This window comes from Rhipicephalus microplus, chromosome 9 (genome assembly GCF_043290135.1).
Source record: "Rhipicephalus microplus isolate Deutch F79 chromosome 9, USDA_Rmic, whole genome shotgun sequence".
NCBI lineage: Eukaryota > Metazoa > Arthropoda > Arachnida > Ixodida > Ixodidae > Rhipicephalus > Rhipicephalus microplus.
In genome coordinates this window covers 105,157,131-105,301,309 of record NC_134708.1, presented here as the reverse complement: position 1 = coordinate 105,301,309, position 144,179 = coordinate 105,157,131, and the positions used below count along the sequence as shown (strand labels likewise).

Sequence of the window (144,179 nt, the reverse complement as noted above, 5' to 3'; positions counted from 1 at the left end):
GAGACCAGACTCGTGAGAGGTGCGATGATGGACGCGAAGTAGCGCACGAAGCGAAGAAAGTAGGAGCAGAGACTGACGAAACTTCTTAGGGCTCTGAGTGATGTGGGCAACGGGAAGTCAGCGACAGCTCGAAGCATATCGGGATCCGGAAGAACGCCGTCTCTTGTGATGACATGTTCCAAGATGGTTAGTTTTTGTGCTGCGATGTGGCACTTCTTGGAGTTAAGTTGTTGGCCTGCAGAAGTTAGACACGTCAGAATCTCGTGGAGGCGAACAAGGTGTGTCGGGAAATCAGATGAAAAGACTACGATGTCGTCCAGGTAACACAAGCAAGTTTTTCACTTGTGGGCACGCAAGATGGTGTCGATCATGCGCTCAAATGTGGCAGGCGCGTTGCAGAGCCCGAGTGGCATGACTTTGAACTCATATAGGCCATCCGGCGTTCAAAGGCTGTTTTAGGGCGATCACATTCAGGCATTGGCACCTGCCGATACCCAGAACGCAGATCCAAGGATGTAAAGTACTCGGCGCCTTGTAAACAGTCAAGAGCATCGTCTATTCGCGGTAGCGGGTAGACATCTTTCTTCGTAATCTTGTTTAAGCGTCAATAGTCCACGCAAAATTGTACGGTGCCATCTTTTTTTTACCAGAACCACAAGTGATGACCAAGCGCTTTTAGAAGGCTGTATGACTCCACGTTTAAGCATGTCATCTATTTGCTCCGTATTGACGCGGCGCTCTTCGGCGGAAACGCAGTAAGGACGCTGTCGCAGAGGCGAATGTGAGCCGGTGTCAATAGTATGAGTGATAGTCGTGGTGCGGCCCAAAGCAGGTTCTTGAAAATCGAAAGAAGAACGAAACTTGTTCAGGAGAGGAACAAGTTGGCGGCGATGCGAAAGGGGAAGGTCTGCGTCAATAGCGTTGTCGAAGGCTGACGAACTTGATGGCTCAGACGCGTGAGTGATTGCGGCAATGTGACATGGCGTTTCGTCGTGAAGAATAACATCATCGATATCGTCGACAAGTTGCACATATCCTAACGTTTCACCACGAAGCAAGCCAATGGGGTAGTTGTAGTGGTTGGTAACCAGCATTACGGTTAAACCAGACGCAATTGTAAGAACCGCAAATAGTAGAACGATATCCTTACGTTCAGTAAAAACCGGAGATGGCGTAAACACCACCGTTTCGTCAGGTTGCGCCACACATGAAAGGTTAATAGGGACCGAAGCTTCCGGAGGCAAGGTGATGTCGTCGTCAGCGATGAGTTTGCAGAGGAGAGGAGAGCGGTAAGGTGGGGCAAATTCACATGCTGGCACAAGGGACACTTCGGCACGGGAACAATCTATGATAGCTTCATGACGTGATAAGATATCCCAACCCAGGATAAGGTCATGAGAGCAAGATGGTAGAACAAAAAACTGCTCGACGTGCAAAACGTCTTGAATGACGACGTGCGCCGTACACACAGCCGAGGGATGAATGCGTTACGCGCTAGCCGTGGACAGCACCATGCCACAGAGAGATGTGGTCATTTTCTTCAGTTTCATACAAAATTTTGCGTTCATCACAGAAACGGCGGCCCCGGTATCAATTAACGCTAATGTGGCGACTCCCACAACATCAACATCAAGAACATTTTGCGGCGAAAATGGAGGCCTTGGGAATTGCGCACAAGTTGCAGTTCCTGTCTCCGGATCTGCACTGATTTGTTTCCCTCCTCAGGAGGTGGTCGACGACGCATAGGCGATGGCGATCGGCGACGAGGTGATGGGAAACGAGCAGTCGATGGGCGGCGATCCCATTCGGAGTGCCTCTGTTCATATGCAGACGTTGTGGTCTGCTGCGGTGCGTAGGTAGGAGTTCCGAAGTATGCGTGCGCTGGTGTGGGACGGCGGCGGCAGAAGCGCGCAATGTGGCCAGCGATGCCACACGCGAAGCAGATTGGACGATTGTCTCGGGTGCGCCACTCATTAGATGGACGGAATAACCGAGTTGGGGGCCTGTAAACTGGAGGCGAGGCCGGAGGAGGTGGAGCCGGTAAGGCGACTGGATTCAGAGGGGGCCGCGCGACCACAGCTGCATAGCTGAGAGGTGAAGGCGGCGCAGTTGGTGCGGAGCCGGCAGTTGAGACATCAGATGGCACCGAAGTGCATGGGTAAGAAGCCGGAACTGTAGGGAGGGCATCGCAAATTTCAGTGCGTATGGCCTGCTGCAGTGTCGAAGGGAGGCTTGTGGTGGGCACGTCGCTATGCGGCAGCAGGGAGAGATGTCGGGCGACTTCCTCCCTGATGAAGTCTTTAATCTGTTTCGACAGAGTTCCTTGGCGAACGTTGCCATTTGCGAGTGCGACGGCCGAGATCAAATCTGGTGATGGGACACTCTGTCAGGCGATGGAACGCTGACAACGCAATTCATCGAAGCTCTGGCACAGGCTTACGAGGACTGCCACCGTGGTCGGGCTTTTCGCCAGCAGCATCTGGAATGCGCCATCCTCGATGCGCTTGAGAATCTGTCGAATTTTCTCTACTTCGGGCATGGATCAGTTAACACGCCTGCAGAGGTCGAGCACATCCTCAATATAATTAGTAAACGTCTCGCCTGGCTGCTGGGCTCGGTGGGGCAGACGCTGCTCAGCGTGGAGCTTGCGTACCTCTGGTCGGCCGAACGCTTCGGTCACGAGGGTCTTAAAGGTGGACCAGTTGGCGATAGCGGTTTCGCGGTTCGTAAACCATAGCTTAGCGACGTCAGCCAAGTAAAGGATAACATAGGCAAGCTTAGAGTCGTTGTCCCATTTGTTGCTGGCACTTACGCGTTCGTACAAGGAGAGCCAGTCTTCAACGTCTTGCTCACCACTGCCGCTGAAGATTGGTGGGTCCCACTGACGGGTAGCGCCGGGGCAGGTCGACCTGGCAGCCTATGGTGCTGGCTGTGCTGGGATGGGCTGGTTGGCGACTGCGTCAGTCATGTTGTACGGTGGTCTTTCGGCCAACTTGCGAGAGTGGAGCTCCAGGTCTGTTTAGGGATCTCAGCAGCCTCCACCAAATGCGATGATGTTTATTCGAACAGAGGGGTCGCAACGAGGTCGCGACAGAAAATGGGCGTACGGCAAGTCTGGCAAAGGCGGCACAGGTTCTCGCGCAATCAGAGCACGGGGTTTTTCGTTCTCTTTGGAAGGCGCATACGCGTTAGTACGTATGCTCCACTACACAGTGATTGATTGATACGTGGGGTTTAACGTTCCAAAACCACCATATGATTATGAGAGACGCTGTAGTGGAGGACGCCGGAAACTTCGACCAGCTGGCGTTATTTAACGTGCACCCACATCTGAGCACACGGGCCTATAACAGTTCAGCCTCCATCGGAAATGGAGCCTCCACAGCCCCGATTCAATCCCGCGACCTGTGGGTCAACAGCCGAGTACCTTAACCACTAGACCACCGCGGCGGGGCTCTTAATGCAGTCCTGTGACTAAAGAAACTTTTGACGTATTGGAATATACCATTCTCGCAATTACATTTCTCTGGATCTTCAAGCATTCTTTTTCACTGATGTTGTGAAAGCCTCCCTTAATGTTAACAGCCGCAATGGAGTTTTCCTCAAGCTCTGATAAATCTCTTAGTAATTGTTTTTATAAGTGTAGCAGGATATCTTGTTATATATGTGCGGACGAAAGCCAAACAGAGCGTTGGGCATAACTTTTTATTTCTCGAAATGATTTAAGAGACTAGTACTCACCAGTTTTCGAAATGATTTCCCACGAAGGACGTCAGCTAGATATGTCTCGTGTTCTCTATGACAAGATATTCGTATTGTTTTGTGGTCATGTGCCACGACCACAATCACGTGTTTTCATTACCGTGGAAGAGTTCCGCAAAGCCAACATTTATTTATGATTACCAAGAGGTAGTTATTGCAGAGAAAGTATATGGAAGATTATCATAAGAAATTGCAATGTAAATGTGTAAAATGTGGACAAGAATACATATTTCCCACGGCAGGATCCAAACCTGTGATCTTAAAACAACGCGCTCAATGCTCTACCCCAGATTTGCGGTGGCAGTCGTTCTCCCGTCGACTTTATAGAGTATATATATGCACTTAAAGATGGGAGCGTCAGTCAGCACCTCATCGACCCAAACCTCGACAAGCTTATAATTACACCCATGTCACATTTACAAAGCAAGAGTGGTGACAGTGACAGCTACATGATTGGATTGGAATACCTCACGTAAATGAAAACGCAGTCGACAGTGTCAAATGAGTGAATTTAAACTGATGTTGTGATGTGTGCACGTGCGGAACTCACGGGTGGTTATGTTTTCTAAAAAAATTAAGCAAGCCGACTCCCACAAGAAATAAAACTTTAGCATAGGACTTGACAATTTTCACGCTACTTTAAATTAAAATATTTCATAACACCTCATTGCGCTTGCATGCAACACATCATGCGTTTTCTCCACATGACGTCATCTGAATAAAGCAAAATTTTTAATTGCTCTTTTTCTAATCATACGCCACTATAGCAAATCACAAATTATTGTGTCCAAAATTCTACTATTTTCAAAACTACATAAATTTCTTTATTCATAGGGTATACCAATCCTGGAAATTAAACATACATATGCACAACTTTTTGAAAATTTTCCGTCATGTTTCAACAACCATACTCTATTGCACACGGATAATAATTAGTCGCAAGTTCGTAAGAAGGACCTTTAACTTTGCTCACACCTGACCATTGTGAGAACGTAATAATGGGGAATGCTATGGTGAAGTTGAAACCGAAACACCCGGCAGACAAGGGCGGACTACTTAGCGCAGTAACGCATCTGCATAAGGTCGCCCACGAAGCTTTTACCTAGCTGCCACAAAAAGTTGACGCTGAGTGCAGTCTACTCGAGGACGAAGGAATCTCCCAGTGATCTTCACTTTTACGTAACCCGTGTGAGCTGATTTCACTTTGTTCCCGGTTAACTTCCTTACTTCCTCTCTTCATCCAACTTTCTGCCTTACGCGACTGCATTTTCCAAACCTTAGTAACCATTCTGTTGCTCTTACTGTCCACCAGTTGTGTGGGGCTTGCTCTCTGGATTTCGTGCCGACCGATTGTGCCCACGCGATCTCCGACGACAACGCAGCTCTCGCTGACTGGCTCGCTCTACGCCATATCCTGACACCGAAAAGAGCTCTCGCCAAGTGGTGCCCCGTCCTCGAACTTCTGCGACCGTGTCCATCTTTCCTATCTTCTCCTTAATTCCGTAGGTGGCTGTCTCTGCGCCTCGCTCTCCGCTCTCTCCATCTTTATACCTCTTAATTATATCCCTTTGATCCCTCGTTACCCCCTTCCCTCGTGAGATACTGTTGAGGTGTGTGTCAACCCCCCCCCCCTCCCTGAGAGACAGTCACGGGGCTCACTTTTATCTTCTTTTCATTTAAGAATCACTTACCACAGTTTTGTGTTCCATTGTATTACGTAACCTGGTCAGGTTCATTTTATTTAGCTTGATGGTAGCCAGGATATCTGCAACTCCTGTCTGTTCCCAAGCCCCCGCTGCCATCTTCCAACCTCTCAGTGTTATTCCTATATTTTACGTTTTTTCGATAGCTGCGTGATCCTCAGCTTTTGCTGTAGTCATCTTCCTAATCGCCATTTTTCAGCTCCACACGTCAGAACTCGCAGTATACAGTGGTTGTATAATTTTCACTTGAACGTAAATGGCAGATTTGTTGTGAATTATTCTTTTATGATAAAATTTTCCCGTAAGTAGTTGTCCTAAGCACGTCATCTCGTATGCACTCTGATGTATGGTTTTCGATCGTAAGTTTTTTTTTGTCGAGAAATTTCCTACTATCATTGTTTTTCGCCATAGTCATTTTGAGGTCTACCCTAATATTTTCTTGGTTTAATTCCTCAATAATGCTTCGGAATTTATTGCCATTGTTATTGAACATCACGCTGTCGTTTGCAAATCTTATATTGTTAAGCTAGTGCGCGCCAACCATGATTTCCATTTCTTTTTATTCTATTCTATTCGGCACTTCCTCGAAGCACGCGGTGAAGGATATTTAGTATATAGTATTTCAATGCCTTAAATTTTTTCTGATCGGAATTTCATCAGCTATCTTGCGAAGAATTCAGGTAACAGTGTGGTCTATGTGGATGTGAGCTAAGATGAAAACTTAGGATTTAGGTACTCCTTGTCAATTTTTATATTTTTAAAACAGCAAATATCTCTACTTTGTCAAATACATTATGGCAGTCTATGAACGATAATCAAAGATGAATGTTTAATCTGCAGCTTTTTCGAGAACAGAATTGATGTTATCATAATAATGAGACCCATAGAAAACTAGCCTTTCTTAAAACCAGCTTTTTCTTTGGGTTGATTGAAATCGAGTGTGTCTCTGATTCTTTTGAGCTTATTTTTGTATATACTTTGCATATCACAAAGATAAGTTTGATGAGTCAAGAGGTATTCAACTCTTAATGTCTTTTTTCTTATATATTAGTAAAATGTTGTCATTTTGTAGCTCATTGGTGCAATCATCATTTTGAAACACTGAGTATAATAAAGCTTAGGGAGTTTGTTCCATTTAACTATTCCCATATTTTTATAAACGTCTGCTTTCATTCCATCATCGACAGGTGTCTCTGCGCGTGATATATCTCACATGGCCTTTGGCATATCATCGGTAGTCCCGTTTAAGTTTTTCTTGTCTTTCTCGCTGCTATTTCCAGTTGAGGTTGAATGGCTTATCATTTCTTTAAGTACGTAGTTAAGCGTACAACTCTCCTGTCATTAAAACGATGTCATTGAAGGTTTAAAGCTTTGTAGCACGAAATTGACGAGGACTGGAAGGAACATTGAAAAACGAGACAGTGCGATAAAAACCAATTTTCCAAGAACACTTTTTCCTTACCGCACAGCACAACAGAGGCGTCACTATTTTAATGTGATAAATATATAGTAGTTTTCTCACCAGCGTATTTCCACTTCTTCCCAGAATTCGTATGTTAAACAGCACTGGTTCACAAGCACAGTTTTTGAAATGCATAGGCAGATGAAACGTTAAAAAAATTTCAACAGATCACTCCTGTTTCCGTGCTTGATCGTTGACACAGTTACCAGAACGTCCAATATAAACCTTTCCGAAAGTGAGTGGGATTTCGCATACAACGCACATGGCGCATGGGACGTAGGGTCGCACATTCTTTAATTTGCATGACGATTTTTAAGTGGTCTCATTATGTAAATGCATAGCCCAGCTAGTTTATGTGGCACGGAAAAAAATACAGGTACATTGTACCGATTCGCCACATTGTTTTATATTGTGTACACTTTATGCACATACGGCACCACGTCGGGCTTTTTTTTTTTACATGGGCAGAGACAGGTCTCTTCTTGCCCTTGCATTTCAGAAGCAGGGTATCGCACACCGCAATAAAGTTCGAGTAGAGGAACACAGCTACTTTAAAGCATCCAATCTGGCGAATAAAACTTCCTTGAGCCAAGTGAACGCAGGAGTTTGACAGCACCGGTCTAAGGCAATGTGCGGCAAAAGCTCGTTTTACAACCTAGCTGTGGACGTAATCAAAAGGTAAAAACTCTTTTGCAGCGAAAGCTGTTATGAGATCACAACTCGGGTCACGCGCATTTGTCCGCCGCCGCCACCAGTGTCCGTAACTACATTACGCAAAAAAAAAAAAACTAGCACAAAAGGTACAGTGGGGCTTGAAACCGGGATCTGCTGTGTGCCAGCCCAGTATTCTACTACTGAGCTACGCCTGTGCTTGTGACTTGTTGCAAACCTAGCTAGCACCAAAGACACAGGGAGGCTCGAACCCGGTTGAGCTTGGTGCCAGCCCAGTATTCTATTAGAGAGCTATGCTTGTTTTTTTCCCTTTTTGCATGAAGTCATCTCCAGTGAACCAATGAACTACGCACAACATACTTCATCAGAAGTCAGGGAAACACAAACAAGCGTCAAGGAGGGGAAGCCACTCCGGAACGGGCTTGATAGTCTCAACAACACTGCGCACTTAAGCAGCTGCTTCTCGGAAGATGGATCTCATCGACTGTGGTGGCTCAGCGTGTCTATCAATCATGCGACTTTTTTATAGTGAGTACAATTCCAACAACCTAAACAGGTCATATGGAGTATTATCAGTCAGGCTCTTTTTGAAAAGGAGGAACCTTGTACCATAACCTGGGATCGAAAGTAATTTTCTGATTGTTTTTAGAATGTCTCAAAAATAAAATGCGACACGACAATGAATCAAACAAGGCTCTATCGTCTCAGGTTAGTTGCAGAGTCTATAATTCACTATCCAGGGTACATATATTGATTTTTTATTCAGCCACGTTTTCAGTGACAGCGTAGCAGTGTGCAGTTTAAACAAAAAATTTTTCGCTGAAGGAGATATCCACATTCTACGTACATGAATAATACGTCGTGACCACACAAAAGTGAATATAGCTTTTGATAAATGGGTTCTGGGAAAAGGTTATTCATAAGTGCAGCGTTTAAATTTGTTCTGTCAATAGTATTCATATACTCTAAGCTAAACATGGCTTTCAAAAAATTGGCAGTATCAACAATTTTTTAGGAATACCCCCAACGGCAATTCTTTTGCAGCGCCTGCTGTGACATCAATAAAAGGAAGGCGGTAACATAGACGGTTTCGAAGAACCGCTAAAAAATTGCAACACCAACTGTCACACGAAGAAATGCAGAAAGGCTGGGGCCACCTTTTCAAGCTGAAGAAAAGGATTGTCTCTTCTCATGAGTTCCCAGGAAGAGCTCCAAATAAAGCAGGCAAATATCACAAGAAAAGCTTGAAAGTGCACACGAGAGCAGTGCAACACCTACAGAACATTAATATGCTTCGATGCAAGGAATATATTGCACGCTTCCGCTTTCACAAAAATGAAAAGCTCTCGTCCGTGCCTTGTTGCCACCTTTCGGCGGATCGTAGTTATCGAAGCGGTCCAGTGTGTCCCGTTGTTACGATAGTTATCAAGAGGCACACTAAGTTACTTCAATGGAGTCGCATTCAAATGGATATTTGCGAAGACAGAAGGATGTTGGGCCACATGCCTAGCAAGAATTCACTACTTTTATCCAAATTTCTTCTGGCGCCAGCGACTTCACAGAGACGTAGTGTTGACTGCTTCTTGAAATCTTGCTTTATCAACGCAAAAAAAGGCAATGCCATCTGCATAAGCTAGAACTTTAACTTCCTCAGCATCATATCGGTAGCCTCTTATGCTATACTTTAGAAGCACACTTAAACATAATGGTTCCAGATAAATTGCAAAAGCAAAGGTGACAGCGGGCATCCCTGACTTACAGATGAATTTAACTGTATTATATTGGAAAGTGTGCGATTTACAATTAGCCTAGTTGTGCACTTCTTATAACAGAGGTGATGTAATACACCATTGTATAGTACGTCACCCAACTGCAGGTGTCTTAGGAGCCGAAACAAAAAAGCATGCTGTACCTTATCAAATGCTTTTGCAAGGTCTATTTGAAGGAGGGCTACTTGGTCCATGCTACCATCAATACACTCAAGAACTGAACGTGCAATATCAATGTTTGTCTGTATAGAGCGACCACCAATTCCGCATGCTTGGTGGTCACCTACACATTTAGTAATCACTGTCTGTAGCCGATTTGTCAAAAATTTTGCAATTATTTTGTAGTCAGCGTTACACAGCAATATAGGCCTATATCAGTTAGCTATTTGTAATGCTTCAGGATCAGTAATTTTTGGGAATATTGTTGTATGACCATGATAGAAAAAAGAGAGAATCCACCATGTTCATAAGCCTCTTTAAAAAGTTGCTCAAGGAAAGGTATCAGAACTTCCTGAAATGCTATCAAAAATTCGCCACTAAGGCCGTCTGGGCCACGAATTTTCTTCTTCTGCAACGTTGTTATTGCAAATATAATTTTCCTCTGGTTATAGGGCCATGAACAGGGAGTTTATCATCATCTTGTAACTGAGGCACAAGGGCAGTGAAGTGGTCAGCTTCGTCCTCCAAATTCTTCTGAAGCTTAGCCACGGTGAACAAACTTTTGTAATCATCTTCAAACGTGGCTTTTCTTTCACATGTCTCTCTGCGAAGAAAACCCCATAACTAAATTTTCAGTATCTATTTAGAAAGTGCATATCTCTTTTCATCCCCGAGGGATTTCTTAGTGAGTTCCTTTTCAGTGAAATGTGTAACACGGGAACAAATCCTAGCTCCTCTGTGTAAATCTGTATTGTGTTTTTGTATCTGTGCTCAAATCACAATTATCTCATCCCCATAGAATCCCGGCTGTTGACTTTCAACGCCTGTGCTTGTGACTTGCCTCTCAACGCCAGTGCTTGGGACGTATGGAGCTTAAGAAGTAAATATAACGATGGCATTTTCCAGCTTTTTTTTCTTTTTGAGCTATTTCACACGAAATACTAATCGCCTGATACTTAACTCTTTTTTTGAAGATTTTCCAGTGAGTGAAAAGTGGCAGCTGTCGACACCAAGCGACATCTTGTGCCAATTCTCCTACTATTTTAACAAAACACTCCTTGCGCACAATTGTACGTTAAGGTTCAATATATCTCAAGTTAGAGGTGTTTCACGAAAATTTTCAGGACCCCAAAAAACGGTGACCAAGCAATAGTCTGTAAAAAATATTGGCTTTACAGCATAATTTTGATTGTGAAACCAAAGGCTTAGAGATACATACACGCGGTCGAGCCGAGAATAAAAGATGCCCTGAAAGTGCGTGAACCTCACCGAGGAAGGTGCGTGTGCTCTCACATCTATTTATTTGTGGTCATTCAATAATTTCTGCAGTAAAATTGCACTTATCATAACAATTTGTTATAAATTAGTGATGTCTCACGTCACAAACACAATTAAAGTCTCCCTAAAATTTCGAAGTATCGTCAGTGTTTAGCAGGGATGTTAATGAGAGAAAAAAAAAGCACTCCTGTCATTTACTTTGGAGGGAGCATAGACACGGATAAACCTCCAGTTAAGGGAACGAAAAGAAAAGTCACAACAAATGAGGTGTCCTTCCCCATCAACAAGTAGCGACGTCAAAGTATGATTTAAGCGCTTTCTAACTAATAAAAAGTATCCAGCGGAAGCACCACGTGCTTAGCTGATGTATAAATCGCAGTCTCGGAAAACTTCCAGTGCAAGATCTGTGTCACGAGCAGCCAAAATATAAGTCTCTTGCACTGCAGCTAAATCAATGTTGTACTGCTCAAGCACGTGGCACAACTGCCACTGACACCTTATATTCCTCAAGCCACGTACGTTGAGTGTCACGACACACATGGGAAATGTTAGCATGGTAGCCATTTGGTTATCCTAAAACTCGCCCTGTTGAGGAAAATGGGGTGTTTAGCGATGTTATTTTGCGTGCCGAGGGTCTCCATGGACATGTGCTCAACATTCTTTAGGCCGCCTTCTGCTCCTGCCCCTGCTTTTCCTGTGTCAACAACTACCTCAGTGGCATCCATAAGATGATCCAGATGCGGCCCATCAGCGCCTTGGCCAGAACGGAGTTTGTTGGCATAAGTCGACATGCAGGCATCTGGCGAATCACTAAAACGATGGCACGCCAAGGACCTCGGTGTTTTGCACTGTCGATGGACGTGCCCCACTCGCTTGCAACAAAGACACAGTAGAGGCCTACCGGGAATAAGTACGAGGCATTGGTGACCGTAGATAGACATGATGCGCGGTATTGAGTTCACAGTAGAGGTGTCCTTGAGCTTCAAGGGAACGTCCCTATTCGCGGTCAGCCATTGTTCTATTCCTGCACACCCTCATGCCTCTCTCTCAATGAAATTCACAACACCGTAAGCTTGGAACACCTCTTCAACGCCGCGATTCAAGATGAGGTGGAAACCAAAGAAGTTTCAGCCTAATATTCTTGATCTCCGGATCTAGCACCATCCACTTTAGTCCTTTTACACAGAGCTCACCACAAGTGACGAGTTTATGTTTCGCCCTGCTGCTTGCACACGTAACCATTCATACAATGCTCATTTGATACTGGCCAACTCCTATGATATCCGCTGTGCTCACCACTTCAAGCAACGTGTCATGGAAGTCTGGGGTGATGGCAGGACGAGTTTATAGCCTGAATCTTCATCATGAAACCGAGTCCATGATCCTCGGCTACTGGTAGGCTTCAAGTCGGGAAAGTAATCGCGTTAATAAGCCTGATAAATTGTTTCAAAAGAACGAAAGAAAAACCAGTCATCGCACAGTGCAAATAGCGTAACGAGTGGGCCGTCCAATGCTCCAACCTATTACAGAAGCTTGTTTTTGTTTCCCTATTAACTGTTTTGTTCTGTGGGGTTTAACAAAACCATCATATGATTATGAGAGACGCTGTAGTGGAGGACTCCAAGAATTTTGACCACCTGGGGTTCTTTAACGTGCACCGGAATCTGACCACACGGGCCTACATTTCCACCTCATCGGAAATGCAGCCGCCGTAGCCGGGATTCGATCCCGCGACATGTGCGCCAGTATCCGAGTACCTTAGACACTACACCGCCGTGGCGGGGCCCCCTATTAACTGTGACGCATACCCACTTCAGCCATAATTTCTCATCGTCGTCAGCCACTGCACGAACAATTGGCACAAAAGTCCTTGCAAGTGTTTAGCGGATACCACGCTTCTCAGAATAATGAAGAAAAATAGCATAGCAAATGCCGGCCTACTACCCTATAATTTTTATTAATAACGCCGTAGTGAGAATCAAGAACGTGTGCTTGCACCAGTTAGCCAATGAGTGTTTAGAAAAAGCTCTGAAAGGCCGCTCTTCCAACTCTCGCTGTGACTGTGCTGTGCCTTCCGCGCAGGCCGGGCGTTTTCTTGCGCTTGCAAGAATTACTTCCAGGAAATATGCTGCCGCCTTAGAAGCAATACATCTCAAAATTGCGAAATGTCATTTTTAGAAAGCTCATGGATAAAGTTTAAGCCCTTTCCATGTCCTCTAAACAGGTCTCAAATATCTTCATAGCTTTATAGCATTCGTCTGAAAGAGGCTACTACTTAAGATCACAAAAAAGTCATCGAGATATCTCAAAACCCGTAGCACTTCCTCGTTGTCCAAAAGGTTACTTCAGACATGGTCACTTGCCACTGAAAATTACTGGAAACAACTGGGGCAACAAATGAACCTATATACGATGCCTCTTACTAGTACCGCTGTGAGAAGCAACGTAAGCTCATAATTGGTCATCATCATCCTGTTCCATGCAGTAAGACTATGAAGTTATCTGCCGAAATACCGGAAGAATTCTATAAAGCGCATCTCCGTTTTTGTTCGATGCGAAAACGGACTGCAACCCACGATGCCGATTTCCCTGCAATGAGTTGTTGGATTGGAAAGAACGGAGATGTCACTTTCCAGAATTCTTCCCGTATCTCGGTAGCTGACTCGGAGATCAAGACGACGTCTGTTTAATTGTCACAGTGTTAAACGCATTCATGGTTCCTCTAACGCATTGAACAAGTCATTTCTACCAACTGTAATATCAGATTGGAATGTACTTCCGCACGATATTGTTAGTGAAAGAAATTACATTAAATTGAAAGATTTACTGTTACGAAACTACAGTCAGCAGGTTGAATAGCAGCCCTGTTCTTTTCACGTATATCTGCCTTCTAGTTTTCATGGTTTCTGTCCTTTCTTTCTTTCTTCTTTCTTTTTCTGGTGTTTTTTGCCTTGTTTTCCCAAGCAGTATTATTATGACGTCCCCTTGTGACCTGAAGTAACAGAATGTTACGCCCGCCCCCTTAAGTAATGCCCATGAGGGTACCTTAAAAGTAAATAACTGATTTGATGATTACCTTCTATTTTTACGCGTTTGGGAAAAGTTTTTGCAATGGAAAGCCTTTACCGCTCTGTGAATTCCGCCAACATATCTCTTCTGCTATTCATAGAATCAACACCATCGTTACTGACTGCCCCTTCCCCATTATGTTTTGTTCCAACCTTTTCATTGAAGTCCTGTGAGCCTGTTCAGGTGCACCTTCGTCTGCTGACTCGAAACGCACAGCAAGCGTTTTTTTCGCTACAAGCGCACCAACCAGGTTTTACGTTTCACGATGCCTCAAATATGCACAGACATATAATCCCTTCAGACTTTGCACCTGCCGTAATCTCCGAAATGCCTCCATGGATATTGACTAAACCACTGGTTTGCCTTCACATACGGGAAATTTCGAATAAGTCACACGTTCACTATGTTGCCCTCAAGCAACTCACCTTGGCCCATTTGGCTGACCGATAAGGCGACTCTGTGCACATCTACAACTTCCTCCGCCTCTGGTGCAGCCTTCTGATACCTCAACTCGGTATTTCCCGGATGTACAAATAAAATCACAGGTAATCTTCGACAAAGTCGAGGTTGTTGCTATGCAGGCAACTATACAATTCGTGAACGGCAGAGCACAGCGGTAATGCACGATTTTGTCCAATGTAACAAAAGTGCTTCAAGCCATCAATTCTTGCTTAGGAATCGGCCAATTTCACGCCTTGCCTTCGTGTTAGGAATTATCAAGCATTCGCCTTAACACACATAGGTGGTCACTTGATTACACTCCAATGGGTTTCTGGACACTGCGGTCTGGCTGGCAACGAACTATCCGATAGCGAAGCTAGAGCGGCAGTATACAGCGCTCCCATGTGCGTAAAAGTACTGTATTCGCGAAGTGACGCCACCACATTGTTAAAATCACTCATGCGCAAATGCGCAGAAACTAATTTGTCACTATCAGATCATCGGAACAAGCCTCTGCAGGAAACAGACCCTGATGTGACTTTTATTCTTCCGTCTAAAATCAGCCAAAGACACGCTACTGTGCTGCAACGGAACCGTTTGGGCGTTGCCTTCACTCGTCACTACAATTACCTAAGCGGCCACGCGAACATATCGAATTTTGAGCGCTACCAATTGTGCTAAACGTTACCTCATATATTTTGTGACTGCCCAGTGTACTTGACGCAAAGTAAAATGCTAACTTCAACGTTGCCTATCGGACGAACGCTACTCAGTGAAAGCTACATTTTGTCAGCAGTGTGCGACAAAACAGTGTCAAAACTGCTACAATCACTGTTTCGGACTTTATCAAAAGCACTTCACTAGGTACGAAGTTGAGGTGCTATGCTAAGTGGCTACTGTACGTACCAAGGAGGTTTAAAGAAAAAATAAATAAATGTATAAATGTACTTGGTGCATACGCAACACATCTTTCTCTCCTTCATCTCTATTTCTTCCCCTCTTTTTATATCCCGTATGTAGAGTAGTAGGCTAGAGCAAAATAGCTCAGGCCCATCTCACTTCCTTCTAATAAATTCTCACTCTCTCTTTCTCTTTTCATATAAGTCTTCGGTGGTTGTGGTGTGCTGGTTGCGCCATTGAATCAATGCCAGTTTGATATTTTCGTATAGCTGTTCTACTTCTTCGCACTTATGAATATACGTAAGGCTAAACAGCTGCACTAATTTCAGTTTATATCGCTTTGTAGTTCGGTAGCAAGGATCTGTATACTTTCGTTGATAGTAGAAAACTATTAAAAGTTTCCTGAGAATTCTTTGTGGTTGATAAACCTGAGACCACATTCTCCCCGTCCGATAGTCCTCTGATTATATTTATTGATTTGTGGGGTTTAAGGTCCCAAAACCACGATATGTTTATAAGAAACCCGTATTAGAGGTTCCCGGAAGTTTCGACTACCTGGGATTCTTTAACTTGCACCCAAATCTGCGCATACGGGCCTACAACATTTCCGCCTCCATCGAAAATGCAGCCGCCGCAGCCGGAATTGATACCGTGACCTGTGGGTCAGCAGCCGAGTACCTTAGCCACTAGACCACCACGGCGGTGCGTCCGACAGTCCTCTATAGCACACGATGTGTCCGTTATGGTGCACTGTGTATGCCTCCCCGATTCCTGTAACTTTACTAAGACCTTAGCGAAAGCCCGCCTGATATTTTGCATATTTTTTGACAAAGAGAAGACTGGCGAGCTCGAATATGTCGACAGTCCTCTCGAAACACCACCGTAAGCGCTGTCACCGTCATCGCTTGACTTGACTGTTGTGAGCTCGAAAGTCGCTTGAATGGCACGTCTATTTTTAATCCAAGACAACCTTTCCACATCATTAGGAGCACGGAACAAGTTTTCTGGTTTAGTCATAAAACTTAAAGTGACCGTTGAAATATTTGCGACGTATCAATATAATTTTATTATTGCTAAGCTTTATTATTAATAATAATATTATTATTGTTATTATTATTACTGTTATCATTAGTTGTTGTACACACAGAAGTGGGCAGAATTAGAATCGGACCGAGTATTTACTGGTGGCAAATGGTGACAAATAAAGGTAGGTTTATTGAATAAAAATAACCACACTCAAATAGCGCGCTGATCACCGCGAGCGAATAGCTCAGCGGCGGCGACGCAGCGACATGTATTGGTGCAGCCTCTAATTGCACCTGAAATCAGCTCGCAGGACCAACTAGTGCAACACGCTGCGAAAAGCGGTGAGAGTTTACTATTTATTCTGCGCGAAAAGAACAATGAGTGGGATCGTTAGTGTGGGATCCCATAAAACAGGCGCACACAGCTGGCGGAACCTAGCGTTGGATTGCGGAAAGTGCGTTCCCTTACCTCGCGCTTTTGCCAAGCCGCGGCACTGCTTTGCAATAAACGACCCGTACGCCTGCCGAGTTGTTGGTTCTGTGTATAATCAATACGTCGGGTAATATTGCATGCATCGGTCATATCAGAGCCGCATCTAATACATGTAAAAACATGTATTACACTTCGAAGGAACTCATGTAACTAACTAGTGCGACAAGCTGTGAAGTGCGGCGGAACAGAAGTTCAACGCGAGCGGCATCTTTCTTCGATTGCGGAGAATGCGTTGACTCATCCCTTTCATTTTAGCTACGCCATGGCACTGCACTACTGTATAAATCAGAGTGTTGGTTTTCTTAGTTAATGCCGTTTTTCCAGTATATTAATAGTATTTGTCACAACATACATCCGCAGGTTATGTAACGCGAGCAGATCAGAGCACCTTTGGTGATTTTCAAAAATATGCACCTCTAAGCAGTATACGTGTGCGCAACTAGTGCGACAAGCTGTGAAGGTTGGTGAAACCCCTCTGGTACGTCGCTTCCGAAAGCCTCGCTCCGTCTGTATAATATTTGCATTCTATTTTCTCGTGGAAATTATACAGAATAAGGTCAGGACTATTACAATATTTGTGTACCGAACACTAGGCGCATACAAAAAGTAAATAACTTCAAATTCATCCGGCAGTTCAGAGGTTCAGCAGATGACGTGCGCAGACCGCTTTATTACTGTTAAATGTGCTTTTAGTTTGCCCAACGGGCCTAAAATATGTATAAAAAGACTTACGTGATTGCGAAGCGCTGTACAGAAAATACTACACCACCAGCATTACCATTAAACGCATAACAACCTGAGCTGTAAGCTTTCGCTAACGTATGATTGCAGGCGTGTCCGTGCAGCAGTGGTGATGGAGTACATTTACGTCCGAGAAAACGTAGTTGGTTGTGAAGTTTCAACTACCGGTAATCTGTTTAAAACAGATACTTCAGTGGACCATAGCCGTCAATGGAACGCTTTCATAATAGACAGACTGTCGTATTCTGGTCTTGAAAACTTTCGTTGCTTTTGGTTCGTATCAGTCGACTAGCGCGATAGTATACTTAGAAATTTGGCGCAACCTCGACTCACGCAAACACTCACACAAGCACACACACTTATACCAGAGCAACACACACGACATGAGCGCTGCGTGTCGTGTGTGTTGCTCTGGTATAAGTGTGTGTGCTTGTGTGAGTGTTTGCGTGAGTCGAGGTTGCGCCAAATTTCTAAGTATATGATGTATAACCAACTAGCCCAACAACAAGTTTTATTAGCGCGATAGAGTTGTCTAACACGACTTTTGTGGTCAACAACTTCGATGAAAAGCGAATAAATTTATAAGCCCTGCTGATTCTGCATTGCGATTCTTAACCTCTATCGCGAACAGTATGGCTACGAAGATTATCGAACAATAGCGTTCAGTGCATTACCTTATTGGAGACCCACTGCACTTAATAGAATTGTAAACGTGGTCTTTAAAAAAACAGAAGCCATGAAAAGCGACTGAATATGACCATTAGTTTGCACCTTTCCTCAGAACTGTATTGCTTGCAGTTAAGAAGACGTCTATTGTTTGTATTTTTATGGCTCTACAATTTGAGAATTACAGGTTTCCACCCACTGCGGGAGATTCCATCGTATACTTGAACAGGAAAGGTCTTAGCAGCATGCAGGTAATGGATGGCAGTGAACGCTTTCTTCATTATTGATACGTGTGATTCACTGTCGAAACAGCTTTCATTTCCCCTTCAATGATTTTAACTCGAATGCGAAGCAAGTAAGCGTACACTGTAGCATTCAAACCTATCATTTTGGGATTTTCCCCTTGCATCGAGCTTGCTTGGCGGTAGCACTTGGCGTACAAACAGCGTGTCATGTTGGCCAATGCTATCATAACGATGACAAACGCATTAACTTTCCTCCAGACATGATGAGATTGGCAAGTTAACTAAGCATTTATTGGCATTCTGTTCATCTGATGCGTATAGTTTAGCTGAGTTAGAACCCATATTGACACAGAAATCTTTAATCTCATTTTTTTACAAGCAGTAGGTAATGACGCGTTAATTACGGCTGGAAACCCCTTGCACTTGATGGCTGCCGAGATCCCGTTTTCTAAAGCGTAAACTACGCTAGAACGTCGGCGAACACACGAGAAACCGCTTTAAACCTGAGACGTGACTTGTCTTTCGGTAACGATAAATTTATTGCGAGGTTGCTCGCACGGATGATGTGCGATCAATGAAAGCGCACCAACGCACATGCTTCGAATTGATGTTAAAGTCGTTCGTTTCCGGCTGAGTTGTGGCTCACATCCAGTTTTTGAACATCCCATGAACACTTGGCATGCAGAAGAAAAAAAACAAACCTTTTCAGTAGTGTCCTTTATAAGGACTTCGGTGCACAACACCCGAAGACAATGCCACGCAGGCGTGCCGCTTGAATTGAACAATACCTGAACTATGGCTTTAGCTAAAAAAGTAATGAGAGTTGCAAAATACACGTCCATACTTTCAGCTCACGCTGGCCCCATCCACAATCTCTGCCGAATACAAGAGAAATCATGGCAGGCATAGCCTATAAACGAATATGGCACCGCCTGCTCGGTAACTTTACGTTTCATATCGAGCTCCCTCATCGCGCGACGGCGAAGCTTCGTGACCAGTAACAGTCCTTTGTCTCCTTCTTGTCTCTGTGTCGTCGTTTTGTTCTCGCGCTATAAATATCTTAGTACTTAAAGACTATGGTACAGCCGTGGCGGTTGGTGCCATGTGCCAGGGTCGGATGTCCGTAGAAGTTATTCTCAGCCTAAGGCATTGGGGATCTCATTGCTTCTAACTACGCAGTGGCGGGGTATCCATATCAGCTGCTTCCATTCCCTCTCTGAGCGTAGAGATGATATTTCTGTAATAATTTGGTCTGCAATAGGGTTGCCGTTATGGAAATTTCGGTAAGTGATTAGTAAGTTGAGGATACCGGGTTTTAAAGGGTGAGCGCTATTCTTCTATGCTAGTTGTGTGTATGTGTGTGTGCGTCCTAGGGTGATATACAATTGATTCGTTTTGCCGTTATGAATGATGCTTGCCGTGTATTCGCCATTCACTAGTCCCCCCGCATCGACCAAGAAGCGGCCCTCGGCGTCTGAGTGTTTGTCGTGGGCTTTCCCCTGTGTCGAACGCCGGTGTATGTGGAACTGTATATGCATGTTGCTGGATAGTCGATTGATGATGAAGTCCTTCCTGCAATCATTCGCGATACGTTGTTTTGTCCCTTCTCTAAATGGGGGTTTCGCTTCCACGAGCTGATGGTGTTTTTTGTCCCATTAACCATGACAAGGCACATCAACTGATTCGTGTGGTCTTCTTTAAAAAAATCGGATTCAATTTTGTAGAGCCCTATTTGAAGCACACGCTCCGTGATTGTCCACGGGGCATTGTTAAGAACGTTTTTGACAATCACACGTATAAGCATCTATATTGTGCACGTCTGCTTTCAAGAAAAAAAAAACTGTGGGTCATGCTACTGATAACAATTGCCTGAATGAGTCGCATTATTGCGTGTTCTTTTATTCCTTGTCGTCGGTCAACCACCCGACTAATTATGCTAAAAAGTGGCCGACATCACATTTTCAGTTTGTGTATAGCAGATGAGTTGTTCCGCGAACATTGAAGGGAGCACAAGAATAATTGGGATTGTTCAAAACTCTTTATTGGGATTTCATTGAGTTGCACATTAAGGGATATATTGTCGGATGCCTTATTTTTACATACGAATATTTTTTATTTGGTTGGGGGCAGAAGAGGCGCTCTCAAAGCACCTCTTCCACCCGATTCTTTGAGAGAATTCGTCTAGCTGGTCTAGTTCGACAGAACGTATCCAGATAGGCGGAAGAAAAGGGTGCATGGCTGTGCGGGCCAGTTATAATATATATATATATATATATATATATATATATATATATATATATATATATATATATATATATATATATATATATATATATATATATATATATATATATATATATATATATATATATATATATATATATATATATATATATATATGCTGGCTCTGATAGTGTAGAAAGAAGCGTAATTCACACAACGAACGTTTCAGCACAGTTAAGTCCGACGTTTTGGCCGTGGGACCGGCCTTCGTCTTGGAATGCAGAGCATAGAAATCACGTAATTTTATATGTCAATGATTGAGGCCCCCCAAAAACACGTCCCTTAGTACAACGAACAAGGCTATTCTGTATCAGCACACAAATGGTTTTCAGTAATAAAAACTACATCTATATAGCACTATGCGATGTCAACCTGTGTCAGTCACTAGGAAGTGATACGGCTTTACGGGATACACGTGTAAATCGCGACATTACAAATGGCATAGTTCTCTTACAAACATAGTTGGTATGTAAAATATACGCGTTGCAGATGACAAGTAATGACAATGTATATAAACAGATCTGTGTTTTTTTCAGTTGTATACATCCTCACTAGAGCGCACTCTCAAAGGAAACGTTCTGCTGTCAAAATAATCGGCTGTGATAAAGAAGCAGTTTAGCGTACGCTTGTTGTACTGTTGACAGAGATAACTTACGTAGAAGGAAGACACGTCAATGCGCCTGCATCGTTATTGATACCATCTGCTAAAGTAATAAACTTGAATGCCAGGTATGATTCTTGGAGTTCGCGATCATGACTTGAGCGGAAACCAGATTCAAGAACGGGTGCTTTCATTTGGTCGAAAGGGTGGCCTGGCATGCGAACGTGTCGTGATAGCGGTAGATGAGGGAAAATATTTACATGAGATTTGTGGTTATTAAAGCGTATTTTGAAGGGAGTGCCTGTGTAACCAATATATTGTTTCGAACAGGCACTACATTGCAACATGTACACGGCATTAAAAGTGTCGCAGTGAAACCTACCACGAACATTTAACCTAAAGTTCGAAGACGTGCTCGCGACGTTTTGCGTGGTTTGCATGTGCACACATACTTTGCACCGCAGTTTTGTTGCAAGGTGCGCGCATATATATATATATATATATATATATATATATATATATATATATATATATATATATATATATATGTGACGCTACGATGACTGGGTGACGTGGCCTGGCTCATACCCCATGTTTATTTCATGCTGCACTTCTTCCTTCTCTACTTCCCCTAACCATCCCTGCCTTCTTACGTCACAGGATTCCCCCTCCCCCCGAAAGATGGCACCGGTTACAAGCTACAACAAATTGCAGAGAATAAACAAAATAATGGCCAAATTCACTGTTTGAGGTCCCGACAGAGTTTCACAATCTCACTAAATCTTTAAGGCCGAGGCAGCAGTCCGGTGATTTTTATGACGACTCTGGGGGACGAGCTTGAGTGTTGCGTTCCGGAAAGAGCGGGCTACACATGGATACTGAGAATACTGCTTGAACTGTTCTGGGGACTAAGCAAGGTTGGAACGCATTGTTGCATCGGCGGCTCGTACGTCGTCGGGGTTGTATTTTTCGTCGTGAATGGTGCAATTCCGGTGCTTCTTGCTTTCGTGCTTTTTGACCGACTGTGACGAAGTGCCTGAGTGCTTGCGGTGTGCAAGCAGTGCTTTTGCGTTTTTCTCGGCGTTTTTTGTGGTGGTGCAGTCGGTGTAACAGCAGGTGCAAGGAGTGTTTCTGGTGACTTTTCTTTGTGCGAACTTGCCTGACGTCTTGAATCGGCCTTTGGTTTAGAGATCTTATTTTCCGATGTTCTTTTATTGGTGAGTGCGCTTCCGTTGAATTTCGCGTTCGTAGATGCCCTCGTTGCAGTTTCTCTCGTTGTAGCATGGGTTTATGAACTTGGCTTTGCTTGCTTTCCTGAGGCTGCTCAAGAGATGGCTGTAGTGGCACCCGTTCAGGAATGGGGCATTCATTTCGTTCGGTGTTTGACGCGTCCTGTAGACAGCTGATGAATGGTGAACTGGTGTCTTGCTTGTCGGGCATAGTTGGCAATGCGCCATCATTGCTAGCATGCTCTTCAGAGGCTTCGGTGACGGGGTTCATTAAGAGTGCTTCCGAAAGACAAGTGTGTACAAGGCTTGATGTATCATGCACTTCTGAATTTGTTCGATTCTTGGATTGGTGACCACTGCATGAGGGTACCACATGTGACATGGCATTACTAGGTTTGAACTGCAAATTTTGGCAATTCTGCGGTGCCGTAGAAATGACAGGGAGCGCTTCAGGGGCTTCTTTTTCGCTGTTCACTGCGAGTGGTCCTTGCGCCTGGTAGCGTGCGACGTTCGATGCATCTGAGCGTTCTGTTTTGTTTGGACTGTTGAGGGTGTGTGCACCGGACGGTGATGCATGAGCCCGTGCGAAAGGAGCATGGCTCGACTGGGTATTTTCTCGGTGTGTGAACTCGTCTATCGTGAACATGGTTTCCCTATGAGGCAAACGGTGAGCGTCAGGAGCGCTTGAAGAGCCGCGTGATGGAAAACCGCGTGGTGGACCGCGTATGCGAGACGAAGAATTACGAGCATCAGGTCGGTGGGCAATGTCTCGCGTCATAGGCTGGAGTGAGGACTTTCGATATGCCGGCTTTCGTGCAGAAGGGAGGCGTGCTTGATGGTTAGGTTTTTCCCAAAACACGCATGGTCTTCTGAAAGTAAACTCATGTGCCACTTCGTCTTGAGGCACTTGTCGATTCGCGCTGGACTTTCGAATGCTTGAGGACTGCTTAGGAAATTGACGATAGTGTGCAGTTGTCTCTAGATGGTTGGCAATGAGTAAGTCTTGGTCATAGTCATTAAAACGGGTAATCATCTCCTCTTTGATTTTTTGCCATGACTCGTCGTTCTCGAATATGTGAATAAGGTAAAATTTAAATGCCTCACCGGTGACGTAGTCGCTGAAGTTCGTAACCATCTCCCGTTCCGACCAAGATGCAGCGGTAGCGTGGAGTTCGAACAGGTTGAACCAGTCCTGTACGGTCCGTCGTCCGCTGATCCGGTGTACTTGGGGATGTCGAGGTCAGCCGATGGTTCTGTCATGATGCTGGTCGTTGTCCTCCTAGGCGATGATTCGGTAGTCAATGTATGGTCAGGGCGTCTTCTGGGGAACTGCGTCGATGATGAGTGACTGATGAAGGGGCAGGCAGGTCTCCATCCTGTCGACTCGTGTGACGCTACGATGACTGGGTGACGTGGCCTGGCTCATACCCCATGTTTATTTCATGCTGCACTTCTTCCTTCTCTACTTCTCCTAACCATCCCTGCCTTCTTACGTCACAGGCCATCCCTGCCTTCTTACGTCACATATATATATATATATATGTATATATATATATATATATATATATATATATATATATATATATATATATATATAAGGGAGAGAAGTGTATACCTAAGGGCTCGTATTTCCGTGTTTTAACACAATAATAATGAGATATAACAGACAGTAAAGTATATAGTATATATATATATATATATATATATATATATATATATATATATATATATATATATATATATATAGTAATGCAATGCTGAAGGCAACCTTTATTAGGCCCAGAAGACAAGACTCGATGAAGCGGCTACACACCCGAGAGGCACAGAACCTAGGCAAGCTTGCCAACTTCCCACACCAGATGACGACGACGACCGCTCATGATGATGAAAATGTGTGAAAAAAGTATATGTGCTTAAGAAATCCCCACACTTACTCCCCCCCCCCACATGAAAGCGGTCATCCTGACCACAGTTGTTGTCCGAAGTTTAAAGCGAAGAGGAATGCCGTGTGAAAGGCTTTATGCGGGATACGTGGACTATTTCTGCTGCCCGGCCGCGGTGGTCCGTTGGAAGAAGAACGGGTGCCACGCGACAATTGACAGAAGACGTTTGCTTCAAGACAGTGTATACGGGCCAATGAAGCGTAATTGAAACTTGTCGCCTAGGCCAGGAGTGGGAATGGGTGTAAGAAGGAGGACTTCGTCGCCAGGACTGGAGGACACGACACGATGAGAGGCATCATATTCAAAATTGCGATCCTGTTGCTTGGCTTCAGTGTTGACATGGGCCAGCTGGCGGCAATGAAGTAGACGAGACACGTATTCTTTACTTGAGGATGAACATGGTTTATCTGGCACAGAGAAAAACGAAGCATTGAAGAAAGAATAGGGGAAGTGACCGTGGATGAGGTAGAATGGCGATTAACCGGTTCTGCGCTATACCGAAGTAATATAGGCAAAAGTGACAAATGGCAGAATGGTGTCCCAGTTTCTGTGGTCCGGTTCTATATACATGGCTCTAATAACTGATAATGTGCGATGAAAACGCTCTGTCAGCGGGCTCTTCTCAAGATGCTAATTGGAGCTTGTTTTGTGTGTAGTGCCGGGATGCTTTGAGTACTTCTTCGACGAGTTTTAAAAAAATACTCTTGCATAGTCACTCAGAATTACACGAGGACCACCGTCACGAAGAATTATTGCTCAAAATAAAATCGGCAACTTCCGAAGCGGATGCAGAAGGAACGGGAGCTTTTTCGACGTAGCGGGACAGATGGTCGACAGGTGGCTGCATCGGTTTCCCGTGACAGTCATAGAAAGCGCTCCATACAGGTCAACGCCAACTACCTCAAATGGTTGCAGGGGACACGGGCGCGGTCGTAATTGCCCGCTCTGAGTTGATGTAGGGAGCTTGCAACGCTGACAAAGAACGCATGATCCAATGTACTTCGCGACGCTGGTGGACAATCCCAGCCAGTAGTAGTGACATCTTACGCGGTCGTACGTTTTCTGGAAGCCCATGTGTTCAGCAGACATGTCATCGGGATATGCCTTGAAAACTTGAGCCCGAAGAGAGCGAGGTAGAACGGGCGCTCAGCGTTATCCATCAGGGTGGTTGATATGACTGTACAAGACGCAGTTGTCGAGCTTGAATTGCGTCAGCTGTCGGCAAAGCTGGGCGTTAGGGGGCCGACAAGTCCTGTGAAGACGGTCCATGATGCGGCGACAGTAAGGGTCAGCACGTTGGTGGTATAACAACAAACCGAATTCGTTCAGAGAAGTTGGGTCCAGAGTAGCAAAGGACGAAACATGTGGAAAAGGGACGGCCGCAGTCTCCTCGAGTGCGGCAATGATTGCCTTCTTAAGTGGCTCCAAAGGGAGCGGCAACGCCAAAGCGCGTCGGCATCATGTTTTTTTTCCGACTTGTATGTACTATTAAAGTCATATCCTTGTAAGCGAAAAATCCAGTGACCAAGGCGGCCGGACAAGTTTCTGAGTGTCGAGAGCCAGCGCGACGTGATGGTCCGTAACCGTGGCAGTAATGTGGCGGTCGGGAAGGTAAGGTCAGAACTTTTGTATAGACCATACGACCGCTAGAAACTCCGATTAGGTGATGGCATAATTCCTTTTGGGAGAGGTCAGTGCACGGCTTGCGTATGCGACGACCTTCTCACGTGAAGATTTCTCTCGCTGTAGGACATTACCTCCAATGCCATAAACACTAGCGTCTGTATGCAGGAGCGTAGGTGTGATTTCGTCGAAGTGACAGAGGACTGGTTCGGATGTGAGTGCACACTTGAGGGGTGTAAACGCCGATTTACATTTAGGAGACCGCACAAAAGCGACGCCTCATCCAAGCAACTTGTGCAATGGCGAAGCTATTGAGGCGGAGTCTCGAAGAAATTGGCAAAATCAGAAGCAAGGCTGGGGAAACTGCGCAAATCCATGGCTTTGGGGGCATGGGAAGTGTTGTACAGCGGAAGTCTTGTCTAGATTGAGACGAATACCGTCCTTGCTTGCGATGTGGCCTAACACTTTGTCTTGCTCGCAAAACGGCACTACTTGATGTTCAGCTGAAGGCCTGCGTTCGCAAGGAATGTGAGAACTTCGTCCAGTAATTGCAAGTTCTGAGGGAAGATTGACGAGAAAATAACGATATCGTCTAAATAGCAGAAGCAAGTCTTCCATTTTAAGCCTCTTAAAACTGTGTCGATCAACCGATCGAATGTTCATAGAGCATTGCAAAGGCCGAATAGCATGACGTTCAATGCGTACAGCCCATCTGGGGTTAAAACGCTGTCTTTTCTTTGTCGTCCTCGCGCATGGGTATTTGCCGATAACCCGAACGCAGGTCTAAGCTTGAGAAGTACTCGGCACTTTGCAGTGAATCCAAAGCATCATCTATGCGTGGCATAGGGTTAACCTCCTTGCGAGTAATCCTATTAGGGGCCCTGTAGTCCATGCAAATTCATACGTAGTCATCTTTTTTTCTTTCTTGCTAGAACAACGGGAGATGACCCAGGACTCACGTATGATGTTCTGTTGTAGCATATCGGCGACATTTTTTTCAATGACCTCGCGCGCGAATGAAGAGACGCGATATGGTCAACGGCGTACGATGGAAGTGCCATCGGTCTCGAAACGATGCGTAATAATGAACATCTGTCCCAGAAAGGAGGAATGGGCATCAAACAATCTCTTATGATTTTGTAACAAGGCAAGAAACTCGTGTGTGTGTGAAGAGGTCCACTCAGGTCTAATAGTCACAGCAAGAGCAGAAACGCATGATGAATGTCTAATAGAAGCAAGGTCAGAACACGCTGGCACAAGCAGGACAACAGAGACAGGCTGGGATTCGGTAACACAAGCCATTGTGGTGCCTTTACGATTGATAATTTTCTCGGGTGTCTTGTTTGTAGCGTCGAGAAGTCCGGGGCTATTGAGGAATCACACTGGACCTGAAGCAAGGGCTATACTACTTGCGAGACAGCGTGCAGATGGTTAGACAAACACGTCACCAGAATCGATCACGTTTGAGGCGATAACTATTCGCTGATGACCAGGCGGTAGCTCGGTATCTTCCGCAGCGAGCAAGTGAACGGGCTTGTCATCCGCATAAAGGACATAGTCAGTTTCCATCACATGAGCAACACTTTCTCTACAGGAGATGGAAGCATTCGCCGTAGACAGAAAATCCCAGCCTAATATAAGGTCGTGGGCACACGAACTCAGCACGGCGAATTGTACAAATTGGAGAAGACCAGCAATAAAACACGTTCGGTGCACATAGCGGCAGGTCTACTGGTGTCCCCTTGAGCAGCGAGCAGTGTAGGTCCATCATAAGGTGTGTTGAGTTTTCGCAGACGTGAGCACAAGGAAACAAGGAACGATCAATCACAGACAAATAAGCACCAGTGGCTATTAAAGCGTCCACGTACACACCTTCTATTAAAAGAGATATCGTATTATATGAACGCAGTGGAGGAATTTCTGTCTTTTCATTCGATGCAGCTTTTCCTCCAAAAGCTGTAGAGGTAAGTTTTTCCGGGCGTTGGTTGGTGAATTGCGTGACAGGTCGCAATGGAGACGTGGAGTGGTGGAGGGGTATTGGCGCGTGGAGTGTAGTAGAGCGGTAAGGATGGGTTGTCTCGGATGTCGCAGTTGGCGACGGGAGCGACGTAGCGGCGGATCATAAGGACGGCTTGGAAAGTGGCCCCCCTTGTCCCATCACCCCGTCCGTAGAGGTCGAATTCACGACGCTCGTCCTGCTGACGCTTCTGACAGAAGCGTGCAATGTGGCCCCGATAGCCGCAGTAATAACAGATCGGACGAGGTGGCCGCCATGGTTGGTGAAATGGCTGGCTAGGTGCGCTTGGAGTCATCGAAGCCAGGGGCACAGGCGTCGAGTGTGCAGAAAATGGTTTTACGACGGGCAGTGAACCACTGAGGACTTGTGTGTACGTCGGCTGGAGTCGAGGTACTGGAGAGCCTACATACGCTGACCCGGTCATGGACGCCAACTCCTTTTTGATAACGTTGCTCAAAAGAGTGTTGGAGGTGGGAGGTGGAGTCGGGGTCACTGAGAAGCCGAAAGATTGCAGCTCTTCCCGTATTATCACCCGGATCATAGCACACAATGAGGAATCGGTCGGGGTGGTGTCTTCAGGTCTGTCCCGCGGTAACTATTGCAACTCAAGTTCCTCTAGGCGTTGGCACGTGGCAACAAGGTCAGCGACTGTGGTCGGGTTTCGTATGACCAAGTCATCGAATGCGACCGTGCCAATCCCTTTCAATAGGTCGCGAACCCTTTCTGATTCGAACATGGACATGCTGAGACGGTTACAGAGAGCAAGCACATCTTCTATGTACGAGGTGTAAGACTCACCGCATTGTTGCTTGCGAACGTCCAGTGTCTTTTTCGTGAGGACTGAACGAACCGCCGGGGTGCCGAAGATTTGGCAAAGCTGTTGTTTGAAATGTGTCCAGTCCATTATGTCCGTTTCATTGTTGAAAAACCACGTTTTCGCTACGACTGTCGAATAGAAAGAAACACGGCGAAGCTTGGCAAGATCATGCCAGTTGTTAGTCAAACTTACTCGATTGAGCTTGTACAACCAATCCTCCACATCTTGATGTCGAAGTCCGGCGAACGTGGGCGGATCACGCAGGTGCACAGTGATATTCCACGATGAATAGGCTGTGGTAGCCAGGGCCGTGGATGTAGATGCAGGAGCGCCTGTTGGCTCACCCTGAGGCATGTTACCGGATACCTGGCACAGACGACGACCTGAGCGGCGTTCCAGGAGGTAGAGCGGGCTGGGAGAAGACAGAAGATCGCTGAGAACACTCCACCAGTCGTGATGCAACGGTGAAGGCAACTTTAATAGGCCCAGAAGACACGATTAAGTGACCACACCCGAGGCACACAACCCAGGCAAGCCAAGTTCCCCTAGCAGATGAAGACGACGACCACTCATAATGATGAACATGTGTGAAGAGAGTAGGTGTACTAATGAATGCCCACAACATATATAAGAAAGACTTCAATGTCCTTTCTTTCTGGTAATGCCTGCGTCTGAATGCACCACTCTGACATTATAAACCCATGGCAGAAAAATAAACGCAAGTTACGCCTTTTTAGTAGAGGTGCCAACGAGGGCCGATGTTGCTAAAGGACCACGATGAGGACCAGTACGCTAACCACAGCACCGCCGTTGCAAGAGGTGAAGTCATAAACGGCTGTATACATAAATGGGCTTTTGTTTGAAGGTTGTTCGCGATGCAACACAAAAAAGAAAGAACGATGACACTACGTGAACGATGACACTACGTGAACGATGACGCAAAGTGTACAAGATCGATCCCGTATCGCATGGTCCGGTATATTCACTTATTCACGAAACATACGAAGCGGTTTGTGTTCGTTTCTTGCTAACGCGTCGACGCTGAGGCTAGCACAGTCGAACACTGGGAGAGAAAAAGAGAAAGAGAGAGAGAGCTGACAATTAATTAGAAGGCAGAGAGGTTGGCCTGAGCTAGTTCACTCTAGCCTGCTACTCTACACAGAGGATAAGGGAAGGCGGAAGTAAAGAGGGATGAAGGGTGATTATGGGGACAAGAAGAGGTCCATCTGCCTACTGATAATCCCCGAGAAACGCTTCTCAGTTCTGAAAGGTGGCGCGACAGTCTATGAAGATTCCGAAATGGCACAGGATAAGATTTTACCGTGCGGTATTATCGAAGAAACGGTTTAATTTTAAAAAGTATTTATATCAAACTGTTTATTAAATGTTCCACATAACGACTATATTGTCAGATCTTAACGGGTTAAATACATTATTGCAGTCTTTCCATCTTACGTACATTTTTTCCTTTCATTTTTTATTATCCAATACTGAAAAGGCCACACAATCTCATAAAACTTTTGACGAATTTCTCTAAGTGGGTATGACCTTTGTGAGACGCATCATCATTATCATTGTCGCCATGTATAGCGAGAGCCTCCTTGTTGGTTAGTCGACCATATCTGACTACACTACCTCGTTTCGGACCAAGGGAGCAGCTTGCTTTGCCCAGCATATCATTAACACTTGTCAACCTGGAAGATTCACAGGCGGATGCCTAAACCATGGTGATGTGATTTTTGAACCTATTTTCTAAGTGTACAAGCACTAGCGTATTCAAACATTTCATGGGAGTTGGGGAGTGGGTGCATTACCTTTACATGTTGGATGTTCTTGCGTGTTTGAACGAGTGCATGTATGCTTAATAGAAAACTTTTGACCGAGGGAAGATGAATCCTCAACGCCTCCCCCCCCCCCCCCCCGCTTTTTTTTTGGCTACGCCTATTTCCACGCGTAACAAATTCACTACGGGAGAAGCTGTTATACGACCAATTATTGTTAAAATGGTCAATATAGCGCATGAAAGAGTAACAGCAATTCATCATACATATTCATAGTGAAAAAACCGCGAGACCGACAAGTAAGAAACCAGAAGAAACAGGATGGAGCGCTGAATGTGTACCATTAATAAGCTATGAATGTGTGCCAACACCCTCAAATTGACAACACTTCACATTATACTTAGTCGCACATTGAGTATATTCATTGTAGACTCGGATTGAAAACCAGGAGGCTATCATGAAATATTTAGCAGAATTTCGTTATTAACGCCAGGCCACTAAGCTTTCGCTGTGTTATTTCTAATGTTTTAAACCGGCACTGTTCGAAAATTACCAGTATTTTATGCTGGCATTCTACTATCGATTGTGTTATTACTTGATGATCAACGAATGGTGTTTTCATGTAGACGTGAAAGTAACGCTCGAAGAAAATACAAGCATGAATCACTAAAAGCTATATACGTGGAAACAGTCATTGATATACTTCACAAGGGTCGCAGGTGGAATACCAATGCGGCGTATTTTCAGTATAAAACCAACCTTTCTAGCAGCTCAAACCAACATGCTGGCACAATCCGAACAAAGGTAATGTCCTGAGATCAGACGTGTTTTTGGTAATTGTACAAGTAAGCAAGTCACTGCCTTCACTGGTTTACAGGCACTTTTGGATCAGGAAATAATAACAATTGATGAGGTATGATGTCTCAAAACCACGGCATAATTATGAGAGACACTGTATTGGAGGGCTTCCAAAATTTTGACCCCCTGGAGTTCTCCTGTGCACTTGAGTGTATGCACCCGGGCCTCCAGCATATTCGTTCCTATCGAAAATGTGGCCACGACGCCCGAGATTCGAGTACTCTTCCTTCGAGTCGATATTCGAGTAACCTATCTGGACCACCGTGGCGGGTATTAGGTTTTGTCTAGTTGGCGCATACTTGCCGCCAAACATTTCCAGTGAATGCAAAAGACCAGACGAACGAACAGGGCGTTCACCCTTTCCGACAACACGGCAAGCAGAAAACAGTGCTCGAAGCAACCACCATGACCTAGTACAACGAAGCACACTCAAATTATCTCGTTTTCTTGCCTCCTAACTAACCTTTGCTATTTCATATCTTCGCTCAAGATCTCCTATAAAAAAACCCAAAGTGTACATGATGATTAAAATTCGTTCCTGTTTCGGAGGCAAACATTAAAAAAATTGACGATGTATATTCAATGGCTTATACACCAGCGTCTTTTTTATTATCATATAGATAATTTTCCTCCTAAAACACGCACCTCCACACGTGAGTCTGCCATTCTAGCAGAGAAGTTTTGGGGTGACTAAGAAATTATTTCGCCGCTGCATATATCATTCTTAAAATTATTGTTTCAGCCTCTCCGCGGTAGTCTAGTGGCTAAGGTACTGAGCTGCTGACCCGCAGGTCGCGGGATGGAATCCCGGCTGCGGCGGCTGCATTTCTAATGGAGGCGGAAATGATGTAGGCCCGCGTGCTCAGATTTGGGAGCACGTTAAAGAACCCCAGGTAGTCGAAATTTCCGGAGCCCTCCACTACGGCATCTCACATAATCATAGCGTCGTTTTGGGACGTTAAACCCTGTGAATAAATCAATCAAACAAACAAAATTGTTGTTCAAAGTGTTTCTTACTTTGATACTTATAATAGTGGCAAATTTCGTCAGTTTGTTCCGGCGCAACAAGAACGCGTGATCATACTCGCTCGGCAGTGCGAAAGGAAGAGCGACGGAAGACTGTCACCAATGAGACGTACGTAAGCCTCAGCTATTCGGTATCATTCATAAACCGACCCGTACTCTCGGTTTGTAGTGATGCTTTTTTTTAATCTAAAAAAAAAGATATGCATTGTCTTTCACTCTTCTATTAGCTTCACGATAGATAATGTTGGTTATCAGTTGACTGTTGCCTACATCAATTTAATGTTAGCCATCTCCCTCTTTACCAATTTAACAAGTGCTTATAGTGTTCGACTACGACTCTGACACTTACAGTTCAGCATCACCTGACCGCGCAGCTAAGCACAACTGAAAACAGCTTGTGGCACGAATGTCAGAGCAGCGCACACGGCGTACTGCTATGGCGAAATGTACGCTATAGCATGCGTTTCTTCTCGTGAAACTGACACCTGAGCTTAGCGCGTTTGCCGGCGAAATGTCGGTTTGAACGTTATTCTTAAGTCATCACACTTTTGGCGACGCACACTGCTAACCCTTGTCAGGCACTTGAACACTCAGTTCACGCAAAAGCATTATTCCACCTCGTAGGGCTTGGCTTTATTTGTAGCGACTTTCAAACATAGTGCGGATTTGAGCAACCTGGAGCGTTCTGGACTTCATCGCAGAAGAGGAAATGGGGCAGCATCCAGAATATGAGTTAACGCGCACGAAGTCAGGCTGCAGTTCGCTTTGAGCATCGGCAATACACAGATGTCTCTCTTAAGTGAATCTTGTATAACTGTTCTGAAGCGCACGAAATAAATTTTTATTTTTAGTTTCGACGTTTAAAGCGACAGAAGTTTCTAGATCATAACTTGGTCTTCGAACCTCAGCATGTTTGCTGGCATTATCGTCCTAGATCTGTAAAACCTACACTCAATTATAGGTCGAGCCACTCTCAGTTAGTGAAGAGAAGTATCGTTACAACGAGTTTGGGTTTCGCTCTGAAAAATTCCTACCAACACAGAATGAAAATGGGGTTTGACAGTCAAGTAAGAAAACTAGTACAATCAGGGTATCCTAATGATGTGATCACTTCTGTGTGTAACACTATGATTAAGAAACTAAAATTCCATGGGAACCACTCGGGGCGTAGTGATAAGAGTAAAAAAGGTAGGAGGATAACAGTAATTCCTTACCTTCATAACACATCGCAATAAGTTAAGCAACTTGGTAATAGATATAGAGTCGCTGCGATTTTCTCGGCCAAAAGCAAACTGCAGTCCATTTGCTCGCGCATGCGCAGAGAATTTCCGCAATGTCGCATGAAACATAGCAAACAGTTCGTGGACTGCGCAATGGGGGTTGTTTACATGACTCCGTTTAGCTGTGGTAAAGTGTACATAGGTCAGACGGGAAGGTGCATCTATGTTTGTCTTAGAGAGCATGATTCTTTGAAATTTTTGGGGCATCGCATCTCGCGGTTCATCGCAGAGAGTGCGGTTGTTATCCCCTTTTTCAGGATACTGAAGTGGTTTGTCGATCTAACAATTGAGTAACTCGTGAGATGAAGGAACCTTTTCGCATAAAAAAAAGAGGAGAAAAATGCGTCAGCCAGCTTCTGGTTTTGCTGCACCATTAAGAGTTTGCATTTTTAGATTATGTTCTGGATAATCTTACTGTTTTTACTCTGTGTACTTGACTTGCCACGGGTTTACTGTTTGCCTGCACACGCATGCGTTGTTTTTGAGTGCGTGCTTATATATTCGTCCCTTTCTAATAAATTGTTTATTTGCGAGAGAGCGCTTGTCCTCTCTTCCTTTTTGTTTATTCATGCGATTGAACGACAGTTATACCATAGATATCCAACTAGCCCGACTTTCGATTCTGCGACAGTCATTTCGCCACATTTGGTTTCATGAAACTCGGTAAAGTGAAACCAGATTGGTGAGTGACCCTATAGACAATGTCAGGAGTATTCTCAAACAAAACTTGGTTGAACAGTGGTTACGGTGCAGGGCCGCGGAATCGATGGTCACGGGTTTGATCCCCACCACAGTGGTGGCATTTAAAAGAAGGCGGAACGGTTGAGGTTCGTGTACTCTGCAATGTTAGTGCTCGCTAAAGATACGAGATGGCCAACACTTCCGGGGCCCTCCACTATGGCATCTATTATAATGCTAGCGCAGTTTCGGGACGTAAAACCCTAGACATTAGTTAATCATATCAAACAAGTTCTTATATTAGATTTTCGGTGTACCCTTGTTTATTTGGGACGTTTTTGCCCATTTAAGACTTTTTAGTTGTTTGCATATGTCAAAAGATAAAGCGTTTTAACAATTTTCAAGAGACATACAAGTTAGAGCTCCACACTTAGGTCATTTCGTTAGATCCCAGGAAAATGGTTTGGTGGGTTGGGCGTGTATGCATTCCAGTTTTGCACAGTGGGTCCATTACATTCCGATTTCATTCTGAGAAATAACGCGCCGCAGTTCTATTGCCTTGGCTTCCTCGGATGGAAAAAATGTACCTAACCCAACTACTATAAAGGCCGGTCATTTCCATTCTATCCCGCTAATGCAGTTCCTCAACGTAGGAAAGGCGCGGTAGCAGTTTTATCGAGTTAAGAATGAGTGCCCATAAAGCTGATTTTGTCATATAAATCACTAACAGCAAAAGTTACCAAGGTGGAGAAATAGCAACTTCGGGGCGCATCTCGTGCAACGCAACTAACCAAATAATTCTCATAAGGGCACTTATTCCGCTACCTATACTATTTGCATGCTCAGCATGTTTGAAAGACAATGTTTTATACTCATTTACCCTTCAACGTGTTAGCGCTAAAAAGCAACGTGGCGTTTTTATACTGACCAGTATGTTCATGAAGATAAAGCAGTTTACAACACTTGTTGAGCGGTCGTGAGCATGGAAAAAACTAACATTTGTTTAATGGGGAAGAAGGCCCCTCAAATATACTGGTATCAGTTGGAACCTCCTGCTCTTTCATCGAATACAACACACTGGGCGACACTGCTCGACAACATTGATGCTTATCATGTGCGGCTCACAAAGATGAAGGGGAATAGAAAAACTTCGTGTTTGGCTGCGCACAGGTATGCAATGTCTTTCTTTTCGAAAAGGTTACTTACGTGTGTAAGATACTGAAGCGGCGTAGAACCTTGGTTACACAAACAATAAAAAGAAATTCAGCAACAGCAATCAATATAAGGACCGAACTATACCAGGCGCAATACTTATGACCATACCATGCTTGTTATCGGCCAAGCCATTTCAAAAATACTGCTTTAAGTAGAAAGTCAAAGATATGACTTTATAATTTTGGAAGTTTGTAAATAACTCATAAATGAGGACATGGAAAATTTTAAGAAAATGGCATAATTCTATTCTAATTTCGTTCTCCCAAGCGTTGTCTACATTTCATTCTAAATAATTATCCTAGTCCCAAAAATGTGGGGTGTTTCTGCAGTGAATTCAATTCCGGAATGCCCCGCCGAGGCAGTCTAGTGGCTAATGTACTCGGCTGCTGACCCGCAGGTCGCGGGATTGTATCCCGGCTTCGGCAGCTGCATTTTTGATGGAGGCGAAATTGCTGTAGGCCCGTATGCTCTGATTTGGGTGCACGTTAAAGAACACCAAGTGGTCAAAATTTCCATAGCCCTCCACAACACCATCTCTCATAATCATATGATGATTCTGGGACGTCAAACTTTACATATCAATCTATCAATCGAATTCTGGAGAAGCAACGTTGCAACACTGATAATTTCGAACCCACTTATAACGCTACTCAAGTGCCACAAACTGTCTGTTGTTATAAGCCATAATAATATAAGCAGATTGCACCAAACAAGTATCCACTCTTTATTCAAAATACGTTACCAAAAATGCACTAACAAAGCAACCATCACTCCAGAGCAAACGCGTGGTTTGAAAGTTGGCTTTGTCACTATAACATTCACTGTGCGGCGAAGCATACTAAAACTTGAAGGGATATTGGGGACACTGGGGCTAGAGGCGGATATTCCGTAACTTCCATTTTTTTTTTTTCAAAAAATTTCGCGATTCATTGCATTATGACATGGACAGCGAAGAGCGATCATTCTTTTTCATTATCAGTAAAGTGGCAAGTGTTCTTTGCCCTAAGCAGGTTTATTATGTACTTGTAGGCTAGACGGCTGGTCATATCTACGATAAAATGGCACCGCAGACCTGGATAAGATCCAAACACGAAACATAAAGGAGGTGTGTGTGTGTGTGTGTGTGTGTGCGTGTGTGTGTGTGTGTGTGTGAGAGAGAAAGAGAGAGAGAGAGAGAGAGAGGGAGAGAGAGAACTAGAGGCCGCGAAACCCGATTGGTGAAGGTTCCCCACATCGTCTAGGCGGCGGCACAAATGAGCCGCTGAACCTCTAGAAAAGACCTCTACCACCTTTGCATAAGTTTCTTTCTGGCTGCGCGATGAATGCTCAGGATTGAGCAGAACCAAACGAAACAATAGAGACGAAGCCATTGCGAGGCGTCGCTGCCGGTCGGTACCACGATGACTAAACTGTGATCGTTGGCATTAATTTATGAACTCTGCAGTGTAGTAGAGTAGTATGCGCTGTGCTAGTGCATCGTCACTCGGCGCCTTAGCAGCCCATAGATCGCTTAACAGTTCTGTCCATGTTTTACGGTGTGGAACACCTCGTTGCGAATATGTACGTTCTTCGCTTTCAAAAGAAGCTATAGTAAGTTACAACCTAAGAATAAATACTTGCTCTGCCCCCAGTACCGCAGCATGCTTGTCGTTTATTTGTGCAACAGAGCATTGCTGATCGTTGTTCTAACCATAAGCCCAGTTTCGCTTGTAATGCAAACACTACGTGTATTATAAATGATTAATTCGTCATACATTGTTAAAATAAAACGTTTGGCAGAACTGCGATGTCAGAATGTTGGATAAAATTGGTAAAGAAGTGAGATTTTCCGAACAAAAACTAGCGAAGTGAACATGAGCTCATACGGTCAAGTGATAAACCTAAAATGCATGAAATCTGCCTGAACATGTAAAAACTCAACCGCTGTTCAGTAAGAACTTCGCGTCGCACAACAGAAGACGTTGATGGTAGCCACGGCACGGCTTTAAGCTCTCCCATAGTAAAGTAATTAGTATTCTAAATGATTACCCACTTTTTCTAAACACAGACCTTAATCCGAATTCTGCCTGGTTGAGAAGGTGATCGCTGTGGGGGGAGATAACATTTATTATTAGGCTGTGCCCCACTATAACTTCCAAATATTCGATGCAATTCACACTCACAAAAGTTAAATCCACATCTGCAACTTCAAGTATTTTTTCAGTGCTCATTTCTAGGGACCGGAACTTCAGGCACGAAAAACGAATGTTTTGGGCTCCTATATTAGGCCCTAAAAATTGCCATTTAGGCATAAATAGGCGTTAAAAACTATCATTAGGGCATATATAGGCACAATTATACTTACTTCAGTAGCATGCTCAGGACAAATATTACATTTTTAACAAACACAGCAGACAAAGTCTGTGCTTTGAAAAAGCTAAATTTATTTTTTTTCATGAAAATAATTACCGAGAAGCATAACCATTTGAACATATTTAGGTGAAAGCTGAGGTAATTTGAAATTATGGGAAAGGCTATGAAAACAGTGACAAACTAGCATAATATCAAGGTTTTTGGGTTTGAATTGTGCTTGCTTTCAGTCTGTATTTGCTCTTATGCGAAAAAGAACGCTCGACGTCCACTGAAGTTAGTGCAGCGTACTCGTGACCTAGCACTTTTAATGCTTTATTGCATTCATAATATTAAAATCAGCGCCACTTGAAACTCCAGACACTTCTTTGAGCAAATACAATCCGGGATTCTTTTCAAGACAGCTTTTTTTGAGGCTGCTCTGTCAGCGACCGGTCTCTTGGGGACGGAGCGAAGCTTTGCTGCACGTCCGAAAAAACTGCGTATCATTAAGCTTTCCTTTTAAGCGTAGCGATCCTGTCTTTGATGCGTACTTCAACCACTTAGTGGATACTTCTTATTGCGTGATGTTACTCGAGAAGTCTAAATTGTAGATTACTACACAGTATAAGCAATAAAGTTTAAAGTGGCTTGTGTAAGTGAAGCTTTCACATATGGCTGCATTCTGTGTAATAGGTGCATGCGAGTTTTTCGCATGCAAGTTCACAGATATCGATATAAGAATAGCAAAATGAATCTGTGTACCCAAGGAATGACCACAATATACATGTCATTTGCACTGATTCGGGGGTATTTAAACAAATTGGCTGTTGCATAACCAATTTTGGGAGCTTTATGCTTATGCGTACTTCAGAGAGGACATCACCTTCATATACACTGTTGACCTTTCCCATTTCTTTTCCCCTGCTTTCCTCATGGACTGTTTCTCGATCGACGGAGTAGCGCTGTGATTCATTCACTGGTCCATTGTCTGAGAAGTATATTTTACGGCTTTTTTTCATTCCATATTGCTCGGCAGACTGCCAACAGCTGCCGTTATGAAGAACATGATTGCCAACAAAACTTACGTGTAGGCTGTAGTCGGCAGCGCTAGCTTATCATAGTTGCGGCTGATTAGCGTAAGTTCCAGCTACACTTTGAAGCCTCCTGAACGCGACCGCCGAGCTGCACTACTCTCGAACCTAGCAATGGGGATCTTCTCGGGGCAGTGGTTACACTAGCGTTAGCCTCTCCTCGCTTCGCTACAGTACACTCTAGCCACGCTCACGCAACCGCCACGCTGCCCTACTCTGGAATCAAGGGACGTAAATATATTAGGGGGACCCACTAGCACAACAGCTGCTAGCCTCGCTTTGCCTCGCCGGGGTACAAGACCCGCTCATGGAAGGCGCGTTTATAGTGCGACGTTATCGGAGCATTGGCAAACGTCACATACGTCGGTGCACATTGACTGAGTCTACATATACGTTGGCTATGGCAGTGCGCCGAATTATGATCTGTTTTCGCCGATGTAACAGTGTATGCACGCGTCGACCCTATGTCAAACCATGATTGAACCTTACCAAGAGCTAAAAACATGAACGAAAAAAAAAACTAGCGCGCTGTGCACGTGTTGTTAATATGACCATACTAAGTGCTTCTTGTTTTCCTCCATATAAACAGCTCATTTAGGCAAAAAGTTTGCTCTACGTATTCGAAAAGTCGTTTTTAGACGCTCAAAAGTTGATATAGGCAAAAACGTCAAAATAGGCACTTACAGGCACATTAAATGTGTGATCAAACTATTTCACATCTCTTAGTTTATGTTTATGTGGTAAATGGGCTCAAAACAGATTCAAGAAAAAATAGGCATTTTGCCTAAAGTTCCCGTCTTTATTCGTTTCCTTTTGTAGTCTCTGCCTTCACGCTTGCGAGTACGAGAAACAGGTTCAACAACGTGCTCATTTTCAGTCGCTAGGTTCGCTGACTCTATTCGCAGCAAAAGCTTCTGAGAACTTTTCTATAATGATGCTGAGGAATGTATATTTGCTATACTGGTTTAGCACAGAACATACTAGGGAAACAGGGGACGAAAACAGAAACTGGTCTTCCTATGTTTTGTATTACTATTCCTGGTTCACACTGCACTACCTTATTAACAAAAAAATGAAAACCAGCCATCCCACACAACCAATGTTCTCAGTTTCTTCAACGGTAATGTCTTTTTTGTATTTTATAATGCAGGAGACAAGCGAACAGCCGTTTTACATGGGCGTGCCTCCTGACGATGAAAACCAAAAAAGAGAGAGAAGTCGCGTGATCACACTGTTCTTCTCCTGGTTACTCGCTTTGGGGCTTGCCGTATTGTGCAGCGTATATGTGCTGTACCTTGTTCTCTTCAATAGGTCACCATACAGTGACGCCACAACGGTGAGGGCGTTGATCTCACACTATCTCACATAGAATGTGTCAATATTGTGTTTTCGTTAATCATAGCAGTATGAATCTGCAGCTTTGAAACGTTCCCATGTACTGGGGCTCATAATTTGCCCAGAAGAAAAATTCACCTACATGCGCAAACCTATGTATGTACCATATTGACCCAGATAATAAATGTGTCTGTGCACAATAGCTTCAGAGTTTTTCTCCACTAAAGGAGCTCAACTAAACTAGAAGCTCAACTAAAGGGCCCCTAAATACCTATCGTAGTTCGCCTGTCTCTATAGCTAATTAGGATTGCAGAGTGGCAATTCATCAGAGGTAAAACTTAAGGAATTCAAGAAAATTTTCCACAAGTACATTGCACTGTTCCCAAGTGCAGCAGAAGGAAAAACAAATTATTTTAAGTAGGACGGCGTAAGCTAACTTAAAATGTCCGAAAAGAAAGTGTCAGAAAAAGAAGTAAATTAAGTGCTCGTATTGCAATATCTGAGAAGTTAGAGTAGATGTGCACCTTGTCTGTTTATCCGTCTATAGCGTTTGCCGGAAATAAGCTGAATTTCGCCGGATTTTCTCGTATAGCGTGGAACATAGGAGGCGTTATAAGGTATTCTTAACCGTGAATGGCAGGCTTTGTGGGCAGTTGCTCTTGGTAACCATTATTTTAACTCAGTGCACATAAGTAAGCAGATTCTTGGTCGATTAAAATTGTTTAGTATATAATTAAGCACCAGTGTCGCGAAGACAGGAAAGAATGGAGCCGGTGGGTTCGCCTCCTTCTTTCTCGTTGTCACCCTCACTCTGTTTTCGGACCTCCGATGATATGATACTAGAGAAGGCTGTGCTATGCTGTACACAGTGTGTCTACTCTCTTTTGAGAACGGCAACTCTCATAAAAACCAATTGAGTTACCAAGCGGTCATTATTTGTTGCTTTTAGTGGCAAGTGTGCTGTGAATTGCGTCATGTGAATTTTGTGAGTTACAGTCATTTGAGAAAACACATTGTGTTGTTTGTTTGCCTTGCATAGCTAAGTAGAGCAGAGAGTAGCCATCAAGTTTGGTGTAAAACTTGGGAAAACCACCACGGTAACCATGGACATGATTGAAACACGTTGAAACATTGACACTCTTTTTTGAGAGAACACTTTTACATGACATCGACGGTATGGTGTGCGTAGGGAGTTGATAACGGACGACCCTATATACGTAGTCTTCCGGTAACCGTCAGAACTATTAAAAAATAAAAATTACAGAAAAAGCAATCTCAAAACTACTATGAGTGTTCCGGGATCATAGCGTAAAACTTAAACATCCGTAACAGCCGCACGATGCTATAACAAGGCCTAGGAAGGAAAATTTATTCCAAATTTGTTCCCCTCAGTCTGAAAACAGAGCAAACAGAGGACTGAGTACGTTTTTTTCAGGCGTGAGCTCAACAGACAGAAAGAAAAGCAGAATGGTTAAAAAGGTATATCTGTTGATAAATGAGATTTCCGATGCGTAAACCTGCAGCAGAGAGACAACCAGGGGCATGCGTGCACGTAAGAAATTCAAACGACATAAAAAATCTTCACACGCACAAGAGGCTTGTAAAGTAACGCTCGCGTTGTTTTCGGACTCAAAAGATGTGCGTATAAACTTTTTTCCAGAAGGTCAATCTCTGAATGCTAAAATGTACCTAAAAATTTCATCACGCTCACGGCAGATAATGCGATGGTTTCGACTCGCGCTGATTCATTCGCGCGATTGGTTTTGATGCACGACAATACAACGTGCCACAGAGCTCTTGAAGTACAGGAACTTTTGGCGATTGAACAAGTGAATTTTTCAAAGAATCCACCCTATTCACCTGACCTTGCCCCAGCGGACTATTGTTTTTTTTCCAAAAAGTTAACACGACATTGACCAGATCTATATGACCGAGAAGGTAAAAACTGCCGGCCTGGAGTATTTCTGGATAGCAAGAATAAAAAAAAACTATAGAGCGATGTTCTTGCTTCTATACCAAGAAGAGTGTCATAAATTGAAAATTCTAAAACCGTCCTGGAAAATCTTTTTAGCGTTACTTTTTGAAGATGCCAGTCTCTAAATGTAGTAGACTTGCGAAATTCGCGCTTGTATCTATGCGTGATTGTTAGGCGCAGTTTTGCCAACACGAAAGTCTGACACCTTGAGCTTAGACAGTAGCGATGTTGGAAATCAAGAGATGGCTTACAAATGTACCTTTTAAAGACGATAGTCTTTCTTGGGGACCTTCGACGCAAAAATTGTGGTCTGTCTGTCTGTCTGTCTGTCCGTCCGTCCGTCCGTTCGTCCGTATGTCTGCCTGTCTGCCCGTCCGTATGTCCGTCCGTCCGTCTGGCTGACTGTTCGTTCGTCTGTCCGTCCGTCTGTCTGTCTGTCTGTTGGTTCGCCCTTAACAGTACCCTTAACGGCACCAAAGTAGCCAAACGATACTCCAAACGGCCGACCCCATTCGCAGCACCCACCAATATTGCTGAAGATTCATCGTTCATACTTGTTTGATTGTAAATTAAAAAGCAAATGTTGCGCATATCTGAGGCACCATTACAACACGCCAATATTCTGTATGTGTGTCTCTTACTAGAAAAATCATACATAAGTAATTATAGGGACCGTAGCGTTTATCACATTACCCTGACCAGGCAACGATTGCACAATAAGGCCAAGTGTTTCCTGCGCTTTGCTAAGATGACACGGTGGTGGAACCTACCTGTCGCCTTGCGTTATACACCCTATTAGCTCCGAGACGGGTGCGCAGGGCGTGCTCGCTTCGTTTTCCAAGTGCCAGGTAGCGCTCATGTCTCACGTGTGACGTGTCATGAGGCGCTCTTTCACCTACGATGCACGCTCGAGGCACTCTTAACTCAGCGCCTCTACAGTACCATTCATCGATTTTTTTTGCGCAGAACATCAAACAAACGTTTTGTTCATTTTTCTAGACGCAATACTATCGTCTTTCGACGACATTTGCAGTGTAATATGCAGATACGGGGTCATTTCTTTTTGTTCTCATCAGGCGGACACACTGCCGTCACTTCATGGGCCAAAAACTTTGACCCCCCGGATAAAGCGGCCATCGGAAGAGTCACCAATTCACACAACGAGTACCTCACAAATCTCAACAGCCGAACAGGGACATGTTGTTCCGTCCTCGCATTCAGACAAGAATGAATGTATAGATCCTGCTTGTCGTGCATTGGCACAGCGGATTCGATCTAAAATCGACTACAACGTTGACCCGTGCCGAGACTTCTACAACTACGTCTGCAATACCTACAAATGCACGGACCCATTCGAATACGTACGTCGGCTTCTATTCCCAGTTCAATGTGGTTTTTACGTTAGTTTCGTTCAATACTTTACGAGATTCAAAACGCGCAAAGGCGTCAAGTGTGCAATTTCAATTCATGGTTTTATTTGTACAGCCACTACGTGCGCTTACATATTACCTTCGAGGTGACCAATTGAAAAATTTGTGACAACCTTACTGGCTACAGGCCTTGCCACTGATAAATGCGCTATAAATGCCACGGTTTTTTTGCGCTTGGCAGCTGCCAAATATGGCGTAAAACTGACCAAGTATTAGTTTAGCGGATACCCTGCAATACTGTGTGGATTGGCAAGGCAATTATCGAACGCCTGCACAACATAGTTGTAGCTCTTCTGTTTGAGTGTCAAAGCTAAGAAGATTTGTCACCCAAAATATAGAACTATGCGAGACATGTTCAATGGAGAACTTCGAGGCGACAATGCAAAAATATTCAAAATGCCACTTCCACTACGGCCACTAACTTAGATTCGCGCATCACAAAGTGTTTGTGGAAGGTGAGAAAGTTACACCGGACAACTTTGGCGTACAGTCTGAGAGTGTTCCCGTACTTCGCTTGTTTCTGTTGCATTATTTACACTTGACCCGGCACAATATATAAAACTGTATAGCCGCTTCCCGAAGATATTCCCAAGCTACCTTTGATTTCAGGCACCCCACATAACTTTATAATGAATACTGCAAAACAGTAGCGGTATAAAATACATAGGCATGCTGCTGATTAGTTATTCTAGAGCAAAATTACTGGGTATTGTTTAAGAAGTGAAAACAAAAGTGCTTAAGAAGTCAAGTTATTGTATTGCATGTACTCAATGATATTAGGTTCAATTTGCACTTTGATTTCATTCTTTACATGACTTCCAGCTTGAAAACTTTGCACTTTGACACCACTAGTTAAGATTCATGAATGATCACAGACACGACTTGTAATTTTATGAAGTTTGTGGGGCAGGAATATCACATGTGATTTTTTCTAGTTGTTTCTCCGTGAAGTGTGCAGTCGTCTTCAGCAAGCTTTACAGGGGACCGTACCTCACGTACAAGGCTGTTACTGACCTCATGACTCCTTGCTACAAGTGAAGTGCTAGAGTTCTCGCTCTGGGCTACAGCTCGCGAATGCGTAGACAAGCGCACAAGCAGGTAGTACAGTTGCGTAGATTGGGACACGTTTTCGTGTTATGAGGGGAGCATTGGGCAGTTAGTCCGAGTGGGCATTGCGCCCACTCGCTTTCACGCGTGCCTTCGTTCAGTTTGATGGTGATGTCCGCTTCTTGAATGTCAAGTTAAAGGGTACCAGCAAGCAAGTAGGTGCGCAGGACGATCGAACTTTCTCCTTATCATTTGAAAATATTGCATGAGTGGCGCCACTGTACAACACTGCAGTGAACGCAGCCACGCCCCCGCGAGGTGCAGTTCAAACTGAGTGCGATAGTCGTCGGGATCATAGCTCACAAAGTAAGTCAGAAGTCGACTCACTCCAACTCAATCACGCTCAGATTGAGGGATTATTCTCAGTGAGTTTGGCTGAGTTATACTTTGGCGAGTCAGTCAGAGTCGGTCGAGCAGAGTAAAACTTTGATGAATCGGAGTTCAAATGAGTTCACTCGAGAAAAATCTTGACGAATATGAGTCTGAGTGCGTCTGAGTAATAAAAATATTCTTGAGTCTACATCTCAGTCAGCCCGGCTGACTTATATCATTGTGTGTAAGTCTTGAGTGATCCCGCTTTTGAAGTATTTTGGCGAGTTTGAGTCCGAGTGCGTGCGGTCGGCTAAAACCAACGCCTTCTTCATTTCTGTCAACGCCAGTGCCAACGCATGCTCCTCAACAAGAACCGTCCGTCCACCTTAGTTCACGGAGTAGTGGCGATGCGACGCTTCATGATGGGCAGGGCTATCACTAGTGCGGTCAAGCACGTTCCTGCAGAGATTCGATTGACGAGTTTCACACTCTAGTATCATACGTATATCAGATTTATTCCTTCGTGCTCCTTTATTGTGGCTCGAACAATGCAGCCGCTGCCTCAGAGCGCTCTTAAACACAACGCATGTGACAGTGCCGCAGGAAGCGTTCTACATTGCTTGGCTGGATGTCGCCACGAACAGTGTCACGCTAGCTCAAAACACCGAGCCTTTTACAGAGCGATGGCAGAGTAACCGTCATCATTGTGAACACGAGGAGCGTAAGACGCCGCCCAACGGATCTCTATACAATGAAAAAAAAATTACTTCATATGACTTCCGTGGTGAGGCACTACATGAGTTCCCTCCCTCATCACAGAAAAGCACACGCTAAAGCTAGGTGATGTCGGATAGCAGGAAAGGGCGTGAGGAGAGAGTAGGAAACAGTTGAATCGGGGGCGTCTGGCTGGCGTATAAAAAATAGAGGAGGTGTCGGCCAAAATAATAATGAGCACCATTTCGGTTTGTCGAGGCCCTGGTGAGTCCTACGCGATAACATCGAAAGGAAACGTCACTCACATCGAAAAGAAATCGCATTCAGGCATTGGACTTTCTTTCCAGATGTTATTATGATTTATCTGCCCACTTTTAGTTAACAATATATCATGCTGTGTTGCAATCGCGCATATTATATTGTCATTTATTTTTGGGTATGACATCCAAAAGCAACCTTAACAGACTACTTGTACTACAAGAGAAAGCTGTGAGGGATATTGCCAGGATCAGTTACGGAGCGCACACTGGAGACTTGTTTCTTAAACATAATGTTATTCGGGTTAACACTAATTCTGAACCATGACTATTGCACTGTTTCAGATTTTCTTCACCAGTCTTATTAGAGTCCTTGATATCTTCAGCAACGTTAACCTTGAAGACAAAGCTGTCTGTACTACAAGTGCCGAGAAGGTGACGGTTCCCCACACGAGATCTGGCTACAGAAATCAAACCCCTCAATTTTTCCTGCCAGCATTTTCAAACAAATATGAAAAGGACGACTGTCGCCTACTTACACTAACACAAAAAAAACTAAGAATACTTGGTCAGGTGCAGTGTATAGGTCTTTTCTTTGTGCGTACGTTTACAAGTAGAGTGCTTATTTTTTGTGGCCGTTTGTGTAGTTGCATACATTTATTTATTCATTTAATAATTATTTATTTATTTATTTATTTATATATATTTATTTATTTATTGTAGGTGACGCTACATCTGTATGCACAACGTTTTCCAATTTTCACTCGTTGACTGCGTTTCACTTTCTTCTGCCTTGTATGTTACATGAACCCATTTTTGTTAGGCCTTAGGTGCACCAAGCTACAGTTTTATAGATTTTGCTCTTGGGCCCTACCCCCCTTTTGTACGGAAAAGATAAAGACAATTGTAATAATGAGGGAGTCAGCGCAGACTACGGTTATTTTGCCGGCCTAGGCATAGGGCACTACTGAATGTACGTTTTCAAACAGTTAGCTAACGCGATAATGTATTATGCACTGTTTACGGCCCTTTATTTGTTTAATTTCCAGCTGGAAACTTATGTACACGTCTTGACCCTAATACGCCTCATCGTTCCTCTTATACCACCTTCCAATCAACTTCCCTGGCAGAAGGCTGCTGGGATGTACACAGCCTGTATGTCTTTCGCCGAGTCCTATAGTCCGGAGGTGAGCATGAATATTTTAATGACAGTTAACGAACCAATTCGCTTTAAAGTTCAACATACTCATACGTTTAATATACAAATGAACTCTAACCGGGATACTTTTGTAGGTAAAGCCAGCACTGCGCAGCTAACGACAAAAAAAAAACTGGACATTATACAGAGAAGGCGCATCTAACAACTGAATTTATTGAAAAAAAAAACAAGCAGGGTTGGGTGACCTACAAAGGAGAGGGCAATAAAGACAAGCCACATAGTTGTACCGGGATGCTATGCTGTAAAACCTGTTACGATTGTGCATAGTTTGCCTTCAGTTCCCTCTCATTTGTATGCCACCCCACCCTCTTGATTTTTTCGTTTCGAAAAATTCAGTTGTTAGATGCACTTTGTTTGTGTTAACTTCAGTTTTTTTTGTCCTCAACATTGCAGCTCTTCCTGTGGAACATACTCACAGTATGTTCCAACTAGCCTCCACACAGCTACTATTGTAGGCGTCGTATAACAACAGCGAGACTCGATGAAACGCAAGTCATTTTATTGCGGTGCCTAACTAAACGTGGCTGCTGCAAATTGGCGTATATTTATGAAAGTGAGGAACTGGTATAAAAAAATGAAATGTATTAGTAGACGTTCTCTTGAAGAGAAAAAAGGCGCATCACATCCTTGACAGTGCGGTGTGGCGTCTAACAATGCAGTTTGTACATATGCACGAGCACCTAACATAAAAATAGAAAGCATGACGCCTAGAGAGCGCAAGTCTAACAGCGCAAGAAGTAAGCGTAAATGCATTGTTGAATAGACGTTGAAATACTTGTTGGGAAAATGGGGCGAATAACAAAAGATACAAAAAATTGATCATGATTATGGTAGGGCCTAATGCGAATTCCAAGTGAAGCTCGTCAGGTGTTTTGAATTTTCGATAAGTTAAGACACATGTTAGTGCTTCAGGCACACGCAGCTCTCAATTTCGGAATAAGTGGCATTGACTCTTGGCTCGGGCAGCTCATTTCGCATTAGCGGAGACGTCGTTGTCCCACAAGGTCCATTCTTTGTTCAGCAATAATTTATTGAGACTTTAGTACACCGGCACACGTTTATTAGGAACACAACAGTGTGTGTAGCGTGACTCACCCGGACAATGGCGCGCAGCCGGCTCCACGTCAATTGCGGCAAACGGAGCGTAGCGCCACTGCCTCGCTAACCGGGACCGCTCCAGGCTGCCCTTGGGCGGATTCCACAACAGTAGACACAAGACGGTATGCATCACTGTGGCACCGCGGAACGTATCGTCTTGCCACTGTATCGTTACCTGTATACCCTGAGCGCTACGCTTCATCCTGCTTCGCTCTATCGATTACGCCGACGCTGCTCAACACAGGAACGGGTGCCTCAGATCTGGATGGGTGGATGTGTTTAGAACAAATGTTTGACGATTTAGGCTACGACGTTACTCTACTATGTGAGAGCAATATTCTGTCCCTAATTTAGAAATGCGAACTAATATTGCTTCCTGTTCTCGTGTTTAGAAAACTCGACTGTGAGAAAGCAGAGAGCTGTCCAAGTCTATGATTAAAGCAAGCTCCACACTGACGCTGTGTGTTTAGAAAAATGTGTTTAACAGTTGTGTTTAGAAAAAGGGGTTACCGATTTAGAGCATCGGGTACTCCACTTAGGCAGAGCTGAAAGCCATCCTGTGGGCCTCACACAGCATGAAGCCACGTAAGTTAAAACTACGGCTCCTATCAATGCAGAAGCAAACCAACTGTGGAAGCTGAGCACGATTATGTGTTTAGAAAAAGTGGTCAACAATTTAGAGCATTCGGCACTTTACTATAGGAGAGCATGAAGCCTTCTCGTGAGCCTCACACTTGATGTGGTCACGTCGACAAAAATTACGCCGTGAATGAGGACGTAAACAACGATAATTCGACGCGACAAAGGCGAAAGCCCTTCACGTCTCATACTCGCAAGATCCGTCCACCGTCCGTCTATGCTCAGTCATCATTGAGACCAACAAATGCTTCGCTGATGTCGGTTAGGTAACTTGGACGCCTTGTCTTCGGCATTCGGACACCAATGTGGAGCCAAACATGATAACGTTAACAGTAACGACGAAGCTTTCATGAAGAATATGCGTAGTGCTTATATTCGCCGACAAGCAGTACTTGCGGTTTGAGTGGAAACAGCTAAAGCGAATGACTTCCACAGGAGAAGGGCAGGCGCAGCGGCAAACAGTTCCACAGCAAGCGGTTCGCAGAAACACCCAAGATTGTGGTTTTTACCAATGCTGCACGCTATATCGAACGCTATATAAGCAAAAACAAAAACAAGAAAAGAAACATGGTATAGTAATTCAAACGGCAGCAGGTTGTCACCGAACATACTAGCAAATTTAGGAAGCGTCTTTCAACTTTTTTTAAAGCCAGCCGCTGTGCTCTATAAATGAAGGAAGCGTACAGCATACATTAGTACTTTTTTCTTCGCACCTGTTGAAAATTTACTCACTTGAAGATTTTTAAAAACTCAGGGGAAGAGAAAAAAGATGTGCTTGTGCAATTCACACCGAAAATTCTTTTTTAAGGAATGACAGAGAGATATAGATTCACTTGAAAAGAAAATGAAGGGCTAATTCACTCAATGACTAGCAAATGTCATACCAGGACGGGTGCTTCCTTCGTGTGACAGCACCCGTCTTTGGGTGATGTTCTTTTCTTCCGCCTTTCACTATGCCATCCTTGCAGCCATGGTCAGTCTTGGCCTTGGAAGAAGACTGTGTAAATGAATCGGGAGCTATTTAAATGAACGGAAGATATATATGTGCACTCCAAACGGTGCCACACAGTTCTACGCAACAGAGAAGGATGTACTCCAGAGTGAAGTGCTCAGTCCACTCCTTTTCAACATCACCCTGATACTTATAACAAGGATATTGCCGCGAGGAGTGCACAACAAAATTTACCCCACCGATATCTGTATCTGGAGTGCTTCAAGTACCACCAGATTTCATTCGATATAGCGTATTTACGCCATTTGGCTATTACCGCAGGTCACGCAATCACCTTTCAATAGATACCAGCTCATTGCAGTATACTGGCCAATGAAAAAGCAGATGAAGCGGCCCACAAAGGACTTGAAAAGCAAAGTTACAGGCAAACCTATTTCATTTAATCAGATGCTTCCCAGCTAACTAAAAGGCTTGGTTCCGAAGAAAAGAAGAGGCTCTGGAACCTCTTGACGTATCATTATGCTTTCCTCCACTCTATAAACCTACATCTAAAAATTAGGCTCCCATCTAGAATCCCTCGACACCTGGAAACTCTCTATCATGGTCTCCGGCTGAACAGTGCTTAACAGAACAACTTACGATACTGCTTCTGTCAAGTAGAAAGTCAATACTGTAATAACAGTGGTTCCATAGAAACTGTACAAGATATCTTGTTTGAGGGACGAGCATATGCCGATGAGAGTGCACTGTATAAACACTGCATGCACCTGTTAACCGCAAGAACTTTATCAGTTGATTGTGTCTTGGGCCCTTTCCCCGGCTTCACGCAACAGACGCATGCGATGAAACTTATATTCACGTTTTTAGACAATATCAGCCCGCTAGACAATCTGTAGGAGCACGTTCAATACTCGTACAAATCATCCTATCAGCACACGTCCCCGTTCAAGAGACAAAAAAACTGTATATTTACTTTTTCTTTCCCCTTTACCTTATTATTTTTTTCTTTCTCTATTTTTCTCTTTCAGTCACCAATTCTTTCCCCCACGCAGAGTAGCAAGTCAGCGATATACACATGCCGGGTATATTCTCAGCTTTTCAATAAAAAGCTCTCTTACTCTCTTTCTCTCTCTTCGTGTTTTAGTTAGTATCGTTTTTGTTCAGATCGATGCACACCAACCAACTCGCATCTTTTCACTTCTAATTCATATTAATTGAGTGGCGTTATCGCGTATGAACGCGTGCATTAGGTATTGTTGTTGTCCGACTTCATATTGCAAGAAGAATGCACCTACAGGCATGTGTTTTTGCATGATTAATATTCACCATGACAAATCTCAAGACGACCGCCTGTCCAAATCACAAATCTCTTTTGACAAACGCTCTCTTCTGGGCTCATCTACGAATTGTGGTATTTACTGATCAATTACTTTAAATCATTATTCACTTAAGTGAATATCTACATGGCTTCACTGTTAGATTGATCATGCTATTCGGGTGTACTATCACTTGTTCATCAAGAGCGCGACTGTTTTGATCATTATTGCCAGACCCGCTAGAAGGAGGTAACATTTATTTACTTCTTCTCACTCATTTCTCATTCCACCTTGCTGTACGTTTGTTTTGGTTCAGCTTTCAGCTTACAATAATCTAGTACTTTAAGTTAAGGTTTCAAGCTAAACTTCCAGCTTACAATACTCTAGTTCATTCTAAACTTGACTATGCTTCCCAAATATGAAGACCCCCCCCCCCCCCCCTGGCTTACCTGATAAATAAAATATAGTCTCTTCAAAACAAAAGTGGCCATTTCAAAACAAATAATTGCTTTTAAACTTACAGCATAAATGAAAAAAAAGTTTCCCGTATTACCGTTTTTTCTAGTAATGTAGACTGTTCTCACTTTTGTCCCTCTCTCACAATCTCTCGGATAACGGTTCGTGACTGTCTGCACTTTCAAACCTGCCCACCAAATAATCGCTGGTATGAACAATTAATTTAATCAAAACAGTTGTTTGCCCAATTAAACCTGTTTTTGTATCATTGTAATGAACAGCCTAATGGTATTGTTTTCACAAAAAGCCACGAAGAATTCACTCACAAATTAAAGCATCATCTCACTATTTGAGTGACTTCATAATGTTGCCTCAGATATGCATCTGGAAAAAAGGTGCGTTATCTAGCCCACTGCATAACTGTTCAGGAGAGAAAGCTCCAGCCTCGGTTGTTGTTCTGTTAGGCCTTCTCTTTAGTGCACCTTGTTTTTATAATTACTTTTCTCCAATTTTTCTATATCGATACCATGTTACTTTTTTTCGAACCTCTTTTATTTTGTTTTTACTGTTATTTTTGTGTCTGTATGCTACTACTCGCTCTCTGTAGTGCCTTTGGGCCTTTAGTGTACATGAAAAAATAGGTAAACATAATTTTGTATTTCTTATTGTGTTGAAATCATTTTTGAATTCCACCAGCTCGCATTTTGGCTGTGTGCTCCCTTTCGTTTTTCCGTTCAGTCTCTCCTCTTTTCTGTGACAAAACACACACACAGATTAGCGCCCTGTTTTCTCAGTGGCATTGCTGGAGTCCACAATAAAGCTAACTTCTACACAAAGTCGGCACCGATGATGGGTCCTCCAACGTTGGCGATGGCATGGCGACGGTTAATGTCCACTTAAACGGGGTCAAGACTGAGGTCAAGCGTGACTGGTTTGTGGTCACACATTTGTTATACTGTGACCTTCAACAGCCGTTACGAAAAATGTGTCATGGCGGCGTCATCCACGGTATTAAGAAATAGTGGGATGGACAAAAATTGCCGCAACTGTATCAATAAGACTGCTTAACCTTGCGGCTCAATACATCAGGCGGAATAGATGGCTTGATGACAGGCTCACTGCCCTCGCCGTTATCAGTGTCTGGCCGTAGAAACTGCAAGGGGAAAGGCACTCGCGTGAAATAAGTATTTCGAATACAATCGCTGAATAAAGAGGTTGGTGTTTTGGTGATACCGCTTAAGCGCAATTATAGCTATGAACCTATAGCAGCCTTCGCTCAGTGTTTACCTCTAGCAAGAAAATATTCGAAGAATGGCTGTCTTTACATGAATGAAACTTTTATGCACGCACCTAGGCCTGTGAGGAGGGGGAATTCGTGTGTGTATCTTTTTCTTTTGCACGTCCCGCTTTTTGAGGCAGTTTGCACATAAAAAAGACCACTCTGGTGCAGAACGGCAGAAAATTGCAGTGGTCTTGTGTACGCGTTCTGTCCTCCATGTTTTATGGAGCGCCTAATTGTCTAATTCCTGCCCGCATGGGCCATTGCGCAAAAATTGTTGCACCTTCAAGTACCATTGCATAACATTCGGACATTATTCTATCGCAGACGGCAGATCTTGTAGAGTGGATGCAAGCGCTAAACATGGACTTCCTGAACCAGACAAAAATGTTGGCAGTGAACCCAGTTGAAATGATGGTGCGCGGCTCACTTGACCTCGGAATCGAGGCTGTTTTGGTCATTTATTTTCAGCAAAGAAAGTTCATCTCTGGGAAGAGAATAATAGAGGTACGGACACGACTAACTTTCTCACTTAGAGTTCCAATGAACACTCCACGTCTGAGCTATATGCAATGAAAAATGTGGATATATTTATTTAGTGGCGATCTTACGTTAGCCTTTATATTCGATGCTCCAACACTGTAGAACAATGTACAGGTGCCTACCCTAATCATGCCGACATTATTTTGCCTTCAGCATTGCAATAGAAGGCCTTCGCTGTCTCAATTAAGCTAAAATAAATGGAATAACGAATAAAAACGCGACTGCGCTCGCTGAGCGAGAAAGTGCACAAACACAAAAACATTACATTGCATGCTGATTTAAGCAACTACGCTTTACTACTCACGGTGACGGAATATAAGTAATATTCGCATTTGTAATAGAGAGGCCCAGCAGCAGCCTCAGTTAGTTTCGTTATGTATCTAATTAGGGAGTTAATGATGCGCAATGTTCAGGGGCATAAGTGCCAGTTTTGGCCCAAGAGTGCCGTCATTTCGTGTGTAGGGATTTTCCAGTCTAGTTTATGAAAGGGTTGACTTAACTGCAATTGGTGGATGTGACATGCCTCTATATATTAAAGCCGCAATTAGGTAGCTATAAACTGCGAAATCATTCGAGAAATAAAATAATTACAATTACAAATGTTATCTATGCGCAAAAAGATTTATTAGAAAGAGTTGGCAGCCTAGAACTAAAAAAGTACTTGTTTTCGATAAAATATTTGAAATCTAGAATATGGAATTATATCATTTTCTTTTTCGCTGCAGTTTCAGCGCGCAAAGTAAGGCTGTGCTACTTGGTCTAAAGAATGTATGTCATTTTTTCAAATTAAAAGAAAGAAGCTAAAGGACGTTAACGTAGCGAATCGAGGCGACTGTTTTATTTTTTACAGCGAAGTTGCCTTTTCCTATGCAGTGCCGGTTTCGCCGGCGTTCCCCAAGCAGCCCGTGTGACTAAGAGGAAAGAATAATGTTTGTGAGAGGGTTAATTAACTTGTCATACCGTAATTACCCGCTGTAACCAGTACCAAGCATCTTCAGAGTAGCAAATATACATATTCGATGTTAGTGGCAATAGCATGTGCTGTGTTTACCTTGTGTTTGCTATTTGTATGTTTTCCTGTCAGGGCTGTTTACTGTGCTGGTGAGTATGTATCTGCCAAATCCTCCACTACTTCTAAGTACGTAGAACTTTAGGGCTTGGCTCGTTATTCATCACGTATCACATGTCGCATGGTGACGGAGGATTCTATAGAGGGGCACTGTCGCTGCATTAGGCGCAAGGCTTAGATTGAGGCCAAGTCCTCAGCGGAGGTAATACTGCAAAATCTAGAGCTACAGAGATACCTAGGCAAATGTACATGAGCGGTACTGTGACAATGTGATTGCAATCATCATTGTAAGCGTAGGATATCTACGTATAGGATGCCTTTTAAAGTTACGCTGCTTGATGCGAACGAAAACGCGGATACATTTTACGGGGAACTAAGGAAAGCACAAGAAGTTTTTTGGCCTATTTTTTGGTACATTTAGAGGAAGGCATGTTCTCTCACAGAATGTATGAAGAAGCCTTGTATAGGACGCAGCTAGTTACAGCGCGTTATTCCTGCTGAAGTGAAAAACAAATTGCATTGTTGACTACTCGTGTCTGGCGTTCTTAAATGTACGTGAGTAGAAGCGCACAAAAATACGACTTCCTGAGGCACGCGCATTCTCTTATTGCAGATGTCACATCTAAAAGAGAAAAGCTAACACAGCCCTTTATTTGTTGCTCTGACCTTATGGTGCGAGTAAGCTGCAGGAGTGCCTTTAGAATGCGTTGTAGGCTGGCTTGGCGTTCCTACTGCCGGCGTACAGTTGCAAAGTATATAGCCAGTACCTGTGTTTTTGTACTGTGTGCCCTACGTATACCTTCGCAATGTGCTGACTCTGTAGTCCATGAACTTCTAGCTATGCGCTTAGTATTGCGTGGGCAGTATTTCCCCCCTTCCCCCGTGATAGGCCATAAAGAAAGTAGGACACTTGATTTATATGTGAGGTTTAACGTCCCAAAACCACCATATGATTATGAGAGATGCAAGGTAGGGCACCTGCTGCAATTCTACGCTTGCATTATACAATATTACACCTGTCAAGTGACTCGTCAGCCACCGGCATAAGTTTACGAAAAAAATTTCAAGTTCTCGCGTGAATCTCTAATACAATTTATTCAGTGACACGCAGAGTGCCTCGATTCGACTCTGGCAGAACCTTGCTAGTTATTTGTTGCTGTGCGCAAGGTCACATTGATTTTTTGCCCGCACACCGAAGCCAAGACCTGATCAAGCACTCGAACCTTTCACGTGAAAAAAAAAAAAAAAAGGCTACGACAACAATACTTCTAACCCTGCCCATTCGCCTCTGATCTGATGATGCTCGATAGTATGATGCCTGCAAAATAAAGATATCGTTTTTGCCGTGAATCTCCACTTGAAATGTTTCACAAACGTTTTCTTTTTATTTCAAATCGCAGATCGACTACAGCACAGAGCATCATAAGTGGCGACAGAAGGAGCACTCGCAAAAAGACTACAAATCGTTTCTCGCCATGTACGGCGTGAAGCCACCCGATGACTATGAACTCGCTGAAAGGATAAGAAGATACGAAGCCCAACGTGAGACGCTTCCGTTCCTGCCCCCTTTTTTTTTGCTCCTCACAATTTATTGCGCAGTTGAAACTCGACTTCATAAACTGATGAAGGTGCTCTAAATATTTATATATTTTTGGTAACTTGTGGAGTTTGTAAAATTGAACAAATTTCTTTGTGCATAGAAATCTAAAATTATAACGTACGTACATAATCCTCCCAAAACTAACGTGGTGCTTTCTTTGCCACTGGTACAGTCCTTGCACTCAGTGCATTCAGTGTGCGTGTGAAAAGTGTTTGAAAGCAGCCCAGCCATGAATTCATTCTATGTTCAGGTGATACAGGTGAGGTGGACAGTCGCGGGAAGCTCTGACGGCGGCTGACAGAGAGAACTAAAAATTCAGGCAGCTTCACTATATTTGTGTCAAGCATAAAGGAAGAGTGGGGCTCGGCAGCGTTCCTTGGTGATGGAGGCGCGAATGCTTGAGGCCTGTTTGATTAAATATATACGCACGTTGCAGAACCCCACGTGGTCGAAATTCCCCGAGCCTTCCACTACAGCATGTCTCATAACTATGAGGTGGATTTGGGACGTTTTACCCTAGTAAATGATATTATTAGCCTCCCTTGTTTCTCCTATACTCTCTTTTTTGTTTTTCGCAGAATTTTTCTTTCCGTTTTCTCTTGGTTGCATTTTTTGCTTTTTTTCCCTATTTTGTTTTTTTTTATTTTTTTCAGTGCGTGTTTTATCTCTTAGTTTTTATACGTGATTCGCATTGGCTCGTTTCTTTTGTCGTATGAGTAATGACCGCACTTAATATCACCACCAAGGCGCTCTAGCAGAAATATAAAAAAGAACTACGTTTAAATCACCATCAAGTGCTCGGAGAACGAAGAAACAAGACTTTTCCTTGGCTCGAACGTGCGCTCCAATCCAATCCAATCTAGCAATGTGCCAATACCACTGCTTTGGCGGTCTTACCTGCACTACGCAAAGTGACGACAACAGCGTACGAGAGTCTGGCACCTAAAGTGCACTGCATCTAATGCAGTTTATGTTCTAGCAGTCAACCCAAGAAGCTTCCAATGATTTCTAGGGGTGTAACGTACCTCTATAGACCACAAGGTAACGAAAGTAACCACCAAGTCGCCCAATAGAAATTTTTGTGGGAGCAACGAACCAATATCACACTGCGCCATTTGGCATCTATAGGCGCTACCAATCGTGGAGTGCAGCTTAGTCTATGTGGGAAAAAAGAATACGCCAAAGCTTGCTTCAAGTAACGCTAGGCTTAACAGCGAAACTTCACGTTTCTGAACTATAATCTGGTTGTTTCGACGTTGCTGCTAAGCTAGAGGATGCTAAGTTGCTTCTTGGTTGGTTGTCGGTGAAGAGAAGTTCGAGTTAAACCTGAGACAGTCACAGACACGACAAGCATGTCTAAACTCCGTAGACATCTTGAAAATTTATCGTATATAGCATCAAGTTCAACTTGAGTGGAGCCGGGAGTTCGATACCTCCACATCATGTATGTTAGAAATACCAACCAAGATATCTGAAACCACGGCTGCATGCAAATTCAGCCCACTTTAAAATTTTCACAAGCGGCATAGCGGAAATATAAAGGGCCGACCGCTTGTTAAAAACACACACTCTCATACCTACCTACCTACCTACCTACCTACCTACCTACCTACCTACCTACCTACCTACCTACCTACCTACCTACCTACCTACCTACCTACATACCTACCTACCTACCTACCTACCTACCTATCTACCTACCTACCTACCTACCTACCTACCTACCTACCTACCTACCTACCTACCTACCTACCTACCTACCTACCTGCCCAGCCGCGGTGGTCTAGTGGCTAAGGTACTCGGCTGCTGACCCGCAGGTTGCGCGTTCGTATCCCGGCTGCGGCGGCTGCATTTCCGATGGAGGCGGAAATGTTGTAGGCCCATGTGCTCAGATTTGGGTGCACGTTAAAGAACCCCAGGTGGTCGAAATTTCCGGAGCCCTCCACTACGGCGTCTCTCATAATCATACGGTGGTTTTGGGACGTTAAACCCCACATATCAATCAATTACCTACCTACCTACCTACCTACCTACCTACCTACCTACCTACCTACCTACCTACCTACCTACCTACCTACCTACCTACACACACACATACATACATAATACGTGCATACATACATACATACAAACATACATACATACATAGATACATACATACATACATACATACATACATACATGCATACATACATACATACATACATACATACATACATACATACATACATACATACATACATACATACATACATACATACATACATACATACATACATACATACATACATACATACATACATACATACATACATACATACATACATACATGTATGCATGCATGCATGCATACAAAATTCTGTGAGAAACGCAGCATGTAACAAGCTCAAGAAATGGGCAAGAAAATATCAAACTGAAGCATATGATGAGCGCGAAAGTCGCATCAGCCAATTATTTTTCATGCCAAAGCTGCACAGTTTTTCTCCTAGGCTGAAAAATGTTGCAAGCAAATACCAAGTTTATTTGATTGTTTTAAGCCTTTAACAATAGTAAAAGTATTCACCCTCTTCCCCTACAGGAAATGAGGTCCATGCATAAAATCTACTTGCAAAACAAGTGATGTTCAAAGTGCGTAACTTGGAATCTAGGCTGTGCATATGTTACTCCTGCGTTGTAGTCCGCCTTGGTGGATTAGTGGCTATAGGGTGCATGGCTGGTGACCCGAAAGTCGAGAGTTTGATCCCGGCCTCGTGGGTCACATTCACATGAATTGATCGAGTGATATGTGGGGTTTAACGTCCCAAAACCACCACATGATTATGAGAGACGCCGTAGTGAAGGGCTCCGGAAATTTCGACCACCCGGGGTTCGTCAACGTGCACACAAATTTGAGCACACGGGCCTACAACATTTCCGCCTCCATCGGAAATTCAGATTCAATCCCGCGACCTGCGGGTCAGTAGTCGAGTACCTTAACCACTGAGCCACCGCGGCGGGGTGCATTTCCTACGAAGGTAAATGGTACGAATTTGTGTAATGTGTTATGTCAGTGCAACTTAGCAAAGACCAGATGGTCGAAATTGCCGGAGCCCAACAATACGATGTCTTTCATAATATTATCGTGGTGTCTGGACGTAAAATATTGCTTGTTATCGTTATTGTTGTTATTATTAATAATATTATTCCTTTATTGCGAGTTAAAATATGTTTACTCCGAGTGGCGGGTGCATCAAAGCAAGGTGAAAGAAACGCGGAGGCTCACCCTACTTCTCAAATGCCATCTTCTATCGTCCTTCTTGCGTCTTTTCTTTTCTTCATTCTCTCTCTCCTTCATGGCCTTTCGTGTGGATGTAAACGACATTTTGTTTATACCACAATACACTCACTACATCATTAGAAGTAAACAAAATAATCAATTGAAGCCCTTACGTCGCCAGATTAAAAGATAAATGCGTTAGCCAGCCTTCCATAACCCTCTCAGCAAAAGATTTTGACTACCTAATTCACGTGTGTATTGCATAGCATTTCGTGTCTGTTTTCTTTTTATTTCCCCTTTTTGTTTTTTCTGCTTTTGTTTTTTTCTCTCTGGCTTGCTTCCTCTTCTTCTCATTTCTATACGTCACTTTATTTGAAGCACTGCGAACTTAATTTCGTCGTCAACGAACTCGAAGAACAGAAGCATGAAGGTTTTCTCTCTTGACGCGAGCGATGATGATGATTGATGTATGAGGATGAGGTTTAACGTCCCAAAACCAATATATGATTATGAGAGACGCCGTAGTGGAGGGCTCCGGAAATTTCAACCACCTGGGGTTCTTCAACGTGCACCCAAATCTGAGCACACGGGCCTACATTTCCGCCTCCACTGGAAATGCCGCCGCCGCTTGACGCGAGCGCCCGCTCCGTATGCTATGGCGGGCCACGCTATATATGAGTGTTTTTTTTTCGCATTCCACCAAGTGCCGACCACAGCATACAACAGCCTATCCCCAACACGTGCTTCGCCGTTAAGAACGAACTTTCATCGAGGTGATCCTGAGTCAGCGCGTTGTCCGAATTGGGGGTGAGCCACTGCCTAAACTGGTCATCTAACACCTTTCCGTCTTGGTAAGGAAAACGATGCGGTTTCTGCGTACAATACTATGAGAATCTCAGCTGAGCTTCGCAGTCATGCGGGTCAAGACGGTAGTTCAAGCAGAGCACCGAGTTTCATTTTCTGGGGCACCCTTATTCCAGTGATGTTTCGAAGTACGGCGAAAAATTCCCATTTGAGACATGATTATTCCCTATTTTTTATTCATTTATTTGGGCGTTTGGGCTTTTTCGCAGCACATTTTTCAGCCCATCGGTAGCCACGTGCGCGTGCCTCTCCAAACACATCTGCCATAAATGCATGCGTTGGCAATGTTTGCGGCTGTTGTAGTTATATCTTTCTAAATTCATGATGTAGCTTATTGCAGGCTTTAAGGCAGTACCAGGAGTAAACTGCAAACTGTTCTATATGAATATCGAAAACGAATCTCAAGGGCTATGATCCCTTGCCGTATGCGCCAGAACCAATAGGTGACCGGTAAATTGGGCAATGGCAAAGAATTGTGGGATACGATGGCTTCCGGTTCAACGCACCAGACGGGTAAGCAGCGGCACGCGCGCATTTTTGTACTGCTCCGATGAAAAAGGCACCTCGCCGTGCAATGTCAGTGCTTTTTTTGGAAACCGTGACTGTGACGATGACATAGCTACGAAAGACATGAACGGTCCGGAAACTTTTTTGTCGCACTAAAATGATCTGCAATGATATTATGCTGCTCGGGGGTGCTGTCAGTTTTGCTACCAGATCAGTCGATACACAAAACAGCTTTTCTTTTATGATACGGTACTGCAGATAAGAAGTCACCATTTTAAAGATCTCACGGGATGGGGATGACTGTAGCAGTGTGCTAAGAGCTAATTTCGGGATCGCTGCTACGGCTGAACTCGTCAGTCAATCGGCATGAAGCGCAACATTTATTGAGCGCGTTGAGATATTTTTTTTTCTAGCCTTCAGCGCGCTACAAGACGCATTTCTTAGTCAAAGCCAGATGCTTAGTAGAACACTGATCTCGGTCAAGCTGCACAGCACGGCGGCACATAAACAATACAGTCAGACATAGACAACGCCGAATAATCAAAACCCTGCGGTTGTTTAACGCAATTCTTCCTTTGGGTGCCATCCTGGCGCACACTTTGACCAAGATAAACGCAAATGGACTCGTCCAGCGCTTCGTGTTAACTTACTATTGAGTGAAGCTTTCGCGTTTTTGTCATGTATATTGATGCAATGGCCGGCACTCATCTCGTATGGCAGGTACAGTGGTGAGCACTGTTAGGGTGAACACGCAAGCGCGTGGCCAACGGCTCAATCAGCGCCACGTAACAGCCATCGTTGAAAACATTGCACATGCGCAGCATGTGCTTTGCGAAACACTCTTTCCACAGCACGCATCATGTCATCAATACGCTTGTTCGTCGTCTGCTAGCCGCATTTTTCGTTCGCTGAGATGATACCTTCTGCATTTCAAGGTCCATCTGGATTTAAGATTGGCGCGTGAAGGAAAAAGGTGAGTGTAAGAGGGATAATTATTAAACTTTTTATTCAAGAAAATTGCACTTTTGCAATTTAAGATAAACAAGACCATGAGAACAAATATAAAAACATGGGCAAATCTAATAGCCAGTCATGTGACCACTTACAGCAACGACTGCAGCTATTCTGGACGGTAATGAGTCGTAAAATGACCGAACATATTCCCGATCGGCTTTCAGCCTTTTCCACTCGTTGCTGACTTGCGCCAACAACTGGTCCGGAGTGGCAGAATAAAGGGGCTTCCTTGCCAAAGAAGCTTTCAGACGGTCCCACACGTTTTCTATCACATTCAGGTCTGCTCCTTTCCGTAGCCATTCCAGTAGCTGCATGTGCTGCTCCGCCTAAAACTCCTTGACAGCCCGCGCCGTGTGTAACGGTCACCGGTCCTGTTGGAACAGGTGATCACCTTCTGGGAATAAACAGCTCGCATATGGCAACAGCACATTGTTCAAATCGTTGCAGTATTGTTCCGACGATAAGTGTCCACGTATACGTTGCAGGGGCCCTAAACCATATCTTGAAACAGCACGCTCACACTCGATCTTCCACTGGCAGAAACACCTTGCACGTTGTCTGGGTCGTTCCTGCGTGGCATTTTGACGTTAACTAAAATAATTGCTTTTCAAAGCAAGAAGTTTGCCTCACCGTGTGCCTGGTAGTCTCCAAACACGCAATCTTTGGTCTTGTCGCGTCGAAAACATCGACTCATCCGAAAAGATGACGCGACCCCACTCTTCTGATGTCCAAGCTTCGTGCAACTCAGCGAACTGCCGTCGTGCGTCCTTGTGTGCCACCGTTAGTAGTGGCTTCTGCGCTGTGACGCGACCGCGAAGGCCCGCAGTACGCCGGCGACGTCGAACAGTGGTGTCCGAAACGTCCAAATCCAAGTCCTCGCGTATTGCTGGGGCTGGCGAGCAAGGGTCACAAACAGCAGCTGCAAGTATGAGGGCGTCATCATCGTCTGTGGTAGCTTTAGGGCGGGGCACGCGGGGTGCATCCTGAATGCGACCTTCATACTTGTAGGCTTGAATTATCCTGTTCACAGTCTTCAGGGGCATACTAACTAAGGCGCCAATATACCGCTGTGAATAACCTTTCAGGGAAAGATCGACAATTGAGCACCGTTCATCATCAGGAACCCTAGCCATAATATGATCTGGCGACAGAAGGAACGGCTGCAAAAGATGTTTGGTTGTTTTATATACGGCGTTGCATGCACAACAATTTTGAAGGGAACGAATATACACGCCCCCATTGATATACAAGTTTTTTTTTTGTCTTGTTCTGTTCAAGCACAGATGTTTAAAGAAATCTTAAAATGCAAGATGCATGGACTTAGAAAACAATAATGCGGCTAGCAGACGACGAACAAGTGCATTCATGACGTCATGCACGCGGTGGAACAATCATTTTGCGGAGGTCGTGATGCGCATGCGCAACGTTTCCAGTGATGACCGTGACGGGGCGCTGACAGTGCCGTCGGCCACGCACTCGCGTCTTCACCCTAACAGTGCTCACCGCTGTACATTTCGCCCACGCGTACCATTAATATTTTCGCTAGGCGCACCTGAGCGACAATTTATTTCTGAATTTAATATTCGTACCAAATTCATGCGTAAGCTTTTTTCAGCGTGGAATACACACGTACCTGTGATAAAATTGTTTTCGCACACTCTAGCTTCAACGTTCCGTACTAAAAGGCTACCTGTCGCTGTGTCTCTCTTCCCAGCCATGGCCCACCTCAATTTTTTTTCTTCCATCCACCGGAATGATACCTGCGTTTGCCTTTCACTCTGGAGTAGGAGCAGCCAGCGCCACAACAACCGACCATGGTTTATCAGGACAAAGATAAACGGGTGGCCGCGCGCGTGAATCCCGAATAATCTGAGGCTTGCGGCGAAGCGGTTCGCGATCGTGTAATTTTCTCGAACCGTAAGCCGATAGGAGACGGTGGATCCCACAATCCCTCGCTCTTTTACTGGTCACCTATTGCAGAGACTGATGGCGCACTTTGACCGCTGTGTATCGGTCGGCACAGAACAATTTAACCATTCCTGAAGTTCCCTGCAATATTCGAAAGGATCCTTTTTTTTTTTCGTTTCGTTCAGAGTTGAAGCTGATAATAGTCTAAAAAAAGGAAGCGTTCTCTGCACGAACACACTTCCTCGTTCATGATGGAGGCCCGTTCTGGCTCGTTTCGGCGCTCCTAGCGCCGTCTGTCTGACGGCCGACAGAAGTCAGTTGTGGGTTGTTGGGATCATATGCGCTTCTTTTCACAGGGTGACACCGTGGGCCGTCAATGAGCTTCGTGCACAAATACTCGATACACAAAAAATTATCTCAAGACGTATTGGTAGTTCAGTGCGCCGTGCTAAGTGTGTGTCCTCCCATTATTTTGTTGAAAAAAGGCACTCTGTGCCATGTCGTCCCTTGTGATTGCCTTTATTCGTGAAATAAAGACTCATTGCGTCTTTCTCGTTTGTGTCGAAAGTTGTGAAAGCCGAGTGCCGTAAAAATGACATTGTGGAAGACGAACCGGAAACAGGAGATTCGCTTTTAGCCGAGTTACAGCCAAATAGAGCTGAAGCGAATGATCCACTAGATGTAACCATCGAGAATGGGGCCCCTGCTTAGCACAATATTCGAGAAAAGAGAAGAGAGAGAAAAAGCTGCCCGTGTCTTTCCACGAAGGAAAGTCGAGAAAATGCGTCGCAGACTGTTCGGGGCATAGCGTGAATGTTGCGTAATTGGGTATGTTTTGGGAAAGCGTAACTGTTATTTCACCTTTATTATCATTTATTGAATGAAGGTCAAGTGTTGCCTTCAACGAGTGATGTCGGGTGTTGCAGAGAATCGCCATTCGACACAGAGGCATGAAGGAAGCGTGGACATATTGCGTCTTTTACAAGCCTTTATGATCACTCGCGTCACCTGTGGATTTCCGTACCTACCTTTCCGTGCCTTTCCATACCTGCACATCATGAAGAAAGATGAGCTCAAATTAGACCAACTACTACGACTTTCATATCGAAAAGCCCTCAATCTACCCCCATCGGCCATAAATGACAGATTTCTTGTGATGAGCATATATAATACAGCGTCAGAGCTTTTCAAAGGTCATCGCACAAACCAAATGATTTGGCTCACACATGCCAAGGCAGGTCGCGCCACGCTAGACGATCTCGGCATAAATCCGCCAATCCAGGTTGCCGGTCAACTATCACGACCACAAGAATAAAAAGAAGGTGTGCATTTTCAGCCTTGGCCACGCAATATGCATTCCGTTTATCACAAAAAACAGAGGAGAGGCCAGAGCCACAATATGTGACGAATGGTCGAATTGTGAAGACGCTGTCTTTGTGGATGCCGCCGAACCCCTGCACAACCATGCCACGACAGCCATGGTTAACAGAGGACGGGTCGTGGACAGCATCTCAGCTACCAAGATAGATATCACATCCATGAAAGAGGCCGGTATAGCCTTAGCCATGCGTAACCCAAAAGCCACGTACGTCCACACGGATTCTTAGGCGGCGTATCGCAATTTCGACAGAGGTCAAGTCGGCCGGTTAGCACATTCAATTCTGCAACAGGCTGTGGCCCGTCGTCAAGAAGGTCAGTCGTTACAACTGCTATGGGTACCAGGGCACACAAGAGTTGGAGGCAATTAACTGGCACATACCTCAATGCGGTCTCTCACACCGGGCCTCCGCTGCTTCATCCACAACACAACGTCTTCCTCATCGGGACGAACCCCAGCCCCTCATTTTCTGTACTGACATCCTGCAACACATCAGCCTGAGTAGACGAACTCTACCTCCACCTGACCCTAAATTATATAAGGCATTGCACGTCATGCGGAAACGGTTACAGTTATCATTTCCCAAATTACTAGGTATTGTCGAACATAGACTTTTTTATGTACAATCCGCAGTGTAAAATCTGTTCTAGGACGGTCACTTTATTTCGTATAGTCCGGGAGTGCCAAAACATTCCCAGTATGTCGGCCACTTATGAATCCTACAATAGTCAAGTGGGAGACGACCCTGTCCAGCTCTGACCACTACCACCATAGTGATTTATTTATAACCAAAAATGTTTTATTCTCTCTACTGTTGCTTCAATCACATCTACTCGACTCAAGCAGAGTATCAAGTGAAACGAAAGCTCAGTAAAGGCACCCTTGACTGAATTTAAACGCGCAATCTAGTGCCTATGTTACGGAGAAAGAAATATTTCTAAACAGAGTTTCATACGATAATACTTAGAGCGGAATCTGGCGATTCGATCTTGTACCCCATAGAGTGCCTCGATGCCCGCTCCTCCGGCGGCGCACGGATCGAGGTGTCCTAGTACCCCCAAGAAAATTATAGAATGTACACGCTTCAGATTGGATCGCGCTAGCTATTGAACTAACTACGCCTCCTTTTCCACAGTTTCAGTTTCGTTCTTCTGCAGCGTGGGTTGTGGGGTGCGGTACAAAGCACTGAAACAGTGCTTTTGGTGTTCAAAGAGACTGACTGTCTGACCGCTAGCTCGTGTAACATTTTCCTGCAACATTTACAATTTGTGTTGTGTCGTACTAAAACTCGATTGGATGCTTTGAAATAAAAAAACCAACTAACCCAAAGATCCTGCCGTCTGGTGCTCGGGTGATCCCCCTCTGTGGGCGAGTGCCGTCAATGCAAGAGGATCATCATCATCGTCACCATCATCATCATCAACAACAACATCATCATCGTGATAATCATCATCATCATCATCATCATCATCTTACAAGAGGCTGACGACCACTAGGTCTGAGATTTACTGCAGATTCAAAGCTTTACGAGTCATATTTGACAGTTTAAGCGAAATGTCGTCCACTTACCGCTGCGCATAAATGTAGCGTCACACGCCAGTGGAGAATATTACATCTAGTTGACTTTTTTTTGTAAGTGCGTCTTGGCGAAACTTGTTTAAATCAACTGCATAACGACAGCAAAGGAAAGTAAAAGCACCGCCACGCTCCTCTAACTCGACTCCACAACAAAACGAGAGGTGCTTGGTGGCAGACCACTGGCAGCAGACGGAACGTCAAGTGTTTCTCACTTACAGACAGACAGACAAAAATTTTATTTTTGTCCCGAGAGGCCAGGAAATGGGCCAATTAAATAGGTTTCCACCCAGCCGTCGCCGAGTCCCATGTCGGAACAAAGAAGCCATGCGTCTCAGTGCATTCACGCCCGGATTCGGCGGCTGCATTTTCGATGAAGGCGAAAATGCCGTAGGCCCGTCTGCGCAGATTTGGGTGCAGGTTAAAGAACCCCGGGTGTTGAAAATTCCCGGAGCCCTCCACTCATAATAATATGCTGGTTTTGGGACGTTAAACCGCACATATCAATCAGCGCGTTCACAGGCCCTCTGGACAGCCCGAAGCTGGACATCTTGTCTGGGGTTTGCGATTGCCGTCGTCCAGTCCACTTTTCGGTTAAGGTCCTGTAACGCAGGGCAGTGGCGGAACATGTGACTTAGAGAACAATTATCAGCACAATCTGGACAAAGTGGATTAACTTCCGGTCGAAGCATGCTCAGAAAGCCCCTGGAGGGTAAGACCCCGCCTGGAGCATGCGGAGCGTGCTTGCTTGTGATCTATGGGGCTTATAAGAAGGAAAGGGAAATGTACATGACTCTTCTCTGTAATGAGATGTTATCTCGTGACAGGCAACGAGAGGATTACTGTGGACGAGCTCTCCTGAACTCTTAAAACCGTTATTTCCATTAATATATAATGCGTGCTTTCGAGGGCAGAACAAGAATGTTTGTTTTCCGATGTTGTAAAAAAATCATATCTTTACGCTAAATCTGGAACGCCCTGATGGTGCAATATATACCCTGGTAGTTGTATATGTGCAGCCCCGCCGCGGTGGTCTAGTGGCTAAGGTAATCGGCTGCTGACCTGCAGGTCACGGGATTAAATCCCGGCTGCGGCGGCTGCATTTCCGATGGAGGCACAAATGTTGTAGTCCCGTGTGCTCAGATTAGGGTGCACGTTTAAGAACGCCAGGTGGTCGAAATTTCCGAATCCCTCTACTACGGCTCTCTCATAATCATATGGTGGGTTTGGGACGTTAAACCCAACATATCAATCAATGAAATCAGTTATATATGTGCAGGTTTCACTTCTACCGCACAACCACAAAAATGATTTGCAATAACACTTACGTACAAAAGAATGAAGCAAGCTTCATATAAATATAACTTCATATTGCTTCGTTTTGCACTCGGCAAACAAGCATCGCAAGTCTCAAAAACGTGATTCATCCGAAGCAGATCCCGAGCCTGTATTTACTGTAGTTCTCATTGAGGGTACAAGCTTCACTGAAGGAGGCCGCGTAGACGCTAGCGCCAGATTCTTTTCTATAGGGTATATTTTACTTCTTCCTCCGTGGCCTGCATATACAGGGCGGTCAGGGAACAGTTGTGCAGTGCGAGGAGCCAGTTTTTACTGGAAGACGCTGCCTGCGTCGGCCTTAAGAGGCGAGAGAGAGGGGAGGAGGGGTACAGTTGGCACGAGACGCGAGCTGGCGGCACAAGACGTGATACGTGTATCAAATGTTTTGCATTAAAAACGTTTGAAGAGTAGGGCACACCTCTTTAACTCGGCTCTTGACGCACCGTAAAAAAATTTGCAGCGATTGATTCGTGAGGCGATACACTATGGTGACTACTTGAAAAGGTTTTTAGGGAGACCTTTTAGGATTGCGCGGTCGGGTACAGAAATGCAAATAAGGGTTCCCAGAGAATTGTTGAGGCGAGCTAGATTGGAAATGATGATGCTAACTAGAAGAGTGCCCTGTTAATTGTTTTAAGCGTGATGGCAATATGCCTGTAAAGAAAATGGAGCTGTGTGCAATATATATTTATATTTATATATGTATCTTCATTCATTCTATCCTTTATGTAGTTGAACAGATTGCAGATCCCATACTCTCCAAAGCTGAACGCGCGGTGGACATTCACATTTCCGATCTCGGTCAACACACAGCTCCATATGTCACGTCAGGTAGGTAAGTGAGGTAAGAATTTCTCGTTATATCAACAAGTGAAACTGTGTTGTAAAATTTTGCCTCGACTGATTCCATGAATGTGTCACCTAATAAAACATATTGGGAATTACTTTTTCTCCTGAGCGAAAAAATTCTGGACCCGTTCTACGAATCGTGAGAGACGATGTAATGGGAAGAAACGGCTGCGTATCAGCACATTCTAGATGCTTTCTTTTCTTTCTTTCTCTTTACTTTCGTGCTTGTCTTTCTGCGCTTGACGTCCTTGTTCAGATTGCGCATATGCGCGTATGTCGCAATTTTTTCAGTCATGTCGACTTTTCATCATCATCATCATCATCATCAGTATCATCATCATCATCATCATTATTAGGCTGACTACGTCCACTGCAGGACAAAGGCCTATCCGATGTTCCACCAGTCAACTTGGTCCTGTGTTTGCTGCTGCCACTTTACACCCAGAAACTTCTTAATCTCATCTGCCCACCTAACCTTCTCTCTCCCCCTAACCCGCTTGACTTCTCTGGGAATCCAGTTAGTTGCCCTTAATGACCAGCGGTTATCCTGTCTACGCGCTTCATGCCCGGCCCATCTCCATTTCCTCTTCTTGATTTCAACTATGATATCCTTAACCCCGGTTTGTTCCCTGATCCACTCTGCTGTCTTCTTGTCTATTAAGCTTACACCTACCAATTTCCTTTCCATTGCTCGCTGCGACATCCTCAATTTAGGCTGAACCCTCTTTGTAAGTCTCCACGTCTCTGCTCCGTGTCTTTGCCGGTATTTAGCTCCGTAGCTCCGTAGCTAAGTACCGGCAAGGGGCAGCTGTTATATACGTTTCTCTCGAAGGATACTGGCAATCTACCTGTCCTGATTTGAGAGTTCCTGTCAAATGTGCTCCACGCCATTCTTATTCTTCTAGTTACTTCGATCTCGTGGTTCGGCTCCGTGGTTATTACCTGTCCTAAGTAGACATAGTCTTTTACAACTTCAAGTGCACTATCTACCTATTCCGAAGCGCTGCTCTCTTCCGAGGTTGTTGTACATTACTTTCGTTTTCTGCAGATTAATTTTAAGACCCACCTTTCTAGTCTCCTCGTCTAACTCCGTAATCATGAGTTGCAGTTCGCCCCCTGTGTTACTCAGCAATGCACTGTCATCGGTGAAGCGCAGGTTACTAAGGTACTCTCCATTAACTCTTATACCTAGCTGTTCCCATTCTAGACCTCTGAATACTTCCTGCAAGCATGCGGTAAATAGAATTGGGAAGATTGTATCCCCCTTACATCCTCTTTGATTAGTATTCTGTCGCTTTCTTTATGAAGCACGGTGGTAGCCGTTGATAGATTTCTTCTAGGATGTTCATATATGCTTCGTCGTTCGTATGGATGTTCACATACACTACGCTTTGGCGACGACACATCGTCAAAGCGTAGCTATTGGTACGATGTATCGTCGACACCCTCCTTAGAGAACATGCGTTGGTTTCGGGGAAACAAAGGGCAAGCTATGGTGCACTGGCGCGAATAGCATTGGTAGCCTTTGTCGGCTTATTTTCCTGGGATCGAAGAACGGATTATCATTAGTTGCTAAGCTATAGCAGTATACATTTGTCTTGTGTATCAATGAAATAAGATATGATGATGCAATAATACAATTAGCTTGATGTGTATGGTGTTACCCTTACGCAAACTCATTGTTATGCTGCGTACCTTTTTTGTCTTCTTGTATTTATAGATTTGTTGATTTCTATCCACAGCCTTTTTTCCTAAGAACTTTGTTGTATGGTAATTTGCGATTGTTCTTTTCTCTGCGGACATTTCCAATGCAAGCATAAATGCAGTTTATTATGTATTGCATTATGATGTAGGCGTCCTTACCCTTTTTTTGTTATGGGGTTCGTAAGTAATGCTAAGTAAATAAATATAGCGGTAGATATGTGCGGCTGAGTACATATATAAGAGCGCTACAGAAAGCACAGATATAACATTAGCACTATAATAAACATTTTCGCTAATATGGTGCTTGTGCATGCATGTTTTTGAATGCGCAACGCTACTTTACGCGCTGGTGGTACATATATATATATATATTCATCAGAATGTCATCGCCATCGTCATCTAACCCTTTCCTACAGACCATGCGGCACATACCCTCTTTCCACGGGTCTCGATTTGCGGATATGTGCCCCAGGTGATTAGCGTATATCTATTCTGGAACAGTGAGAACAGACATTGGTCTTTAGGGTTGCTAAGAAAAACAAATGCGAGAGCGCCAAGAAATACTGACATCGGCAGTGTTGGCCTACCTAATGCAAAGCTTAAATGTCCGGGTCACTACAGGAATCGTTGCCTAGCATTCTGTGAGGCAGTCGGGTATTGTACAACACAGTCAAGCCAGGTCTCGAAACTTCTTTGGAAAAAGACGCTATGCACGCGCAATGTTTGTGAAACGCCACTGGTGGTTGGTACGCTGGTGGTCTGATTTCCTTAGCATTGCATATGTTCCAGTGTAAACTTTAATTGGTGTGACTTCGGGGTGAAATGCCTGCTTGTAATGCAAAATGGCCTGTGCAATAATCGCTTAAAGAGAAGATTTCTATTGTTCTATTAAATTGTATCAAGTTTTCTCGCTCAAAACGAAGCCAACACCAGATATTTGTGAAACAAGTTGTTTATCGCAATCGCGTTAATTATTATCGAGGTATTGTAGTTATTGGCTTCACTGCCATTTGAGATGCGGTGAAGCATTTTTTTCTCGACTTGAAGTTAGTATGCGATAAATCCAGAATCCTTATTGCGTAACATTTTTATGAAAATATACCTAATTTCAAATGAACGCTCTGTATTCAGCCTTAATCCCATTTTTACCCACTGCTGCGTTTCCACCCGTACTAGATCAATGGGCCACCTATATCTCGAAGTACACCAACGGCACGTACACCGGTCACGATTATATTCTGCACTGGCCACAAGCTACCAAAATCCTCGTGAATCTCTTCCAGAGTGAGTTCGTCGGCGAAGAAGGGCTTCAATACCTGGTCGCCTGGAGCATCTACAGGCAGCTGGTGCTACTCACCGAGCCTTATATGTTTCTTCAGGGCCGGCCGGCTATAGAAGTTTGCTACAAACACATCATGAGAGTCATGAATCTGGCGATCATGAGCCCCTTCTTCAAATCAGGTACGACCGTTGTGTTGTGCGCTTTACGTTACCTTAAGATAGGTGTGAAGGTTCAAATGTAGCCTTCCAGAAGGTATAAAAAAAGCGGCTTTAGCTTGGACTAGTGGCTCATGGTTGCAGACACAGTGGCGCTGATCGGCGCGTACGTAGTGCTAGTGTTCGAAAGTTATGCCAAAATTTTTATTTTGTATCTGTCTGCAAGCGGCTGTTCCACGTCTCAAGCATGCATATCAACCTGGTTCTCTGCAGCAGTTCATAGTGGATAGCGTCCATGGCGTGGCTTTACAGTGGCCTCACGTTCAACAAGGCCAGCATAAACTTGTCTAGCCTTTATTTTAAAGCCGGATCCCCATTCCTTTGTGCGAGCACAACTTTGGCAACCCTCCATATTTGCGGTACGCTTTTCAAAGAGTGAAAAATTGGTATAAATAGTAACAAGGAACATTCCAGCATACTCCGCCTATCGCTTCAAAATCATCTTAGAGAGGTTGTCAAAGGGAGATAGAGATTCAGTTCTTAGTTTTTATATCATAAATGTCATGCTTGGGCAAGAAAAAAATAATGATGATAGGGATGAAACGTGTTACTGACTTAGGAAACACGTTTTGAAAGTACCCATTGGGTTTACATGCAAGTTTACTCGAATGAGTAGTAATACAGCAATAGACCGTTTTCATAAATACGCCACCTGACGGTGAGCCTTTCGTCAGTTTCGAATTTTCAAAAGGTTCTGGGATAGAAGCCGGCATGTATAGGGCAGGCGGTGTGTACGCGCGCTTCGTACGTGCATCCTCCTACCCGTGAAATTAGTTCCACTGTAGCCCCCGTATTTTCAACGCGAAATATAAGAACTCCTCTGTTACCTTTTTCATAGAACTATTACAGACAGAACGCAGCTCAACCAGTATGATATTCGTAATTTCTTTTTAATTTACGCGTTGTGGCTTCACGTTTCTGAGCGCGCGAGAAAGTCCCGCCTTCTTACGTGTACCCCAAACGCTGAGCTGCTTCTGCGTCTGCACGAAACGCTACTGGTGTCGTCTGCTCCGGCACGCAATACATAGCGGCAAGGAGCAGTTCGCGTAATGGGCGCTTGTGCGCCCTTTTACGAAAAGGGTATATTATTATACCTTTCAGATCTTGGCTTTCTGTTTTCTTCAATTGAATGCAAAATGTTTTGGAACCTTGTACAATGAAGCTTGGTAACAGTGTGTTAAAAAAAACGTCTATTTTTAAAGTGTACTGCACGTGCAAGGTTTCCTTCTAGTTCCCTCAGAATACAGAGAGTAATTTTCTGTGTTTTTATTATGCTTATTTTCGGTATATGTTGATGACTTCATGCGTAATTTATAGTGTTAACGTGCAAACAAATTGTTTGCTCAGTATTCAGTGTTCACTCAAATAATGCCATAGTTCAGGGCTTGATTGATTGCTTGATTGACTGAATGATTGTTTTATTTGTGGATTTTAACGTCCCCCAACCACCACATTATGAGAGACGCCGTAGTGGAGGGCTCCGGAAATTTCGGCCACCCGGGGTTCTTTAACGTGCACCCACATCTGAGCACACGGGCCTACAACATTTCCGCCTCCATCAGAAATGCAGCCGCTGCAGCTGGGATGTGAACCCGTGACATGCCGTTCAGCAGCCGATTACCTTAGCAACTAGACCACCGCGGCGGGGCTAGTGTAGCGCTTCTAAGTATTGTTGCCAAATCTGAAATAGGCAATATGGCTAATGTAGTTTTGCGTGGGATATAGCACAATAGTTCAAGAAGGCGCCAAAACAATCCCCCTCCTATTCTGCCTAATAAAACTGTATATTGTTCTGCATAAGTATTCCTACCTACATTAGGCGTCTGTCGTTTGTTGTAGGCGAACAGCTTGAAGGCCAACTCCGGTGATTTTTCGACCATATCAAGGTAATAGTGTTTATATGTTTCTGAGACACTCTTGTCCCTAGCCCAACTGCTGGAATGTTCCAGAATTTCGAAAATAATTTTTAATAACTAAAAAGGCACAATGCCGAAATAAAAACCCAACCAAGCGCACTGTCTACGTATGAAGTACTGTGTGCTTAGAACTTGAGTTCGTAAACTGGTCCTGGTGGCGCGTAGTATGAAAACTGTGAAAGCCAGACCCGTGAAGCGCAGGCAGAACACCACAGAGGAAGAAAGGAAGCTTTTCCGGCCCAAACACCACCACCGTCGCCTTGTGGCCAGCAGAATAAGCGCTGTATATAGCGGCCGAAATAGTTATGCCGTCGGTTCCACCACTTTCGCTGACATGGCAGACATCACGGCATGCAGAGAGTGTTGACAAAAATTCTTGCAAGCTGGGTGGGCGTTTGAGGCACTCTTGAAAACTCATTTGCAAACAATCAGCGCATCTTTAGAACCTGTAACTTGGCTCAAATGACGGAGATTGGCAAAAGAAACGTACGCTGCGAATTTCATGAGGACTAATTGATCTCGAAAAACCGCCAGAGTTGGCGTTTAAGTATAAATACGCCGTTATCCTGTCAATTTTACTTTATATCTGAATCCTGACGAAGTTTTTCCAAGTGGCGTCAAGGATCATCCTTACAATCCCTGGACAGCATGCTAATTTTTTCTAAGTGGCTTTGGTATGTTGCTGTTGGAAAAATGAAGTTGGAGAGACAGCGAGTCCAAAAATTTATCGAGACTATTTAAGGAGAGAGGTAACACAGGGGTGATATGTTTTCTACGTTAGTGCGCAGTGGAAGATCACGACAGATAGACTGCGTGGCTGGCGATTTGCAAATTTAACAGGAAACCAAACAGAGATGAAGCGCGCACGCTAAACGCAATACCGCTTCGGGAAAAGTTACAGCATCTCGGCGTAACTCTCGCGTTGACTGGTTGAACACACAAACCGTATGCGCTCAATGTCAGACGAACCATTAATTATGCTTGGAAAAACATGGGTCATTTGGGCAAGCATTTTGTCAAAAATTTAGTTCAGTTCCTAGATACTACTATAACAAATAAATAAACTGAGTTCATTCAGTTTTTAGATAGTCCTTTTGTAAGTTTGACATGTCACAAGCAAGTTTTTTCTTGTATTTCTAGTGTTACCTGCAACTATTACATTAAATAACTGCATGTTGTGATCTGAAGGCACCGTGTCCCATAGAAGTGCCCTTAGCAGCTGTTGTTCTGTAGTACCTCGCAATGACATTTTTGAAATAGAATAGATTCTTACTCTGAAGAAGTGAATGTCTTAGCCATTGGTGAACCAGCTATCGGCTGGCACGACAGCCATGTTACATTGTCTGAACACAACATTGCATAAGAGCGCTAGGGTTCGATTACGCTAGAAATGAGCTGTCTTATTGCTTGAAGGCTGCATTTTGCTATCAACATTTTTATTATTAGGCCTCATGCAGTTTTATTTACAAGTACCTCAATATTATTCTTTTTCAAGAGGTTCCTCTGGCGGCAGTAGACCAAGCGAAAATCATGGTGTCCCAAATCGTCAATGCCTTCAAGAATGCCATCAGGTCTGGAAGCTGGATTAGCTCCAGTACTCGAAGTGATGCCATCAACACATTGAACTACTTAAAGCCCTATGTAGGAAGTCCTGGGCGTCGATTGGAACCCGGCTTCGTTGAACAAGTTTACAGTCAGTATTCTTGAATTTTCACGTACCTTACACTGACATCAGTGCTAAAAGCTTTGTCCGAATTCTTTTGTAACGCAAGTATATTCTACAAAATGAATTATTTTTGTGGCACACGTTACCCTTCACATAGTTTAAGTGATGTGGCATAGATCGGCCTTCCGAGGGAACCCTGCCGAGGCCGTTCCCAGCCTCGTGTCTACTCAGCCTGGATGAAGTGAAACAAAGTGGCAATTACCGGCTTTGCGAAAAAGAAAAAAGCTCAGGGTCTACTGAGAGAAGTTAGGCGATACAGTAGCCGTTTACATAGTACCATCTGACAAAGTTCATTACAGGGCAACTGCCTCCGTGATGTGTCCCCTATAAACGTGGTCCTGTGCTTGCTGTCGTCGAAGATCCAACAAAAGGCTGTTAGCGGAGCTTAGCATCAATAGGGTTGAATAAGCTGACCTATCAGCTGAAGCAACTCCCGCGTCTCAGCGCCATAACGCGTTTTAGTAATGAAAGAACAAGTGGAATAAATTCTCCGAAAGGACGTCATTCAACCCTCCAAGAGCCCATGATCTTCATTTGTGGTGCTGGTGAAAAAATTGCAGTAATCCTTAATTCAAATTCAAACTGCATCAATGTAAGTGTTTTGATTATGCGATAAGTTGAGGCACGACTGCGTTGCAAACCGGGAAGCCGGGGAAGGCAGCGCGTGCGCGCTTTCCACAACAGCCGCCATAAGGACTGAAAGCTCCAGTTGGCGGATTGATAAAAACGCTGCGCTGCGGCCCTGGCGGCAACCTTCTACAAATTGGGGATATGCGCTGCAGAGGGTGCAGGTGATTCAGTGTGTTTCACCGCAGCGGGAACGCGTGCGGCACGCGTTGTAGAGTCGGTGCGGGGAACGTGTAACTAGAGGCTCGCTGTTTTACGTTACTTTGCCGTGATGGTAGAACGACAACATGGAAGTGTCAGCGAGGTCCAAAGTATTGTTCTTTATCACGAGAGCGCATACAATAACACGCGACCCACCTGTAAAACTATCGGTTGCCGGACAAGTAGTATGGGAAAGAAAAAAAGGAAGCGTGGATGGAAACAGTACAAAAAATAACGTAGGTTCTGACTCTGTCTCGCCTTCTGTTCTGATTGGCCCAATTTGCTTGAAATGATTTGTTTCGACTGGCCGAATCAGTATGTAACACGGCGTGTTCATGAAAAGACTGCAGTAATGATAGATCGCTTTGTGAAAGTCCTGTTAAATTTGTATTTGGAACAACTTTGTGTCTTCATTCCTTGTGTTTGTGAGACGTAGGTGTCGTTGTTAGATGTTGACAATCACATAAGTCATGCCCTGGTTAGCGTTGTGTTGTTGGTTGCTTTCAAATGAACTGCGCACATTTTAAAAGGTTTGCCGCCTGCAAGTCACGCGTAGGGAAGGCTGCGTCATCGCGCCGGAACGAACGTCTGTGCATTTTCGGCCAACTTTCAGATTGCCTTGCTGGTTTGATTATTTCTCTCGCATCATTAGGGTGGTTTCTATTCGAGCCGTTGAAGCGAATCGCCCCCTAATACGTTGTCACAGAACGAGCGCTTAAAACGGGCGCGCCGCCAAATGCTTGCGATAACGCGCCCAGAGAGACGCGGCGAGGTCAACGAAAAAAAAAGAAAAGAGAAAACAAGCATCCAAGACTCCCCGGGCGCGCGACGCCTCTCCTCTCGGAAGCGTGGCATCGCCAATGAACCTCCTCACCCCACAGCGGCGGCCGGGCAAGCACTGGAACGTTCCAGAAGGAAATGGGCGTGTATGCCGGGTTGACTCATCTGTCGGGGACGGCCCCCGTACAGTCTCGCGCCTCTCCCCAGCCTTCGCTGCGTATCGCGCCGACGAAATGACAAGAACTTTCTAGAATGTGGCGCGGAAGGTATTTAATCGAGCGGCCGAGATGAGAGAGCAGGAGAAGACGGAAGTTGCGCCAGAGTGCGAAGGGATCCCGCCGTGTAGTCGGCGAAGGTTTGTCCGTTGGGACGAAGCAGGAGATGAAGAGGATTTCCACCATAGGGGTGAAGGCTCGAGCTACAGGCAAGAGCGTGAGTCTACCGCTATCGAGCGAGGACGCGTGGCAACAGCTGCGTGTGTGAAGCCGACGTGTTCGGGCGAAGAAGTTTGAAGCTTGGAGAGTGGCCTATTGAAGACGGGAGGTTTCCTGGAAGAGAAACTTCGGCGAGGGTTCCTGGAAGAGAAACTTCGAGGGCGCGGAACGACAACAACGCTGGACTTTGAGTGAGTGATTCTCGGAAGAGTATCATTCAGACTTTTGTTCCAAGGACTTTGGACTGAATAGGTTTTCTATCTCTTTAGTCTTTAAGTGTCTTGGTGGTTCAATGCATGCGACTGCATTGTAGTGCGTATCGTTGTCTGTATCCGTTGTTTTGAGTGTGGCTGATTGTACTGTGTAGTACGTTGTTTGATTGGTGACGTATTGTATGTAACTATTGTGGAGTGTGCATTCTTGTGTGTTGTTTTCGATCTGCCATTTTGAGAATATAATATTTGTTTTGTTTATCAACTCTCGGCTCGGACTTGTTCTTTGGGCCACGGCCGGCGTCTGCTGGCGCGCCAAAAAGGACCACTTCTAAATTGTCCACGCTTTCGTGGTGCGGTTCGGGGGGCCAATACTTCAGCCTTCAGAATTAGCCCGGCGATCGCCTCCCTAATTAACGGGACTGGTGTGACAATTAATCTGGCGTCCGCGACACAGGACCTTTTGGTGCACAGTGTGTCCAAAGTAGTGAGAAAGAGCCTCGAGTTGTTGATAGTGCTATCGGAACGATTTTGTGTGTTGTTCAGTGTTCTCGTTAACGAGTGCAGGGGAGTGTTCCGATAGACTGATTTAGGCAGATACTTTTTGCACGCGGCAAGGTTTTATTTGCGAGTTGCGAGACAAAATGGATCTCGAAAAGTTAGTCACTCTTGGCGAGAAGATGGGTCTTTCTGGCGCCGAACTACGGAAGTGGGTCACCCAGAAGGAAAAAGAAGAAAAAGAGAGGGCCAAAGAAGAAAAGGCAGCTGAGCTGGAAAAAGAAAGGCTGGCGGTCGAAAGAGCCAAAGTGGAAAAAGAAGCTGAGTTGGAACGAGAGAGGTTGGCAGCTGAGAGAGCCAAGGAAGAAAAAACAGCTGAGTTGGAACGAGAGAGGTTGGCAGCTGAGAGGGCGAAGGAAGAAAGAGAGCAACAATTGAAGTTGGAGCTGGAGAGAGAGAAGTTGGCAGCCGAACGGGCGAGAGAAGAAAGAGAAGCGAGGGAGCGACAGCTGAAGGAAGAAAGAGAAGCGGAGATGGCTGAAAGGGAACGGCAGCGGCAGCACGAGATGGAAGTCGAGCGGCTCCGTTTGCAACAGCGAAGTGAAACTCCCGTCCAACCTAGAGTTGAAAGCAGCGAACGGGAAGATCATGGCTTCCGCTTGAACCCAAGCAAGCTGCTCGTAGCGTTTGATGAGAGGAAGGACGACCTTGACGCGTACCTTCACAGATTTGAGACGATTGCAAAGAGCCAGAATTGGCCGGAACATCAATGGGCAACTGCTTTGAGTACTTGCTTAAGTGGTGAAGCGCTCAGTGTGTACGGTAGGCTGACGCCGACCGATGCAGCCAACTATGCAAAGGTGAAAGCTGCTTTGCTGAAGCGATTTAGATTTACTGTAGAAGGATTCCGGGACAGATTTCGGACAGGAAAGCCAGCTGATGGTGAGACGGCTACGCAGTATGCCGCCCGACTTTGCCATTATTTCGACAGATGGATTGAACTTTCAGGGACAGCGCAGGAGTACGATGAACTTAAAGAGCTCCTAATTAGAGAACAATTTCTTACTAGTTGCCACTCAAGCCTGTCGCTTTATTTGAAAGAGAGGAAGGCTGAGTCACTTGAAGGAATGCTTGAATTGGCTGATCAATTCTTGGAAGCGCAAGGTGGAACTAATTTGGCCAAGGTCAAGAAGGATTGTCCCGATGATTCGAAGAAATTGGCTCCCGAAGAAAAGAAGCGTGCACCAGAGAGCATTTCGCGATGTTTTCTGTGCAACCGAGTAGGTCATCGCGCGAAAAACTGTCAAACGATCTTTACGAGCCCTACGGCAGTAAAATGTTTCAAGTGTGGTCAGACTGGGCACAAAGCAGACGCTTGTCGGAACGGAGTGAGTCAAACTCACCAGGTATCCTGTGTGCAAGTGGCACCGAAATCTGATAATAATGCCGTCACCGATGGATTCGTAGAGTTGAAGAATGGGGAGAAAATTCCTGTTGTGGGAGCTGTAATGTCAAAACGGCCAACCGGTGTTACGAAGGGAATGCCAACGCTGCCTGGAAAGGTTGCGGGGAAGAAGATTACAGTTCTAAGAGATACCGGTAGCTCCACGGTTATCGTGCGGAGAAATTCGGTACGGGAAAATGAGTTGACCGGAAAAACGAAACCGGTTTGCTTAATTGACCGTACAGTTCGGATGCTTCCCGAAGCAGAGATTGAGGTTGAAACCCCGTACTTCAGCGGGAAGGTTACTGCTTTATGCATGACGACCCCCCTGTATGACCTTGTCATCGGAAACATCGACGGGGCGCGAGGGCCGAATGATCCAGAACGTTTGGGGGAAGACCCGAAGATAGAGCCCTCGCCAACCCAGCGGCCGCGAGATACAGTGGAGGAGCATCCCGTGACGGATATCACTCGAGCCCAAGGTGAAGCCGCGGTGCAAGGGACTATGAATGATGAGATGATCGTGTTGAACGAGTTCACGGGCCGGGCAACTGGACTTACGTCAGCACGACCTCAACCGACCGACAGTGCAAAGAAGACGGAGTTGGCCAGCCAGGCCAAATGTCGGGACGTGAACAAGCGGGTGAAAGGATCGGTTGAGCGTTATCACCCGTTAACAGTGTCAGAAGTGACAACGATGGCTGAGACGCCGCCTCAGACCCCGTCGTTTGGGAAGGCTCGCCGAAAAAGAACAAGGAAAAACAAGAAGAAATCGAGTGAGCACCACAAGAAAGGACGCATGCGCAGCTCGAAATACACAGGATAGGTGCTGAGGTCGAATCAGAATATGTTTGGCAGGGCTGAGTGCCATATGTTGTGTTAATGTTGTGTTATCCTGTGTCACAAGTGTCGAAGTGTCTGTGCTGTGATGTGATGTATAGTGTTGTATAATTGTGGTAATGAGAGAACTTTATGCATTTGTATTGCTTGAAATGTGTGATGAAGTGTTGTAGTCATGTGCCTGTGGTTATATTTCATGTGTTGTGTAATTGAACTACAATGTAAGATTGTATGGAGCGATCTATTGCGAATGTGAAGTGTCATGAGCGACGGTTTGTGTTACAGTCTTTCAGAGTGTGTGGTGACTGTTCGCGCTCGTTTGTGTGGTTTTGAATATTATGAGATAATATTCTTAAAGTGGGGGGCAGTGTCACAGAACGAGCGCTAAAAACGGGCGCGCCGCCAAATGCTTGCGATAACGCGCCCAGAGAGACGCGGCGAGGTCAACGAAAAAAAAAAGAAAAGAGAAAACAAGCATCCAAGACTCCCCGGGCGCGCGACGCCTCTCCTCTCGGAAGCGTGGCTTCGCCGATGAACCTCCTCACCCCACAGCGGCGGCCGGGCAAGCACTGGAACGTTCCAGAAGGAAATGGGCGTGTATGCCGGGTTGACTCATCTGTCGGGGATGGCCCCCGTACAGTCTCGCGCCTCTCCCCAGCCTTCGCTGCGTATCGCGCCGACGAAATGACAAGAACTTTCTAGAATGTGGCGCGGAAGGTATTTAATCGAGCGGCCGAGACGAGAGAGCAGGAGAAGACGGAAGTTGCGCCAGAGTGCGAAAGGATCCCGCCGTGTAGTCGGCGAAGGTTTGTCCGTTGGGACGAAGCAGGAGATGAAGAGGATTTCCACCTGAGGGGTGAAGGCTCGAGCTACAGGCAAGAGCGTGAGTCTACCGCTATCGAGCGAGGACGCGTGGCAACAGCTGCGTGTGTGAAGCCGACGTGTTCGGGCGAAGAAGTTTGAAGCTTGGAGAGTGGCCTATTGAAGACGGGAGGTTTCCTGGAAGAGAAACTTCGGCGAGGGTTCCTGGAAGAGAAACTTCGAGGGCGCGGAAGGACAACAACGCTGGACTTTGAGTGAGTGATTCTCGGAAGAGTATCATTCAGACTTTTGTTCCAAGGACTTTGGACTGAATAGGTTTTCTATCTCTTTAGTCTTTAAGTGTCTTGGTGGTTCAATGCATGCGACTGCATTGTAGTGCGTATCGTTGTCTGTATCCGTTGTTTTGAGTGTGGCTGATTGTACTGTGTAGTACGTTGTTTGATTGGTGACGTATTGTATGTAACTATTGTGGAGTGTGCATTCTTGTGTGTTGTTTTCGATCTGCCATTTTGAGAATATAATATTTGTTTTGTTTATCAACTCTCGGCTCGGACTTGTTCTTTGGGCCACGGCCGGCGTCTGCTGGCGCGCCAAAAAGGACCACTTCTAAATTGTCCACGCTTTCGTGGTGCGGTTCGGGGGGCCAATACTTCAGCCTTCGGAATTAGCCCGGCGATCGCCTCCCTAATTAACGGGACTGGTGTGACATACGTGTGCGTTTTTTTTTCACGCGCTTCGCGTGTATGCATCTTACGCTTTACAGAGTGCTTCCAGTGTGCGTTTACGTTTGCGCTAATTGCTTGTGCTCGTCGAACACCCGATATCATACCGTGCTGAAATTCGTCACTTCTCACGTTGAGTCACCTTCACGCCACAGGCCTTATGGACCTGTACACTCAATATTATCATAAAACGGGAGTGCAAGTACGACGTGAGAATCGAAAAAAGAAAGGAAAAGAACGAGGGACGCAGTTCAACTTGATTCGAACGCTTAAAGCTCAGCTAGCTGCCACGCCACTAAGTTAGCGGGTGATGCTCCAGCGGCGCCGAGGTCATGACTGTAATCTTGTCAGGCTCTTTAGCATTTTTCTGTTACTCTGTGTCTTTTCTGCTATGTTCGTGTCATGTTTGTTTCCTTTTCGCACACCTCAAAAGTTCATTCAGAACAGTACGCGTCTGCTACTGACCGGCTTGAACATTGAAATAACAATAATGCTTTTCATTGTCGACAACACACAACATCAATCACGTGCGTGGCTTCATTTCGCACTGTATGTAGGCTGTTGGGTATATCTAACGTATGACGCAAGGAAGCTTACCTGGACCAATCGTACACGGTAATTTCGTGGATTTCGGAAATGCATTTCACCTTAAGCCGGGCGTCGTTGTCGTGTGCTCCACAACGTAAACGGGATTAAAACGTTTTTCATTCGGTTATGTTTGCTTTTGGACTTGCCTGTCCAGCTAGGAGACCTTTTCAAGCGACGCGCGGCGCTCCAATTGAAGCGCGATAGCCCAGCACGTGCATGGAAGTGAGCGGTATTGCGCGGCAGAAAGAAGGCAAAACGCGTGACGTACATCCCCAATTTCCATTTTTCTCCGAGATGTGGCGGTGCCTATCGAAAATTGCAGCGCCACCGAAAATGGCTTAGGATTCCTATAGGCAGACCTCCGTCCCATGCAGCGTTTTTATTCCACATATGGCCTCCTCACTTACCTTTGCGATGACGTCATCGGATACCGCGCGATGGCACACTACGGCACGAACTAGTGCGGCAACACAGGTGGCCGCCGTGGAACGTGTCATCTCGCCACTGCCACTATTACCTTCTCGTACTCTCTCACTATCATCGTTTTCCAGCCTCCACTACACTCCGCAGGAACTGCCACCTCACAGCTGCGTTGTAAAATAAAACAGTACTTTACGCTTCTCTACCGATTATCGGCGCTTCGCTCTTTCAATAATGCACCTATAGATTTTCGGTAATCTATAAACCTAGTGCACCGAGCGAGCATCTAAAATAGACCCACTCCCCTTGTAAACTTCTGTCATTTAGCATACTTTCTGTAAGCAGTAATGCTTGACTTCTAGCCTATTTTTCCGATCAGTGGCGATTTTCAGCAGCAACTGGAAGATAACAGTTCACTTTGTTTATCCGTGAAGAAGCGGTAGCAAGACTAATAGCGGGATTTCTGTTTCTCAGGTGATTGTGCTGCGTCCGCAAGCTATTTATCTGTTTCATCTTACAAAAATAACTAAGGGACGTCTAGCACCTCCTAGGGCAATTTATTGTGCACCTAAATTTAAGCACATGGGCCCCTTGCCTTCCGCCTTATTGAAATTCAGCCGCCACGGCTGACGTACAGATTCAACAATTAAGTTATCGATAGATCACGTATACGCTGAGTTCTATAGTGATTATTATTAATGATGCCCGCCCGGATGGTGTCTTATCAGTATGTTGATTTTAAAAGCTGAATATGTTATAAAATCAAACCCTTAAATTTTGGTGTCGCAGTTGTGCGCCATCACCACCACTGCTGATGTGCATTATCGCTGACGTGCTAAAGCAGGAAATGGCAGACGCACCATGGCAATCGATAATATGTGAAGTATGTGGAGAGAAGGTGGCACATTTCTTTATTGACCGAAAGGTTACCAAATGACGCGCGAGATATGTACAAATGCTCTACGCTGACACATAAGTTGTAAAGTTGCACAGCTGTATTTTACTTAATGAGTTCCTTACAGTTGCGTAACGATGCCAACGGTAACATGGGTATTACAAACATCAGAAGTGCTAAGCTAGTACGTAGTGATTGTGCTTGCGAAGATTGTAGCCCTCAGTAGCACTACGTAGACTAGCCTCAGTGGGGGGGGGGGGTGTTTAGGTATACAATTGACGTTAAGCTTACGTGACACCAGTATCATAGATGTATATATGTAATGTTCATAAAATTAGATAGCCACCACTGCAAGCACAATTGACGTTTTGCGAATATTACGCCTAGATATGTTCTTTTTTTTAAAAAGAGTTTTGAGACCTGGCATGCCTGTGTAGCAGACTACTAGATCGCCCCGCAGAATAGTTGGCTTCCACTTCTGCTGTCACCCTGATAATTATTTTCGCATTGGTCTGGTGAACACCGCAATCGTAAATTTGCCTTTACACTTTGGCATTTTAATTAGTAATGTCCGTTCTTACCGTTCTCAGGTAGGTATAAACAGACCTGTGGCGCATGCCCAGCTACCGCGGACCGGGGTACACATGTATGGGCCACATTTGCCTAGAGAAAATGGTTTGATCACAGACGCGACAGACATTTATGACGTGGGTGGGCAGATAGATAGATAGATAGATAGATAGATAGATAGATAGATAGATAGATAGATAGATAGATAGATAGATAGACAGATAGATAGATCCATAGATAGATAGATAGATAGATAGATAGATAGATAGATAGATAGATAGATAGATAGATAGATAGATAGATAGATAGATAGATAGAACCGCAGTGCGTCGTCATCCCATATGTACTGGGCATCAATGAATAAGGTTACTCGGGAAAGCGGGGGCTATGGTAATTTACAAAACTTGCTTCGACGCTGGTTCATTTGCTACGGAAGCCAAGAGACCAACCCGCTAAGAAGCAACAACAAGGTGTAGTCTACAAGGCGTCATTTTCGAGGTGTCCCGCCAGCTACATAGGCGAGAGCAAGTGTTTCCCGGAAAGAATAAACGAACACTAGAACGACATCAGGAGGATGAAAGTGCAACGCCAAACTCTTGCAGAGAGCTGTAAGAAGCATGGCCGTATGATCAATATTGGCAGTGGTTCTGCTCAAAAAACAACGTAATCTGCTAGAAAGGCTCCTGCTTGATTTTCGGCACATTCAGCGCACACTCGTGAACGTGAAACCCCAGTATACGTTCATATTGTTACATGCATGTATATTGATATTCTAGGGGGCGATGCGCGTGTGTGCCTGACGAGGAAGACGAAGAGTTGCGTCCGCTCGATCGCTGGTGCACCGGGCACGCCATTACCACTGGTTTTGAATATAACTAATCCCCAGCCTCGTCGTTACGGCGTCTCTTCTTTTCCGCAACATATTTGGTGGAGGTGGAACATTCCCCGTCTTCACCACGAAGCTTCGCAGTGGCCGCACCGTTCAGTCTCCGGCCATGGCTACCAATGGCAACAGCCTGTCAGCGTCCCCATCTGTAGCTCCAGCCACTACATAACTGACGATGCCCACCCCCCGTGATCCCGGTACATTCTCCGCACAACCTGGGCTCGACGTCGACTACTGGCTGCGTATGTACGAGCGTGTTAGCCACACACACCGATGGGACCCTACCATGATGCTCGCGAACGTAATATTTTACTTGGACGGCACCCCACGGGTCTGGTTCGACGCCCATGAGACCGAGCTTACTAGCTGGGATACCTTCAAGGAGCGACTACGCGACATTTTTGGGGACCCGTCCGGTCTCCAAATGGAAGCGCGAAAAGAACTCGCCCCTCGTGTGCAGTCAACAGAGTCGTATGTCTCGTACATACAGGATGTGCTCGCATTGTGCCGAAAAGTCGACGAGCAAATGACAGAGATTGACAAGGTGGGCCACATACTTGAGGGCATCGCGGACGACGCCTTCAATTTGCTCGTCTACAATAACGTCACGACCGTAGATATTACTATCAAGGAATGCCGTCGCTTCAAAATGGCCAAAAGCCGCCGTGTTCTGCCTCAATTTACGCGACTACCAAACACGGCTGTTACATCCACTAGCACCGATCTCGGTGCCACACCACCCATGCAGGACAGCGTGACACGAATAGTTCGACGGGAGCTTGAGGCGTCAAGTCCGGCACCATTTCCTCCACATCCGCTCGACCGTGGCGCTGCACAAACGCCTCCGCCGGTCTCCGTTATTCAAGCCGTCGTGAGGCAGGAAATTGCAAAGCTTGCTTTTCCTGTGGCCTGCTCTGTCTCCCGACCCATCTCCAGACCAATGACAACAAATGCACCACGCCATGATTTACACTTTATTCCGCGATCCCGCAATCCGGCGGAATGGAGCACTGCAGACGACAAGACGATCTGCTTCCGCTGCCACCGAGTTGGCCATATCTCCCGCTACTGCCGCAGCACTTGGACGCCCTCAAACTGGACCCAATTTTCTTCTAATAGACCATACGAGGACTCCCGTCGGTATTCGCCCAGTCGTGTGTACCCTTCTTCGGACATCACCAACAGCCACTCCACTGCTCGTTCGCCGTCACCTCAACGCCGCCGTTCCTTATCGCCCCAACATTTGAGACCCACCTTCAGCGTTTGTCAGCTATTCTCGACATATTGCGCACTGCAGGCCTCCAATTGAACTCGTCGAAGTGCCGCTTCGGACGCCGGCAGATAACAGTGTGGGGCCAGCTTGTCGACGCCTCTGGTGTGCAGCCGGACCCCGAGAAAATTCGTGCAGTCACCAGTTTTCTTGTACCCCAGTCAGCCAAAGACGTCCGGAGTTTTGTAGGAATTTCCTCCTATTTTAGAAGGTTTGTGAAAGATTTCGCAACCATCGCTCGACCCCTCATAGAGCTTCTAAAGAAAGACGTCACATATACGTGGGGTACCGACCAGGCTGCTGCTTTTTCTCACCTAATCACGCTATTGACGACTCCACCCCTATTGGCTCACTTTGACCCATTCGCTCAGACGGAAGTTCGAACCGGCGCTAGTGGTCGCGGAATCGGAGCCGGGTTAGCCCAGCGCCAACGGGGACACGACCGAGTTGTCGCCTACGCGAGCCGCCTCCTCACAGCTGCTGAGCGCAACTATTCTATTACGGAGTGTGAATGTCTTGCTCTTGTTTGGGCAGTCTCAAAGTTCCGCCCATATTTATATGGCACTAATTTCTCTGTGATAACTGACCATCATGCGCTATGTTGGCTTACGTCACTGAAGGATCCTACTGGCCGGCTCGGGCGCTGGGCTCTGCGACTCCAAGAGTATACCTTTACGGTGACGTACAAGTCTGGACGCCTACATCAGGACGCAGACTGCCTGTCGCGCTACCCAGTCGCTGAGTCAAGCACTATGCATGACACCGACACCGAGCCTTGCGTCTTTTCCCTTTCGCAAATGACATGCATCGGTGACGAGCAGCGCCATGATGCGTCCTTGCGTGCTATCATTGAGCGCCTTGAATCACCATCTTCCAGTCAGTCCGATCGCTCATTCGTGCTCCACGATGATGTATTATACCGCCAAAGTTTTGAGCCGGATGGACCGGCTTTGCTGCTTGTCATTCCGAAACACCTTCGCTCGGAAGTTCTACATGAACTTCATGACTTTCCGACTGCTGGTCACCTTGGTGTGTCACGCACTTACGACCGAATACGCCGACGCTTCTACTGGCCAGGGCTTGCACGCTCAGTCAGAAGATACGTTGCTTCTTGTGAGAAATGTCAGCGCCGCAAAACGCTATCGACACTTCCCGCCGGACGCCTTCAAGCACTTGATATTCCGTCAGAACCGTTTTTCCGCGTTGTTTTGCACCTACTTGGTCTTTTCCCCTTGTCTTCCTCGAGTAACAAGGAGATAGCCGTGGCCACCGGCTACGCCACGCGTTATGCCATCGCACGAGCTCTCCCAACAAGCTGCGCCACAGATGTCGCCGACTTCCTCCTCAAGGACGTGATTTTGCAACACGGAGCCCCACGGCAGCTGCTTGCAGACCGTGGCCGCACCTTTTTGTCGAAGGTCATAGCCGACATCTTGCAGTCCTGTAAAACGAGACACAAGCTGACTACGTCATACCACGCGCAAACCAATGGACTCAGAGAGCGTCTAAATTGAACTCTTACAGACATGCTCGCTAAGTATGTTTCTACCAACCACACCGACTGGGATCTCGCGTTGCCGTACGTCACATTTGCCTACAATTCCTCACGCCAATACACTGATGGTTACTCTCCATTTTTTCTGCTGTTTGGCCGAGATCCAACATTGCCTCTAGACACCGTCATACAGTCCCCTGGAGTACCGACCAGTGAATATGCCATGGACGCTATCACTCGGGCCGCTCACGCACGCGAAATCACCCGTACTCGCCTTCTGACCTCTCAAGAGAAGCAACGGCGTTTGTATGACCAACGACACCACGACGTACACTTTCCGGCCGGTTCTTTGGTACTGCTCTGGTCTCCGACCCGTCAAGTTGGCTTGTCAGAAAAACTGCTTACTCGCTACACAGGCCCATACCGAGTCCTTCGTGTGGTTACTCCTGTAACATATGAAATTGGTCCTGCCACCCCGTTGCCTTCATGTGCCCCACAGGCTACCAATATTGTACATGTTGCGCGCTTGAAGCCCTACAACTCTCCTTGTGACGTTGACATCTAAATGCGCCGAGACGGCGCTTGCGCCGCCGGGGGTTATGCTACATGGATGTATATTGATAATCCAGGGGGCGACGCGCGTGTGTGCCTGACGAGAAAGGCGAAGAGTTGTCTCCGCTCGATCGCTGGTGAACCGGGCACGCCATTAGCGCTGGTTTTGAATATATCTAATCTCCAGCCTCGTCGTTACGGCGTCTCTTCTTTTCCGTAACAATATATAGCATCCGAAATGTGACGGGAAAGGAAAGACGGATCCATGCCTAGACCCGCTGAGGCCGAGACGCAGCGATGTGTCTAAGACCAACACTCGCTCGGTGGATTTCTAGTTGAACGGTTACGACGTCCGCTGTCAGAGCAGCTCTCGCCGATCGGCCCGCCATCCGCGATCTCCTAGGTGGTGATGGTGTAAACATTCCGCGTATATGCATGTTTCACTGCAAATGTCGTCGAAAGACGATAGTTTTGCGTCTGGAGAGAATGAACAAGCACTTTATTTGATGTTCTGCGCGAGAAAATTGCTGAATTGTATTCTCGAGGTGCTGCGTTACAGTGCCTCGAGCGTGCACCGAAGGCGAACGAGCACATCGTGGCACGTGAGACTTGAGCGCTATCTGGCAGTTATCTTTGAAAACGAAGGAAGGCGTGCGCCCCTGTCTCGGACGCAAAGCGACTAGCAGGTGCCACTACCGTATCATCTTAGAATTGCGTTTAAAGCAATTGATATTTTGTGCATAGCGTTGCATTGTCAGCGCAGCGTCATATACACTACGGTCGTTAAATGGCTTATGTATGCCTTTTGTAGTGAAAAGAAACACAAACAGTATATTTTTGTGTTATTGTGTCTCAGATATGCTCAATATTTGCTTTTTGATTGATAATTGCACAAGTATGAACACTGAAACTTCAGCAATATTGGTGGGCGTTGCGCATGAGGTTGGACTGTGGTTGTTTCGGATATCATTTCGATGGACAAAGAGACAAACAAGTAGACAGACAGATCAAAATTTTTATGTCGAAGTACCCGAAGAAAGACCACCGTCTTTAACACGTTAGTTACCGCCTTGTAGCTCTTGCTGATCGGTGTCCTGCCTACGGACTCCTTCAACCATGCACCTCATCGTTCCTATATCTGCTCTCTTTTCTCAATCGCTCCTGTGCGGCGAGTGCTCCCTCTTCTGTATACTTTTACGAATATTTTTCTACTCATATTTTTTTTATCCCCTTCACTCCTACCCTACACGTAGCTTAGTCTTGTCGGTAGACATGGTAGACAGAAATTAGCTTCTTTTTTTTCCCTTCAAGAACCAGTCGTTCATAGTCACTCCGTGAGGCAGAGACTTAATCGGTTCAGAAAAGTTGGGCTCTCATTGAAACTGTGTCTGGAGCCATTCAAGATTCCCCTGAGCAACGGTAATTACGTAGCCTTGATTCTTTTGGTATTAAAACTTTCATCCCTCAATATTTTGGTTTAATCTTTTATGCGCTCGAAAATCAATAGCAGGATTCGGTGCGTAACGTGTATAGGCAATTCCTGAAGTTTTTTCGCAAAGATATCTTGTATATCCCCTGCCGCAGAACAATATCCGGACGCGCCACTGGATCGACTCTTTCCCACGTGGATAAAAGCTCTGTCTCTCTCGTCTCATGATATTTGGATCGACCCGACTTATCCACTGTATAACGATTCTGAAATCAACGCCTATTATTCAAGAACAGAAAACTCTATTACAATACCTACAGCTATTATGCAAAGCCCACTCATGTATTCATACGGGCCACTCGCACTGAACTATGGTAGCCTCGGAATGGTAAGTGCTAGTTATGTCTTCCTTATTCATTCCTAAAGTTCGTAATATTTATTCGCCCTGCAAGCGCAGTTCTATGCGATGACAATGTGGAAATATGTAATACTTACAGATTAGAAGCAAAGTAGAATGCATGCGAGAAACATCCTAAAATGATTTGCGCTAGTAGAAACACGCATCATTGTTTTACATAAAATACTATAAATGGCTCCATTTAAACTTTTCCCAAACCTACATCAAATACATCTTGTTTCTCAAGTGTGAAAATGTTTCCCAATCGTAGAATAAAACCTAGTCATACCAACTTAAAAAAAACAAGTATTGTAGAGGTCGCTATCAAATGCCAAAAATTAAGTAGGAAAGTAGTCCACATATTTTTTTATATACGTGTTCTTCATATACCGTTCTTACTGTGTAGTAACCGAACCTTGATTAAATATCAAACATTTTGTAACTACGCAAGTTCATTGAAAGTCAGCTCACTACTGTTAATCTAATATGGCGGAAATGGCGCATAATTCACTAGATTTCCTTTTTTGCTATGTAGAGAAATGTTTCGAAGCAGAGCGTTTGATATAAAATAAAAGAAACTTTTTTGTGTGCATAAAAAATTCAGCAACATTTCACGCTGCTTCTGAGGATGATGTAGGCAGTCAACACATGAAAATTGCAGCTGCAATAACAATGTCATGAATCTGATAGCAACAAGTTGAATTTTGCACGAAGTAAGGCAAGTGGCTTACTTGCTTAAGATCTGACCAATAGCGTAATTCTAGAAAATAACATCATCAGTGTGCGTATAGAGCCGCTCCAGCGAGCGAGGCAATTTTAGTGGGGCTTCAATGCGTAGTGAACAGTGAAGGCAGATTACGAACGAGGGACGACTAGGAATTTTCTCTCGATATATATGTCGAGCATGACCAGTGGCAAGAACCTTCTCTAGGTCAGTGCACGTATAGGCAGGTAGCTGCCACCTTCCCCAAATCGGCTATTGGTGGCGTGTTGGAGGGTTGTGTTTATGTTGGTGCAGTATGTTTCCTCCTCTTGATAAAATGTGGTCGACGGCAGTTCTCCGACAGGAAACGACGTCATCTCAAACGTCATTCGCTCTGCAGAGATGACTGGCTCGTTTCACGCAGGCTTCTGCAGCGTTCATCGGTAGTGCTCGCACACATTCAATAGCATGCGGAGAATTGGTGGCGCGGCGCAGTTTTTTTGATTTGGATCTAATATGAAACATGGCAGGGACGACCGCTGAGTGTGTCTATGTAATTGTTATCTAAGGATAACAACATTTCGTAATCATCTTTGCCTATAGCCAAAATTTCTAACTTTCCCTAAAGGTTCAAAGGACTATTTCTGCAAGCCCATACATGGACATCGCCGCTGTTCATGCCTATCCTCATACGCGCTCACCTCTTCCTTCCATAACGCATCTTCGCAGTAGCATTCGCAAGAAACCGCAATACTACAGTTCGGATGTGCAAGAAAGCAGAAAAGACTTTTTATCTGGTGGTTAACGCCTTCTAGTAAAGCTTTTTACGGGACTTGTGGCTATGCGACTCGATGAACCGTATAATAAAGGTTGCCTAAAGAAGCACAAAGAACAAAGTATATAGATTGTTCCTGCCGAAAATGTTGTTCATCAGATTCCTCTCGCTGCGTAATTTTTTACGTAGGTCAGATGGATTATTGTGCTATCGACAAGGTAGGAGAGCATGGAAACAATGTAAAGCGCGCACTAGATGGTTCGTTAGTCTTCTGCTGTAGTTCCTGCGCAGGTTCACTTGTTCTTTAGAAATCTAGAGTGGCGAGGAAACAGCGTGATCACCCTGTACCAGAATATATTATAAACGTATCAGATTTCAAAGTTGAGTGACAGTGTCTGATCACACCTTAGGCGCTTCTCGAAATCTGCCTAAGGTCTACGGTAAGCGGTCTATGTGCGTTAAGTCCTGTGACGCGATACTGTTGAAGGGGTTATAATGTAAATTTAAAGGCGGTGCAATGTTTTCACATGAAAAAAAAAATGCGGTGCATTGTACGTGTAGTTGAATACAACTAAACATGCAGTGCACAACGCAGCATGGCAATAGTTGCTGCAGCACTTGACTGCAGCATTTACCGAACAAAGAAAGAAAAATTGTTGATTACCTTGTCTTTGCCTCATTGGCACAAATTTTCTCATGCGAACTTCACATCATTTTTTTTCACAAAAAAAAACAGTCACAAGTAGTTCCCATAGTAAAAACAAGGCAATGATCTTAGGTGCTATGTGAACTGTTAAGGAGGCGTGTTCACTCAAAAATTAGACCCTATTGATCTAGCTAGCAAACATTTTTTTTCTAGATTCACCAATTCTCTTTTAGTGAACTCTTCAGATCTTTAGGCAATTGGCAAACGCCTCATATAACGATTGTAAGCATAACATCCCTTTTCACAAAATCTCACTGATACAGTGAACTCGAACACATGTACCGGCAAAAAGAATACCTAATAAACGCGAGCGGCAACTCATTTTATTGCGCGAAGAAACGATTTTCTCGCCAACATGCGGTGCAGCATTCTAAATAGTATTTTTTTTTGTGTGTGTGAAGCAATCCACAAAAATAATACGCGAAGTCAAGAGCCCCAAAAATGCTCTAAGCGCCAAACAGCGCAATGCGAGCAATGTTAGCTTAAGGTTTCAATAAAAAATGATATCTGTTTCGTCTGCCTCTCAGCCAAGCTGAGAGGCAGACGAAACAAGCGAAGGCCACGAAGCACGCTTGGCACGTTATTGCACATCTTTTATCGCGTCTTTCTGCTGTTGTCCTGGTCATGAACATGGAGCTTAGCAACGTTTCCGTTGCGTCGACACCATATGCGCTTTTCTCGCATACGATTCATGCCAGACCCTGCCCGTCCAAGTGCACGCGAGGCTATAAAGACGAATAAGAAAGCCGATTGATTGATTATTTGATTGATTGATTGATTTGTGGGATTTAACGTCCCAAAACCACCATATGATTATGATAGACGCTGTAGTGGAGGGCTCCTGAAATTTCGACCACCTGGGGTTCTTTAACGTGCACCCAAATCTGAGCACACGGGCCTACAACATTTCCGCCTCCATCGGGAATGCAGCCGCCGCAGCCGGGATTTGAACCCGCGACCTGCGGGTCAGTAGCTGAGTACCTTAGCCACTAGACCACCGCGGCGGGGCATGAATAAGAAAGCCACAATCGCAGCTTTAAAGACACGTATGCATATAATGCACTAGGAAAGGTACTGACAAATCGTACGTGCGTTTCCTTCAAAGCAGCAAGTGATGTGTTGCCATCTTACGGCCGGCGTGAAGCAGTGTAGAACCACCTCTTCTGGCCAGAGTGACCACTCAATATGTTACTCAACGTACAGTCAACCACAAAAATTTACGGACCACGTGAGCACATGACCCAAAGCCTCTTCGCGGCACTTCCGCTACGTCAGCGGCGATCGGTAGCACCGCGGCGCCCTGAAAGCATCCCTATCCTAATCGACGGCCTGTCTCTTTTCTGACAGGGTACAAATAATTTACACCTTTCGCTTTTTTCAACGCGAAGCGCTTTTGGCATGTGCTTGTACGAGTTCTGCCTGGACAGCAGTCTATGAGCATAACTGTTATCAGTCGAAATTTTATCAGAAATTGACACCTTGCCAACAGAACACCGTTTTAGACACGCCGTGATAGTTTTGATCCTCCCATGAAAACACCAAAGTGATGGTCATACTGCATATAAGCGATACCCGTGAAAACAGCGAACTAATAATGCGCTAAGCAGTGGCAGTAGAAAACTGAAAGGCCAGTAAATAAGAAAAAGACCCGTTTCCGGCCCAGAACTCTGGTCGATGGTAGATGACGCACCGCTAGGTGGCGTGGACAGGCAGTTTGGCAAAAGCTCGCATGGTGCGCAAAGTTTTTGGGCCAACTGTACCTCCTTCATTAATTGGCGTTTCACAATTAAAACACAAGCACGAGGACACCTTAACGCTGAAACCGAAACTGCAGGAACCATGTACAGGATACAACAACCCCCTTCACAATTTTTAGCCCCACAAGGTACGCAGGATTTGTGCAAATAGCACACGTCAATTTCCATCAGGCATGAGACTGTTGGTAATGCGTATCGCTCACCGCTGCAACAACACATTTTAGGTCGCCTTCCTGCAGTTAGTGAAGGCCTAGAATACTACAACATTGAGAACTTGTTTGTCAGCTATGCGGGTCTGATCCAAGCCACCACTTCTCCCAAAAGAAGCTCTTGTTCATTTCACTTACAATAACGTACCGCCTGAAACAACACTCAGGAGAGTTTTATGACTTCAAGTGCCTTGAGCCAACACAAATAATTCACAGAAAATGCACGCAGGTGTTTTTAAATTCTGAGCATTGTTTTCCGAAAAAAGTGTAGTTTTTATCTCCCTGTATGTCAGACTGTAGAGCCGCCTATGTTTTCGTGCTATATTATTATGGTCGCCTTCCTAACTAACTGTGCACCAAGATTAGAGAAAGATTACACGAGCGTCCATCAAACAAGATAGACTAGCCCAGAAAGCAATAAATAACACGACATGCCTGTCGCTTAGGCTATGCAGACCCTTCCCTTCATCACGAGTGCCGCATACCCACTTAAACATGGGGAGCAGGCACTCTCCACAAGTACCTCACTGTTTATGTAAAAGCAGGAAGGCAGAAATAGAGAATATTCTTTATCAGACAATTTCTGCTGGCTAATAAGAAGATATGTCATTTCTATACCAGGTGACTTCAATGTAGCTTACTAGCAATTTAAAAATGTGCTGCATTCACTTACATTTAGCAACGACGTGGTGCGGAGCAGCGGAAGCCGTAGAGAACCAATAACTACGATGGTGTTGTATTACCAGTCGCCCAACAATTGTGGTGGTGGTAATCGCGTAAGGTCCATCTTGAATGCAGTGTTCCTCCTTGCAGGAATACGCCCGTAACCACTGCTTACACTTGCTTCAAAAAAGTAACGTATGTGCTGCACATTCAAGGCCGAGGTTGCGCCAGACCATAGAAAACTGTACACGTGTCAATTTATAGTATGTACCTATTAGGCTAGCCAGCCACTCAACTTACACTATCTTGCTCCGCCGTGGTGGGCTAGTGGCTAAGGTACTCGGCTGCTGACCTGCACGTCGCGGGATCAAATCCTGGCTGCAGCGGCTGCATTTACGATAAAGGACCAAATGTTGTAGGCCCGTGTGCTCAGATTTGGGTGCACGTTAAAGAACCCCATGTGGTCGAAATTTCTGGAGCCCTCCACTACGGCGTCTTTCATAATAGTGGTTTTGAGACGTTGAACCTCACATATATAAAAAAAAAAACTTACATTATAGCGACAATCCGGCTGTAACATTTTGCTCAATGGCGAAAAACGATGCATAGCAGAGGCTTTCTAGGTGATTCGCCTGAGATTGATTTCTACGTGTGTCGCACATGCTGAAACTTTCGTTCGTGAAATGTTTTTTCCTTACATTGCAGATAATAGCTCATGAGCTCATGCATGCTTTTGACGTGGAAGGAATAAAGCGGCAATACTGGCCCACGAAAGACCGACAAGAATACACTAGAAGGGCTCTGTGCTTGAGGCGATCACACAAATCTGTCGTAAGTGCACTTTTCGCCACGTCATCACACACACATACACACACACACACACACACACACACATGCATGTGTGTATGTGTGACCGGTCAGTGAGGGCATTGTGTCGATATGTCTTATATCAACCTTGCAAACGAGTGTGCGGATTAATTAAGAGCAGCTCTAGAGGGGCTAGCTGGAGTCGCATCCTGCATAAATGTGCTCTTAACCGTACAGGAATGCACTTGACACACCATAAAAACCGAGCGCCCTTTTTTTGTGGTGTGTCCAGTCCATCCCTGTACTGCTAAAAACGCGTTTATCCAGGATGCCCACCAACTACCAAGTGCTCAGCCATATTTCATCATCAGCAGCTTCCGCGTAGTACGCTAATGCCCTACAGGTGCATGGCAAGCGCATCGTTTCTGTGCAGAATGACGTATACTGGTGTTGTTGGTGCTTCCCTACTTCCCCATGTTTATGTTTCAGGGCATGTTAGATATATCTCTGCAAAGGTAATTACATTAGCTGTCCCAGAAATGTAAAAAAACGGGCACTTGATAGGCTCCAGGGTTGCATACCCGCCGCTGTTGCTCTTCGATAGAAGCCCAACGTTAGAGCCCCTGCACTGCTAGAGCCCCTTTACTGTGACACTGCAAGGTAAGGAATACTGCACGGCCGAGATTTCTAGAGTCCTTCCCTACGATATGCCTCATCATCACACTGTGGCATTGGCACGTTAAATGCCAGATGATATTAGTAACGTGTTCCAGAAAGGCCACGCTTTCAGCTTCCAGTTTTCACTCTGCCTCGTATTCTATGCAGGTCAGATGTTTTAATGGCGATGATACGTAGCAACTAGCCTTAATTTTCTTCCGTTAGGATTATGGTATTGAACCATTGCTGTAGTGGAAACACATGTGAGACACAAAAACGTTTTACAATAATATAGTGGCGGTACATTAAAAAGCACCTACACGAACAAATCATTTATGCTAGGTGGTGACTTCAATGTGGACATGCACCTTAGGACATAGCATTGTCATCGTCTCTCACTGTCCCCTTTCACGGTGTAAAGAAAACTGCAGTTGTAGTCACAACATATGTGTTCATGTGAATAAAAAGGGTTGCAGCAGACAAGCATCAACTATAATCTTCATGGAGCAATATAAATTCGTTACACGCACAAAGCTTTTACCTTAACGGGGGCTTTTATGTGGACATTATAAACAACGACTGCCTTTTGCCCTGTATGACGGCTCAGTATAACTTACCATGCGTTTGATATGACTGCGAACAACCAACCACCACCAGAGCAACGTCCATAGAGCTTGTCGTTGCCAACTTTTGTGAAGATCCACTCGAAGAATTGTTGGATCTCCAGTTCACAAACTACTAAGCAGCAATAACGAATAGAAAACAGAATTTGGGACTCGCCAATATTAAAATAGGATAGAGTAGCATTAAGCAGGCAAATAAATAATCGAATCTACATTTCCATCCACAATTCCTGTCGCTCAATTTTCATATTATGGGGCAACGCCCGGGTAACTTACGGTTACTGACATAGGCAATACCCAGAGCTTCACGTAGTCGTGATTTTTAATTTCGCTTGAGATGCATCAATTCCTCCGAAAAAGGCAGACAGGAAGATTTCAGGACAAAACGAATGCTTTATTCAGGGTTAGAACAAAGCCGCCGTACTTCTAACAAAAACGCAGTGCGTGCCTGTCGCGTAGGGCCAAAGAAGGTTGACTGACTTCATTTTCAAAAATTATGTTGAGCCAGCTAGTAACACTTGTCTCAAAAGGAAAATAAACGTGTCATGAGCAGCTACTCCCTGGTTTTTTGGCATGAAAGTGATTCCTGCAATGTGCAAGACCTTCGCATTTTTAGTATCTGCCTTTTTACTGATAATATATTTCATCTCGAGCTTGCCAGTGATTGCTTACTCATTTCGTTTGCTTCAGTAAAATTTCACTTGTGAGCAGGCACTCACCTGTCTTTTCTCGTCTCCGAATTAGGGATTTTGCGCCTTAATTCTCAATAATGCAGAAAGAGGCGTGGTTATGAAGCGAGATTCAAGGAAGAAGAAAGGTGTACATGCTGTGTAGAACCTAGAGAATTGACAGAGTGATAGATGGATCAAAGAACTTCCTGAAATAATGTCAAGTAGGTCGCGCTAGTGTCCTAACCCGAAGTGGGCCGCTGCCGATGCGACCGAAAGACCTAGTTTTCAGCCTTTTTGCAGGCCCGTTAGACTGCCCGTAATTTTTCCTCTAATGCAGGACTGGGTAAATATGCGTCCCATTGCTCTTCAGTATTTTTCTTGTCACTGCGTAACCCGGAGCAACGCCAAAGCATATGAGCAAGATCATTCGTGTCATAGCATTTATTGCATGTTGTATGAACAGCGAACTCTGTATAAATATTCTTCATTGACATCGCGTTTTGATACCTTCTTGTCTGTGAGAGCCTCAGCTTAAAGGCCTGAGCTCTGTTTATTTTAGTGTGTGGAGGGGGATGGCTTTGTGTCCTAGATAGAAATGTTTCGTTGTCTTGTTGTACGTGAGAAGGCTATCCTTGCTTTCCGAATCTTATACATCCTCTCACCTTGTGGCTGCATGATTGACAATTCCTTGGGCAGCATTGTGGGCAGATTTGGTTATGTTCGCGGGAGTACCATTCATTTCTCCTATGTAAGCCGGAAACCAAATAATCGTGTGCGGCTTGATTACTTTCCTCTTTAGCATTTCTAGAATCTGTCTGGAGATCACTTCGTTGGCAAAGCTTGCATGGCTACCCTAAAATTGCTGCGGATCTTTTGATCTACTTGGGGCCAAAGCTTCATTGCAACTTGTTAGGCAATTTTCAATTCTGTGTTGTAGATGGAAGCAGAGTTGACTAGTTCGCTTTAACCATTCACAAGTAGTGTTGTGAAAGCTCATTTATTAAATGCAAGAGCCACGTCAACAAAGAAGCATTTCTGAGCCTGATTTTTTCGCTTTTTCTAGCAGCGCTTTGGCCGTGGCTTGCTTTTCGCTTACGCTGTCTGAAATTTAGTCAATCAGAACATGAACGACACCATCGAATTTCATAATTATTTATTGCACAACGTTTACAAACGCCAATAACGTGTGTTTGTACAGCTTTTTATACATATTTATTTTGAGCAACAGCTGCAAATTCAAACTCGAAAGCTGCGTGAGCTGTCGCTCACATTGTTCATTATCGAGATAAGGATACGACAATTAACGCCGTGGGTGTGCGCAATAACATAGCCACGAGCGAAACGTAGCGAGAACTCGATGCCAAGTGAGTGCACTCGACGTGCCGGTCAGGCAGACTAGACAGACGAACTTACCATTGAAACCCACGCCCGCTCCACCTATCGTTAACTGCAGCAAGCATATATTCGCTGGTTAAACAAGACAGTAAGCTTGGCAGTGCTTCTCGACCATGCACAAGCCAAAAGAGCGTGAAACCTGTACTTTTTTGGAGTGCATTGTTATGAGCAAATGTAACGTAAGGTAACATATCGTCCCTGTTCTTGTATTGAAGGGCTACATACATTGACAATATGTCCGCAACGGTCCTTTTTAGTCGATCAGCGAGACCAGTTGTTAGGTGATATGTCGTTGTTGGGGGGTGTTCCGGGCCGATTAGGCTGAAAACTTTGTGTTGGATCTCTGTGGTGAAAGCTGCGCCACGTTCTTTGATGACAACAGCTGGAGGACAAAGACAGAGGACAATGCTATTAACAAAAAAAGTGGGTGACGTCGACTGCGGCAGCTTTTGGTAGTGCCTTCGTTTCGCAGTATCGGGTTAAGCAATCTGTAGAGACAACCCATTGGTTTCCAGACGAAAACATGGGCAATGATCCCAGAAACTCCATGCCGACCGGATGAAATGGTGCCTTCGGTGTCGCTGTTGGGCGTGGAGTTCTGCTGGTTATAGAGGAGGAGTCTTACGCCGTTGCAAGTTGCGACATGATCGAATGTAGTGCTTCACTCTTTCCGCGAAACTTGGCCAATAGTAGGAATGGTGAATTTGTTCCAACGTGCGAGTGTAACCCAGGTGTCTGGTTATTTTATCGTGAAGCGTGGATTGTACAACTAGTAGGTATGTAGCTAAAGTATAGTGAAAGTTGTTCTTGTGAAGGACTTTATGCCGAAAACAAAATGGACGCAAGTGAGCAGGCGAAACTACGATGAAAGTTAAATTCGCGCCCTTCTAGGTATTCAATGAGTGAACTGAGCTTAATGCCGCCAAGCTGTTTCAGAGGCAGAAAAAAAAATGGCAGAAAAAACGACAGACACGGCAGAAAAAAAAACGTCGCTTTCTTCATGGTTAATGTTTTAATTTTGACTGGCGCACGTGAAAGGCAGTCGGTGACGGTGTGTTTCGGACCAAGCTTGTATACGTTGGTGAGATAAAATTCTTGAAGTCGAAGGTTCCATGGCACTAGACGTCCTGAGGGGTCTTTGAGACTTGCGAGCCAGCACCATAAATGATGGTCGCTGACTACCCTGAATAGGCGGCCGTACAAGTGAAGTCAAAACTTTGTTAGGGCCCAGAAAAGAGCTAAGGATTCTTTTTATGTTGCACAATAGTTTCTCAGGTTTTGGTGGTTTCGGGACGTTGAAACCCACATATCAATCAATCAGTTTCTTTCAGCATGTGACTACGTTATGCTTGCATATGCAATCACTCAGTCTACGCTATTTTAGGCCAAAGAACCAGTACAGCATTTAGACCGACGTTGCTGTCGACAGTGTGCATCTCCTTGTCTGCAGTCTCGTCAAAATGACTCAATATGGTTGGCATCTGCAGAAGGTTTCAGAGGGCGTCGAAGGCATGGCGCTGATCTGTACTCCAAACAAACGGAATACCTTCTTTCGTTAGTTCAATCAGAGGTTCATGGATCATTAAAAATTTTTAACGAAGTGCCTGTATTACGCACACAGCCCCAAAAATTGCCGTAGGTCACGCTTATTTTTTTGACACGCGAAATGCGGCAACGGCACTGTTTCTCAGAATCGGGGCGCATGCCGACATTACTAACGACATGGCCAAGGAATTACATAATTGGATAAGCTTCAGTGCAAATCAGACGAAGACAAAAAAGGCACACAGAACACAAACGAGCATTTGTTTATCCAATTATGTTCCAACTCACCCAAGTCAAAGTGCTATTGGAACAAGAAATTGCAGTTCTTCGTACCCAAAATGGGCCTTTTCAGGTTTTAGAGAAAGCCCAGATCTTCGAATTGCATGAAGAACCGTCTGAAGACGCTGGATGTGCTGCTCAAACGTGTCTTCGAAAAGCACCACGTCCTCAGGTTAAACAAGACAATATTTCTACTTGAGCCCCGAGTGAACTGTGTCCAACATCCTTGGGGTTGTTGCTGGCGCTGAGCATGGACTCAAAGGCAGGAGCTTAAGCTCGTAGAGGCCATCAGGAGTGATAAAAGATGGCTTTTCGCGGTTTGCTAGTAGCCACTACGCAAATACTTGGAGCCATTGAGGTCAGCCATATAGGTACTACGTGAATCCCCGCAGGAAAACTACCAACAAATGCGTACACGGTCCAAGGAGTTGTTGATTCGGGGCAAGGGATACACGTCTTTCTTAGTGACTTTGTTCAATTTGCGATAATCGACGCAAAAGCACAACGTACCATCTTTTTTTTTACCAACACAACTCGAGAAGCCCAGGCACTCGTCGATCGCTATATGAGGCCATCTTTAAGCATCTGGTGAACATGGTTCCATATAGCGTCTTTTTCTTCTTTAGATAAAGGATAGTCATGCTGTCGAGTGGCTCTTTCGATGGGTTCGACGACAATTTGATGCAGGACATGCAGCATCTGGTAACGTTCGACGTTGTAGTGAAGCAGTCTCGAAAAGAGCCGAATAAACGCAAAATGCTTTCTCATTGTGCTGAAGGCAGACCCTGGTTTATGTCAGAGTGTTCATGAACGCCTCGGCAGAGTGGTGACATGACGAAATTGCTGTTAATACTGAAAAACGCCAGGCAAAGGCAATTTATTCAATGTATGCAAGGGCGTTGTGCTGTGCAAGATGACAATATTGCACGCCAAAGTTTGTGACAAGTGTGCCAGCCTATCTGCTGCAAGGCTGAATGATGCCTCTGGCCATGAAGATTTGTCATAAAATAGGTAAGACAAATTCGCCTCCCCGATTACAACGTTCGATACATCCTGTCCCAATTTCGCAGTTAAGAAAAGGCTGCGTCGAGGGGGCAGAGTCACAGAACCGTCGCCAATGCGGAACGCTGTCTTCGGGAACGAATTGTTCTCAGTTCCAGCACAGAAATAGTCGTGAAATGACACAAGCAACTCATGGAGGTCACTGAATGCGCCGTATTTTAGAAGTAAGTCCATTGCCAGGATTAGTGACCGGGAGCACACAGGCAACACGAGAAAAGACCCCATGAAATTCTATGCACGGATATCGACACGTGCAGTGCACATTGCTGTCGGCATCACCAGATGGCCATCTGCCATGCGCAACTGGGGCCCTTGCCACGGTGTCGTAACTTTCCTCAACTGAGATGCCAGTCTGGCGCCCGTAACAGAGTAGTCGGCACCAGTGTCGGCGATTGTGGTGACGATGTGATAATCAACTAGGACAGCGATATTGGCAGGAACAATCTTATTACTGTCAAAAAATAACAATAGACCGTAACGCTCATCGTCGGGTCGTTGCGTCGAGAGGGGGCAGGTTTTTTGAAGGTTCGTAAGACTGCGGTTCCACCCTCAGAAGCCGTGGCTCCTAGCATTCCCATCGGTAACACGGAGGACGGTTACTGAAAGAAGCGGAAGGTGGTGAGGGCATGCTGGGTGAGGTACGCCGGCGAGACGGTGGAGTCCGCGGCTGGTTGTGCTAAACAGACGAAGGCATTCGTTGGCCAGTAAGATAGGCCTCCATTTTGCGAGGGCGCTCGCCGTAGCATGGGCATCTAGCATCAGGGTGGAAACTGCGCAGACCAAGTAGGCGGTACTGGCTGTGACGACACACGTGACCCGCTTCGCCTAGTGGTAACACAGTGGACGGTTAAGGCCACACGCTTGCCTTGATAGCACTTGGTCGTGAGCTGGGCGGCATATATGTTGGTGCGCTCGGAAACCTTGAACTAGGTGGTGGACCGGAAGAGATGTCTGCAAATGACGAGAATCACATTCAATCGTACGGATAGAGAGACCTGTGGCTTGTTGCACTGGATATCGCAGCGCCGCCGCATATGTTAGGATGGGAGCCTCATGCATTGGTGGTGCGAGTGGGGTGACCACCTGTCTGATCTCGTTTCTAATCACGTCTTCAAGGTCCGTAAGGTGGTTGGTGTATTAGTGACTGGCGCTGACGTAGGCCACCCGGCACAATATTTCGTATCAAGGCTGCGAGTGCCTGTCTCTCACTATCAGACCCGGTCGAGTCACTGTCACGACCACTGCTGGAGAGTGAGCTCCATCGTGGTTGCCTCGCTGATGAACTGGGCCGCAGGTGTCCATCAATTACAAACTAGTCCGAGAAAAAGCTGCTCTTTCACTTCACGCATCAAATACCAAGCTTATTTTTGCTCGGAAATGTCAGGGTCGGCGCGCCAGAACAGCCGAAGCATCTTCTCGACAAACATCGATATTCTCTCGTTCGGCCTCTGGTTCCTACATGCGATGGCATGCTCATCTCTTTCCTTTCTTTCAGTTTTGTGATATCGGTCGCGCAACTGTTGGCTGAACTCCTGCCACTTCGCTAAGAACCCCTCTTGGTTCTCATACCACCTTTTCGAGGAATCTTCCAATGCAAAGTAAACTCTTCCGAGCTTTGCTACCATCACGTCATTCATTGATGTTCGCAACTCGATCAAAGTGGTCGAGCCAGTCGTTCACATCCTCAAAAATATCTTCATGGAACGACCTCGGTGTCTGGAGCGCATGTAAAACATGCCGGATAAGAACAATATGCGCATCGGTTATCTGACTCGCTTGGCTTGTCGTTGGAGTCGTGATTCTTTCGAGTCTCGATGACAAGAGACCTGATTCAGTGGGTAGTCTTCGCAGGCGGCGGCTGCTTTTTTCTGTTGCTAGGAGTGACGGTTAACACCTGGGAGCCAAGGTGCATGCACCCAGAAACTCCAGCAGAAACATCGAGGCTGTAACAACACAGTAAGCCAGGAGTTAACGTCTTCTCCGGAGCCAGAACAGCAAAAACGTTCTTATTCTTCTTCTTTTCCACAAACGTGTCTATGACAAAGTCGGTAATTCATAAATGATATGTGTCACTATGATTTTCAATGCTTAGCGGCGTGGACCTCCGTCCAAGTGAGCCGCGGCTACGCGTCGGAGCGTTCGAGTTAAACGTGCTGACAGCTGTATACTTTATTTTTATCAATTAGAAGCTATGTTTCACCCGGCACACGTCACAAAACCTGTTACATCATGATGTTCATAGCGGAAATCTCCAGAAGGCGTCGCTCTCTACCCAAAATTTCTTTTTCTCGTTTTCCTGCTTAGAAAGCGTCGTCTCGTGGTAAGAGTGGCGTTTTGAGGATTGTGAAACTGCACTTCGCCAATACGCGAAAACTCATTTTGCTTTTTAGTGTCCCTTTAAGAAGGCACGTAACAGTTTTAAAAATAGCCATGGAATGAATTAGCTGAAGCAGCTTATCGTATCATTAATTCAACACCAAAAAAAATGTTTTTTTTTTAATCTACTCGGTATGAAGTTACAAAGATTTTTCTCTCGTTACCGTTGCATTCCATGTCTTCTCGTTTCAACAAAAGCACTCGAAGCTAAGCGGCGAGGGATGACACGGTGGAAGGAAATTCTTTACGTGCGCCTGATTATATTGAGCATTTTTTCGAATGCGGGGCCCTTCAGTGAGATCAGGCGTGCTCCCTGTGACAAGTCACGGCCTCCCACAATGGCCCTAGTAGCGACCGAGTGCGCCATGCCCAAATCAGCAAATGGCTGATATTTGGCCTGTGACGAAATGATTTTAAGCCTTGAGCGTCGTTTGTCAAGAGAACAGAAAGTAATTTGATATTATTTTGATAACTCATTGTGAGTTGCAGGCCGCATGCTGCGCTATAATATTTGGTCAGCGTGTTCTCGGAAGCCTCAGGTGCCGACAAGGAGCGTTTCCTGAACATGTTCAAAAAGTATAGCAGGATTTTTTTAAATTTACAAGACCAAATTTTTTTAAGTACTTGGTGGCCAGAAATAGCGTGCTTGTTTTGAAAGGAGGCACTCGTAACATCTATTTATTCACACAAGACTCGACCACTCGAGTAAAATGTTTACGATTACGAGAGGTGCCTCTATTTAATTAGATAAATTGTAAGACTAACTCGGCCCTGTTGCAGCAATGAAGCATATATTCCTTAAAAAAGCTCTTACTGATGCCTTTTTTTGTTTGTTTTCGTTCATTCGAAGTGTCGGAGGGGTAAGTGTCTCATTATTTTGTCAAGTAAACTTAAGCTGATTGTAATATTGTTGTTTGTCGCCCTAACGTATAGTTCATATTTTTTGGAATGTGAAATGACGCATACAACGACTGTCATTTGCAGCTGTCCTTGAGCCGCCAGCATGACACGTTGAACGACATATTGGACTCAGAGAACATAGCCGACCTGGTGGGCACAGTGATTGCATACGCGGCCTTCGCTGCCTTGTCGCCACAAGAAAAGAATGAAACGCTGGCTGGACTCGACATGTCACCCGACCAACTGTTCTTCGTCAGCCATTGTGTGAAATGGTGCAGTACATACAGAACATCAGGGCGACGCTACGCACCATACCGGTCACGTTGCCTAGTGCCTCTCATGAACATGCCGGAGTTCTCGAGGGCTTTTGGGTGCTCATCAGGAACCCCCATGAATCCACCAGTGAAGTGCACGTTTTGGTAGAGCATACTGTATTGATCTATGCATTCTGAACGCTATTTCAGTCATGTTTTCGTATCTCGCATTTAGGCTCAATAAATGAACAATTATATGTAATAAGGCACTTATTCGGGCTAGTTTCTTATGTTCTTTTGAAAGGCTTATGAACTGTGCTATTACACGTGGAGAAAAATGAGTGAAAGACGTGCTGCACGCGGGCTTACAATTAATTGTTTAGTTGTTGAAAACTTGTATCTGCAGAGTGTATTTGTGATGAATTGAGCTCACTTGAAAACAAGACGCCTATGTAACAGTGGTATTTATTACAAGTGTATGCATAATCAAATGTTCGGTAATTGATTTTATTTATATACAAAGTTGAACGTCCCGAAACCACTATAAGATTATGAAAGACACCGTAGTGGAGGACTCCGGTACTTTTGACCACCTGGGGTTTTTTAACGTGCACCCAAATCTGAGCACAGAGGCCTATAGCATTTTCGCCTACATGGAAAATGTAGCAGCCGTAACCTGGTTTCAATCCAGCGACTTCAGCGAATGATCGTTATGTCTTGATTGCTTTCTCGTATTTTTATGTGAGTTTATGACGTAGGTGAATTATTTTTAAATTAACTTGATTCACCACTTGTTCAATGTGTATAAACTATCTTTCAACTGTTACCGTTAAGTTGTAAGACTGCCCATGTCCTGTCTTTCAGTCATACTCGTGCAGGTTTAATAGCACAGCAACTATGCCTTCGAAATTGTATGAAAAAAGCTATGATACCTCTTATCAGGTGACGTTTAAAAAAAAAGGTGCTCTTGTAACCGGTGTACCCATGATGTCAATTTCAATATGCACGGACCATCAATAAATGCAACGTCGAAGCAGAGTCGGCTAATATTAATTATTATAACAAAACTATTGTTCATATAAATAATAATAATAATCATGTCATAAAATATCATATAAACTTTATATTAGTAACAATCCAAACTGTTGAAAATAGACAAACGTGACGTTCAAACAACAAATATCACGTGCTCATAAAGTCTAACGCAGAAGCTTAAGTATAGAAAACATGAGCCCAAGCGGCACCACACCACGCTGAGTTCTTGCATGTATGCAGAATACCAAGCCAACAAGAGTCCGAGTGCAGTCTTCAGTGGACAGGTGAGATCACAAAAATTAGAAAGTATAATGCTCATAGGAGACGAAAGGGAAATATAAAATACGGATCAACTGGTATCTGTGGCTCAGGGGAGCATCAACGAGTTTAAAAATAAAAACCTTACTTTTTTGTCTGTGTGTTCTCTAACGTAGAAAAGTGAGTAAGTAGATAAATATTGCATTTAGAACTACCAGTTCTATGAATGATTTATTATTGTAAATATTAGAAACTTTCGGGGAACACTCGGCCAATCGGCCGCCATGCACAAAGACGACACGAACATAATTCGACTAAGTGAGTAGCAAGAACGATCCGCTTTCAAGCTTTAAATTGAGTAATGAGACGCACTTGGTAATAGTGCATCAGAATTACATCCATATTCCTGTTAACTAAAGATTAAAGATTGACCCCGTAAACGGTGGCAGTTTGTAATGGTGCGCATGTGTCGTCGCTTAAAAGTGTGAATTCCACGCGCATGTTTGCGCAACCAGGTCATCTGCGTTCACTGATGTGTCTGAAGTAACATTAATAAATAATGTGGTGTAACCTAGTGAGACCGTGATACGATATTAAGGTACGGCGTAGGATATTTGGAACTCACAGGGTTTTCCAATATCCACATAAATCTAAACACGCGGGCTTCAAGCATTTTCGCCTCCATCAACGTTAATGTGGTGGTCTCTTAAAAACGTATGATTTTTGGTTGTGCTGCGTAGGAGTCTTCTTTTGCCCTGTACAAGAGTGCCGAAAAAACTAGACAGTATTCACACGTACCTGCATTTCCTTCACAGCTTTTAACAACCGGGAAAAATATTTGGCACGAGAAACTTACCGGGAATAGCTAGTTTACAATACCAAGTGCGTGCGGCACAACGCGATCTGTGGGGTTGGCTTCCGACGTCGTTTCGCGAGGACTGTATAAAAACAGCTCCATTACACTCGGGGCGGCTCTAATGGAGAAGAGAGTGAGAGCACACCTCTAGACATGCTGGGCTGAGAGAATTCCTACAAGCCCTCGCACCACCACAGCGACAAGGGCTTAGAAATTCCTGCTTAAAAGAGTTTCCTTATACACCTTTCGACAGGAGCACTCTCGAACTTGACAGTGAGCTGCACGGGTCGAGAGTTTGTTCTCAGTGTTGCCATCGTGCTTGGGCTGCACATGCCGTATCAGAACACATGACGCCCTTGGATGTAGTGCATGAAAAAGGCGCCTCTCTTCGACAAAAAGTAACTGCTGTGGGAGGAAAGTGTGTGTAATCGAAGACCAGATCATCTGGCCATCACTATGTCGTGTACGTGTACGCCAACGATCAGTGCAAAACAAACAATTTGGATGACATCGTGTCTTCTGCATAGTACGCCACGCGAGGAGCGTCGGTGTAGTTCGTTCGCGCTGCATCGCGTTCCGTCGTCGCCTGAATTGCGGTAACAGTGGGTGGCGTCAGGAAATCGAGAGCACCTTCGCGTGTTCCCATCATCACTCCTCTGTTCACGATACTTCGTTGGCGGCGAGAAAACCGACGAGAACAACGTTGATGAGCTGCATTATGGATACCGAAAGATGGAGCCACACTTGTAGAGACCACCCAACCGGCCGCTTTAGCTGCCGTATTCAGCAAAAATGTGCAAATAACGATGATATAATGATACCTAACAAAGTCATATCGCATGAACTTATTCGCTATATTTCAGGCATGAGCAGAAGCTTGTAGCTAATGTGAAGTGGCAGCTGAGGACAACAACGTCCCCAGCCAAGCACACTGCTGCTCTAAGTAAGTGTGATTTTGTCTGTGCGCAAATCGCTGAAGCTCCAACGCTTGCAGCTAATAGTACCGACGACGAAGCACCACCATTCGCAGCAGCGGAGTTCATTCTTGTGTAGCTAGTGCGAACAGTTCAGACATCTATGGATCGGTCAGTTGGTGCGACGATATCACATAAAACAATCTATGCAAGCGAAAAATTTGCGAACAGACGTTTTAGCACGGATCCCACCCCTACAGATAACGCGCCGGTTCAAGTACGCGCAGCCCTAGATGGTGATTTCACCAAACTTGACCATTCGTTGAACGGCGGCATTTCAATATGGTGGCCCCCTGTCATGAAAACTTGAAAACGTGTACACTTCCGACAGCGCAAATACAACCTAAAACTGGGCCATATAGCAGCTGTAAGTGCAGACATGGTGTATGTTACCGCGAACGGTGACGTGATGACAAAACGCCGTACGAACGCGGAAAGCCGGTTCCCATTGATATCCATTCATTCTCCCAAGAACATAAACAGAGCAAACGCTGGGCCGGCTCACTTAATCTCTGCTTTCACAGCATTCCTCGGCAGCGTTGGCGTGCTTTTAAAGGGGCCCTCCGAGACTGTTGAGCATGGTCAGAAAACGCTGGCGATTGGTATAAGAGGCTCCCGACAACACGCCAGCGAAATATTATAACGCAGCACACAGCCTGAAACTCACAATAAATTATCATATTCAGCTAAAAATTGCTTTCTCTTCTGTCGACAAATCACGGAATAAGCCTAAAATCACTCGTAGGAAGCCCATCTATGAGTCATTGGCCTCTTTGAATATGGCGCGCTCGCTCGTTACCTTCTCTTGACAAATCACAGAATGAGCCCCAAAATCACTCGCACTAAGCCCATCAGCCATTGGCTTATTTGAACATGGCGCACTCACTCGTTACAGAAATTGCCGCGAAATGCCGCTACTTGTCTACGCGTGCGCGCGTAAGTGCACTGAGAAGCCGTGTGCCTTCGAAGAAAAAACGAAAGAGTGCTCAAGGCCACGAGGCACCTGCCACGTTTTCCTGTGGTCCTGCCATTCCTCCCTGCTTAGCTGTCGGCGCTTTCGTCGGGACGACAAAAGAGAGAATGAAATTGCAGCATGCGACAAACCTTTGCGACTCCACTCGCACTGTACGGATTTTTAAAATTTTTGCGGCGTAGAATTTGTGAGGAAATAAGCTCTTCTGGTGAATGCACTTCATGGCTATCCGAAAAAGTGTTTCAGGGCCCCTTTTTCGAACTGACCACGCGTACCCGTTGCAGCGCGTCGCCGCGTGGCTTTCGGGGAGAGCGGGCGCAGGGCTACACTGTAGCAGGGCTAAGCGAAGTTGCGCCCCCCTTTCTTAATAGGTAGAGTGCTCGGTATCAGAAAGCCACGCGCTCACGCACTGGTTACGTGTGGTAGGGTGCTCGCGAGTGAAACATACGATGCGTGGGGTCATGTTTACTTCATATGAGGAATCGGGGAGACGGCAAAAACTAGTTGCTACTAGTGCTACTAAAATCGTTGCTACTGCGGTCAAAGAACTTTATTGCGATGATATTGAAATAGAGGTACGAAAGCGATAGCGTTAAAAAGCTCATTTCGCGAAAATTCCTGTAGTGTCGTCGTCAGCGCCATTGGTTATGACCGAATAATCATCATATCCGTGTCGGCGAAATTGATAAAGATGCAAATAAAAGAAATCATTAAAAAATTCGGCAGATCCCACGTACCTGGGAATCCACGTTATGCGAAGCATGCGGAACTAAGGTGACCTTGTTGCAATTTTTTATTGAGTGACACGTCATGAAATCACCCCAAATTAATGTACAAATATTGCACACACAGACATATGTTGAAGACTTGCAGATGTTTTTATAGCCAGTTGCTTGCACACTCGCAAAGATGCCAACTGGAACATGCGTATAAGCGAACACTAGAAGCTGATTTAAAGCACTGGTGCTCGCGAAAATGCTTGCCCTGCACACTGCTACATAAATCAACTTCAGCGCATGGCAACTAACCACATCTGACGTTGACCCGACGTGACAGCTGTATCAAAATAGTACATATGTAGTGTTTATAGGATTGGGTAGGCAGCACTGAAACCACCATTAACGTATCACGAAGATTAGCGTCTATTTGAGAAGTAGTTCCGAGACCTGGCGTAGCTTTGTGGTAAAATGCTTCATTTGCACCCAGAATGCATGGGTTTGATTCCAGCTGGGACTCATTGTGTCGACGCTACTGACGTCGGGTATTTCTTAACACTCGCGCGTTAAAATTGCCCATGCGTGTTCTCCTCGTTACTGAGCAGATACCCCCGCCGCGGTGGTCTAGTGGCTAAGGTACTCGGCTGCTGACCCGCAGGTCGCGGGTTCGATTCCCGGCTGTGGCGGCTGCATTTCCGATGGAGGTGGAAATGTTGTAGGCCCGTGTGCTCAGATTTGGGCGCACGTTAAAGAACCCCAGGTGGTCTAAATTTCCGGAGCCCTCCACTACGGCGTCTCTCATAATCATATGGTGGTTTTGGGACGTTAAACCCCACAAATCAATCAACTGAGCAGATACCAAGCTTCGATCACCTGTGGCACATACCCGCATAACAGCGGCACATACCCGCCCGTGGGTACGTGCCACTGTCTGGCGGGAAGTGTTTGACAACGTACGCGACGGGATTGTGACATTATTCATGTCTTGACAAGCATGTCGTATGCGTCAAACTATCTTATCCTCTCGTGCTATTTTTGGTGCATGCCAAGTAAATGGGGTGACTACGAGAGCACCCAAACGTGAGCGGCCAGATAGATAGATAGAAACATTGATATTAAGATATAGATAGATAGATACACTCAAACTTGCCTAAGTTCGCCAAGAAATGCTTCGCATTTAAAATGACGGGTTCGAATGATCATCGAAATACGGGAGATTGTATTGCAAGCAGGTGTTCCATGACATAGCTGCGCTTCTGCGCTGATATACCGGGGAAATAACTTGATCACCTTGGTAATGCAGCGAAAAGATCTTTCATGCTTTACAAACGCATGCATCCTGTATGCAGGCTTCCACTGCGATTTAATAACGCAGTAATATCAGAATACCTTGTAGAATATCGCAGTGCGTATTCTCGTAAGACCACGCAGTGGGTGAATAGCAAGTTCGAAAACGTTTCACGCGCGTGGCTTAAAGGATACCACCCTTCGCACGGAATGCAGCCATATGTGAAACCTTCACTAGTCACAAGGCAATTTGAATGGAGGATAAATGCAATGCACTTGATAGAATTCAAACTTTTCGTGTAGCATGACAAAATAAAAGGCCTGCATTGACCGGTTGAAATACGTACTATGGACAGGATATTGTTACCGCTTATGGCTCCCCAAAGCTGTTAAGCTTAAGGCTCCCGAAAGTTTGCTTAACACCTTTATGGATGAAACGGGAAGGACGTGACTGCTCCGCATTGTAGCCCACTCTAAATGTTGAGCTTGTACTTGACGCCAACATGGAAGTATCTGCGCCTTCAACGTCATTGCGATTGTCCTTTTCGCCACACTAGGGCCCTGATGTCGCTGCTCTGGCAATGCAGTTACATCCTTCACCATGCATCAATGAGCGTGGTTTTCAGTTTGGTCAAAGCTAGAAAACGTGGTTTGCAGGCAACCCTGGTAGTAACTTTGGTTGGGATGGAAGCCACGCTAAAATAGGCTGAAAAGGCGCGAAACAAAAATCTTCGACATTATTATTTAGATTTTGTTTGTCCGTGTTTAAATGTAGACAAGAAGTTGTAGATGCAAGCTGAAGCTTTTTAATTCTGCGTAATTGGGTGGGGCGGGCCAGAAGGGTTGCACAGTAAGCCAACTAACGGAAAATTGACCTTCCGTGTGCGGGCGATCACACCTTAAAAGTCCTACCTACAATTAAGAAGTATACCACATGCAAAAAATTAACAAAACCTGAGACGTAAGAGGCGTATGCGACGTCTTTGCAAGATGAGTTTCCAAATGAAATACCAGAAGTACGAACGACTGCAGCGCAAACTGTTGCGATAAAACCCTGCAGTAATGATGATCTTCTAAGAGAAAATCTACAGTTCGATGAACGTGTTTCCTTTGTATCAGCTTGCATGTCATATAGACATGGTGCTGTCAGTCGCGGCTACAGAGGAGCGTCTCACGTCGTCAAAGCTGAGGTATTGCCTAACAACACGCCAGCAGTAAGTATTTAGATCATGGAATTGCGTGTCGACCAACAGAGAGCACACCACACGTTTCTTGACAACGCCAGTGAGTCGCATGAAGTCGTGCAGCCCATCGACGCTCCTCAGGCGACTTCTCACCATCCTGGCCACGTCGCGTGGGGCGATGCCATGCTTCTCGGCGAGCTCCTTGACTCGCGCCGGATGTCGAGAGGTTTTCTCTAATGCGTTGGCGGTGCACCTGTTTCAGATGACGTGGATGAAAGAAACAATTAGCTAGGAAAAGATGTACCAAAGTATATATATATATATATATATATATATATATATATATATATATATATATATATATTGGAGCCCAAGGCAAGAGAACCAAGGGCCCCATTAGTGTGACGTTGTTTGTTGGATATGTGGGGTTTAAAGTCCCAAAACCACCATATGATTATGAGAAACGCCTAGTGGAAGGCTCTAGAAATTTCGACCACCTGCACTTCTTTAACGTGCACCCAGATCTGAGCATACGGGCCTACAACGTTTCCGCCTCCATCGAAAATACAGCCGCCACAGCCGGGATTTGATCCCGCGACCTGCGGGTCAGCAGCAGAGTACCTTAGCCACTAGACCACTGCGGCGGGGCACTGTGACGTTTAGAGAGTTGGTGCAAGGCTTAATAAAATATTTGTGGCGCAACTGAACAAGCAAGAAAAAAAAAGACACCCTACCCTGTCTCCTCCTGTTTTCTTTGCTAGTATCAGTTTCTGCTACAAATATTTTGTGAAGGGCCCCATTCAAAGTAAAAAAAAAAAACTAAAACCACAGTCAGAATTAAAAAAACACAAACTAAATCATGACGTTTCGGTTTCACTACGTAAATTTTGGGCTTCTAATATAAAGAGACACTAAAGAGAAACAATCAGTTGTTTCAGAAAGACTAACTAGACTCCGAGAGCTGTAATGGTATAAGGTTCACTGTCGTAAGTTGATTATTAGCGGATTTAATTCAGGCTTAACTTGTAGTCTCCACGAGTAACGTAAAAAATACTACAACGTAATTTTTTATTTGAGCGACATTGGCTCGAAGAAATTTTCTGATACTTCGTATGCGTACTCAAGCCCCCACAAATAATAATGTATGGCAATTATATTAATTAAAAGCTACGTTGGACCCAGTAGAACCCCCCGAAATGTGTGGCGTCACAGTGTTTGGTGCGCGAATCTCAAGGTGGTGTGTTTACACGCGCAGTTGCTTTCTGCACATTTCCTCGCTTATTCTTAAAGATGTGGGCATTCCTGTTGTCACAAGCGAAGGTGTTTTGATTTTACTAAGAAAAATTAGCAACAAAGAAAGTGCAGGACCAGATCAAATTCCAAATAACTTTTCAAAGCGCTATTCTGCTTAAATAAGCGATAATTTGGCAGAGTTAATTGACACAACTTTAGGCAGTTGTAAAGTTCCGGATGACTGAAAGATTGCTCGTGTTGAGCCCATCCACAAGAAAGGAGATAAATCAATTGTTTCTAACTTTCAACCAATCTCTTAAACTTCAATGAGTTGCAAGTTACTTGAGCATATGGGCGCACAATATTTAATGCTTTTTAATAGATAATAACGTCTTGTGTCTCTGCCAACATAGATTCCGGAAGAGATTTTCCACGGCAACGTACTTAGTAACAACATTCCACGACGTTATCGCAGCACTGGATTGATCGGGGCAGATTGATATGCTACTGCTTGATTTTCATAAGGCGTTTGATAAGGCTCCGCACAGTAAATTACTTCTTAATTTGCATAATATCAGATTGACACTTTATTTTAATTAATGAATTGTAGCTTATTTAACCAACAGAAAGCAGTTTGTGGAAGTTAAATCAAGTGTATCTAGGATGTCTAATGTTAGTTCTGGTGTGCTGCAGGGAAGTGTGTTGGGGCCAGTGTTATTTCTTATATGTGTAAACGACTTAATGTGAAAAATTTCTAGCTCAATGTCTATCCAACTTTTCGCTGTTGACTGTGTTGTATTTTCAGAAATAGCCTGCTCTGAAGACCATAACCTTTTACAGCAAACTCTTCGCGACATCGAAGCTTGGTGCACAAAGTAGGACATGGAAAGAAACGTTGATAAAACAGTGCTCAGAATATACCTCAAAAAACAAACGCCAGTGTATTTACCTACACTATCCGCGGCTCTACCGTTAAATATGTAACACAATTTAAGTACTTGGGGATCACCATTTTAAGTGACATGACGTGGCAGGCACACAATTCGTCAATTTGCACTTCTGCTTTCCCGAAATTGTGTTTTTTTAAAGGAAGCTCACAAATGCCACTTTGAATGTTAAACTTTGAGCATATAATGCTATTATCATATCTAAATTGGAGTATTTATCTGTGGCATGAGATCCGTACGCGAAAAAGGATATACAAAGCTTAGGAGCGCTACAAAAGAAAGCCATCAGATTTATATTTAATAAATACAAAAGTCTACATTCACCAACTCGACCTAGCTATGAAAGCTTATAATATCCCCCCACTAGCTGTCCACAGAAAAGCCAGTGTACTTAAGTTTCTGCGTAATATTTAATTCGTCTAGCATAGTGTGTCTGCACCCTAATATTTGACAGCCACTACACCCAGAACTATGCACAATACTCACAAACACACTCTTCAACACATTTTTGCCAAAGCAGAGGCATTAAAACACAGGTTTTTTTTCCTCTGCAGTGTTTCGGATTTTATAGTCTGCCCAAGTTTGTCACCCAGTCAGACAATTTTGATGAAGCCCTTGAACAACATTTTTCATCAAATCGCTGAGTCTGTTATATAAGTTATTGTGAGAGTGTTGTATTGTATTGGTGCTATCTTTTATTTCTTTGTTTAAACATCACTTTATAGCAAAACTGATGCATTACATGCGGTGCTAGTATAGTTAATTAAGTATTTTCTGTACTGTTCTCCTTAATTTTGTAAAGCCACTCCTGCCTGCGCCCTGCTGGCCTGCAGTATCGTGACGTAACTAAATAAATAAAAATATATCTTGTTACAGTAAAAGAGCTGTTTCCGGGATTGTGAAACTGCCCTTCACAAAAACTTATAAAATCGTTTTGCATTTTGGTCAGTGTCCTTTTTTCTATTCGCTCATGTTTTATCACAATCATACGGGATTTCGTCGAACTATCGACTCAATACCAGAGCCCACGACTGACAAAACAAAAGCTATAGAGCTCTGTGATGTTTCATTTGTATTTAGGCATAGTGCGTAGGCGCACATACAGTGTTGAATCTTTATGAGGGCACTCAGGTATGAATATACAGCTTCAGCTGCAAATGTGTAGCTTCAGCTGAAGACGATGTGTATAATACTCCATTTGATATGAATTCCAACCAATTGAAATTGAATATACATGTCACAGTGACGAAAAAAAAGACAATGCTTTTGGGAAGGAATGGTACTTCGGAGCCGCCATATTTAAATGAGCTGATGGCTGAGAATAAATGTGGCGAGGGATGAATCTACGCATACACTGCAAACAGTTGTAATTAGAAAACTAATGAATGTGCTGGTCGAAAAATTCAATGAGGTAAGCTGCTTTTACACACTCTTGCAATACGCAATTTTCTCTGAGTGAAGCTAACCATCTTCCAGTAACTGAGCACAAGTGAACGAACGTACTGATTTAAGAGGGTTGGAAAAATTAATAATATAACACTTAAGCTTCAGATACCGACAAACTCATGAACAAACGCTCGTGGCGGTATGGCAATCGGAATAAACAACTGGAAGGAAATATTAATTGAATACAGCGAAAATTCAATGACGAGCGCAGCAATGTGGGCTTGGTTGTCTATCTTCATTGTCCTTTTTTATTCTTTTGGGCTCACAACCAAGAAGCGCACTTGCACGACTGATAAAACGAACTTCTCGCTTTCGTTGTAATCAATTTATGAGACGGTGTGATTTTGATAATAGATGCCAACAATTTAACGAGAAGAAATATTTTGTGTGTGGGTATTCAGCCTGTAGTCACGAAGCTATCCAGAAAAGGTGTTCCCGTTTCCGTTTAATCTCAAAGTCTTCCCTGGGTTCAGACCTCAGAGGCTTTCAAATGACAGTTTTACTGCCGCACGTATATATTATTGAATGATTCGGTGGCAAGACATTGTCATTGTGCTCACTTAGGCATAATTGGCAAGGTTTCTATTCAGTATTAAGTTAGTTTTGACATCTCTGGCTGTTCGGCCAGAACAACCGTAGTAAAGTCTTTCGATCGCTTTAAAGGGGTGTTGACAGAAAATTTCTCTAGTTGTTTTTTTCCGTCAAATGAAAAGCCAAGCCCCCAGGAGCCTACCAAATACACTCTCAGTCAAGTGCCGGATAACGAACGGTATATAGGCGGCGCGCTCCGGCGTACTGACTAAAATCGTGTCTATAGGTTGCCCAGCAATAAAAAAATAGCCGTGAAGTAACGCATACAGCCGGTAAGAGCAGGCGCAAGAAGAAAAAAAAAACAGAAAAAAGGGGAAGGGCTGCCGTCTTTGTCGCGCCAGCCTATCGCCAAGAGCCGGCATCAACTTACGCAGAACTGTTCAGCCACAAGCGTGAGGACGAAAAAAAGAGAAATAAAACGACCCCGCACCCTGCCGCCGCTGCACCAGCTGGGCGCCTGTAACCTGTCCGCACAACACCGTACCGCCTTCTCGGCACATGCTTACGAGTGATATTGGGATATTTCCATGTCTGCTCAGCTCCATCTCTTTATCAGTGGTGCACAAGCAGTCATTTTGGATGCTTTGGGCATGCGAAAGCAGCAATTTTAGAAGTGTTTGCGCTCAACGACATCATACCTAGCCAGACAGCTGCATTAAATCACCAGTATTTGTGTACCCTGACGTCTAAAGAGTGTGATTGTAAGTAAATTCCCCAGAGGACGCTGGCTTTCTTATCAAAATGTAATATCTCACTAGCAATTCGTGAGCCGCAAAATTTTTTAGAACCGTCTTTGTAGACACGAGATTTGTATGGCATTGTAAGACACCTTTAAAAGGGCTGTCAACACCCCTTCAACGCATCACACTCTTTCGAATCGTAGGCTCAAATTTTTTTAGACCAAACTAATTTCTTTTAAAGAACAAAGTTTGAAACAGACCTACCAATCGAGAGGAGTAGTTTCTTTGAAGGCAGCAGCACGTTCAACCAAAAGGCAGTTCTTTCGCGTCCTTTCTCGGATTCTGAACAAGCAGCTTCTTGCATCGGCGCCCACTTCGGTGGTGCTGTACAGCTGGACGTCGAGGAGATTATAATTTCCGTCTGTTGCCTCCGACAGGGGCAAAACGAAGTCATTTGGGTTCCACTGCGACCCACTCTGTGTATAGAATACGCGAGTGATGCTTCTGCTCAGCGCGATAGGACAGCAAGGTGGTTATTATAAGCAAAATTGTCACTGTTGTCAAATTAGACATATGCGATGCTGGTATTCGCTGAAAGAGATTCGAAGAAGAGATTCCAACACGAGTAGGTTACGGCTTCCGCTTCGTTAGTCACGAGAAGGTGTAGTTCCTTGAGCGTTCTAGTTGCCCGGATGTACTTGGCGAGTGAAAAGAACAGTCGTTCATCGGGCTCGAATATTCACAATGAAAGGCACCCAAAGTGATCAAACACGGGGGGTCGTTGTAAAGCACGGACTTTAACGTTCACCTCTACGTAAATATGGATGCTTGAAAAGAACCTAACATGCCTAAGGTCCACTGCCACGGTTCCATGCACGTAACTCCCAAAGGAAACACGTCGTGATAACTTCGTCTGCGTCAGTGCTTGGAGCACTGAAAGTAGCCTTTCATACTCTTGATGCCCGTGATTAGAGACTTCTAGCTTTTTAAGATGATCATTTTTTGGCAAGACCGTGAAGAAAGCGATCTAGTTGTTGGGGTGCCACAAGGAGTACTGTACCGCTAGCTCCTCTAGGGTTTGATTATCTGCCAGTGCCTGCGCGCAGCGCGTCAATGTTGACTCAGGGATATCGGCATACTCGTCCCGCACACCGCCGAGGGAGACTTTCTTCAGTCTTCAGTGCGGGACAACCTGCGAGTATGTTGGCCAAGAACTTCGCAGTTCTTTCGCCGCCACAAACTCTACAAATGTGAAGCGCCGAGAGAGCACAGTTCCCGATGAGGGACTCGTCTAGCAACAGCTCTTCGTGATCCATAGCTTCGCCAAAAATTGTCAGATCTGTCACAAATCTGTTATTCCTCAAATATTCGCTGAGGCACCCTGGAAGCTCGGTTGTCATCCAGTTTGCCCAAAGCTCAAGCGACTTTAGTGTCGAGTTTGTGGCCAGCGCGTCGACAAATATCTTCGGTGGTTGGCTGTTCTCGAAGCAAGCGTGGAAAACGAGGGAGGTAAGGCGAGTAGTAGTTCGCAGATGAGCCGACACTGCGGCCACAAGAGCGTCCGTGCTCGGAGACTTATAGCAATGCAGTTCTTCGAGGGAGCGAAGCCTGGGTAATAGTATCGCAAATTGAGTCTGCAGGCTGTCTTCATAAGGAAACTCCACCCTAAGCTTCTTCAGGCGAGAGTTTTCGGGCAGTTCTTCTAGAACAGTCCGGATGTGTGCCGTTGCCCATTTATATTTGAGTTCGAGGCCGGCAATGCAGACGTGGCTTCTAAGCAGCCACCGAAGGAAATTATTTGTCCTGCACAGATCTCTTTTGGGAGATTGAATTACGCTGGCTTCGAACGGCTGATAGCTCACCAAGGACAACGAGCCTCCACGTTGTTCTCGAAGCTCTATGCCGATGTCGAAAAGCAGCTCGTTACACCTCGAAAGGTGATCGTTAATTGGACAGGCTTGGTCACTTTGCGCGGCTGCCAGCATGTTGGCTGAGCACGGCACTCTGAAATGCTCCTCTTCTCCGCGGTGAAGACTGCCGCCGGTTTCCACCTGTTCCGCGGCAAGCGATGGTTTCCCCCTTACCACAAGAGCGGAACCATAACACTCCTCTTTCATGGGGTGAATCTATCAAATCACTCTCACCGGCCGTCGGATTCAATCTGCGCAAAAAGGAAGCTCCAGCTCAGATTTACAAGCACCATCCATCTTTATTGCAATGCTTACAAGTCTTTCAATGGCACTGCATAAACTCTGGCTCGAATGCGCTTTTGATCCAGAGAAAATGTGATATAAGAACCTTGCTCACGGCATAATGAGCACTTCAACAGAAGGTCGCAATAGTTCTGCGTAAGCATCATGATTACAATAGCACTTTGACTGGGGCGAATTGGTGCATAAATAAATAGGCTTTAGCGCAATTTAGGCGAAGACTAAAGAGACACACAAAACACAGCACTCATCTCTCTTCTGCGTGTCTCCTTGGTCTTCACCTAAATCGCACTGAAGGCTATGCATTACGATTACTTGCGTACGGTTCAAGTGAAGCATTCAAGAACACGTGTACTTTACGATATCGACCATACTGAATACGTTTCGTTCCACAAGACGTGTAATATGGAAAGTGAAACAACTTTCGAGTGCCCATCAGTGTCATCGTGTGGCAGCAGCTGTCAGACACGTTGGCAAGTAGGGGCCCAAAGTTCTCCCTCCTCTCTCCCGACATTCGTCTAGTCAGTATATCACGCCCGCCAGAGTATAGAGCCACAAGTACAAGCAATGGCGTGTGTGTTCAAACAGAAAAAAGAAAACGCTATTTAAGGAAATAACCACTATCAGCTACCAAGGAACCTTTATTCTGAAAGCATGATAATGCTCGCCGAGAAATTCTAAGTTCGTCCCGTGACTCGACACCGAAACAGAAACAGCACTAACTCATATGTCTGTGGCGTCAGGGATTTCATTTCCCGCACAAGATAGAAGACATTCCAGTGAATCACAAGCCTTCGACCACATTGTCTATACATATTGCCAAAGACCTTCCGCAGAGGGAGGCAGCCAAAGGCACTCTATACATGGAGAGCTTGGAAAAGGGAACATTAGTTACGATTGCGATGGCTACAACGACCCATGAACGCATCCGACCCCACTAGCCCCTATGCGGACCCTATGACCCTTTTTCCGGTGCCTCTGTCCGCTGCCCAAACAGTGTAAATAATTTGTAGATTTGGGACTGCTACCCGGTCTATGAGTGTTTATGTGGCTCTCCACTTATTCGTCTATTGCACGCCTACAAAAGCGACATAGTTGGTGAACTTGCCCATCACTCTTGGCGAAAGTAGTACCACGGCTGCTGCTTAAAAAAGAAAAAAAAAGCAAATCGCACGTTCAGTAAGAATCGAGGATATTCGAAGCACGAATGAGAAATGTTGATATCTCACTCTAAAATCAGCGCAACGTTACGAGATGGAGGTAAATTATGTCGTACATGACTTCCATGTCGTGATTATCATGTTTAAATGTGTCGTTTACCTTCGTCATTTATTCCTGTCACGTGACAGCAAATTTATTATATGAGGAGCTAGCGAAACGGCCGTGAGCACGCTATTAACGTGGTATGCTGTCAAGTTCTAACATGAAACGCGTGTCAAGATTATCATGTTTGCACCAGTCATATATTTCGTCATTAGTTGACGTCACGTAACAGCAAATTTGGTAAATGTGGAGCTAGGGAAACGGCCACGAGCGCATCATGAAGGGCCCTATATACACCTTTTCACAGGAGGGAAAAAGAGACCACCATAATGGGCTGCGCGCGGGAATACACAGGCTAAGGGCGCAGCCTTGTCAGTGCATTTTTGAGGGGTCACGCCAATTCGCGCAGCCCAAAGAGGACTATGGCGGCACCCAGAAAGGCGTTTTTGAAAAAGGGCTATACTCCAATGTAGCGTTGACGCGCGCGTACGCTAGGCACAGCGACGCTACCGTAGCAAAACATGAGCAATCTGTAGTCTGACTCCAAGCGCGACCAGCGTCCGTCAGCATGGCCCGACGGCAATCGGCGTGAACTGCGACATGCTGCATTTGGCCCCGATGCGTTACCCACACAACACCACGTCTCCCTCTTTTTGTGGCGGAGGAACGCCAGACGCGCTGAAACGCGCATGCGTCAAAGCAACGCAATGCAGCGCGCCCCTGCGAGTATATAGCAGGACCGGCACGTGGCATGGCAACGCCGGCGTGACGCGACGAAATGAACGCCAGCGGGCACGCACACCACGTCATGATGAAATGTGTTCGTGCCTTCACTGTGGCATGTAGTCATGTTCTCACTTAGCACGCATCTCATGATTATCATTTTCCACCAGTCACATACCTTTGTCATCCATTGGCGTCGCGTAATACCGAATTTGGCAAATGTGAAGCTAGCGAAACGGCCGCGAGTGCATGAGTAGTGCTGCGGCATATATCAAGTTGTCAAATGGCACTCATCTCACGATTATTATGTTTGCACCAGTCTCATAACTTCGTCATCCATTGACGTCACGTCATACCGAATAAGGCATATGTGAAGCAAGCAAAATGGCCATGAGCGCAACATCAGTGTGGCATGTAGTCCTGTTACATAACAAGCATCTCATGTTTATCTTGTTTCTACCACTATCATACCTTTGTCATCCATTCACGTTCCGTACCACCCAATTTGGTAGATGTGACGCTAGCAAAACGGCCACGAGCACATCATGTGCGTGGCATGGAGTCATGCTACACGACACGCAAGTCATGATTTTCAAGTTAGGGTCTGTCGCTTGTGTTCGCCTTGCAATCATGTTATACCATACCTGTTTTGCAACACGACGTGTGATGGAAACCACTGCAAGAGCTGCAGGACCATAAAATGTAAGTCTGGACATTCATGACATCCATGTCATGATTTTCATGTCATAACCTGTCAAATAAGTTCTTCAAACAGTCATGTTATAGCATGCCAAGTATGGGATCGACACCATTACCGAAACGGCCAGGAAAACTAAAAGTACTTGGCGGCTAGATAGATAAATAGATAGATAAATAGATAAATAGCCTGAAAGTAGGAAGCTGCTTTTCTCGCTGCTAAGTAGTACTGATTCTATTAATTAGCATCTCCTTTGACAAAGAAGCAGTGGAGGGTATAGATAGATAGAGCAGCAAGACTGTTACATGTAAATCATTACAGTCTTGACTTAAATATTACGATTTCTATGTTATGACTAGTGACATATGCTCGTCATACAGTCATGTTATGCCATATTGATTTTGCTATAGATCCCAACATCGAGACGTCCAAGAAAGGTAAAAGTCGTTGGCGGCTAGATAGATTGATAGATAGATAGATAGATAGATAGAAAAAAGATATATATATTTATATATAGATATATATATATACATATATATATATATATATATATATATATATATATATATATATATATATATATATATATATATATATATATATATATATATATATATATATATAGATGGATAGATAGATAGATAGATAGATAGATATAGATACACGCAATATCGCCGAAGTTGGCTGAACAATGCTTCGCATTTAAAACAAGGTGCGGCATGTTGTGTGCTACCGCAGTGGCAGGACGCGCCTAGTACACCTCGCGCCCACTCTGGCGACACGATTTCTCCCTGGAGAAAGGCTCAGTAGGCCGTAAATACGCGTATCGTTGTTGGGTTCAATTCTGAATCAATAATACGATTACCTAATGTACCACATATGCGAACAGTTCACCCTAAGAGGGCCAATCATTCATGGAGTATAGACTTCAATAGTCTCCAATAATGCCGCCTGTTTGACTCACCTGAACTGAAAAAGGACACCGATTCCGTTCATGGGGAGGCAATCGCTGGGCAGATTACAAGGGCTGACGTAGTGGCCCACCGAAAAGCACCACCAAAGCACGCGCAATTTATATGTTGCTCCTTTTAGTGCATTAAAAAAGCCGGTTGTGGTCCAAAGACCAAGTTAAAAAGCAAGAGCTATGACGCAATAAGTTATTCTCAGCAAAAGTATCAAAAAATCTTGAACACTCGGCAGCTACAAAGTACAACTCACAAAACCAGTTAAAATGTATTTAAAACAACGGGAACAAACTTACTGCACCAGAAATGTAATCTCACGCATTAAAAACTGGCCAAGAACACTTAGCAGCCCCAAGTATTTATCAAACGCGCGTAATGCACAATTCTGAAAACGTGCTTTGAAAATTTATCTTCAAAAAAACCCTGAAAAAGAACTCCGGCGCTGGTCGTCGTCTCGGCAACACTCAACAAAGTACTCCAGTGGCGTCATAATTCGATTCTTTAACATCTGCTGACTGCACTACACGACTCACTCACACCGCTAAAACACCACAACTTCTTGGCCGATGTTCACCACCCGTCCGAATCTTCGACACCTCTAGTGTGGATCCTTCCGAGTTTCGCGAACATTCTAAGTAATTGTACTGCGCGTACCACGTACCAGGGTGGCAGCCAGGGGAAAGGGTTTCGTCTCGCCGGTTTGTCTGCAAAGATGGTCACCCCCAAATGACAACCCGTTTTGATGCCTCACTTTCTCTTCATTTGTGCTGCATGGTGGTGGCATGTGTAGAAGGTATGGGCCTATCGATGCTTGTTGTATTGTTTTGTTGCGAGCGCCCGTGAAGGAACATTTGAAACGGTGGTTTGATGCCATAAATTGTAGGCAGTGGCGCTCGTCTGCTTGAGCGCTCGTTCGTGAAAAGAAATAAGTGCTCTGTTACAAAGAATACGCATTTCTTTACGCTTCATACAGCTGTGGATCACAAGGGAATGCGTTGTGCTTCAGTGTAGCATCTTTTTTCGCGCTTGAGCTGCTCAGCTGCACAGAGCAGCTTAATGGCATAACACCACTATTGGAGCTGCTCAGCTGCACACAGCAGCTTAATGGCGTAACACCACTAAAAACCGTCTGCACCACACGCGCGCACCAAGGAATCATACTCGATCACAGGAAACATGCGACTAACTGCCCTCCACACACGATCGTACACAAAATAAGCATGAGAAAGCACACAGAAAAGCACGCGGACACACACAAATCCTCACCCATACACACTGACACACGAAGTGCCATCTGCTTCGACGGGTGCAGCGCCAGCGCCCTCCTCAAAAAAGCAGTTGAAACTCTACCCAGACGCGTTCGCCAATTGACGGCGATGCGATGCAACAGGCCACACCTTGTTTTTAAAAAGATAGTCGTTCTGGCGACATTCGACGCAAAAATTTTGGTCTGCCTGTCTGTCTGGCTGTACATTTGTTTGTTAGTCCTCAGTAATGATACTCCAAGTGGCCGACCCCATCCACAGCACCCGCAAATATTGCTCGAAATTGAGCGCTTACACTTTTGCGATTGTCAAATAAAAGCAATTATTGCGCCTATTTGAGCCACCATAAAAACACGTCAATATTCTGTAAGTGTGTCTTTATACTAGAAAAGGCATACATAAGTAATTCTAAAAAACATAATGTTTATCACGCTGCGCTCACAATGCAACGCTTGCACGAAAATGCAAGTGTTTATAATGCTTTGCTAAGACGACACGGTGGTGGCACCTGCCCGTCACCTTGAGTTCTACACCTTATCGCCCTCGAGACGGGTGAGCAGGACTCACGCTTCGTTTTCCAAGATAACTGCCAGATAGCACTCATGTCTCACGTGTTACGTGACTCAGTGCGCTCGTTATCTCTGCTGCACAATCGAGGCACTGTAACGCAACGCATACCGAACACCATTCACCGATTGTCTTGCGCAGAACATCAAATAAACGTTTCTTTCACTCTTTCCAGACGCAAGGCTATCATCGTTCGACGGCATTTGCGGTTTAACATGCAGATACGGGGCCAATTTTTTTTATCAAGCGGCCTTGGCAGTACGCAGGCGACCACCGTGGTTATTTACGTCGTTTTGCGTGTCGTAGTGCGTTGTTCACATTTACGTTTTCTTTAGAAAATAACGACGTTCTTTGAACATATGGCACCTGAAACGTTTAGAGATGCTTAACACCTCCAAAAACCTCTGGCCACAACAAGGTTCTGCGAGAGCGACGGAAGAAATAGATCGCCGCGTTGCCTTGGGACAGGCGAGCTGCTCCGACATTACCGATGTTAATGGTTCTCTTCTTGTTCTAGAGCTTTAGTTCTACAGTATCGGCACTCGTTAAATGCATTTGATCAAATTGACACTGCTAGGCGATGGAAGCTAACGTAGCTGGAGCATGTGTTGGTTTGGTTCGACCGCCGTGCAAAGGCACTTCGCTCGACGTTCTGTACTTATTACTTACAGAAGCAGATCTGCGGCAATTGTTGATTTCAGAAAGAACAAGCAGGGAATTAGTCGTCGTATTTACTCCAGAAAGAACAAGTAGGAGTTTATACGTCACATTCGTAATGAAAGCAGATCGTATGTTCACCACAAGCTCCACTTCAGATCGAGGCCTTGTTACGCTGGCCAATGCAATGCTCCTTTCATATCCACTGGCTTGACGATTAACTTCATCTACGACATCGCTGACTGTTTCTTCTCCTTTGCAGTAGGAGGTGATCACATGTCTCCGTGACGACGCTTTGAAAAACTTGTGATTGCTCCCAGGGCGTGATCTAATGACACTTTTCAACAGTCCGAGTGATCACGCTGCATCATCAAATACGTCTTTCTGGTCGAGTGAGCTACGCTATCCTTTAAACGACAAACATCACTAACGGGCGCCTCAATGATTGACCTTACCTGCCTCGATCACCGTGTGCTGGGGCCTGGGCTGCGAAGTCAGGGAAACTTTTACAAGATTTGTGAACGTGTAGCACAGCGCAAGCTGCGCGGCAAAAGCCATATCCTTCTGACAAAACTTGTCTGTGAAGTCATTTGGTGCCACTTCGATTTGTCCACTTCTCGCGATCTTACGGGGAGTTGGGGCTCTGTGGTTAGGAGGATCCCATCTCTGTCTACAGTTTGTTGGGACCAGGTCCAGCCGGTCTCGACTGGTATCTGGGCCTCGTCATCAGATTGATCCTTAGTAGTGATGATATGTACTCTTGCAGGACAGACGGAGGTTTATTTACACTTCGTGGGGATAGACAAGAATAAGGAAGAGAAAGGGAGTAATGGCAACAGTCTTCGGCCTGTATTGACAGCCGTCGGACAATCTTAAGGTGTTCGGTGTCAGAAGTTTCCACCGATCGGATGGCTTGGTGACTCAGCGGCGAGGATAAGAGTCGGGGCAGGGTAAAAAAGGAGAGAAGACTGTTGTTGACTTTAATGTGTGCAGGCACTTATAAGAAATTAAAAAATGACTTCCCCATGGCTTTGTTGACGCATCGCTCGTCACACTCCCGTAATATTTGGTTGAGGGACGCCTAAGGTGTCCAAAATATATGACAGATCTTCGGCACGATTAGTCAAGTGTGCACTTTCTTTTGCGTGTCACCTAAAAGGACAGCAGCTCTGAAAAAAAAAACATCTATAAGCGTGTAGAATGTCGTTCGGCCGGCTGTGCCAATATTGCGAAACAAGGTCGGTGGAACATCACGAATCAGTTGTATTGTTTACAGAAACGTTTTTGGAGGCAGTTCGATAACTTGAAAAGTTTATGGACACCTTTACTGACAAAGCAACAGTGTCCACCACTCAATGCCTCCATCAGCAAATCTGTTGGCTCAACTTTCTGATAAGCCTCGCACTTGGTGAGACACTTCTGCGCCTCAGACACTACATGGTTCTGTATCTGCAAAGCACATATATTGACAAGAGCATAACCTTAGAGAAAGTTGACTTCGTGCTGACTATCTAGAAGAGATAGAAACTAACGCGGAAGCTAAATTCTACAAAATATTTTCGCTATGTGAAAACGGAGAGGCAGAGTTCGGAGTGAAGCTTGAGATTCCACGAGTGGTGCAAATACTGAGATACCAGGCAAACTTCTATTAAAGTTCTGTGAAAGAATACTACAGGCAAGCTTTGTTCATTCCGTACATATGCGGTGTTTGGTGCGCGTTTGAAGTGTACGCCTCTGAAGTTGCCGAAATGAAGACGACGACGTCAAAGTAATGTCGGGCACGAGACTACGTGGTGAAAGGTATCAATGTACAAGTGGCCCAATAGGAATTCACCACTGCAGTTCCAGGGCCAATAGCTGGGCGCCATAATACGTCAGCATCACTAATTAGGACGAGATAAGTGGGCAGTGGTGCGAGAAAATATTGAGAAGGGGAAGCTGAAGAGTCATTACGAGGAATGCGAGGCAGTTGATGAGGTGGTGTTCGTTCGGTCAGAAGACAGCGTGGAGCAAGTTCACCAGCGTCACAGTCGTGGTTTGTCCTGAGTGCCTGGTAGAGATCAAGAGTCGGTGTGGCAGGCTTCACTTGACAGCAAACTTCATCGGTCCTCGGAGCCAGCAGTAAGCTACCGCAGCTACTAGGTCCACAATCTAGTGCAGGCCCGAGTGCTTTGTTGTTGTCCCTAGCCCGGGCGTCTGGGTAGAAGACTGCCTCACTTCGTCGGCCCTGTCTTCTTCACCTACCCGCCCCATCGGCTCATACACGGAAGCGTCGCCTTCGTCCTCACCGAGTTCCTCCGCCGACTTCATCCTTGTGTTCGTGTCTGCTCTCTGTGTACGTCCCCAACGTTTCACTAGTAGTAGCACTCACCGGTGAGACTGTTTCGGTTAAGTTTGAGTGAGCCTTGTTTACGCAACTGCTTAGAGTTTTTTATATAGGTTGTAGGGTGTTTTGTTCTCATTAATGCGTGTTGTGTGTCTTGCGTTTGTCTGTTGTTAGAAATTGAGGGAAACAGAAAACAGCCTCGCCATCTTTCTTCCGGATGATGTTGTTAATGACGTGACAATTGCTGTGTAAACCAAATGTCCAGAAGAATCTCATCACAACATAGTTGACCTGAAAGCTTCCCTCAAATGGCGCTTTGCATACCATCAAAGCACTGCAAAGTCAGCAATTTGTGTTGCCAAAGCACGCCTCCAAAGGCAAACCATAAACTGAGCAGCCCACGTTCAATTTTTACTTGTGAAATGTGACAACACTTCACAATGTCACGGGGTTGTGACATGAACGAAAGGATCCGACTCCGGGTCGAAGAATAAACTGTTTATTCGGGCCGGACTTGTGGCCACGCAAAACGAAAGCAAGACACTGGTACGGATGACGACAAACAAAGTATTGACCCTAAATCAACTGACAAGCGGTGAAGTGCGTAAGCATTTATACAGTTTCCGTAGAATATTCTAAAATTATCGCTCGTGGTGACGTAAGTACCGGAATCAACTACACTGTTGACAAGATGGGCGTAATCTTCACAAAATGATCTGCCACCCCGAAGCTTCTCGAACTGTGACAGCGTGGTTTGCGCTGAGAATTACTGACAGTAAAACGGAGTGATAACAAAACATGAGATGAGAATGTGGCATTGCCCCCTCTGAAAAAGGCATCGTCCCGAGGCTTCAAGAAAAAGACGGAAGTACAATAATAAAAAATACGGTACGAGCATTAAAGCACAACAACAACAACAAAATACAGTCATCAGGTTTGCGCATGAAATAGCTTGAGAAGCAGGACAAGGACAACTTTAGGTCGACCAGCGCGCCGTGGAAAGTTCGTAATACTGTTGGGAACAACCTTGTAGTCGAGTGGACTGAGACGTCAAACTACTCTGTACGGTTCGAAGTACCGTCGCAGAAGTTTTTCACTGAGCCCACGTTGGCGTATCGGCGTCCATACCCAGAAACGGTCCCCTGGCTGGTACTCCATGAAGCTTCGTCGAAGATTGCCACGGTGGCTGTCAGTCAGCTCCTGATTCTTGATACGGAAGCGAGCGAGTTGACGAGCTTCTTCCGCATGCTGAAGGCAGGTGGTGAAGTAGAGGTTCTCTTTGTCAGCGACATTTGGTAGCATAGCATCGAGCGTCCTTGCCGGGCTCCTTCCATAGACCAACTTGTACGGCGTCACCTGCGTCGTTTCTTGGACGACAGTATTCACGCGAAGGTCCCATACGGAAGGATTTCACCCCACGTCTTAAGCTCGACGTTGACGTACAAAGCTAGCATATCGGCAATAGTGTAATTAAGACGCTATGTGACGCCATTCGTCTGTGGATGGTAGGCGGTGGTCTAGCGGTGGTTTGTCTGGCTGTACGTCGGGATCGCCAGAGTTAGTGCAACCGTAAAAGTCATACCTCTATCAGTAATGCGGACTTGCGGGATTCCGTGACGCAGGATGATGCTCTCGACGAGCTTTGCTACTTCGACGGCACTGATTTTGGGCAGGGCACTTGTCTCGGCGTAGTGATTAAGGTAGTCGGTAGCTAGGATGATTAATTTGTTCCCGGAATTCGACGTCGGGAACAGCGCTAGTAAGTCTAGGCCAATTTGCTGGAACGGTCATGAGGTGGCTCAATTGGCTGGAGAAGTCCGGCTGGCCTAGTCGGTGGTGTCTTTCGTCGTTGGCAGTTCCAGCATGTCTTCAGGTAACGAGTGACGTCAGCGGAAAGGCGTGTCCAGCAGTAGTTTAGTTTTCTTTTATTTTCGTGAGTGTACATGAAACACGTGCGCAACCGTCGGGTCGTCGTGTAGAACATCCAAAACTTCTGGACGTAACGAGGAAGGTACCACGATGAGGTATATGGCTTCACGTGGCGAAAAGTTTTTCTTGACGAGCATGCTGTTACGCAACAAAAACATTTATAGTCCTCGCTTCAATACCTTTAAAACAACGAAAGTTTTGCCCTCAAGGTATCTTACAAAGCCCTTTATCTCAGGGTCGGCTCGCTGTCGTCCTACAAAGTAATCAACGCCTAAGGTTCCAAAGAAGCGATCGCCATTCTCGTTGTCCTGCGGTGGTGGGTCGATGGGGGCGTGGGCCAAGCAGTCGGCTTCAGAGTGCCTTCGCCCAGACTTGTAAACGATGGTTATGTGTGATTTCTGAAGCTGCAGACTCCACCATGCGAGGTGACCTGAAGGGTCATTCAAGCTAGCTAGCCAACAGAGGGCGTGGTGCTCGCTCGCAACCATGAAAGGCCTACCAAAGAGGTAGGGGTGAAACTTGGAGGTAGCCCAGATGATGGCATGACACTTTTTTTCGGTTGTGGAATAGTTGACTTCCGGTTTTTTAACGGCTCGCATAACCAATTACCTTTTCAAGCCCATCGATCTTCTGCACCAGGACAGCTCCAAGACCAACACTGCTTGCGTTCGTGTGGATTCCCGTGTCGGCATCCTCGTCGAAATGCGCAAGTATCGGCGTGTCTACAGGCGTCGTTTTAGTTCTTGAAATGTTTCCTTCTGCGGCGTTTCTCGCTTGAACCCTACGTCGATCTGTGTAAGGTTAAGTGGCTCGGCGATGGGGACAAAATGTTTGACGAAAGGCCTGTAATAGGCGCACAGGCCGAGAAATCAACACATGGCCTTTTTGTCTGCGGATGGCGGAAATTCAGTGATGGCTGTTGTCTTCTGCGGGTTGGCGCGTTTTCCGGACTTGCTTATCACATGTTCCAAGAACAAGATTTCCTCATATGCAAAGCGGCACTTTTATGGCTTCAGAGTGAGTCCGGAGGTTTTTATTGCTTGAATTACAACTTCAAGGCGCAGGAGAAGCTTCTCGAAGCTTGAGGAAAACACGACGACATCGTCCAAGTACACGAGACAAGTCTGCCACTTCTATCCAGCGAGCACGGTGTCCATAACACGCTGGAATGTCGCAGGCGCTGAGCAAAGACCAAAGGGCATGACCTTGCACTCGAAGAGGCCGTCTGGTGTAATGAAGGCAGTCTCTTCTCGGTCTCGCTCGTCTAATTCGATTTGCCAGTAGCCTGTCTTGCGGTGCATCGATGAAAGTACTTCGTGTTGTGGAGTCAGTGAAGGGCGCCGACTATTCAAAGGAAAGAATATACGTCCTCCTTCGGCACCTTGTTGAGGCACCGATAGTCAACGCATAAGCGTAGTGTTCCATATTTTTTCTTCACTAACACCACCAGTGATGCCCATGTACTGTTTAAACGCTGCAGAATGTCGACACGTAATATTTCGTTCAGTTGTTTCTTTACGGCCTCACGTTTTGGCGTCAAAACTCTGTACGGGCTCTGATGGAGCAGCCAGCCATTCCCTTCTGTTACGATTTGATGTTTTGCAAAAGGGGTCTGTCGAATTCTCGACGACGACGAAAAGCAGTTCTTGTATTCCAGAAGCAAGTTTCTGAGCTGTTCGGGTTTATGTGCCGGAAGGCCCGAATGAACGTCGAAAGACGGTTGATGGTCTTGAGTCGTCAGAGTAGATTTCGCATAATCGGTGATCACGAAAGCGTTGTTGGCTTCCAGTATCTTTTCGATGTACACAAATATCGTGCCTTTGCTTACCATCTTGCATGTGTGTTGATTATTGAGTGCTGACGGAAATGCTGACGCTGGAGCGAGGATAAATGGCGACTTGGCCTTCCAGCTTATTTAAGGCGTGCCTTTCTGACAGCATGTGCGGCGGCAGTGCTTTTTCGGTGGATAGTGTTAACAAATTTGTTCTCAAGTTGTTGACAGCACCAGGAAAGCTTAAGAAGTTAATGCCAAGGATGACATCTCTAGAGTAATGCTGTAGTACGACCAAGCTTGCAGGAAAATTATGGCTGTTATTGGTGACTCAAGATGTGCAGATAGATTCCTGCCGGTGCAACTAGATGATTTCCTGCTGTACGCATTTCGAGGCCTTCCCAGGCGGTCGTAACTTTTGTCAACTTCGCAGTGAACGTGCCACTTATGACGAAATAGTCCGCACCAGGGTCGACGAGAGCTGCGACACTGTGGCAGTCGACGAGAATGGTGAGGTCATTAGATCGTCGCTTCCCGTTGCAGTTGAGTCGTGGCGTCGGATCACGGCTACGACGGTTAGTGCTGCTGCTTCGACGTTGTGTCATCAAGTCTTCTGGCCGTGATGTTTCGACATGAAGATTACGTTCACGTTGCAGCGGGTTCTCGAGGTTTCGTCGTGGCCTCGTCATCGGCAGCGAAGGATCTTCGGCAGTTCGCCATACAGCAACCGCCCCTCTATCAGTCGCTTCCTTTAGTTTTCTGAGTACGGGCTAGGCTACCGGCCCCGGAACGGGCCAGTGTACGACCGCCGGTAAGGCGACATATAGCGGCCGGGTGATGGTGAACGGGAAGAGCCTCGGGGCGTCAATTCCGCTGCTGCGAGGCAGTCGGCAATGTCACGAGGCCTTTAACCCCGCTGGGGAGGCGGCGCGTCGATGGCGAAACCACGCAGCCCCATTTGGTGGTACTGGCAGTGGCGGTATGCTTGGTCAGCTTCTCCGCAGTGGTAGCAAAAAGGTCGGTGGTCGAGGGCGCGCCACACGTCGGTTATACTCGGGGCGTTGGGCTGGCCAGCGGGTGAATGACATATGGCGTTGGTGGTAGTGGTGGTGCCTGGCGATGAAACTGCAGTGGCGCGGCGTCTTAACGTGGACGCGGTGGGGGTCGTTGCGTCGGGCTACAGCAGCGTAGCTCACGGCTTCTGACTCAGGCCGTGCTGGTTCGGGTGTCCCGAGAAATTGCTGGACTGCCTAGCGTAAGACATCAGCTATAGGGTCCACTAGGTGCTGTGAGGCTGGCAACAATTTACGCAGGTTTTCCCGTACGATCGCTGGTATTGTTTCATGAAGGTCGTCGGAGCCGAGAGCATAAGAGTTCTCTTCTATTATTCTCCTATTTTACTGGCGCGTTCACATTTCTAGCCTCTTCTTGACGGATGTTGCTTCTGACAGGAATTCCAGGACCGTCTTCGGGAGGTTTCGAATCAGTCCGGCAAAGAGTTCTTGCTTGAACCCTCGCATGAGAAAACGAACTTTCTTCGCCTCCAACATGTAGGGGTCAGAGTGGTGGGACAGTCGCGTATTCTTTTTCCACGAACATTCATTGTCACATTTTCATTTGGAAGTTGCACTGTCGTCTCCAGAAACGTCGTGGCTCTTTTCTTGCGGGCTATTCTCCTGAAAATGTCCAGGAATGTGCTACCGAAGAGATCCCAGGTTTGAAAATCAGACTCCCTATTCTCGAACCAGGTTCTTGCGGTGTCTTTCGGATAAGAGCAGACACGACGGAGCTTCTCTTCCGTGTCCTAGTGGTTGAGGGTAGCCACTCGATCCTAGGTCTCCAGCAGCCAGGTCTTCAGGTCTTCAAACGATGACCCATGAAAAATTGGTGGTTCTCCTTGCTGCTGCATCACGATCGCGGGCTATGTCGCAGCATTTGTCATCGTTACCGCAGTCGAGGTGATAGCCTTGGTCTTACGAGCCTTGTCTTGTAGAGGCCCATACTCCGGTGATAAATGCTGCTCCCTGTACCTTGTTCGATGCTTGTGGCTGCCGTCAGTGTCTTCTTCGCAACGTGGGCTGGCTTCACGGCTCGACGTACGGGGGGGGGGGGGGGTCCGGTACATGAACGAAGCAGCACCTCCACCAGATATCACGGGGTCGTCACGAAAAAGAAACTGTTATTCGGTTTGAACTTTTGGCCACGCAAAAGGATCTAAAGAAACAGGCGTTCATAGCGGTGAACAGAGTGCCTGCCGTCAATCAAGAGGTAAGTGGCGAGGCGTGTCGGCGTTCATACACTAGCCATCAAATGCTCTAGCATAATCGCTAGCAGCGACGGAGGTTCCAGAATAAACTTCACTGTTCACAAAGTGGGCGTAATCTAACCAAAATTGTCTGCTGCCTTCCCGAAGCTTCTCGAACAGTGCCAGCATGGTTTGCGCTGAGTGTTACTGACAGTAGTACGAGGTGATAAGCAAGCATAAGGAGAGAATGTGGCAATATCCTGACACTGAAAGGTAAATGATGAATCTTTAAAACTACATTAGCAAGTCTTGCAACAGTACGAAATTCCCGCTTTTCGGCGGACGCTTTAGCTGATTGTGACAAACTTCTGCTCCCGAACTTTCACTCACTACTCATATTACTTGTTAGCTCCCAGTGAGTACAGCTTCTGCAAAACGCAGATTCTCTACACTGATAGAGTGAAAACGTATTTGAGGAATCGGATGGCTGAGGAGCGGCTTGATGGTCTGTCGCTTATGTCCATTCACCGGATACATGTCAGTGTCGACAAAGTGATCTCTGTCTTTATAGAGAAAGTGTCCCGTATGTAAATTGTAGCGTGAGGCGCTCTCTTAGGCCAAGCTGCATGTTATTTTTTTCCTTTACCTTTACTATATGGTAAAATAAATGGCAATGTCATTCTTTAAACTTGCTTGTTTATTATAATGGTAACGTTCTGCCTCTGTTGTGTCTACGAAGCAACCACGTTTTAGGTCTTTGTTGACCAATAAAACTGCTTTCCTGAATTTGCGTGTTCACTGTTTAAAACTCCAGCCATGAAATTGCTCCCGCGCTTCTCGCTGGCCTGTTAATAGAATGTGAGAAGTTTGTCAAAGAATGCATCCGATAGTTTCTTTTGGCCGCACTTGCGTAAGTGGACGCCCATGGCGACTGCACAATGTTGACATAGCAAAGAAATAGTTGTGCCTCCCTCACATGCCAAACAGGCTTAATATGGCCAAGTCTTTAAAATATAGATCGCGCTCAATGTGAATGTACCACATCAACGATGTGGCTACTTGTTTCCCAAAGAAGGTTAAAACTCTTGGCAAACATTATTGGACACTACGATAGCGATGCTCCTCTTGCGTCACTGCCGCTGAGGACAACGGTCTCTCATTTCATAACCAACCTAGCGTCTGCATTATCCAATCAAATTTACCTGATAAATTTAAGCAGGCACCTCCCGATGGTGCCAAGTTTTAGATATGAGGTGGGTGTTAGTTAAGGCGTGTCCCGCGCTCTCAATGACGTGCGAACTTCTGAGACGCGACTGCACTGGCGGTGCACATCGGCTAACTTTAAATGTCTCGATTCATGCCCTCTTTCTCACCCGCCTTTAGATTTAGAGTGTTGCCATTCATTGAAGGAGGTGAAGCGACCACGCCGCTAATTTTTGCTCCACGTCTCGCATCTCTCAGCCGAGCTGCCATAGAGCGGCAGCTACACTGAGCTAGTCCCCTAAGACGGGTGGAGCAGAATATGCCAGGGTGGCGGGGGAGGCGCTGAGGTACGCTTTGCCCTCCTCCGCCCCGCTTGGAGAATCCGGCGTACGTTTACGTTTTCAACTGCATCAAGAAAAATCTCACTGCTTACTCTAAATGATGCATCAGTACAAAGACATCCGAGCTGTGCATGCTACGATTATATGAAAAAACTAATCATAATGTGCCAAATTTGCCGAATGCCTTCTGGCAAAAGTTGTTTTGTTAGCAATCTTTTTTTACCAAATATGATCTGTATGCGTCAGGGTACATTGGAAAAATTGTGATCGAGAAGGTGCCTTCACGTACTATATACGGAAACAGTGGAGTGAGCAAGATTGCGGCTCAGTGTATTCCACTGCCCGCCTTCACCACGTCACTCCGCAGCTGACCGGAGTCAAAATAACGCGAGTACTCGCACACCTCTGGCCACACCTCAGAGGTCACGGGACACTCACAATACCTTTCCGTTTTGTCGCTGCGCTCTTCTTTGAAGGTCGTGTTTGCATTAGACGTTCCCTAGTCAGCTGGCGCCTGCTGCACAGAACACAACGAAACACCTCAGTGTTGGTAATCTAACGAAATAAATTTGTTTACTTGCAGAGAATCGCTGACGACGTCGCCGTAAGTCCCCAAGGTAGAGCGCGTGATTCACGGTTGTAGCCAAAGCCAAAGGCGAACAGTGGCAGTGAGGATGATGTTAATGATGATCACATCTAGTGACGTTTTCTTCATCAAGGGCACTTCATTGTGTGGAAAGTCTTTTAAATATTTTGAATTATTGGTCCTTATAGCCTTTGAGGTCATACTGCAGTTTTATTGCATCCTGACCATACAACTTTTATACACAGCTTTACAACGAGGAGAAGTAGGAGGTGAAGCATTCATTTGGCGCCGTATATACATAGAGCTGATGTTCAGCATGGAAAATACAGTGCTGGTCTAGTGGCCAGCGGACATAAGTACCCGGCGGCTGCCTCTGCCCACTCCCTGGCCCACACTTCAGTGTCCGGGTCTCTAAGGAGCAGGGATATGCACAATCAGAGGATTGTGAAGCCTTAGATAGCGTAGTAAAGCCACAAGGTATAACGTGAGGGTGTTGTGACTATGATAACGTGCATTTCAGTTGTTTGTAAAGTTTTGCCTTTATGCTTACTGGAAGTTGTTCAAATTGTACTTCCCCAAATTTTGTGACACTTTGGTGTTTATGACAATGATAGTCTTCCGATAGACCACACAGATTTCTGCGGCACATACTCGTTTGTTGAGCCAACTATTGCCTTCACTTTCAGTGCACTAGCAGGGAGTAGTGGAATTTCTGAATGTATGTCACACCTACCCGTTTGTATTCCCACATGTGTTACTATGAACCCGGTTTATGAAAGGCTCCACCAAAGATAAAACTGCAGTTAAAAATCAATCTGAAATCTCACGGCAGGCTTAATTATTAGCTGTAGAATCACATTCCTATTCATATTTGCATAACTGTGGTGCACAAAGAAAATAGTGTTTATTTTAAGGTATTTTTTAATCTCGTTCATGGCGCTGCTGTGGACGTTTGTGAAGTTAATCTGCTGTGACACGCGGAGAAAAAATATTTTCGTGTCATCTTCCTTGATTTTGTATTCAAAATACGCTGGGTGAAATTCTCAGCTACATGACTGTACTCTTTTATCGGTTTGTTACAACACCCATGACATGATGGGATACATTCGCTGCACCCCCTATTTTGTCTAACTGGAAATGCTTCTGTACAACGAATGGAACCGACACACAATTAGGCTAACAGAAAGCCCAGCGGACATTATTTTGGCGTTCATAACGGTACCGTAGTAATTTTAAGCTGAATTGAATGAAATTAAGACCGACAAGAAGTTACCCTATTTGTCGGTGGGTTATGAATGGCTCGCTTAAGGATTACGGTTCCGACCAACGTTTTTAGACCACTTTTACTACAACGAACGACACTTTTCTTAAGGGTATATTTGTTTCTTTTTGTTGCCTAGTTGAATAGTCGTATAAAAGAATTATACGAGCTGTGAGCCACCCCATTAAAACAGTGTGGCCACAGTGCACAAGCAGACTCGACAAAAAATTGACGTAAGAAAAATAGAACCTCGCCCCCCCATTTCATTATTTGGTCAAATACCTTGTCTGCCTTAACGAAGTATGCCATAATAAAGAAAGAAAATGCTTTTGACTATTTTTTTCAGTATTTATTCTTTACCTTTTTTGTGGTTTTCCGCTATCAATACTCCAACAATTTATTACTCATTATTATTATCGTGGGTACGTTCAGCCATCCAGTGCTGTCTCTAAAACCCAAGGCTTCTTGTAGGCTCGTGCCAAAACGTACGCCTGGGTGCACATCTCCACATTCAATCATAGCTTGCTGAAATGAAAGTGTTAGTCAGCGCCAGTTGAAGCCGATGCAACAATTGTGGATTACTATTTTTCGCCAGAAGGCGTCATGGGCATGCGTTCTTAGCACTAGGTGGCGGTTGACTTGTAAACAGTCGTATCAAGTCTGCCAATAGAAAACCCTTGCTACAAAAGTACGAACAGAGTAATTGTCGCATGGATCGACTAGTGGTGCTATATTACAAGTAATGAAAGTAGCCTCGGCTTTGATGACGCCCATCTATTAGTTCTGGCGTATGTGTCGCTGAGTCACTACACATGCAGTTTGATTAGTGGCAAGGATGGCACTTGCACCTGCTGGGTCGCTCAGTCTTGAGGAAAATGTTATGAGTAGTGAAGCGAATATTTGGGCGAGCTAGTGATGCATGGTGTTTTATTACGCAACTAACAAGAAAAGTACAATAATACTAATAACTAACAGCTGCGTCCTTCTAGACATCCTCGTATCGGCAGCTGCACTGTAGATCACCATGTATAGCATCGGTGGACGGGCGAAGGCGCACTACAATGGTGCCACCTATTTGCCGAATCGAGCCAGAGGTACGCGCTCTCATACTTTTTTTCTTGCTCTTCTTCACCTATTGACAGTAGCACATGCCCGCTGGGGGTGCTTGGCCAAGAATTGAGTGGCTTCATCTTCGCTCTGCCCTTGCTATCGCAGTGTCAATAAGTCTCCGCCCACAAGATATCCCACAAGTACAATCATTGAAATATCTTAGAGTTATGTATAATGAACATATAAATTGGCGCCCTCACATTGAATACATCGCGACAAAAGCAGTACGCGCGATGGGCGTATTGGGAAGGTTGAGCAATCGTAGATCAGGTATGAGAAGGAAGGCACTTTTCATTATATATATAATGTATGTCCGACCTGTGGTAGAGTTTGGCTGCGTTATTTTTTCTGGTGTGCCAGCCTACAAACTTCGGCTGCTCGTTCTGTTGGAAAGAGAGGCTTTACGGCTATGCTTAGGACTTCCAAAGTATACTGCAAAAGCAGTGTTATACCTTGAAGCACGAATACGAACCTTATTATGTCGCTTTAACATTCTTACTGTGCAGACCTTTTTAAGACTATATTCAGCACCATTTAACCATGAACAAAGTATTTTTATTTCCAATCCTGACCTATTCTTCTCCGTGCATTGGCCCAGATTTCACAAAGCACAAATAGTATTTGTTCAATCGTTACTTGAGCCTCTAAATGTACAAGTTCGTGATCTGATTTCTTTAACTGAGCAACAAATTTCTCCAGAAATTTTTACCATGATATCTTCCCAACTCACGCTTAACTATTACCTACAGGCATTGTAAATGGTTTATTGCAGGACCATTTAAGTACTCTGCCAACAAATGTCATTATAGCAACGGACGCATCTTAATCACATGAAAAATCAGGCGTTGTAATATATTGCCCCGTACTTGATTGGTCATTTTCACTTAGCTTACCAGATTTTCTTCCAGTCTTTCTGGCAGAATTCGTGGCAATAATGTTAGCTTTGCGAAAGGTAGATATTTCCAATTCAGTCATAGCAGTCATAACTGATTCATTATCAGTGTGCTCTTTTCTGTCCGCATCTGGTCGCTCACCCATACTGAAAATTTTTGAATCATTGGTTCCCTGTCATCTCCGAAGTATTCATTTATTCTGGACACCAGCGCACAAAGGTTTCTTGTTAAACGAAATAGCTGAATCTCTTGCGAAGGCACCGCTTTCGACACCCATCATTCCTATTTTCCCTCATACAGTATACATTACGGTGGCGCGATTTCGCACACCTAAAATCAGGCAAAATTTATCAGACCCTGCACTGACGGCTTCTCCAGAGTACAAGCACTTGTTATTTCTCTGGGGCAGTGAACTGTCTAATTCAAGGATGGTGGAAGTTGTCATCACGAAATTTCGTTGCCGCGTTACTTCCCTCAATTATTACTTTCATAAATCAGGTATATTGAATTCCCCTATGTGCATTTGCTGCAATCAAGAGGAAACGATCAGTTATTTTTTATTACATTGTCGCCGCTTCAATTTATTCAGGCAAAGTATACTAGCACCACCTCTTCAAAGACTTGGCTTGCAATTATCACAACCTAATCTTTATTCATTTGGAGCCTCTACACTGGGTTTCAGCCACAGGGATGTTTTATTCGCCGTTCAGGAATACATCACTGCGATTAAACGATTTTCTTGCTAAGTTACGCTCTCATTTTTTCTATTTTTGTCTGCAAACTAATATCGGCATTTCAAATCAAAATGAAGTTACAAATGTTTTGTAGGAATGACGCAATGCTGAAAGTATAGGGCAAATTCACCTTATAATTGGCCAATCCCCTCCTTTGGGTACGAGCCATTCGTACAGGGAAACAACAACAACAACAACAACAACAACAACAACAACAACAACAAGTCTCCGCTTCGGAACAAGAAATGGCTCTGTTCAGTCGCTCTTTTTGTGCAGTGTTCGATTTGTGCACTTTTCTTGGACTATTACGCTGCCATCTATTTCTCCGTCGTGTGCCAACAAGCCGTCTAGTGAAGACTTTGAGGGCTTGGCGCCTTAACGGTACGAGCTTCCTTTATAAAAGACTTGGCTAAAACGCGGCCCCGACGGTGGTTGGTAGCCATCGCCACGAGCCTTATGCTCATTCAAGTGCGTTAACCCACATGAGTGATACTGCAGGACACAATGAAAAGCCAGGGGGCTTACAGGCGCGCCCAACCATCATAAAGCCGGCCCGTTTGCTCATTCACAACCGCGAAATGGCTCCAGCGAGCACAGCAGCAATGGAAGAAGATGAAGCTGAGAGCAAGAAGCTTCGCTTAGAAGAGAATCTTTTTCAGAAAATTAGAAATATCACTTAATACTCCCAATATTTTGTCTTTTGGGGCCACTTCATTGGGACACAGCGCCAGGAACATTTGCGGGGCTCTCTGCGAATTCATATATAACACAAGAAGATTACCTTGCTGAGTCAGCGATCAGCTCTCGAATCTTACTATCCACACTACCATTTATTATTTAGCTGATACACTGCAATGATTCAACCTTCAGGAGAATTTCATATAACGATTCCACTTCAGATATTCAACAAATTCTATTATTTCTCCCCCCCCCCTTTTGTTTTCTTTTTTTGACATTGCGCCAAATTATTTTCACAGTCAAAACACAGTAATCATATTCCCCTAATCCAGAAAATCTATAGGTATTGACTTGCATTAACCACCGGCTTCTTGGCCAATCCCCTTTAGTGGGTGAGAGCCACAAAAGAAAGGAACAAGCAAGCAAGCAAGCAAGAATCCTTTCGACGATAAAACGTCAACTTATTACCTAAGTGATGAAGAAGACATGCACGAAGATGAACCATTTACGTTGGTAGCGTATAAGAATAAACGAGTATAGGGCATCCCAGTCTTTTTTTCGTCCAACAGCTGAAGGTGCTAGCTTCTGGAAAGTGAACCTCAATCGAGTATCAGCCGAAGTAGTTCCCGCTGCTAAAGAAAAAGTGCAGTCATTCAGAATGACCTGGGATGGAAGCTTCCGTGTCAGCGTTGCTTCCTTAGCTTCAGCCAAGCGTCTTCTGATGCTTTCGAATGTAGGCGGCCTTGAAGTTAAGTATTTCATCTCAGAGTCGTGCACTCATAACGATGGGAAAGTAAAACATGTTCCTCTGCAGTATTCAGGCAAACAAACCCTAGAGTACTTGAGAGATGCAGGGGTTATATCGGCGCGACGGCAAATGAAATACTACCGCCAGGAAGATGGAGGAGTAACGTCGTGTCCACTTCACTCAGTGATTCTGACTTTTCGAGATGACCACCCGATTCCAGGAAGAATGTACTTAAGATTCACTAGTCACCCAGTGGAAGAATATCTTGGTGCCGCACTTTGGTGCTATAACTGCCAGCGATTCGGAGACATGGCGAAAAGCTGCCGTAACACACGCCGGTGTGCTCAGAAGAACACCATCATAAGGAGTGCAAGTCAGTTCTTCAGCTTAAGTATGCAAACTGTGCAGGTTATCACGGTGCCTCATATTCAGGCTGCCCGCAAAGTGAAGCTGCTGCAAAAATGCGTCGGCATGAGCTTATTCATGGAAGAAAGCAATGCCCCAATGAACCCTCTCCAAACCTTGAGATTGTTCACCTTGTACGTGACCTACCTCAGCGCACACCGCAACAACAGCCGACAAACACGCCAAGAGAACCGCCAACAGCACGCCCGAGAAACCACTCACGGGAAGTACAATCAAGTAACCCAACCTACGCGTCAAAGCTGCGAACGCCCACGTGACCTCAGCCGGAAAGTAGCAGAGCGGACAGGCGTCTCTCCTAATCATATGGTGGTTTTGGGACGTTAAACCCCATAAATCAATCAAGCAGAGCGGACAGTGCCAGTGTTCGCCACAACTACAACATCGAAACGTCACGTCGTTCTCAACAGGCCTCAGAAAAAGAACCATTCAATAGAGACCGTGTCTCTGCATCAGTCATGCAATTGATTCTACCAATGCTTTTCGCAGCACTAGAGGAAATCCTGTCTGCTCTAACCAGAATCAAACAACCTGTCAGAAGTACAAGCCCTGCTGCCTCTGGAAGCACTATTGTGTCAAAAATCCGGGTCAAGCCTGCGACAAGTAACATATGAATGAGCGCTATAAAGATGTCTCCATATACCAGTGCAATGCCAATTGTCTTCGGAGGAAGTGTGCTGACTTCCGCGAACTCCTTTTGCAATATAACTTTCCAATACTTTGCATCCAGAGGCAGGAATGAATGATGATTTCCGCCCCTCCGACTACGTTATATAAGTCATATGCAAATAAATCAGTTGAAAGTTGACGCTCTTTCTCTGTGATTATTTCTTCCTGTGGTGCTTTAGGCGTCTAGAATTACCCCACAGTATGACGAACCAACTAGCCCAACAACAAGTACTTCTAAGTTATCTCGTCGAAGTGGTCCTAGCAGAGTACATTTGTGCCT

General features: G+C 45.1%; 1 protein-coding gene across 1 annotated transcript; it reads left to right on the top strand.

Moving 5' to 3' along the window:
- Positions 1-47,343: 47,343 nt before the first annotated feature.
- Positions 47,344-106,983, top strand: LOC142771437 (neprilysin-1-like). The gene is made up of 9 exons (XM_075872914.1): positions 47,344-47,475; positions 53,575-53,754; positions 56,260-56,401; positions 69,032-69,130; positions 72,029-72,313; positions 75,761-75,958; positions 90,832-91,064; positions 96,592-96,717; positions 106,286-106,983. Exons 1-9 carry the CDS (start codon positions 47,431-47,433, stop codon positions 106,622-106,624), a joined length of 1,647 nt encoding a protein of 548 aa, XP_075729029.1. The 5' UTR covers positions 47,344-47,430; the 3' UTR covers positions 106,625-106,983.
- Positions 106,984-144,179: the final 37,196 nt, after the last annotated feature.

What these genes read in the sequence shown, in the direction of transcription:
- LOC142771437 (XM_075872914.1), top strand. Translation starts at nt 47,431, where the DNA reads ATGTACACAGCCTGTATGTCTTTCGCCGAGTCCTATAGTCCGGAG. An exon ending in AGCTCCATATGTCACGTCAG is followed by an intron (nt 69,131 to 72,028) that starts GTAGGTAAGTGA and finishes CACCCGTACTAG; the next exon opens with ATCAATGGGCCACCTATATC. An exon ending in GAGCCCCTTCTTCAAATCAG is followed by an intron (nt 72,314 to 75,760) that starts GTACGACCGTTG and finishes TTCTTTTTCAAG; the next exon opens with AGGTTCCTCTGGCGGCAGTA.